The sequence below is a fragment of the Polyodon spathula genome, chromosome 2 (assembly GCF_017654505.1).
Source record: "Polyodon spathula isolate WHYD16114869_AA chromosome 2, ASM1765450v1, whole genome shotgun sequence".
NCBI classification, from domain to species: domain Eukaryota; kingdom Metazoa; phylum Chordata; class Actinopteri; order Acipenseriformes; family Polyodontidae; genus Polyodon; species Polyodon spathula.
Genome location: NC_054535.1, coordinates 106607442 through 106735284, shown reverse-complemented (window position 1 = coordinate 106735284; position 127843 = coordinate 106607442). Strand labels below are relative to the sequence as shown.

At 40.8% G+C, this 127843-nt stretch overlaps 6 protein-coding genes across 9 annotated transcripts in view; 1 reads left to right on the top strand and 5 right to left on the bottom strand.

Moving 5' to 3' along the window:
• Positions 1–15928: 15928 nt before the first annotated feature.
• LOC121306836 (T-cell surface glycoprotein CD8 beta chain-like) lies at positions 15929–31726 on the bottom strand. Its single transcript, XM_041238776.1, has 7 exons — positions 31627–31726; positions 26262–26615; positions 24690–24782; positions 24073–24165; positions 22452–22485; positions 18867–18925; positions 15929–16798 (listed from the first exon to the last, which is right to left on the bottom strand). The coding sequence occupies exons 1-6, from the start codon at positions 31670–31672 to the stop codon at positions 18907–18909; spliced, it is 639 nt and encodes a 212-aa protein (XP_041094710.1). The 5' UTR covers positions 31673–31726; the 3' UTR covers positions 15929–16798; positions 18867–18906.
• A 15020-nt stretch (positions 31727–46746) lies between these two features.
• LOC121306829 (zinc finger matrin-type protein 1-like) lies at positions 46747–63034 on the bottom strand. The gene is made up of 7 exons (XM_041238763.1): positions 62868–63034; positions 51244–51350; positions 50672–50764; positions 49858–50032; positions 49133–49417; positions 48553–48652; positions 46747–48352 (listed from the first exon to the last, which is right to left on the bottom strand). Exons 1-7 carry the CDS (start codon positions 63007–63009, stop codon positions 47161–47163), a joined length of 2094 nt encoding a protein of 697 aa, XP_041094697.1. The 5' UTR covers positions 63010–63034; the 3' UTR covers positions 46747–47160.
• A 3776-nt stretch (positions 63035–66810) lies between these two features.
• LOC121306812 (histone-lysine N-methyltransferase Smyd1-like) lies at positions 66811–87199 on the top strand. 2 transcript variants are annotated; one of them, XM_041238743.1, is made up of 10 exons: positions 66811–67044; positions 73074–73250; positions 73828–74041; positions 74733–74863; positions 75653–75691; positions 79359–79554; positions 81568–81660; positions 81936–82099; positions 82502–82670; positions 87037–87199. In XM_041238743.1, exons 1-10 carry the CDS (start codon positions 66908–66910, stop codon positions 87190–87192), a joined length of 1476 nt encoding a protein of 491 aa, XP_041094677.1. In that variant the 5' UTR covers positions 66811–66907; the 3' UTR covers positions 87193–87199. The 2 variants fall into 2 exon arrangements, with proteins under 2 accessions (XP_041094677.1, XP_041094685.1); XM_041238751.1 differs by lacking the exon at positions 75653–75691 and having other exon boundaries at positions 66812–67044.
• Positions 87200–88439: 1240 nt separating this feature from the next.
• Positions 88440–92277, bottom strand: LOC121328704 (fatty acid-binding protein, liver-type-like). The gene is made up of 4 exons (XM_041273680.1): positions 92191–92277; positions 90673–90845; positions 89962–90051; positions 88440–88693 (listed from the first exon to the last, which is right to left on the bottom strand). Exons 1-4 carry the CDS (start codon positions 92255–92257, stop codon positions 88643–88645), a joined length of 381 nt encoding a protein of 126 aa, XP_041129614.1. The 5' UTR covers positions 92258–92277; the 3' UTR covers positions 88440–88642.
• Positions 92278–100370: 8093 nt separating this feature from the next.
• Positions 100371–110008, bottom strand: LOC121306801. The gene is made up of 5 exons (XM_041238732.1): positions 109698–110008; positions 107414–107875; positions 106557–106700; positions 102306–102396; positions 100371–101785 (listed from the first exon to the last, which is right to left on the bottom strand). The coding sequence occupies exons 1-5, from the start codon at positions 109750–109752 to the stop codon at positions 101566–101568; spliced, it is 972 nt and encodes a 323-aa protein (XP_041094666.1). The 5' UTR covers positions 109753–110008; the 3' UTR covers positions 100371–101565.
• A 14795-nt stretch (positions 110009–124803) lies between these two features.
• The window catches only part of LOC121306779 (myogenesis-regulating glycosidase-like), a 6605-nt gene continuing 3565 nt past the window's right edge, over positions 124804–127843 (bottom strand). For all 3 annotated transcript variants that reach the window (XM_041238709.1, XM_041238715.1, XM_041238721.1), the window contains exon 3: positions 124804–127843. This exon is cut by the window's right edge and continues 1114 nt beyond it. In XM_041238709.1, the coding sequence (XP_041094643.1) occupies positions 127169–127843 (675 nt within the window). In that variant the 3' untranslated portion in view covers positions 124804–127168.

Sequence of the window (127843 nt, the reverse complement as noted above, 5' to 3'; positions counted from 1 at the left end):
CGTGTCAAATCTGTTGTTGAAACTGTGGGTTTGCACAACAGAAGAATTTCTGCACAAACTGTCAGAAACCATCTCAGGGAAGCTCATCTGCGTGCTCGTCATCTTCACCAGGGTCTTGACCTGACTGCAGTTTGGCGTCGTAACCGACTTCAGTGGGCAAATGCTCACCTTCGATGGCCACTGGCACGCTGGAGATGTGTGCTCTTCACGTATAAATCCTGGTTTCAACTGTACTGGGCAGATGGCAGACAGAGTGTATGGTGTCATGTGGGTGAGCGGTTTGCTGATGTCAACGTTGTGAACAGAGTGCCCCATGGTGGCGGTGGGGTTACGGTATGGGCAGGCATAAGCTATGGACAACGAACACAATTGCATTTTATCAATGGCAATTTGAATGCACAGAGATACCGTGATGAGATCCTGAGGCCCACTGTCATGCCATTCACCCGCCGCCATCACCTCACGTTTCAGCATGATAATGCACGGCCCCATGTAGCAAGGATCTGCACACAATTCCTGGAAGCTGAAAATGTCCCAAGACGTGTTACCCATTGAACATGTTTGGGATGCCCTGAATTGACGTGTATGACAGCGTGTTCCAGTTCCCGCCAATATCCACAGCCATTGAAGAGGAGCGGGACAACATTCCACAGGTCACAATCAACAGCCTGATCAACTCTATGCGAAGGAGATGTGTCGCGCTGCATGAGGCATGTGATGGTCACACCATATTCTGACTGGTTTTCTGATCCACTCCCCTACCTTTTTTTTTTTTTTTAAGGTATCTGTGACCATTGAATTTGTTTGGCCTAATTAATTTATTTCAATTAACTGATTTCCTTATATGAACTGTAACTCAGTAAAATCTTTGAAATTATTGCATGTTGCATTTATATTTTTGTTCAGTGTAATATTATTATTATTATTATTATTATTATTATTATTATTATTATTATTATTATTATTATTAATACCTGTGTTCTTTGAACACACCAGTGAACCTATTTTAATTACAATTGTTATGTTGTATTAAATGCTAGACACACACACAAGCACTGTCCACCAGCAGGCACCCACTTACCACTAAAAAAAACATTCTGTTGAAGTCAGTAGGAGGCGTTTCTCTCATATTATTTTGTATTATCATCTCTTATTATCTCTGTGACTGGAATGCAATGGAAACCCCACTAAAGTCTTGAGCTGACACAACGGAAACGCTGAGTACAGGACTGCCATTTAGTTAGTCCACACCAGGCTTCATCTGTGACGCTATCAATTGCGAGTGGAAACAGACACAGTTTCTACAATGTCCGGGACCGGGACTTCAGCTTATTATTGCACAGCAGCAATGGGTGGAAAAGGTGATCGTTTCCTGTGTTTCTCTCTCTCTTTTATTAATCAATATATGCATTAATTGATCTTTAAATCTTGAGGATGTCCTTATTGTAACTGAGACAGGGAGTCTTAGGCCCTGTCCACACTATGCCTTTAAACTGTATTAGTTGCCTTTAAATCAGCTTAAAAGGTGATTTCCATTACATGAGAGTAGATGTTGAACTTCATGCTGATTTGAACTCGGCTCTCGCCAAGATAAGCACCAACTAAGACGTAGCTTTACAGTAAACTAATGTAATCCATCTGCATCTCCATTCATTTGCGTTGTTTTCTATCTGATGATGTAGATACCCTTCTGTCTGGTGTTGATTGTTGAAGTGTAATGCCTCCTCCAGGGATCAGCTCATTTTGCCTTCGCAGCTCATCAGCACACACAACGGCTGCGATGCTGGCTCCGGGGATCAACCCGGTGTGGTCTCCCCAGCGCATTAGCATGACAATCGTCTGGATTGAGCTAAGTAGGGTACATCTCTGGGCTCTTCAAGTGGGTACCTTCCATCCTCTGTGTTTTGTCGACTAGCCCACGACACCTCAAGAGGGCTCAACAGTGATTCTGGCGTCCCAGCATCACCCCCACTCAGCTCAGCCCAGCTTACTTACCCGTACATCAGCTTGCTTTCTTTCTATTTTGCTTGAGATCCCCATTCAGAATCTGTCCGTCTCAACCACAACCAGTTGCTGCTCCTTTCTGCTGCTTCAGATAAGTTCTTCACTGTGCGATGCAACTCTTGGCCACTGAACCCAACACCTCTGAGAAACTGGGTTGTAGAGTGTGCCACAAATCCTCGACAACCCACCTCCACTGAGTAAACACGGACTCTCCATTCTCACTGCGCTATGTCTTCCATCGGCACAGACTCCGTATTTGCTGGGTTGTGGTGTGCACTTTGCAAGGACACGCATGTTTGAATACCTGTTGTGCACTTAGAGCTGTGTTCCTAGTCAAGAGAATATATATATACAGTACTGATTTTTATATATATATATATATATATATATATATATATATATATATATATATATATATATATATATATATATATATCTGGGGTGGGTGACAATGGGGGTTCACTGCAGTGAAAATTCAAGCATTGGGTTTCCAAAGTCTAGTGCAGATCTGCCAGCTGATGTGAGTTTTGAGTCAAATGTTCCTCTATTGTGGGTGGGGGAGAGTTTATATACTCCCACCAGCTCATCAGCAGTCATTAGAGCAGGGCTTCTCAAACCCGGTCCCCGAGACCCCTGTGGCTGCTGGTTTTCATTCCAACTCAGCTTTCAATTACTTAACTAGATCCTTAATTAAACTAATAATTGGCTTAATTTTACCTTTTTAATTGTTTTCAGCTCCTGAAAAGTTGCATTTTCAAGTTACTTACAACATTTTACAATTGACTTGAAATCTGCAACTTTTTAAGACCTGATAACAATTAAAAATATCAAATTAAGCCAATTATCTTTACAGTCCAAAATAAAATTAGGATTGCCTTTTGTCTGATTTCGAAGTATTTTTCTTGGTTTCAATCTGTCTTGTTCACTAATTTGTGTTGCACTATTTGCAAAATATCAGCATTCCCCCCATCAGACGCCACACTACCTCTTTCTTATTGGCTCAAGCAGTTAGAATTTTTGCAGGTCAAAAGATGAACAAAATGCAGGTAGAAAATTATCGGCCACACCAGACCACAATTACGGTCACTTTTGTTTCTGAAACGGTGACACAATATTTATAACTCCCACTGAAGACAAAATAAATCATCTTTAAGTGTTACCCTATGGTGCATAGTACTTTGTAAGGGTAATTCGCTAAGGTTCTTTAATGAGACAGATCTGGCTACATGATTAATAAGTATGGCTCTTAGTGGTCTGCCTGTTTTCAAGAAGACTCACATGTGAATCCCTGCGATGCACATACAGCAGCCTGCTCGTGGTTCTGTTAAAGTAACAATATATCTAAGGGTGGGTGATAGGGGGTTTTCAGTGGAGGTAAAAACGCAAGCTTTGAGTTTCCATAGTCTGGGACTTCTCCTCCAGCTGATATGAGTTTCTGAGTGAAATGTTCCTCTGCGGTGGGGGGAGAGTTCAAACACCCCCACCAGGAGATTGCAGGAGCTCTGTGTGAGTCACCTGCACCTTCTCAACAGCAGTCCATCATGTCATTTCAAAGCATGAAGTACTGTATGTTGGGTGTGATGGGTGGCACTGACTGTCTTGCTAAACTGGAGAAGACAAGCAGTTTACTGTAGAGATATAAAAAGCAATATGAACGAGGGAGACAAGCATGTACAGTGTGGCTTCTGGCACGTGGACTATATGGATCACACAATATGTAAGTAAAGTGTGTCACTTAGAGTTACATTTAAGATTTAGTATAATTAAGAATAATGCAAATGAGTGTTCTTGAGATGTTTATTGAGTAAACATGTCTTCAAAGTTGAATTACAGATTAATTTGAATTATTTCATAGCAAACGAAAGGTTCACACATCTGTACTGTTCACTTTGTCTTTGGTATTTAATTCAGACATGAAGCAGATTTTACTGTGCCCCATAAATTGAAACATTTTCAAGCCAATCACATCCCTGGTGCAGTGCTGGTTGGTTTAGGGTGCATTGCAGACATGCTTTAGTTAAGCTTCTTGTAGCAGCAGTGGATGGATGCCTCATCTGTCACTGTGCATGGCTCTGTGCATTACTGATTTGCATATTCTTGGAATGCTCTGCTTCACAATGTAAGTGATATAACTGCTCACAGTTAAGATCCTACTTTATACCTGATTGACAGGACAGGAATTAACTGTTTCAGTACTCTTCAGAGTGACTTTAAACCAGCTTACTGTTAAAAAGATTCCTGGTGTTGTGATACTCATTGATCAGGGCCTTGTTTGCTGGAGACCTGATTGAATACCACGAAGACCCCCCCACCCCCACCCCCCACACAGAGTATTGAGATGGCGGCTTAGAATTTAAAGAAACACATTGACCAAATATATTTTCATAAAAAGAGGGCAAAATCAATTTGTAAATAAATAAGAAAATCAACTGCAGTTTTTTTTTTTTTTTTTTTTTTTTGATAAATATTTTAATAGCATTTTTAAATACCATACAAGCAATAATACAAGCATATTCTCAATGATATCATTTTGTCAGCTAATTTAGGAACCCGGTACAAAGAGATAAAAGTGTTGTCAAGCGCGTCTACTTTAAGTTCCTTTTTCTAGTCTGTATCTTATCTGTATAGGCCAGGCTTGAATATTATTGAGGTGAAAATGTGTCCCACAGAAAAAATAAAACACAAGCAACCAACAAACAGAAAACCGGCAGGTTTATAGCAGTCATTGTGTTCAGTTATTTTGGAAATCAAAAACAAAATGAATTTGCACTGATCTGCTGTTGGTGCATGTGCACGCTGTATCAGCACACTACGATACAGCTGAAGCATTGTCACCTGAATACTGTTTTTACATTTTGTAGGCTCTAAATGAAAAACAGTTATCAACCACGAGTTGCATAAGCAGCTGTGAAAATCAATTCCCATCTAAACCATGCAAAGATCTTCCTTTCATTCATCCAGACCTGACAAAAGCATAATTAAGCTGAATACCAAAAAGCATTTGGATAGACATGTTTCTCTTAAAAATGAATAGAATAGGTTGTAATATTCTGGAACAAGTTACACATGATATGACACTGCAGAATGTAAGTTCTGATTTTAACATATGTATTAACTATGTACTTCTTCTATATTTAGTCCATTCAATATTTATTATGATTCAATTATTGCTTTCTAATTCCAAATGAATACATTGGGGGAAATTCACTAAGCATTTTACCCCAGTGTCATTAGTCCATTGTTTTCTGAATATAGAAAAATCATCAGTGACACAAAACTATATAAAAATAACCTTTGTGATTAATCCCTCAGTTACTTGCTTCAAGTTTTGTAACTTCAATGCGTTTATTTTTTGTTTGTTTGTTTTTATTACTTTTAGAAAAATTGTGCTCATGACACATGCAGTAAGTGGTTTTGTGCATTGTAAGTAAAGTCAATAATGCATTGCCCAAGTGTTTTGTGAGACATCACGGTTATCTAGCTCAAAGCATTAATACAATAATGCATTGCTCAAGTGTTTTGTGAGACATCACGGTTATCTAGCTCAAAGCATTAATACAATAATGCATTGCCCAAGTGTTTTGTGAGACATCACGGTTATCTAGCTCAAAGCATTAATACAATAATGCATTGCCCAAGTGTTTTGTGAGACATCACGGTTATCTAGCTCAAAGCATTAATACAATAATGCATTGCTCAAGTGTTTTGTGAGACATCACGGATATCTAGCTCAAAGCATTAATACAATAATGCATTGCTCAAGTGTTTTGTGAGACATCACGGATATCTAGCTCAAAGCATTAATACAATAATGCATTGCTCAAGTGTTTTGTGAGACATCACGGTTATCTAGCTCAAAGCATTAATACAATAATGCATTGCTCAAGTGTTTTGTGAGACATCACGGATATCTAGCTCAAAGCATTAATACAATAATGCATTGCTCAAGTGTTTTGTGAGACATCACGGTTATCTAGCTCAAAGCATTAATACAATTTCTGTTGCTCGGGATACATCTGAATTTGTACATTACCTCTGTAGGAATGTAACATGAACGCTGTAACTGTTTTGACTCCTGAAAGCTAGCTGTGGGAAGATGAAATAAAGTATCTAAACACTCCCATACAGCAGTACTAGTGTATCTTTAACCTGAATTTCAGAACTGCGAAACACAGCCGTCTTCATTACTTTATAGTTATTAATTTAAAACAAAATGCCTGCTGTTTAATTTCACTTTTTCTTAATACCTTTTATCTGCCTACAATGCAGTGAAGACCTCGATTCTGTGAGATTACAATTAATTCTATACATGCTTACTGTATCACTGTATATTATATTGAATGCTCTCTCTCTCTCTCTCTCTCTCTCTCTCTCTCTCTCTCTCTCTCTCTCTCTCTCTCGCTCTCTGTATATATATATATATATATATATATATATATATATAGTCATTCTTTTTTTGTTTTGCTTTTTTTTATTTGAAGAAAAACAGTTCTATGTTGCTTGGTTATTTAATCACTGAAGAGAGGGAGTTGATGATGTGACCTATGTAACTCTATATTGTTGGCAATTGTCTGTGCTGCTTTAGATTTCTCTTCTGTTTTAAAGAGTTAAAGAATATCTCAGAAAAACAAGTCTGTTAATGAAATGTGTGAATGATTAGTGTTCTGAATTAGAGGACCAGTCTGTTAATGAAATGTGAATTAGAATAATGAAATTAGTGTGTTCTGAATTAGAGGACCAGTCTGTTAATGAAATGTGTGAATGATTAGTGTTCTGAATTAGAGGACCAGTCTGTTAATGAAATGTGTGAATGATTAGTGTTCTGAATTAGAGGACCAGTCTGTTAATGAAATGTGTGAATGATTAGTGTTCTGAATTAGAGGACCAGTCTGTTAATGAAATGTGTGAATGATTAGTGTTCTGAATTAGAGGGTGCTAATTACAAAGCATTAACTGTCTGAATCTGGCACGTTGCATTGATATCAGACTTAAAAAATATTTAAAGAGCTCAGCTGTTTAATTAAAACAAAAAACAAAATAAGAAATACTTAATATGTATTATAAACAACCACGTTAAGAGATAACTGCTGTTTAATAAATATTTTATCATATGTATTATTTTGTAGTTTTATGCAGTTTTCACAAGTCTAATCCTAATAAATATATTTCAATGATAATTCTATACAATGATGTTGTACTTATTACACTGAAGATACCTTTCTAATTAGTGGTGTATTTATTCTTATTATTCTTATTATTCTTATTATTATAATTCTTCTTCTTCTTCTTCTTCTTCTTCTTCTTCTTCTTCTTCTTCTTCTTCTTCTTCTTCTTCTTCTTCTTCTTCTTATTTGTAGGTTTTGTTGCATTTAATGATTTCTGGCAACTATAATGCACAATTTACATACATGATAATGTGTATTATATATATTCTATGCTATGATCTAGGTTTAATTAAATTTATATATATATTTAATGAAAAAATATATACTTTATATGGTATCTCCCCATTAATAACAAACATTAAATTTCTTTTTTATATACTGAAATGCGTACCATAGAGGGTTAATTATTTGTTTGTATTTTATTATTTGTAGCATAAAATTATTAATAACATTTGCATCACCTAGAATTTTAGGATCGTGACATCATTAATATATAATTTTGATCTTTTATTGAATCAAAGAAACTGCAAAATGATGTCACAATAGTCTACCAGAAGCCATAACAGTAGAACAGTATTTCATGTTAGTGTAACATTATTCAACATGTTTCATTGACTGTGAAGCAAAATTAATTAATTCTATAGGGTGATGCAAAATGTTTGGCTATAGCTTTACAATAAATGCATAGCATTTTATTTAAACTTTTTATATACTCGAGTGCTTGAATATTTTACGTTTAGAATTTTGGATTATTTATCAATCTATTATATTTGAAAAAAAATATTGAAATAAAGAATTGTTTGTTCTGCCCTAGAATAAAGTTTTATAGCTTCTGGGTTCAAACATACTGTGTATGAAAGAAGCGCATTTAACACTGGGATTACACATGTACAAATGTAGTTACTATGCAACTAAATATGTAATCACAACATATGCAATTACTGTTCTTTAATTGGCATGCAATCTATGAAAACATTTTCCCGTTAACATGCCCATCTTTTACTATCTGTGTTTGGGAGCTGTTTCATGAATAAGACAAGCTATTGACAAATAAAAGCAGGCTAGCACGGGGACCCTATTTTAATAATCTGCACAATGACAGCATTTACATCAACAGACCCCCATAGAGAGTTTCAACAATGTTTTAAATCTAGTGTACTGTCTGACACTGAAAAGGAAACTTTTCTGAGAAACTTGAGCTGATGTGTAAAGGCAAATGTTCAGCACTTGCCCTACATAGAGTTTACCACATTAAACCTGAAACTAGCAGGTGCACAGTACAGCTATCAGGAGAGACCACCATGTGTAACCCCCACCACAGAGTGTAAAGAAACAAGGCAATGGGGTGTGTAACACCAGAGATCACACAGCTTCCTCTACAGTGTGTTCAGCACTCAGCTTGTTCAATGCATCAGCACTGCACACTGACGAATCCTCCATCACATAGCTATTTAATAATGTTTCTGTAAAGTTTTGAAAGCTTCCCTCCTGTTCTTTCAGGTAGCCATTGTTCTCCCCCCCTCCACACACACACACACCTAGTTATGCGGTGAAGGCTGCGGGTTTGATGCGGTCCCTTTGTTTGTGACAGAGCTGCATTCAACTGGAGCCTCGTGGGAAGGCAAGTTGAAAAAAAAACAAACATTACGTATGAATGCGATAATGAGGTAAAACCAGAAAAAAACACTTTAAAAGTGTAACTTCTTCAGCAGAAAGTAACTTTTTAAAATTTCAATTAAGACATGAATTCTATTATCATCTTATTAGATTTATGCTAAAAGATTTTTTTTTTTGGTGGGGGGGGGCTCCCAAGTGATGCATGGAGTGAAAGCATGCACCCTATAGCCTGGAGGTCGCCGGTTCGAGTCCAGCCTATTCCACTGCCAGCCGTGGACGGAAACTCCCAGGGGGTGGCGCTCAATTGGCCAAACGCCGCCTGAAGTGGGCAGGGCATAGGTCGGCCAGGGTGACCCCAGTAGACTGGCTGGGTGAGGTACCAGCTCTGAGGTAGCTGCGCGCTCCTCCTGCGCTGCAGCTCTGAGGTAGCTGCGTGCTCCTCCTGCGCTGCAGCTCTGAGGTACTTCTGCGCTCCTCCTGCGCTGCAGCTCTGAGGTAGCTGCGCGCTCCTCCTGCGCGGCAGCTCCGAGGTAGCTGCGCGCTCCTCCTGCGCTGCAGCTCTGAGGTAGCTGCGCGCTCCTCCTGCGCTGCAGCTCTGAGGTAGCTGCGCGCTCCTCCTGCGCTGCAGCTCTGAGGTACTTCTGCGCTCCTTCTGCGCTGCAGCTCTGAGGTAGCTGCTCGCTCCTCCTGCGCTGCAGCTCTGAGGTAGCTGCATGGTGGGTCTGCAGAGTGAAAAGAAGCAGACAGCTGATGGCACTCGTTTCGGAGGATGCATGTGCTCGTCTTCGTCTCTCCCAAGTCAACGAGGGGGTTGCAGTGGTCAGCCAGGCTTACAAATTGGGTGTTTCAAATTGTGGAGAAAATGGGGTAAAATACAATTGGTTGATTCCAAAAAAGAAAAAAAAGATTTGTGTTTTTTTGGTTGTAGTGAAAAGAAAAAGAAGGGAGAAAAGAACAAGAAGAAAGAAAAATAGAAGTAAAAAAAGACATATATATAAAGAAGAAGAAGCAGAAAATGTTTCCTATAAACAACCTTCAGATTAAAACCCAGGACCTTTAAAAAGGAAAGTCCAGACCGCTTATCATAGGAGCAATCAAATGAGCATCAACCACCTCCTGCAGCAATGTAAACACCCAGACCTCTGCTGTCAGAGTGTTATGATCTGGTACTCTCTACAGTGTAAACACCCAGACCTCTGCTGTCAGATTGTTATGATCTGGTACTCTCTACAGTGTAAACACCCAGACCTCTGCTGTCAGAGTGTTATGATCTGGTACTCTCTACAGTGTAAACACCCAGACCTCTGCTGTCAGATTGTTATGATCTGGTACTCTCTACAGTGTAAACACCCAGACCTCTGCTGTCAGAGTGTTATGATCTGGTACTCTCTACAGTGTAAACACCCAGACCTCTGCTGTCAGATTGTTATGATCTGGTACTCTCTACAGTGTAAACACCCAGACCTCTGCTGTCAGATTGTTATGATCTGGTACTCTCTACAGTGTAAACACCCAGACCTCTGCTGTCAGATTGTTATGATCTGGTACTCTCTACAGTGTAAACACCCAGACCTCTGCTGTCAGATTGTTATGATCTGGTACTCTCTACAGTGTAAACACCCAGACCTCTGCTGTCAGAGTGTTATGATCTGGTACTCTCTACAGTGTAAACACCCAGACCTCTGCTGTCAGATTGTTATGATCTGGTACTCTCTACAGTGTAAACACCCAGACCTCTGCTGTCAGAGTGTTATGATCTGGTACTCTCTACAGTGTAAACACCCAGACCTCTGCTGTCAGAGTGTTATGATCTGGTACTCTCTACAGTGTAAACACCCAGACCTCTGCTGTCAGATTGTTATGATCTGGTACTCTCTACAGTGTAAACACCCAGACCTCTGCTGTCAGAGTGTTATGATCTGGTACTCTCTACAGTGTAAACACCCAGACCTCTGCTGTCAGAGTGTTATGATCTGGTACTCTCTACAGTGTAAACACCCAGACCTCTGCTGTCAGATTGTTATGATCTGGTACTCTCTACAGTGTAAACACCCAGACCTCTGCTGTCAGATTGTTATGATCTGGTACTCTCTACAGTGTAAACACCCAGACCTCTGCTGTCAGAGTGTTATGATCTGGTACTCTCTACAGTGTAAACACCCAGACCTCTGCTGTCAGAGTGTTATGATCTGGTACTCTCTACAGTGTAAACACCCAGACCTCTGCTGTCAGAGTGTTATGATCTGGTACTCTCTACAGTGTAAACACCCAGACCTCTGCTGTCAGAGTGTTATGATCTGGTACTCTCTACAGTGTAAACACCCAGACCTCTGCTGTCAGATTGTTATGATCTGGTACTCTCTACAGTGTAAACACCCAGACCTCTGCTGTCAGAGTGTTATGATCTGGTACTCTGGTAAGACAAATAATCCCTTTTTACTAAAAACAGTTTTAGTTTGATCAAGACAGGTTCTATATCACATAACATTGATTTCTGCTCAGTGATTGTGTAAACAGGCAAACCGAGGCACTGCATTGTTTTGTGCTAATTAATATGTTTTATTGCATGTAATTCATGGGAGGAAACTGAAAGTACAGCTCCCTGTCCCCTGAGCAGGGCTTGAACCCAGGCCTCCAGAGCTCAACTAAACAAGAAGCTCCTAAAGCAGACACCTAGGGGCCCCCAACCCAGCTGTTATTTGAACCAGAGATTGAGGTGGGATCTCTTTTGGAAAATGATTTTTTTTTTTACATTTACAAAAACCCAATGAAACCATCCTCCCACTTAGATGAGAAAGTCTTGCATTCAATCCCACCCACAAACTGGAAACAGGGTCTGTGCAGTTCTCTGTTTCAGTTTGAACAACAAAGCTCCTTTCTTTGAAGCACAGGACCAGAAACTGGCCACCCAATGCAAACAGAGAGGAGCTTCCCCTTCAGGGTTACCATCTGAGGAGGAGGCATTGGCAGTGTGGCTCTTCACAGGCACATGTATACCACACTGTGGAAACTCCCCTCCACACCCCAGTCAGGTCTATTTGAATGATCTAAGCAGTAGTAGAAACAGCTGCACTCGTCACCTCTGTGTTAATCCTGCTGGTGTTCCCTTCCAGCCAGTATTACTGACCCTCTTATTGGCATCCAGAAACAGCACACAACTCCTGCGGAAAGAGGTCTGTGATGGAGCAGTCTTATAGGTGTTACTGCAGAGCCACTAGATCATTACAGCAGACCCCACTGCATGAAAGAGGACCAGGTCTATACAAAGACAATTTGACTACAAATAAAATATGTAATATGGAAGCTCTTTCACCTTGATAAAAGTTTACTATGGTATTTTTGCATTGTATGTTTGTAGCTTTATGTTGCTTTTACCCTGGCTATACTATTCATTTACCATAGTTTACCCTGGCTATACTATTCATTTATCATAGTTTACCCTGGCTATACTATTCATTTACCATAGTTTACCCTGGCTATACTATTCATTTATCATAGTTTACCCTGGCTATACTATTCATTTATCATAGTTTACCCTGGCTATACTATTCATTTACCATAGTTTACCCTGGCTATACTATTCATTTATCATAGTTTACCCTGGCTATACTATTCATTTATCATAGTTTACCCTGGCTATACTATTCATTTATCATAGTTTACCCTGGCTATACTATTCATTTACCATAGTTTACCCTGGCTATACTATTCATTTATCATAGTTTACCCTGGCTATACTATTCATTTATCATAGTTTACCCTGGCTATACTATTCATTTACCATAGTTTACCCTGGCTATACTATTCATTTATCATAGTTTACCCTGGCTATACTATTCATTTATCATAGTTTACCCTGGCTATACTATTCATTTACCATAGTTTACCCTGGCTATACTATTCATAGTTTTTATTTCATAGTTTACCCTGGCTATACTATTCATTTATCATAGTTTACCCTGGCTATACTATTCATTTACCATAGTTTACCCTGGCTATACTATTCATTTATCATAGTTTACCCTGGCTATACTATTCATTTATCATAGTTTACCCTGGCTATACTATTCATTTATCATAGTTTACCCTGGCTATACTATTCATTTATCATAGTTTACCCTGGCTATACTATTCATTTACCATAGTTTACCCTGGCTATACTATTCATTTATCATAGTTTACCCTGGCTATACTATTCATTTATCATAGTTTACCCTGGCTATACTATTCATTTATCATAGTTTACCCTGGCTATACTATTCATTTATCATAGTTTACCCTGGCTATACTATTCATTTATCATAGTTTACCCTGGCTATACTATTCATTTACCATAGTTTACCCTGGCTATACTATTCATTTACCATAGTTTACCCTGGCTATACTATTCATTTATCATAGTTTACCCTGGCTATACTATTCATTTATCATAGTTTACCCTGGCTATACTATTCATTTATCATAGTTTACCCTGGCTATACTATTCATTTATCATAGTTTACCCTGGCTATACTATTCATTTACCATAGTTTACCCTGGCTATACTATTCATTTACCATAGTTTACCCTGGCTATACTATTCATTTATCATAGTTTACCCTGGCTATACTATTCATTTACCATAGTTTACCCTGGCTATACTATTCATTTACCATAGTTTACCCTGGCTATACTATTCATTTATCATAGTTTACCCTGGCTATACTATTCATTTACCATAGTTTACCCTGGCTATACTATTCATTTACCATAGTTTACCCTGGCTATACTATTTACAATAGTTTTCCCTGGCTATACTTCATTTACATCGTTTACCCTGGCTATACTATTCATTTACCATAGTTTTCCCTTGTTTGTCATGTTTTAAATATGCTTTACCATACCTCGCTATTCTTTACAATGCTTACCTGTGCTTTATTACGCTGTGCAATTCTTTTATAAAGGTATTTAAAGATGGCATTAAAAAAGGTGGGAAATTACTTTAAAATGAGCAGAAAGACACACAGGATACATGTAAAAAAATGAGAATATGCAACAGACAAGTTAATTTCTGCAAATGTAAACTCTATGAAAGTTAATTTAAAGTTTAAGCAATGTCTTGTGGTAAATATTCTATTGTTTTATAGACCCTTGTCCTTTGTTTGTAAAATCTGTCTGTATTTTTCCCCATGTCACTGAGCCCAGTTACTGATGTTTTACATCTTTCATATTTGTTTGTTCATTTACATGGAGCAAAAGGAATGACTGTGAGGCCCATCTTTGACATGTTACAGTAATCAGTGAAAACCATTTCATTAACATCATCATGCTTTCTTTTCGTTCACTGATTGTGTTTCATGTGCAGTATTCACCGTGCTTTCTTTTTTGTTCACTATGATTGTGTTTCATGTGCAGTGTTCACTGTGCTTTCTTTTTCGTTCACTATGATTGTGTTTCATGTGCAGTATTCACCGTGCTTTCTTTTTTGTTCACTATGATTGTGTTTCATGTGCAGTGTTCACCGTGCTTTCTTTTTTGTTCACTATGATTGTGTTTCATGTGCAGTGTTCACTGTGCTTTCTTTTTCATTCACTATGATTGTGTTTCATGTGCAGTATATTTTGTCTTGTGTGATGCAATGTGTAATTAAGTACCATTGCCCCAGCTTTAAGAACATGGGAGGGTTTAACTAACCATACATAAAATGAATGTAGGTGCAAAACTAAGACCCAGGCTGTTGCAGAGGGAGCACACTGTTGTTTGAGAATACAGTACTGCTTTATTTTTTTCATATTGTTTTCAGATGGTTTGGACATTTAAAAGCAGTTAGAGATCTAGCGAAGCTGCTGCAGACACCCATTATAAACAGCTGCTCGTAGGTTTAGCACTGCTGAAACCCAACCAAGTTGTTGTAAAGACTACCTGGCTATATACGTCAACCATGTCTCTGAACAAATATGTAGTAAAAACTATAAGCTGAACTTACCATGGCTAAAGCAATTGCTGAAACACGTGTGTAATGGATTTTGTTTGCATGTTATGTCTGAACAATTTCTTATGATAAACATCCTGAAGAGAAGCCCTCAGTCCGAAGCACCATGGAAGCAGGTTTGATTGTGTGAATTACTATATGTTTAATTCTGTGTAACACTCACTGCTTCTCCAGCTGCGGGAGTCTGCAAGCTGCATTAGACTAAAGTAACCCATCACCGCAATGTCAGTTGAGCATTTCCAGGAACGCCGCTGGGAGCACTGCATGGGTAGAATCCTGTCAGGGAGCCAGTGGCTGCCGTTCATCTTCATCACTGCCTGCTCTGTTTAACATGCTGCACAGTTCAGAACTGTACTGGTATAGAAGCAGGGCACAGGACTGTTCAATTCTTTAATTTAACTGCAGTTAGTCAACTCTGTGGCACAGCCACTGACTTCATACAGTATGCTGTGTAAAATTCTACAATTCTAGAACTATAAAGAAACAAAAGGACCTGAATCATAAAACTTCATGAAGTGTTTTAAGGCCTGCTTCTTTAAGAGTGTTTATAAACATTCTCTTAGGGCAAATAGTGCTTGAAAGCTGATAATTAACTTCTTATCTTCACTAAAACAGTTATCAGTGGGTTTTGTGAACTCCAGTTTTTATGAGCTTTAAAAAAAAAACTAACATTAAATTCCTTAAACAGTCCTAAGTTTCAGCAGTTATTTCCACATGTGCCTCTTTCAGACATTGGAAAGGAGAAGACATCCCATCTCAGCTTTGACTTGGAGCATTTCCAATGTACACATACAAACTAAGCACAAAAAATGACAGAACCTTCCATTCACCAGACTGAACCACCCTAAAGTTTAATAGATTTGTGGATGCTACCTTTGAATAGGGTTCTGATGGAATGAACCTGGAATGTGAGCCATTGCTCCTTGGATTAAATACATAGCGACACGACACACTCACACAGTACAATATAGCAAGGCTGATCATATCAGAAACCCAAAGCAAGTCAAGCTTGCATGCACCTGAAACAGAAAACATCATTCTGCTGCAAATCACAAATACATTCAATGGAGAGAAACAATGGTAAAATAAAAATAAAAAAACATTTCAAAACATGTATTTATTTATTTATTAAAAAAACACTTAAAAGTATCATTTTCTAAAAAAATTTACAAGTAAGAAAATAAGAAAAGCGGATTTTCTGAAAATCATTGTTAGCAGCAGCTATTTATAGATACACAACTGGAATGCTATGCATAGATTGGTAAATGGAAAACAATAGGGTATTTTTAAAGGAATACTGGTCACACTTTAGTTTAAGGACTTGCTCAAATGGAGAAATGTGTTATTAAGATTGTTAACAAGGAATAGCAGTTTGTTGCAAAATATTGGCATAAAGCTTTACTGAATGTGTTGTAAGCCTTTTCAATGCTGTAATGCATTATCATGTTATGAATTTTTAAAAAGCCAAGGGAATCTATAATGAAGCGTCACGATGGTGCTGAAACAGGAGTCCCAATCACGTGCTATCTTTGGGGGGCCACTACAGTGGGTATAGGCATGGAAGAAGAGAGAGTGGTATTAATGACGCTCTATGGTAGGTCTGAAGATCAGACTGCACGCTGGTATCTCATCACAGCCCTGTCTTCAAATGCAAATACCCAGGAGATGCTGTGCCACACGTGAAGCAAGGACAAGCCATGGAAATGACACGAGCTATTGATAAGGTAACACTTCACAGTAAATGCCTCTAACTACAATGAAATTACCGGGAAATCTCTTTGTTAAAACACAACAGCTTCTGTAGATACATTGTAATTGAACGGTGCATAGTAACTACATGACTACAGTATGTGCCATTGCTGTGTTATTACAGTGCAGATAAAGACACAGAGTAAATTGTTACCATGTGTATGATTGCTTTGAACTATCAGTATGCATTTCAAGATTTTATGAAGTCCTTTGAAATCTTCTGTTCTAGAGTTCCCAACACATTCATTCATATCATGTAGTCCTGTCCCACAGGATGGCAAACAAGGGGGACCTGGAGAGGAAAAATAATCCAAAATACAATGAACATATATATATATATATATATATATATATATATATATATATATCTATATATATATATTACATATATAATATATATATATATATATGTGTGTACTAATGGGCTAGATTCTCATAGCTACTTACATCAAATCCTCACTAGCAGATCTTTTTCATAAACACTAAATATAATTAATAATAATAAATATAATAATAATAATAATAATAATAATAATAACTGACTATCTGCCAAGCCCGTTAATGAAATGTCTTAGTTGTTTATTTGTGGTTTAAGAACTTTATTGGGTGTGCTTCTCCATTCTAAAAAAAATATGGTAAAGACAATTTGGAGTAACCCTCTGAGAATCCAGCCAAACTGTCCCTAATAATGTATCATGCATGTAATAGTGTGGCTGTATTCACCAAGCTTCTACACATGGATACAGTGTGTTTACACCACGTCCTTTCTAAAAAAACATTCTTCAAATGAAATTGCTGTGAATAAGAACCATCACTTCAAATAAAATGACTGTTCTGGCATATAATCTCCTTGCATGATATGTCTGTTAAACAAACAGAAAGAAAGAGCTTGATGTTACACCGAAAATATAAACCCTTGGTGCGTGTTTATTACACTATTTGAGTTTGGACTTCTGTGTGTAGGAAAACAGTTGACAGTCCAGTCTGTTTACATTCCCTAAAGGTGGTTATAATGGAAGGGGTACAAACTCCCCTTAAATTAATGTTTTAATTGGATCTTTTTGGGCCGTTTCTTTAAATTTATTGAAAAAAATTGTACTGCATATTTAATATTACATTAAATAACTGAATAAAGAATGCAACATTTTGATATGGATATTATGCATATCCAATATCAAACTACCACAGTGATACATATGTATATAGGTATATGAGGGTTTGAACATATATATAACTATTATTAATATCACATAACATCAAATAAATATATATATATATATATATATATATATATATATATATATATATATATATATATATATATATATATATATATTATATATAAGGTTTTTTAAATTAATAATTCTAAATTTAAATTCTAAAGATAATAACTTTTTATTCGAAATGAAATATGGAGTGGATCACTTTCTTTAATTATAAGATGACCATATAAAAATACGTTTTTGATGAGAGTGCACCTCAGTTTAAATAACTTGTATAAAATTAGCTGTACACGAGTGACATTTGAATATATACACACACACACACACACGCACACACACACACACACACACACACACACACACACACACACACACACACACACACACACACACACACACACACACACACACACACACACACACACACACACACACACACACCACACACACTCACAAACACACACACACACCACACACACACACACACACTCACACACACACACACACACGCACTCACACACACACACACACACACAGAAGATATAAAAGGGACATCAATACATATTGTCACGTATGTTTAAGTGTAAATCGGGCATTATAGTTCCCAGAAATGTAAAAATAATAAAAAAATAATAAAAACTCAACAACAAGAATAATAATACTAGTAATTCCATCTGTTCTCTTTTTATAGTAACAGTTTCTGGTGTGTATTATTCACCGTGCAGTGCTCCACAGAGGGACAGCATTTCTGTTCTATTTTGTTCTGACCTGGTGTTTTTTTTTGTTGCCATTTTCATATATTTGAGCAAGAAAAAAATAAGTAAATGAAAAAAAATCCCCAACAAAATCGCAATGCTGTAACTCCTGCTCTGCACTGCGCTGTGGTTCTAACTGAACCTCTCTGAGACGAGGCGGGAGGGAGTGTTTCATGTTTGCGGAATTAAAAAAACAACAACATATAACTCTGTTGTTTAAGATGTTTCTGCTTTAACTTTACATGCATTGAATTGGAAGGTTAATGTACTTTCTGTGCATTGCTGAGCTCAGTATCTGCAGTGTAATATAACGTATGTAAAAACAGACTGAACTACTTTATATTATGCATATATCGATATATATTAAAAAGCCCAAACTTGCCTTGATTGATGGCCCCCTGGAACCTCAGTAAAGAGACGATTCATTGCAACAGCTTCTTCCTGTTTAAAATAAAAAAAGCACATGAAAAAACTAGGAGACCATGTTATCAGCAACAGAAATGAGGAAACGATGCAAAACCCAGCCTCCTCGCACTGTGTCTGTACTGTGGAGCAGTGAGCAGTGAGTAAGGAGCAGTGTTCAGATCGATGCAGGCTCCTCTCCAGCTGTAACCCAGCCTCCTCTTCAGTGAGCTGTCTTGGATTTGGTGCAGCCCGTTTTGCAGGTTATGTGCTGCAGGTTTGTCTAGGGTTCGACCCCTGATAGGACTGAGTAAGCTGATCTCCTGACCCAGTAGTGTTTCCACAGTACAGCTGGGTTATCAGGTAGGCTGGCTTTCCTGCTCAGTCTGCTCTTTCTTTTTCTTTCTTTCTTTCGGACTCAGCCTGCTCTTTCTTTCTATCCTGCTCAGTAGAAGGACTAGTCAGACGAGAAAGAAAAGAATCTAGGCTTGTCCGAGAAGAAACTTCTTTAAAGCTACTTCCTCTCTGCTCTTTCTTTTTCTTTCTTTCTTTCCTGCTCAGTCTGCTCTTTCTTTTTCTTTCTTTCTTTCCTGCTCAGTCTGCTCTTTTCTTTCTTTCTTTCCTGCTCAGTCTGCTTCTTTCTTTCTTTCTTTCTTTCTTTCTTTCCTGCTTTCTGCTCTTTCTTTCTTTCTTTCTTTCTTTCTTTCTTTTTCTTTCTGCTCTTTCTTTTTCTTTCTGCTCTTGACTTTCGTTCAGCGAGAAAGAAAAAAAAGAAGAGAAAGGCTCTTTCTTTTTCTTTCTTTCTTCCATGCTCGTCCTGCTCTTTCTTTCCTTTCAAGAAATAAAGGCTCTTTCTGCTCTTTCTTCTTTCTTTCAGTTTCTTTCTTTCTTTCTCTTTCCTGCTCTCTGCTCTTTCTTTTTCTTTCTTTCTTTCCTGCTCTTTCTTTCTCAGCTCCTGCTCTTTCTTTTTCTTTCTTTCTTTCCTGCTCAGTCTGCTCTTTCTTTTTTCTTTCTTTCTTTCCTGCTCAGTCTGCTCTTTCTTTTTTCTTTCTTTCTTTCCTGCTCAGTCTGCTCTTTCTTTTTCTTTCTTTCCTTTCCTGCTCAGCCTGCTCTTTCTTCTTTCTTTCTTTCTTTCCTGCTCAGCCTGCTCTTTCTTTTTCTTTCTTTCTTTCTTTCCTGCTCAGTCTGGAGAACAAAAAATTTTTTAAGAAAGGACGAGTCAGACGGCGAGAAAGATGAAGCAAGAAAGAAGTCGGACGAGAAAGAAGAAAGAAAGAAAAGGACAGTCAGACGGCTCTTTCTTTTTCTGTCTTTCTTTCTGCTCAAGTCTGCTTCTTTCTTTTTCTTAATCAATTCAGTACGACGAGTTCGAGACGTGAGAAAGAAAAAAGAGAAGAAAGAAAGCTCGAGTCCTGCTCGAAAGAAAAAAAAGAAAGAAACAGAAGGACTCTTTTTCTTTCTTTCTGCTCAGTCTGCTCTTTCTTTTTCTTTCTTTCTTTCCTGCTCAGTCTGCTCTTTCTTTTTCTTTCTTTCTTTCCTGCTCAGCCTGCTCTTTCTTTTTCTTTCTTTCTTTTTCCTGCTCAGCCTGCTCTTTCTTTTTTCTTTCTTTCCTGCTCAGCCTGCTCTTTCTTTTTCTTTCTTTCCTGCTCAGCCTGCTCTTTCTTTCTTTCTTTTCTTTCTTTCTTTCTTGCTCTTTCTTTCTTTCTTTCCTGCTCAGTCTGCTCTTTCTTTTTCTTTCTTTCTTTCCTGCTCAGTCTGCTCTTTCTTTTTCTTTCTTTCCTGCTCTCTGCTCTTTCTTTTTCTTTCTTTCCTGCTCAGTCTGCTCTTTCTTTTTCTTTCTTTCTTTCCTGCTCAGCCTGCTTTCTTTCTTTTTCTTTCTTTCCTGCTCAGTCTGCTCTTTCTTCTTTCTTTCTTTCCTGCTCAGTCTGCTCTTTCTTTTTCTTTCTTTCTTTCCTGCTCAGTCTGCTCTTTCTTTTTCTTTCTTTCTTTCCTGCTCAGTCTGCTCTTTCTTTTTCTTTCTTTCTTCGAGTCTGACGAGAAATAAAAAGAAAGGAATCTGCTCTTTCTTTTTCTCGACTTTCGAGTCAAAGAAAAAGAAAGAAGTCTCTTGACCTGCAGACTCAGTCCTGAAAGAAAAGAAATAAAGAAAGGACTTTCTTTCAGACGAGAAAGAAAAAGGAAGAAAGAAAGGACGAGTTCTTCGAGAAAGAAAAGAAATAAAGAAAGAAGGCTTTTTCTTGAGTCAGACTTGCTCCTGAAAAAGAAAGAAAGACTCTTTCTTTTTCTTTCTTTAAAAAGCAAGCAAGAAAGCTCTTTCTTTTCTTTTTCTTCTTTTTCCTGACGAGTCAGACGTCTCAGTCTCTTTTCTTTCTTTCTTTCTTTCCTGCTCAGTCTGCTCTTTCTTTTTCTTTCTTTCTTTCCTGCTCAGCCTGCTCTTTCTTTTTCTTTCTTTCTATCCTGCTCAGTCTGCTCTTTCTTTCCTTTCCTGCTCAGTCTGCTCTTTCTTTCTTTCAAAGACAGCTACGAGTTTCTTTCGAAAAAGCCTTTTCTTTCAGAAGAAAGCTCAGACGAGTCCTTCACTTCGAGAAAAGAAAAAAGAAAGAAAGAAAGCTGACGAGTCAGACGAAAAAGAAAAAGAAAGAAAGTCTTGCTTTTTCATACTTTCTTCTTTCTGTCCTGGCTCAGTCTGAGTTTTCTTGACTTTTCTTTCTTGACTTTCAACGATCTGCTCTTTCTTTCTTTCTTTCTTTTTCTTTCTTTCTTTCCTGCTCAGTCTGCTCTTTCTTTTTCTTTCTTTCTTTCCTGCTCTTTCTGGAGACGTAAAGAATAAACAAAGAAAAGAAGAAAGAAAGAAAGAGTATCCCGACGAGTCATCGAGAAAGAAAAAGAAAGAAAGAAGACGAGTCAGGCGAGAAAGAAAAAGAAAGAAAGAAGATAGTCAGACGAGTCAGACTAGTCTGAAAGAAAGAAGAAAGAAAGGACGAAAGAAAGATAGACGAGGTCGGATTCTCAGAAAGGAAAAGTAGAAAGAGTCAGACGAGAGTCAAAGTTTCTTGTCCCCCCTGAAAAGAAGAAAGAAAGAAAGAAAGCAAGAAAGAAAGAAGAAAAGGACTCTAGCATTCCTAAAAGAAAAAGAAGAAAGAAAAGGGACGAGTCAGAGTGCATGAAAGCAACTTTCTTTCTTTCTTTCTTTCTTTCTTTTCTGCTCAGCCTGTTCTTTCTTTTTCTTTCTTTCTTTCCTGCTCAGTCCGCTCTTTCTTTTTCTTTCTTTCCTCTCTGTCTCAGTCTGCTCTTTCTTTCTTTCCTCAGTCTGCTTTTTCTTTCTTTCTTTCTCTTCTCTTTCTTTCTTTCTTTCTTTCTTTCTTTCTTTCTTTCTTTCCTGCTCAGTCTGCTCTTTCTTTTTCTTTCTTTCTTTCCTCTCCTCAGTCTGCTTTTTCTTTCCTCTCCTCAGTCTGCTCTTTCTTTCCTCTCCTCAGTCTGCAGTTTCTTTCTTTGAAAACATGATTTCAAACATAACTACTTATAGTCACAAATAGTGACAGAGAGAGCTGTGCTCTTTACTCACTTTATCATTCTGTGACGACACTTCTTGGGCAGCCCTGGATACAAAGAGAAACAGGAGAGTTTACAAACAAGCTTTTTATAACATCCTTCATAATTTCTACAACTATGAGACTGCCCCTGGAGTTCCACAAATAAGTAAACACTAATAGAGGAGAAGCCGTGGGCCGTACCAGGAGTGTTGTGTTGTGAACCACCTGGGCAGTGGGTTGTATCAGTACAACACATGCCCTGGAGTGATTTATTGAGTTAATTATGTTGAAGCTATTATCTGAACCACTGGTTGTACTCTTTTAAGCATACTGGCAATGGAATGTTAACAGCCAATCAGGATGAAGGAATATCCAAGCCATTCTATAACCATGTACAGCACACATCGTAAATATGAAAATATGACTAGTGATTCACACATTGGCAGGTCCAACACGCTCCTCTGCAGCAGTGGTGCGCACACTTTTTACAATTTGTCGCGAGCCACCCCCACACGCATATTAAAACGTTAGAACTTACCTTTATATCTGAACAGATGGTTGTTTTATTTTCCTGATTTAATATAAGTTGTGTATTTTTTCCTAGATTTAACCTCAAAAAGTCCAGATTTAGCAAAATACAGAAGTGTATCACAAACTCAACATTTAACATCAGTCTATAAATCTTTTTTTATTATTATTTTTTATTTAGCTGACATGTTAAATCTGGGTTTCTAACAAATAAATCAGTGAATTTAATTAATTTATTTTTTTACACTTGGTGAGTCAACATTTAGGTAACATTTCTAACAAATAAATCTGTGAAACAAAGACATGTAAATTTACCTAACAGATACATCTGAAAAAATACATCTGGGTTTTCACAAAAAAAAAAAAATGTTGCCAGCTAAATCTGAAGCTAGCATGCAAGCCCATGCCCGTGGACGCAACTGATTTGGCATTGTATGCTGCAGAGTTGCTGTTACACTTTTAAGAATGTGTTTGTTAACATTTATATATTTTGCTAAGTCTGGACTTTTTTGGTTAAATCTAGGAAGAAATACACGATTTACATTAAATCCGAGGGAAAAAAAACAGCTGTTAAAACATTAGTGCTTTTTTTTACACACTGTTTGAACAATGGGTTACTATGCTATATATATATATATATATATATATATATATATGATATATATATATATATATATATAATATATATAATATATAATTATATATACGGGGGGAACATAACTGCCCCTTTAATCATAGTTGCGCCCCATTACTGACTCTCTGCACCCCCCACTTTGCACACCACTGCTCTACAGTCTCATTATGGTTTTCACTGCGTAATGAGAGCTGTAGTGAATTCTGCTCTGAACCTTAATGCAGAGATGAAAGCATGTTTAAACCAAAATAAAACATCTGAATCTGCTTAGCAATTACACATCTGTGTGAGTGTGTTAAATGCATGCAATTTAGGATTCATTCCATATTAACTAACTTTAATTATTGTTATTTTCATTAGCAATTCCCCTTGTCCCTAACGGACCATGTTAAATCACAGTCACCTGTAGGGATACACATCAAAGCAAACTCTGCATGAAGGCTTAAGCAGATCCAGATGCATGTATTTGATCCAGTAATAACAGCACTTACTGCTGAAATAGTACAGGGTGCTGACCACAGCAACAAGCAGGGCAGCAGCACCTCCAGCCAGGGGCCCCAAAACCAGAGAGCCACAGGAGAAGCCTGCAAGAAACAATAGAGAACCTGTTACAAGCACAGCGACTTCAACCCAGTGCAACACAAGCCCAGCTTCATTCCATCTGTCCACAACCCTTGAGGAGCTTGCTGTAACAATGAGAGTCCTTGCCATATCTGCAGGCAGGTTCGTTTGGGTTTTAAGTAATAATGGTCTACAAAGTTTTTAATAACTAAAGACCAATCTCTTTCTTTCTCTGTTAGCCTGCAAACTCTATGCAATGTAAATTCAAATGTTATTCTGCTTTTAAAGATTGAGTTGGTAGGGATACAGAAAATACAGGGATACCTTTAATAAGGCATGTCCTAGAAGGCTGGAAGGATGTAAACAAATAATGCCAGGAAAACAATAACTAGCTTGTGCGTTAAGATTTCAGAACAATCAGAAGTGCACTTTGGGAAGAAGTAATTTGGTCACCTTGCCCACTCTTAGTCTTGGAACATCGTTCAAATTAAAATGAAGATCAATGAAAATAGTACGGTGCAAAAGAACCTGAACTAGCCAAGTTTACCCTTCGTCTTTAGATTCCCACTGGAACAGGGGCAGAGTTTTCTTGGCTTTGGCTTCGTTGGCTTGGTGGTTGGGGGTGGAGGTGGAGGAAGCTCTGAAAAGGAATACAAATATTGAATAAAACACAAACAGTTTTAAAACTAGAAAGGATGTTTTACTGGTGTTTGTCAACATCTTTAGTGCAATAATAAAACTATCCAAGACAAGGACTGTGTCAGTGACTGTAGCAGAAGATTCTGAACATATTAACATGTGTTGCTTCCCTGGGTTTGAAGAGAGCACAATTAAAGCTCAATGCCCACACTTGACAAACGGGTATGTAGAAATCAATGAGTTCTTGTTTATAAGCTTTAGCTATGGAAGTCTAAAACTAAAGGGATCATAAGAGCCAACATTTGCTTTTGATTAAAGCCGGTTGAAACAAGTATCATGTTTGGTACAGCAGAGGTCTGTATGAGAATGAGTAGACCCTTCCTATAAGGATAGGAGGGGCCACCATTGCATCATTTCATTATTAAGCATCTGTTTGCTTGTAAACCATGATGAGCAAAATACAGAATCATCAACTTTGTAAACCAGATTTAATGCAATGGCAACACTTTAAAATAATGACTGCAAATTCATAATGAATTCCGACTTAATACCACAGGAAGAACACCTGAATATATTATGCACTTCCTCTGAGTTTATCATTCTGCCCTGGATTTCATTATCCGGATTCATTCCATGTTCCTTTGTAACAATGACGCTGCTCACATGTATAAGGCATGCATTATGCATGAATGAGATCGTGAGACGTGTTCATTTTTTAATGAATGCATGCCTTATACATGTGATCAGGATGACTTATTACAAAGAAACATGGAATGAACGTAGTGAGAGGCACACATTTCGAGTCATCACACTTCAACCCATAATTTCCCTTTCAGAATAGGAGAATTGGAGACGTTACTCGAATGACCAGTAACTTGTCCTAATAAAATATCCTATTTCAGCGCTGATTTTGTATTTTGTATTTTTTTGGTCCATCTCCTGAATCTTTAAAAAACTGTAATTTTGTAAAAGCTTAAAGCTCTTCATTCATTGTGACTGTTTAATGCTGAAAGGTGTTTATTTGGGGTTTCTTAGAGTTGCAGTGGTTACTGTTCTCCAGATCAGTACTTACTGACGATAAAAACCAGCAGAGACAGTACAGTATGTAACTAGTATAGCAATTCATACACTTCAAATCTAGATACATTATTTATATTGTAGTCACACTGTAATAATTACCATATGCCCTCAGGATAGGCAATTGTCATCTGATGAGGAATACTCTAGCAATATCTACACGGAAACAGCATAACCACATATACAGCTCTTCAGCACAAGAACTGTTCGTACACATACAGTACATTCCCAGTATTTCCAACCCAGACGCACGTCTTGTGCTACACAGTAGAAGCTCAGGGCACTACCTAAAGCTGATAGGTATGGACCCCAAGCCCTTAGTGAGGTTCAGTTTGTCTATGGACATCCCTGATATTCCAGGAGCCTCTTCCACAGGACTAATCTACAACCTGCTTATGCTCACCTCCTACTGTCAGGTTGGTTCCATTGGCCACTGTGAATGTTCCACCATGTGAGACGGAGCAGTAATACATCCCACTGTCTTCTTTCTTGATCAGGCTGATCTTCAAGGTGCAGAGTTCAGTTCCGGTTCTCAGAGTAGTTTTGAACCTTTGATCAATGCCTTCTGCATGCGTTTCTCTGCCGCTGGTGCTTACATGCATGAGGAACTGAAAGTTGTATATTCCGTTGGTCTGCCGGTACCAGAAAATCCCCCTTTGTGCAATTTGGGCTTCCCCTTTGCAAGTAATGGAAACAGAATTGTTTTCTGGGATAATTATGGAGTTTGGGATCTGAGTCAGGATTGAGCTGTTGGCGGCTGTTAGGATAAATACAGAAAATACAAATGAAAACATTTCATCAGAAACTTTTGCCTGCCAGTTCCATTAATGGCACAGGTTCCATTCCATTATGTGCGGTCACAGACTTGCATGTTAAAAACTCTTCCCTACTTAAAAACAAAAAGTATTAATACAAAAAACTTTCCTCCTGCTGACAAAATATATATTACCCTAAACTAAATCCTCCCTTCTACCAAATGTCACTTTTCATAATCTATTTCTTAAATTTATTTTTGTTTAAGGAGCTCAATTTGAAAGCGAGAAATACATCTGCATGAATAAGAAGACAATTTCATTTTCAAAAAAGAAAGATTTATTTCGACTTACTGTAGCTCAAATAAAGTAAAAGAAAAGCAAATAACAGCTATATAAAACAACACATAAGTGGGACATGTTAAAACAGTCTGGGTGAGCATCATTTCAAACGGGCTGGGTGAGCATCATTTCAAACGGTCTGGGTGAACGTCATTTCAAACGGGCTGGATGAGCATCATTTCAAACGGTCTGGGTGAGCATCATTTCAAACGGGTTGGGTGAGCATCATTTCAAACGGTCTGGGTGAACATCATTTCAAATGGGCTGAGTAAGCATCATTTCAAACGGGTTCGGTGAACATCATTTCAAACGGGCTGGGTGAGCATCATTTCAAACGGGTTGGGTGAGCATCATTTCAAACGGGTTGGGTGAGCATCATTTCAAACGGTCTGGGTGAACATCATTTCAAACGGTCTGGGTGAGCATCATTTCAAACGGTCTGGGTGAACATCATTTCAAACGGGCTGGGTGAGCATCATTTCAAACGGGCTGGGTGAGCATCATTTCAAACGGTCTGGGTGAGCATCATTTCAAACGGTCTGGGTGAACATCATTTCAAATGGTCTGGGTGAGCATCATTTCAAACGGGTTGGGTAAGCATCATTTCAAACGGGCTGGGTGAGCATCATTTCAAACGGGCTGGGTGAGCATCATTTCAAACGGGCTGGGTGAGCATCATTTCAAGGGGTTGCTTCTGCTCATTAAATCACTTTAATACAGTGCTATCCCCACTGGGACTAACATGCAATTTTAACAAGTGTTGAAAGATCGAACATTAATTGTAATATTAGTTATGTTAACTCAATATTTTAGTGTAAAACTGAAGTAAATATAATTAGACATTTAAAAAAAAAGATTGTGTACATTGTTAATAGATACTGAACCGTGTCAAGGTCAACATGGTCTGTCTCAGGTTTACTGAATACGAAAAAGTCATTCAATGCTATAGCATTTGTTGCGATCTAATCCCCAGTATGTATACTGTGGTTGAGTACACATACTACTACTTCTACTAATAATATAATAATAATCTTTATTTTATATAGTGACTTTCATGTACAAACATCACCAAGCACTGTACCATTCTTTGGGGTCTGAAACATCACACACCATGTATATGTTATGGTAAAAGTCAGAATATCTTAAGGTTTACTGGGAAATGTTGACATTTACCAAGTAAAGTGGTGAATCTTTGAAATAAACATGATAACACTTTACTGCGGGCATGCACTGTTAAATCTCAACACACTTTACTGCGGGCATGCACTGTTAAATCTCAACACACGTTACTGCGGGCATGCACTGTTAAATCTCAACACACTTTACTGCGGGCATGCACTGTTAAATCTCAACACACGTTACTGCGGGCATGCACTGTTAAATCTCAACACACTTTACTGAGGGCATGCACTGTTAAATCTCAACACACTTTACTGCGGGCATGCACTGTTAAATCTCAACACACTTTACTGCGGGCATGCACTGTTAAATCTCAACACACGTTACTGCGGGCATGCACTGTTAAATCTCAACACACTTTACTGCGGGCATGCACTGTTAAATCTCAACACACTTTACTGCGGGCATGCACTGTTAAATCTCAACACACTTTACTGCGGGCATGCACTGTTAAATCTCAACACACTTTACTGCGGGCATGCACTGTTAAATCTCAACACACTTTACTGCGGGCATGCACTGTTAAATCTCAATACACGTTACTGCGGGCATGCACTGTTAAATCTCAACACACGTTACTGCGGGCATGCACTGTTAAATCTCAACACACGTTACTGCGGGCATGCACTGTTAAATCTCAACACACTTTACTGCGGGCATGCACTGTTAAATCTCAACACACTTTACTGCGGGCATGCACTGTTAAATCTCAACACACTTTACTGCGGGCATGCACTGTTAAATCTCAAGAATAACCAAGTGCCTTTATCAATAAGCTTCCAGCAAAGGTCCAAACAGCAATACCATTCTTCTTACTTCTGGACACTTGGCACCGTACTGGTGAATGTTCACAGTTACCGGTACGGCTTTAGATTGACCAGTTTCTGGCTTACTGTAACATACACACTCCATTTTATTTGATTGTAAAAAAGTGATCCATCTCAAATTAAGGAAACTGGTTATTTGTTTTCTAAAAGAGGATTTCTTTTACATGCTGTATGTGAACTGCAAGTTATGAGCATGGAGTATACATTCAGAATGAGCCAGATTCTCAAAGCAAATTGTCATTAGCATAAAATAAAATAAATATATAGATTTTTCAAAAATTTAATTATATAACAAATAAGAAACTAATTCATAATAAATACAAGACCCTAAGTGTGTGATTTTTCTGATGTTCTGATTTGGTAAATTTAATAAGGTGGGTTCTTCCTTTCTCAAGAAAAAAAAAAAAACATGCAAAAAAATAAAATACAAATACAAATGAAAAACTCTGGAGCAATGATGTTGATGAGCAATAATCTTGAAGCACTTCACAAAACAATGAACATTAAACAGCAGCCCAGTGTAACGTTTCCACTTGTGATTGCTGCTGTCTCTCTGCAAGGACATGCGGCTTCAGTTTAATAAATAAGTAATGCTGGCAGCTTCGTATCTCAGCTCTCTGTTCATTTACTCAATTATAAGTACTCTTGTTTCGAATCTCATTCTCATATTTGCATTTTATTTCTTGATTGATGTGTGAGTTAATCTAAGATGAACACTCATCATTATTTTGCTTTCTTAGTCAGGGTCATGTACCTGCAATGCAGTCATTGCGTTTGTTTAATTGATGTAACCAGCAAAATCATTCCGTCTGCCTCATTATTTATGTCCTGTTAATAACGATGTAATTACAGCTAACTCAGCTAACTTGCGATTTCCTTTTAAAAACTATTGTTGAATTCAGCTTGAATTCATGATGTATTTGCTGTTCCTGTTCTCAAGGGATTTGTGTTAGGTTTGCTGACGTTTACTTCAATTGTCAATTGTTATACTATAATCAATGGAACTTACAATAAATAATTTCCCTCCTTTTTATATAAAACTTATAGTGGCCTGGTAATTACTGAAGCAACGTTGAAATCCAGAAGACAACTCCTGCTGTCATTTTTGTTTGCGCTTTCACAACTTCTGATGAGTTTAATATTTAAGAACTGGAGCAATACAAATTTAAATAGATTAATATAGAAATAGAAGCATCATTAATTACTCAAACATATTAGTAAACATAAATACATGCATACATATACACAGTGCATGTGTAGAGACATCTATACTGTTCTGGTTTTAACTTCTCAGGACACTTCTGACAACATCTGTAATAGTCTATCTTATTGTTTTGTTCATCTATCTATGAGGCAGTCAGAAATCTATAGGGCATCGCTGTTGGTGTTGTTGTCGTCGATGGAGACCATGTTTGATAGAACTATTAAAAAAACTATTCGGTTACAGTCTTTACAGCCGGCAAACATACAAATAACAATAGGGAAACACTCATGCAAAGCCTTCCTAATAGAAATTATGATTTATTACAGATATGCACCCACAACACTCCCATACACTGTTAGATATTTCATTTTCTTTACCTTGTCCCCCAGTTTCTAGATTTCCTTCTGTAAAAGACATGGGCAGTGTACAGAGCCCACCAGCCTAAGAAGACCACTTTCTTAGGATCAGGTTTGACAGTATAAAAGGATCAAATAATCCTTCTGGGGATTATTTTGTCATTTTTATTTTTTAATACAGATGTGATGTTATTTAAATAGTGGTGTGATTGATTCGGCATGTGTGTTTGGAATTAGCGGATATTGATTATTCTAGGAAACGCCAGCCATGATTTAGTGCAATACGTTTCAATGGCTCCTGTTAATCACTATCCCTTCAAAGAACACTCTAAACCAAGCCTAGCCAAATGATGACTTCAGGTTTCTTGTTAGGAAAAAAACATATTTTTTACTAAAAGTTCTCTAGTATGCAGATCAAGTTTTGTGCTTTTTTATGTGCTGAAAATTGTACATATTAAATACAATATATACAATATAATACAAACATATAATCTACTCTGCAGTATAACAACATGCCTGTATTTCTTCATCATGGCCAAACTAATTTTTAAACAAATGAAGCAAATATGAAGCGAATATTCAAATTACAGCTGTAAAACAAAAGTATAATTTGTGCAAACTTGCAGTAAACTAAGCCCGGTTCCCTGTGAAATGACCGATTTAAGAAACAACGCAGCAACCCTTGCACTGTCGAATGTGTGTTACCGGTGTTTATTTCGAATGTTGTTCTTGCATTGCTTTCCTCTGCAGAACATCTTTTCCATACAGGCATTTCAAAATTCTGAGATATGAACGAATATGAACTCAGTTTTGCCACTGAACAGATGTCAAGCAGTGTTTGTTCAAACATTCGAATGTTTGTCCCAGCTCTAGAAATGATTTCAACTTCTTCACTAACACTGGAGTGATTATACAGTCAGGAGCCAGCAATGATAAAAATGAATACACAGTGAATGAACTACATATATATAAACTACCAGGCCTTGATCTAAAAAAAGGAACATCTAAAAATAAGTGTGTTCAAACCAGTTTATTAGATGATCTGTCAATAAATAAATAAATAAATAAATAAATAAATATGGGGGGAATGGCAAAGACATCTCCTCACCTGCCATCCATGAAGCAGCCACACAAAGCCAAGCCAGGAGCCTCATCTTAGTTGTGTTCAAGGAGTATTACAAGGCTGACACTGTGCTGCTTCTCTCCCAAGTTCGAATGCTGGTATCTCTCTCCAGTCCCCCCTCTAGAGAAAAGACCATGTCACCTTCGACCAATCAGAAGAGGCGACAGCATTTCTGCTGGCGAGGAACCTTCTGGCTGCTTTAAATTGTTAAACTAAATTAAGAGTTTAGAAGAAAAGGCTATAGACTTGATAAAAAAAAATACAGTCACACACAAACCATGTCTTCTGTGCTGTCAGTGCAGCTGCTTGGTAACTAAAAGGTTCTCCATAAGCTCTGTGTAGAATGAATGTATATTGGATGCTGTGGTCTGTTTTGTTATGTGGTGGAATTCTATAGGAAATGGCACAGTGCAGGCAATTCTATCATTATTATAATTTGTATTATTATGATTATTATTATTGGTCTTGTTAGTTATATATTAATAAACAAATACCAATACTGAAAACAAACTATTTACACATTAATATGAGAATGCTGAGATGAAACAAACTTCAACTCTATGCAGATCTGCAGCTGGAGTTTGTTGGTTGCAATTCAACACTTGAAAGGGGAGACCACATAAAAACTTGTATTGTTCGGTGCCAGCACAAGGTGCTGGGTGCACACGCTGAACTTATTGTATCCAAGTTGCTTAATGAGTACCGAACCTTTAAAACTGTGTTGTAATACCCATAAACAATATATACACAGGTACCTCAAATGACATTTCTCAATACGTGAAACCGTCAGTTTATTGAGAAACAGACGGCATGTTACCCAACGTTTTAACATATGTTGCAATTAAACGTGTAGCTGTGAAAGTGCTGTTTCCCTGCTGTATCATTTCTAAATAACATTTTGAGAAGCCAGTTACAGGTTTGTAGTTACAGTGCAGCACAAAGAGTCTGGCAGTAATGGAAACTATGGGCCCTGTTAACAAAACTAAATTGTGACGTATTCAAATGAAAACGATAAATAAATTAAACAAACTTAAGGGTTAAATAACATTTGATACACACTCACCCCTTACACACTGGTGTTGATGCCTTCATCTGCACTCACTTGTTGGTGTCGTCCATGGAGAGAGTAGTTGATAGAACTCGTTTTAAAAAGTTAACAACTAATGGATTACATTTAACCCATCTAGAGGTAACAAATGGATTTATATTTATGTACGTTCACTTTATTTAATTGATGAAAGCAGTCTCAGGAAACCAATGGGCTTGATTTCAAAGTGTTTCCAACACTGTGCAGTTTGCTCCTAATTTGAGAATGGAGATGGAATCTGAGTTAATGTTTCAAGATGAGAAACAAGCCACGCTCAAAACTAACCAACTTGACAGAATGTGATGCTAACATAAGTCATGCATTAGTTTCAGTGTCTTATGCTACAAAAAATTAAAAAAATGATACAGTACTGTATACATATACATATTAGTATATGAGAATTGTACTGCTCTGCTGTGTTGAATGATATTATCTTTGCTATACTAACAGAGCACTCAGCTGTTCAGTTTGAGTGCACTGCATACCTGTATTTATGTTGCTTGAGTTATATATATATATAGTACATTTACAGCTGTACTAAACAAGGAACAGATGATTGTTATATGGCTGTGTTTTCCATATTTTACAGATTTTTTTTAACAGCATTTGAAAATGAAGTTGATTACCCTTTTATTAGTATTTAAAAGTGTCTGCTTGAGTGATCAAGTTTTCCCTCTTTACTAATTCACTGTCAGCTTGTAAAAAGTAAGACACGCTTCCCTCGAGAGGCAGCCCCCGATTCACTGCGGTACAAGGCTTTGTTTTTCAATCATGCTAACCTCAAAGAAAAATTCAAACACATTCAAATTCTGGAAGTAGAATAATCCATTGTTTTATATTCAAGTTGTTGTTTTTTTAATGATTTGTATTAAATGCATCAGTGTCACCTGTAATCAAACATTAATCAAAAAGAATATATATTGTACTTTGTTTGTTTTAGTGTAGTGTTAATTTTCATTACTATAATAGAGATCTAACTATCCTGTTTGTGAAAACGTTCAATGGTTAATTTTGTATGCTGGCTTTAAATCCAATTTAATTAATTTATACAAAAAACGGTCGCTAGTCAACTGGTTTAAAGCTCATCGCGAGTTCATGTTTCATCTGTTTTACCTCTTTATCATTAAACATGGTCGTTAGTCTCATACATCTATTACAGATTAGAGATTACAGAAAGGAAACCAGTCTACCACACAATTCAGGTACCAGTGTTAAAACATGGGGGGATAGCCACAAATTTTGTGAAAACAGGAGATCTGTGACTTTCATTTCATTTTTTAATTGTGTTATGCAGTCAGAAAGCACAAGAGGTTATTGCATATACATGTGCTATAGTGAAAAATTATCATTTAAATTTGTATGCGTTATAAAAAATAAAATAAACAAGTCAGCTGGCTTGTCGGCCCCCACAATATATAAACTTACTTTTGGAGTTCTTACTAATCTTCAATGGTCCCAAGCAAACCAATTTAAATATTATGCCTACTTTGGATCATTAATACAATGTAAACAATGTCTTAAAGTTGCAACAGACAGAACAGCAATTATAAAAATGGGAGATTTAACCATTCCAGTGAACAGATAAATCGTAATGAAACTATGAAGAAACAAGTATGAGCAATTCAATTACTGCAACACCTGCTTCCTGTTTTACAACATTTCAGATTTAAAAAATGGAGCAAAGCTGGTGAAAACAAAGTGAAACGCAGCCTCCTCCATCTTACACATATTTAAACAATCAAAGTTATTGTCATTGCCAGACTTCTCTGTACCATACCAGTGGATTCGTATTAGAAAGGGGGCAAGGCCGTGGGTTTGCAATGAGTCTCTACAGTGTGCATTACTCCTCTAACATGATCATCTCATGAGAGTAACAGGAGGGTCTCATGTGTCTGACATGCCAGCAGATCCAAACAGACAGGCTGTGGGGTGACACATGGCTGGTCACTCTAGAGAGCTGCCCACACTAATTAATACAGAGGACCGGTCAGATCGAAGCCTGACACATTTCAAGCATGATACCAGGGAGAGGAGGGGTCCGTGCAAGCTCTGATACTCTACTACAGAGACAGGGACGAGTGATAACAGGAGCACACCTCAAAAATAAATGAGAGGCAGTCATCTTTGTGAGAGGTAGCATTCTGTTGATGCAAGCAGCAGCCTGCAAAATGAAACAATGGCTGTGTGATATTGACACTTCCTGGTGCAATCTGACAATGGGCATAAGACTGATTAAAGCACTGTGGGATAGTAAGCAATTGAAATGATTACCTCAATTTGAATTAATATGTCATACCGTTATTGAATAATGTTCAAGCCAAGCATACAGGGGAAGCCTTTGTTATGACAGCACTAGCCGAGAAAGTTTCTTAGAATTTGAAAATGTACATGTATCGGGCCCATGGCGTCCCCTTGATAGCGCCCTCTTCTGGTGGAAACTGAGCTCTTACCAGTGTGGTGCAGTTCCCCTGCCTCTCTGCTAGGAGGCACAGTGTTGCTCACTGAGGAACAGCCTGTGTCTACTCCTGCTCCAGCAGCTCTCCTTTGGGGTTCACGACCTCATCAAGAGGCTAACAGTCTTCCTACACACTTATATTGTAACACATTAAGAAATCATTAATAAAACTTAAAACTCTGTAGCTCCACCTTCAGTACATCGCCATTACGTGAACAGCTTAAATAAAAGGCATCTGAAAGTACTATTAATGTCATTCTGTATTTCAAGTAGAGTTTGATCTTGTTTCTATTTAAATCATCCCTGTTAGTTTTTGGTTGTGTTTGGTGCATACACATGTTGTGGTGTCCTGAATTTTTTTAAGTATACATTGTTTTAAGTGTTTTATTGTTTTAGACTCCTTGACTCCTAACAAAATACGAACATGAATTTGGATTCATGCTCATCCCTATTGTGACTATTTATTTTTTAGCACAACCACAAACTGTATCCCAATATAAAATGCAAAGGCAAACATCATCTAGCAATGCAAACATGGAAATATAAATTTAAAAGCAACATAAAATAATCAACTTCAAGAAACATATTTCAAAGACAGCAAGTGAAACCATTCCAGCTCTCCCAGTGTGTACACTGGGATCCAGGAATCTGTGGGGAAAGATTACACTGTAAGTAATAGGACCTGAAACCTAAAATACCTTTGACATTCCCGCTAATTTTATAGTGCAAGGCGAAGGCACTGTTTGAAATCGAGTAGACTGTATCATTAATATGGTCAGTGTTAAAACAATGTGGCACTAAACTGTTTTATACTCACTGGACACCATCTGTAATGGAACTTTTATTGAGAGAATCATAGAATACAGCTGTGTACCAACTATAAAGACCCATGAGTTAAAGCACGTGGTCTGTATCAATACCACTACCACAAATGGCAGTGAGGCTGAGATAAGGCTTTGACACTGTGACAGGGGGCGCTTTGCAGAGCAAAAACTCACAAAAGGGATCGAATCACAGAATATATATTTACGAATCCATTACCTCAAAGTGTTATGTCTTTATAATCCGGAAGCCAAAAAGTCACATGATCCCAATATGGTGGTCATCTTAGGCCACAGATCAAAGTGAAACATGCGGTTAGATATCGCCAGAGGAGTTTCCATAATGGTACTTGACAACAGGTTTAAGAGGGTTAATCTTAAACATAATGAAAGATCACAGATAATTGCTGTGCACCGGCTGATTGTCACAGAAGTGTCAAGAACAGCGTCAAGCCATCAGAAATGATGTGCTTCTGTGACTGGGTACCCTGCCCTGGGTGTATTTTTTGTTTAATTTGTGTAAGTTTGGGTTATGTATCACGGGGGGTTAATGTATATTGGTATGTGAGCACAGGGATGTGGGTTTGTGTGTGCGTGTGGAATAGTGTGGACTGGGAGGCAATTAAAATCCTCCCTGTAAAAACACGTGGGAATGTGGCTGGAGCTGATAATTGAATAAATGATTAAATATTTAATTAAGGCTCCAGCAGCAGGTGTATAAACAGGGTGATCATGGATGAGAAAGGGGTAGAGTGTTCAGAGGTGGAATGAGAAAGCGAGACAGTAAGAACTAGAAACAAATAAGCAATTGCTACTCGAGCTGGCTTTAACCAGCTCGATACTTGATTTAGTGCTCGCTTTATTTTGTGTTTTGTCTGTTTGTAATGGCCAACATGCTTTTTGTTTTGTACAAGTGTTTTGTTCTGTTTTATTTAAACTTTTTTATTTATTCATTAAACTGCGCAAGCAGCACATTCATACCCCAATCTGCTGTTGATTTTCATTCATTTCCTGGCCTGACGTCATCCACAAAGCCAGTCGTCACAGCTTCCTAAAAAACAAATATACAGAATACTTCCATAATCTATTGTAACAGGGATCTTGCTTGTGGGTGGGTGCATTCGCTGCTGAGTGACAGGCAGGAGATCAAGACAGAGGTTGAAGTTGACACACCCCGCAGGCGCGCAGGAGTTATTTGCACAAATATACACAGTGAGAACAGCTCACGTGACTCTACCAACTATGATAGCTCACTGAGTACATATGGCCAGCATCCAAAAACACAAAATAAACACAATACAAAAAACTATAAAATAAAAGATGCCGTAAAAACAGGACCTTTTTATACCTGATGCCATGCTGGAACACACCTACCTGCTGATTATCCACAGCTGACAATCACACACAGCAGGCAGGCTCTCCCAGGAGCGACAGGTACTTCATTAAATTAATTACAACAATTACACGCATTTACACAATACTATTTACAATGTATACACAACCCACTCTTCATGGATGTACCTTGTATCATGCACTTACACTAAACGTGGATGTGCTTCCTCGGACCAGTTCTCTCGCCATCCAAGAGGTTATATATGACCTCCCCAGTGAAACGCACAGAGCCACGTGAATGAGAACAGATTTTTGGAATGGCTCATTGAGCAGACTGGGCTGTATGACCAAACAAGAGGAACACATTGCAGAAAAGGAAGGTGGAATGGTTCAACAAATCAGACTGTTCAGGTCTGTTCGGAATCATAAAATGACATCGTTAGACTTCTCCAGCCCTGATATTCCTCATCTCCTCCCCAATAAATAAGAAGCCAAGTTCTTAAAGCAGACAGACAGGCGTTCAAGTCATTTCCGCAAGCACATTAAAAGCCCATCTAATTCAGACACGGTTTAACCCAGAGCTGCTAAAAACAAAGGACTCAGTGCACACAAGCGGCATGCATGGCGTGGCCTATATAGCACCCTCACCACATGAACAGCTGGGAGGCCGTCAAGAGAAACCGGAGTGAGGGGGGTGCATGTGTGTGGTCTGCCTTCTGCCTTTGACATGAGATAACATCTTGCTTCCCTCATTCACTCAGTGACAGACACACAGATACAGTGCACACAGATACAGATGCACACATGAAGCTGGAGCTTGGAATTCTGCTGTTGGTTTTAAGGAATCTGGAAAGACTGCTGCAGCACTTGCTTGTAATGCAGAGTACCAAGGGTAGTTTAGTCTATAATTGCCAGTGGTGGTACCTCCATCCCACACACATTCAAACAGAGACAAGATGGCAGTACTCCACCCACCTTCCTTGCCTTACTGTTCTTCTATCGGTGCATGTGCCATTGGCTTACTGCTGGCACAAACCAGGGCACTGTTGAAACAGCCTTATGTTCTTGTGTTCCTATTGGTTTTACACCTACCACATAATTGTGCAAACAGGAGCATGCTCTTATGCAATGGGAGTTTGCTAATATGCATTGTAAGACAATGGGCTTGTATGCTGGATTATTTTAGAAAAGAACTGAAGAGAAAGTGAAACTCTATTAGAAATGCTATTACAAAGTCTTGAATGTGCTCTTGGTCAATGTTGTCATCACAACTTATCTTGCTGATGTATAATAGTACAACAGATTTACAAACATCTTGGTCCCCATGCATTGCGTTTACATCTATCTTCAGTGGACAGGTGTATAGGTGACAAGCTCAGGTCATGCTAGGCATCTCCACTCCCCTCGAGTCACTGCATGCAACTTGTAAACGACTCTTACTACAAAAGTATATCAACTGAATTATTTCAACTTTACAAAATACTTTTACAGTCTACATAAATATATTTAATTGTAGTCTCCACACACTCCACACACAGAGTGAACTCCCAGTTTTGCTCGGGTCAGGAGAAAAAACAACCATTCTCTCCCAGAGATCCTTGATATACTAATTTTTGGCACCAAAGTTAGTGTCTCTCCTCAATAAAACCTCCCACATCCCTTAGTACTGTTGTCCAAATTTCCAAGCAATTAATTCTGTGAACAGATTCCAGGTAATCTTCATTTTCTTCCCTTGTATGATGAACTCCACACACAGTGTACTCTACCAAAGGCAGTAGATTAAGGGTAGCAGGTCAGATGAAGAAGCTACAGACAACACAGAGCAAGTAAAGGTGGGCTGAGAGCAAGACACATTTAAACTGTAATGTTTTATCAAGGTCTCGAAAGAGGCCCAGCTAGTAGCACTGCAGATTTCCTGGATTGGGATGGATTTTAACCTTGCCCAATTAGTAGCCACTCCTCTTAATGAGTGGGCTTTGATAAGTCCTGGTACAGGTTTTTATGTTATCAAGTTTATAACAAAACTCGATACAAGATGTAATCCACCTAGAAATGGTCTGTTTTGACACAGGTTTGCCCTGAGTTTGTGAATTAAGACACAAAACGCTGTGCTGATGCTCTCTTATTGCTGGCTCTGTGAATGTAGAATTCAGCGCTCTTCCTACATTAATTAGGTGGTGCCTAGTCTCCTCTTCTGATTGACGTGGTTTTGGGTAAAAATCATGGAAAGTTGACCTGGTTAATATGCAAACTTGTTTCCACTTTAGGTAGGAATTGGGGATTTGGTCTACAGTCCTGCCCCTGAATGACCGGCACTTACCCTCCTTGCTGACATCACCGCCACTAGGAATGCTGTTTTCCATGTCAGGAAATTCTCATTGCATGTTGTCATGGCTCAAACGGTGGTCCCATGAGTTTATTCAGTACTAGACTGAGGCTCCACTGAGGAATGATCTGTTGCCTTGGGGGCCTTAGGTGGTTCACCCCTTTATGAAATCTGGATAACACAGGGTGGGAATCTAGCAGGTGACCTTTCCACCCAGGTAAAATACTGGAGATTGCCGCGATATGCACCTTGACGGAGGATATTGAAAGAACAGGTGACTAAAGTAGGATGACAATGTAGATAGAGATATAGCTGTGTGGTGTAAATACTTTGAGCTGCACCAGAGCACAAACTCTCTCCAAATCTCCAAGCAGCAAGCCATAACCATGAAGGATTGTTGTGCAGTATCTTTCCCTTGTTCTGAGACAGCAAATCGCGGCTCACCGCGACTGCATTACAGGTACACAACCCTGACTAAAGAAAGCAACATAATGATGAGTGTCAATCTTAGAAAAAAGAAACGAAGGTCCTTGCAGACAGACAGCAGCAATCACAAGCGAAAACGTTACACTGGGCTGCTGTTTAATGTTCATTGTTTTGTAAAGTGCTTCAAGACTATTGCCCATCAACATCATTGCTCCAGAGTTTTTCATTTGTATTTGTATTTTATTTTTTTGCATGTTTTTTTTTTTTCTTGAGAAAGGAAGAACCCACCTTATTAAATTTACCAAATCAGAACATCAGAAAAATCACACACTTAGGGTCTTGTATTTATTATGAATTTGTTTCTTATTTGTTATATATTTTAGTAATTTATTTATTTTTGCTAATGACAATTTGCTTTGAGAATCTGGCCCATTCTAAAACATATACTCCATACTCATAACTTGCAGCATGTAAAAAAAAAAAAAAAAAACAAAATCCTCTTACAAAAAAAATCCCCCATAAAATAGTTTCCTTAATTTGAGACGGTCACATTTTTACTATTTCCAAAATTTCTAAGAACCAGAACCTCTTGACCCAGTAATGGGCTGCTAGAATGACAGTGGCTTTGTCTCTCTTTATCTTTCTTTATCTGGGGTTAGTGCCATGGGAGGGTATGCATACATTAAGCTGCTTGACCATGAAATGGACAGCCCGTCTGTTGTCATGGCTACTCTTTCACGCAAATGGAAGCAAAACAGTGGCAGCTCTTGGTGGTTTATGTATTTTAAAGCCATGGTATTGTTGGCAAGAACTAATACCACCTTTTGATTTAAATATTTTTGCAAAGTGTTTCAGTGCTAGGATGACTGCTAACAGCTCCAGATGATTTATAGGGAGGTGTCTTTGCCTTGGTGACCAGAAGCCTTGTACCTGGGTTTCTGAGAAGTACGCTCCTCACCCTAGTTGGGAGGCATCTGTATATAGGCGAAGTGTCAGGGGTAGTTGGGACAGCTGTAGCCCCATCTTCACTCGAGGTGAGATTCTCCACCACCTTGCCTCTGATGCAGCTCCTGGTGAAACCTTGAAGCGGTGGGAGTCTGGAAGGGTTGGGTTCCATGATGAAAGGAGACACCTCTGTCTGTCTCCTGTAGTTTTGCTCCCATTACCAGGTAAACTGCTGCTGCCATGTGCCCCAGAAATTGTTGAAATATTTGTGCTGCTGTTTTGGCTCCTTTGTTGAAGTGACTTGCCTTTTGACAAACGGTGGTCACCTTCTCAACTCATCTTCCTGAGATTGTGTTGAAGTGTGCCCCCAGGAACATTAATGACTGTGCCAGGAAGAGCGATGATTTTTTCCTGTTTACCAGCAGACCCAGGTCCTGAAAAAGGAGAAGAATCCTGTTTCTGAATTCCAAAGCCTTTTCCTGAATGGAGCCTGTACTAACCAATCATCTATGTATGGGTAAGCATCTGTGCCTCTACTCCAAAGATGTCCTGCTACTTCGTCCATCACCTTGGTGAATACCCTAGGGGCTGTGGAGATACTGAAAGGAAGTACTCTGAACTGGTACTGGCAGTCCTTGATGCCAAATAGTAGGTATTTCCTGTCATCCTTGTGTATGGGGATATGGAAGTAGGCATCCTTCAGGTCTATAGAAACTAGCCAATCCCCTGCTTGAACTGTTTGATGGTGGCTAGTGAACCATCTTAAAAATCCAACTCTTCTCCCTACTGGCAGATGTGAGGGGGTGGGAAGATGCACGTTGATGATCGGACAATGTCAGGAAGATGTAGATGACCTTTATTTAAGCCCCAAGAGGATCTGTATGGCCTGAAACCTTGGCTCTGTTGAAAGCGGTTTTGTCCTCCGGAGGATGATTGGTTTGGCTGCTGTCTAAACCTTTGCCTGTTGAAATAAGCCTTATTGAAGGATGCACCTCTCCCTGCTGCTGAGCAGGACCTGATGGCCCATCTTGCCTCCTTCATCTTTGCCAGGGAGTCCTTGAGGCCAGTGTCGAATAGCAGGTCCCTTTGAAAGGGTAGCTCGAGTACTTTTGACTGTGTCAGGGGTTAAAGCCTCTGTTTTCACAAGCAGATGTCTTGCAGAGACAGCATTCGCACACAGTCCTAGCAATGGTATCCATGCTATCGCATGCTGTCTGTAACTGGATTTTCACAGCAATTTTGCCCTCTTCTGCAATGTGCATGACTAGTTTGATGTTCACCGGGGTAGGGGTCTGTAAGGAAGCAGACAGCTGGCTCCACATCTTGTGCTGGTATTTTGCAGCATATATTTGGTAGTTGTTGTTACACATGCTGCAAGTGGAGGTGGAATAGCCTCTTCTCAAGAAGGTATCAACCTTTCCGTCTCCTCTATCTAGAACAGATCTGTATGATGTACCTGTGGCAGGTATTGCCATAATGGTGTCTACCCCTTGCAATTTAAACATATGATCTTTATGATTTGCCAGCATCCTGCAGAACTTGTCTACTCTGGGAATATGTGGTGCAGCAAAAGCTGGTTTACCCTACATAGCCTCAACGGGCCTCCAGACTGCCTCATGGAAGGGGAAACCTTCCAAGGCTTTCCTATCCTTTGCACCAATGCTGCTTAGGAAAACGTCCTCTTCAGCACCCATCTGAGTAGTAATGCTGAGGGACGATGAAATCCTTTTTTAAAACGGCCTCTGCATTTGTATAGACAGGATCAGTACCGTCACCAGCCACTGAAGTGTCTCCGTCCAGGCCGGAGTCCATGACGTCATTGTCTCCCAGGCTGTGTGTGTCTGCACAGTAATCCTGCTCCCGTGCACTCCATGCTGTTGTGGTATCAGAAACCACTGCCCGGTCTGCATGCTGGGGAGTCAGAGCCTACCTTGAACCCTCAAACTCCTGCAGCCACTGAAAAAAAACATCCTTGGTTACTGTTGACATCGTTACCGGTGCAGGAATTGATTACGCAGTCGCTGCTGGAATTTCAGTAATGACCACCACTGTTTTTCGGAGGCACGTCTTTCTCCCTGCTGACACGGTAAGTTTGGATTTTGCAGTTCTCTTTTTCGGGGGAGACACGGTGCTCTGTTTCTCCTTGGAGTCGCTTGGTTTTTCTCCTCACCCAAGCAACATGGTAAGATGTATTTCATTCTAGGCTGTACTGCCCTTCAGTTTTTCCATACTTAATAATTATACATACCTCCCCTTTCAGACATATATAATATGCTCAGGTCTGAGAGCTGACGGTTCTGGGGAAACTGAACCAAGATTCAGAAAGCAACAGGGCCCTTAACCTTCATCCTGTCTCCTGGGGTATACACTTGTACCGCAGCAATACATTTATGCTGACACTTAAAACAAAAAAAAAAAGAAAAAAGGCAACACAATGTTGTTGTGGCAGAGCAAAGCTCTGCCCTTTAAATTGGCAGGGATGGGGTTAACTTCCCCTGCCTGCCTGGGTTTATTATGTTCAGGTGGCTGGGGTTGATTAGTTGATTAGGTTGATTAACGATCAATCAGCGCCCAGCCACCTGATATAAAAGGAGGCCTCTGCTTCTCATTTGGGGAGAGGGAGCTGACGAAGCAGGTTGGTTTTTTGGGTTGTTTAGAAAGTTTGAATCCAGTGAAGGCATTGCCCAGCCTGGAAACTGTTATTTTTGTAAGTTTTGCTTTTTATCTTTTTTGTGTTTAAATTGCTTTGTTTTGACCCTTGTGCCCTTTCATTTTGTGTTTATTTATAATAAAATAGTTATTTTTTTGAACTGCAGTCTGTCTCTGGGCCTCTATCCACTCGCCAGCCTGCCACATTTGGTGTCAGCAGTGGGATAGCGCCACCTGGAGGCTCAGAGCAGTATTTTTGTTTTGTTTTGTGGCATTTTTGGGATAATTTTTTTTTTTTTTTTTTTGAAAAAAAAAAAAAAAAAAAAAAAATGGGAAAGAGCAGACAGCGGCAAAGGCAGGAAAAGAAGCAGCAGCAGCAGCTGAAGAAATGTAAGCTGCTGCAGCCACCGCTGGAGGACCCGGCCAGCCTCTTCCCCTGGTGTTCCTGGTGTGGGAAGGAGGACCATCGTTGGCGGTCCTGCCCAGACGTGCCACCGGCAAACTGGTGTGGCCGGTGTGAGGAGGACGGCCACAACTGGGCAGGATGCCCCTACAACCAGGCCCAGGAAGAGGTGCCGTGTTCACCCCGGGCATCAGGGGCCACCCCACTACCTCCAGCACCACCACCTTCACCACCTTCCCAGGAGATATGGGACTGGTTGATGCACCCTGAGGCAGACCTCGTCCACGATCTCCCCATAGTTATCAACACGCTGTGGCGTCGAGATGGGGAGAGGTGGGAACAGTGGGAGGAACAACACCACCCGGCCTCCTTCCCAGAGGTTGCCCTCATGGTGGTTAATTACCTGGCTGTAGACATGGGAGATGCCCCGGTCACTCCAATAAAGAGGGGTGAGCCATTGCTCCCAGAGCCAGAGAGGGGTGAGGATCTGCCGTCGCTCCCAGAGCCAGAGAGGGGTGAGGATCTGCCGTCGCTCCCAGAGCCAGAGAGGGGTGAGGATCTGCCGTCGCTCCCAGAGCCAGAGAGGGGTGAGGAGCCGCCGTCGCCCCCAGAGCCAGAGAGGGAGGAGGATCTGCCGTCGCTCCCAGAGCCAGAGAGGGAGGAGGATCTGCCGTCGCTCCCAGAGCCAGAGAGGGGTGAGGAGCCTCCGTCGCTCCCAGAGCCAGAGAGGGGTGAGGAGCCGCCGTCGCTCCCAGAGCCAGAGAGGGGTGAGGAGCCGCCGTCGCTCCCAGAGCCAGAGAGGGGTGAGGAGGCCGCCGCCGCCGCCGGGCCGGACGCCGCCGCCAGAGGGAGCCGTGCCACGCCGCCTCGCCGCCCGAGGGGAGCCGTCTGCCGCCCCTCCGGCCCTCAGCGAGCGGAGCGGCGTCGCCGCTCGGCGCGGGGCTGCCGCCGCCGCCAGAGGGAGCCGCCTCGCCCCGCCGGCGGCCGCCGCCGCAGAGGGAGCGGGGTCTCCCCGCCGCCCCGGCGGAGCGAGCGGGGCCGCCGCTCGCCGCCGGCCGGCGGGGCGGCCGTCTCCGCCTCAGCCCCGGCGGCCGGCGGCGGGGTCCCCCGCCGCCGCCGGGTAGCAGGCGGCCGCCTGGGAGGGCCGCCGCCGCCTCCGCCGCCAGAGGGAGCCGGGCCGCCGCCGCCGCCGCCAGAGGGAGCCGGGCCGGCCGCCGCCGCCAGAGGGAGCCGGGCCGCCGCCGCCGCCGCCAGAGGGAGCCGGGCCGCCGCCGCCGCCGCCAGAGGGAGCCGGGCCGCCGCCGCCGCCGCCCAGAGGGAGCCGGGCCGCCGCCGCCGCCGCCAGAGGGAGCCGGGCCGCCGCCGCCGCCACCAGAGGGAGCCGGCCGCCGCCGCCGCCGCCGCCACCAGAGGGAGCCGGGCCGCCGCCTCCGCCACCAGAGGGAGCCGGGCCGCCGCCGCCGCCGCCAGAGGGAGCCGGGCCGCCTCCGCCGCCAGAGGGAGCCGGGCCGCCGCCGCCGCCGCCAGAGGGAGCCGGGCCGCCGCCCAGAGGGAGCCGGGCCGCCGCCTCCGCAGCCAGAGGGAGCCGGGCCGCCGCCGCCGCCTCCGCCGCCAGAGGGAGCCGGGCCGCCGTCGCCATGCTACCTTGGACATTCGGGGCCCCCTCAACCAAAGAAGGCTTGGGGGCTCCGACATCAACCCCGCCCACCACCACCCACCATAACAGCCCACCCAAGGGACATAATTGGACTCTTGGGGGGAGGGGGGGGAAGGGGGGAGTTGGCCGATTGCGGCCGGTGTACGTTGTACATGGGGGGAGGTGTGTGGCAGAGCAAAGCTCTGCCCTTTAAATTGGCAGGGATGGGGTTAACTTCCCCTGCCTGCCTGGGTTTATTATGTTCAGGTGGCTGGGGTTGATTAGTTGATTAGGTTGATTAACGATCAATCAGCGCCCAGCCACCTGATATAAAAGGAGGCCTCTGGTTCTCATTTGGAGAGAGGGAGCTGAGGAAGCAGGTTGGTTTTTTTGGGTTGTTTAGAAAGTTTGAATCCAGTGAAGGCATTGCCCAGCCTGGAAACTGTTATTTTTGTAAGTTTTGCTTTTTATCTTTTTTGTGTTTAAATTGCTTTGTTTTGGCCCTTGTGCCCTTTCATTTTGTGTTTATTTATAATAAAATAGTTATTTTTTTGAACTGCAGTCTGTCTCTGGGCCTCTATCCACTCGCCAGCCTGCCACAGTGGCATTTGTCAATCAATGCAAAAAAACAGACTGCAGACACAACTGAAACCAGTCCTCTCTCTGCTTGTCTGCTCTCTCTCGCTGTCTCTCTCTGAAAAAAAGGTTGTCAATAAGCCAGTCTCTCAAGTAAAACTTGTTCACAATAGAAATGCTGGGGTACAAACGTACTCAACATAATACATGCCAGTGAATTCATTAATAAAGGATAAAGGTTAACTGTTGCACTTGGGTCTGATTAAAGTGTTTCTGCTTGAAAAGCACCAAATGCAACAGGAGGGCGCTGTTGATAACCGAGGCTCCATACCGGTTTGTGTGCTTTTGCTATGTGTTGCCGGGGGCCACAATTCTGGCCTTTCATTGCTAGGCTCCTGTACTCACCAGGGTGTGGAGAAAATAAATAAACAGAAGAACACAATGGTAGCTGATTCATCCCACCCCATCTGTGAATTTATAGGCATTAACAATCACAACATTGTACTGCATCCAGACCTTGAGTGATATTCAAATATTGCATTGCACCTGCTTATTAAAAAAAACAAAAACAAACAAAGAATCACTCAGCTCACTGCCACAGAGCACACCAAGTTGCTACCCAAACGCAGTAAAATAACTTTGCTTTTTTTCATAGCATTTCACAGTATCTTTCTAATGTTACTGTTAAAAACTGCTTTTTAAACTTGTTATTAAATGTAAAAAAATAATCATACTAATTAGTCAGATAAACAGATCAGGATCTATGTAGGTTTAAATTAGTCTTTTGCAAGGTGTTAAAGTCCATCAAACGCACTCAACAGTAGAACGATTGCACTCTTGTGAGACGGATGCAACGGGATGCTTTACATTAACCCCATTATGGATTCATCCCAGAGCTTCTCTTCCTCAGTTCTCCCGTCCAATTCCTCTTTCTTCTTCTTATCTTTTTTGTGTTTCGGTTTGCCCTCCTTGCCCTTGTGCTTTGCCTTCTCCTCCTTCGCTGGCTTCTCCTCAGTCACCTCGCCCTCCTTCTCCTCTACCTCGTCCTTCCTCTCCTTCCCCGGCCCAGTGTGCTGGTGTCTCTTCCTCCTCTTGTGCCTGGCTCGTTCTTCCTCTCTGTCTGAATCCTCCCAGGGCCGCCTCTCTTTCCTGTGCTTCCTCTTCACCCTCCTGCTCGGGCTGCTTCCCGCATCCTCGGAGGTCCTGTGCCCATAGTCATCATCCGAGTCATGGCTGGAAAGCTCCTGGATGCCCTCTTTGTAGAAGGCTGCTGGCTGAGGCTGCACGCCTGCGCTATAAGGGTAACATGGGATGTTCTCTGGTGGGGGTGGGTACATGGGACTCACTTGGAATACCCCACGTGGTTCCGCAAGAGGACCTGGTCTGTAGTCCATAGACGGAAATGAAGAACCATCCTTGCACTCTCCCGATGGGACTGCCTTTGCTTGTAATCTGTGGCTTCTCATATTCTTCCTGAGCAACCTGTTCTTTGGTGAAAAGCCAGGTCCCTTCGCTTCCTCTTCAAACTTGCCCTGTCTGAATCGGTTACCCTCCCACGATGGTGGAAAAGGTGGACCCCATGGTTGGGCTTGGAACTCAGGTTGCCCAAATGGAGGGAAACCAGGATTCTGCATGTCCTTACCACACGGGCCTGGCCTGAACAGCATGTTCTGGGGTGCAAACTTGGGAATCATGGCAATTCCTGCAAAATTGTCTTTTCTAAACCTTCTTTGGGTCTTTGGTGAAAATCCCTGAACGCCCTCCACACATTTGCCTTGCATGAACCAGTTGTTTTCCTGCATTGGGAAGTTAGGGTACCCCTCCTCACCAGTCTCTTCTTGCCAAGGACCACCAGTGTCTTCCAAAGAGAAGTTGCCGGCCTCATCCTCCTCCGCGCATTCGCTGTCTTCAAATCCCTCCCTTCCTTTGTTATTGGAAGTCTTTGGGGCCAGCCCCCTGGCTTTCTGAACCTGAATGTAGTCATCCAGCTCATCCTGGAAGGAATCGTAGACCTTCTTCATGGTGTTCTTCATAAGGTTAGCCACCTTTGTCTCTCTGTGGAAACACAAGAAGCCTAACTGATTATGTGAAGAAAGGTCTGCATGCAGTCTGAGAGACGTGAAATGTCAAGATGGAATGAGAGCGTGAAACAAGGAGGAGGATATCGGCATTGTCATTAGGAGAAAAACAAGAGTAGGAGACGAGTGTGAGTGAAACTGAGCAAAACCTGGAGAGATCAATCACAGAACACTTACTTGATCTGATGTTTATTCCCTTGCATATGTGCCTGGTACATTTCTATGGAGCTCAGGGTAATGCTGCAGATAGGACAAATAAAGGTGCTCACTCCAACATCTAAAAGATGTGGAAAGAGAGGTGGATAGATTGTTATTTTTTTACATAGAATGTCACGCTCATAATTTCACAGTGTGGCAGAAATTCAAAAACGGTCATTGGCTGAGCTAATCTGTGCATCTACAGATCAAAGAAGTTATTCGGTGCTCGATGGTGTTGCAACTGCAGATACGCAAGACTGAACATTGCAAAACAAGCCATTACTGATGTTAAAATACATCAAAATACAGAAAATACCTGTATTATTCCTAATGAGCTTTAATAATACAAATAATACAAAACAACCACTACAATGCATTACAGCGGAGATGGAAATAAGACTCCTACTGCACAGCAGTTTCACCCATTCCAGGTTTTATTACGAGCCTGACTAGTCACGGTTAATATGCTCAGGTGTGTCATCTTAAACTCATAGTAAAACCGGGAATGGGTCAAACTGTTATGCTTTTCCATCCCTGACTACAGCCAGCCCGTGCTTACCGTTGGAGTCGCTGTCAGCAGGCACAGCCTCCTCGCCCAGGTCCTGCAGCAGCTTCCTGCGTGTCTCGTTGCGGAGGTGCTTCTTCCCGCTGTAGTGCTGCTGCGCCATCTGGGAGTTGTTGAAGGATGCGGAGCACAGCTTGCAGTACTTACTGGAGTCGTTCAGGTCCACTCCCGAGGGGGCAGGCTCGCTACCCGGCTCCCCACACCTCTCCTCTGGACGCACCAACTCAGGCACGACCACCGAGGGATCCATCGAAGAAGCAGCCTCAGTAGGGGTGTTATCTTAAGAGAGGAGACTGTCAGAGCGCGACGAGAACAAGGTCTATGTAACGGGTAGTAACACTGGATCTCAGTTTAGCATTACTTTGAGTAAGCTGTACGTGGTGCTTGCTAAATATAAACATGAATATACACTTGAACTGTCTTCATTATAAAAAACCTCCATAACAAACTAATTGGGACCAAGGGGTGTTCGAATAATCAAATTACTGTACAACTGAGAAATTGATTAAATTACATTCTGAATCTGGAAACCGCCTAAAATAAGATTTAATACAAACCACTTTACCTTTAAATATATAACATACAATGCAGCACTGTACTGGAAATACCCAAAACTGACGGCAACAGTGAAGCACACAACAAGGCCTGTTTGGATAAGTGAGGTTAAACGCTATGGAGTGTGAAGACCTCCTCTCCACGAGTAGTGCAGTTTGTGCTACCTGCTTGTGACTGTGCTGCCGGCGGGGTCAAGGCTGTGGACAGCTTCTCTCCTCCGAACTTCTTCAGATACTTAGCGTGCACTTTCCCTGCGTAGTGAGACTGCGCCACCACCGGGGAGCTGAACACCATGTTGCACAGGCTGCAGAAGCGGTTCTTATCCACAACACCCTCATTCTGAAAGGGAAACAAACACAGCAGATTGCAACAATGCCAGTCAGTGCTGGGCAAAGCTAACTGGCTGCAAAATGCATCATGCTCCAGTCGTTTACAGAGACAGACCCCACGTTTCGTACATCATTGTGACCTGAAAGATTTCTGTTGATTGGTTTTCATTCCTATTTAAAATACTGATAATCAAGACCTAACGAAATCAGCTCTCAAATTTTAGGAAACAGTAATAATCAATGAACTTTTTTTATAATGCACACATGGTTGAAAAGGATAAATAAACAGTTAAGACGTCTGCAAGATAACTTCAGGTTTTATAGTGTCGTCACACTGTTTCTTGAATAATTCAACGTTGATCTAACTATTGAAATTTGCTGTAGCTGTCTGAAGTGTTTAGCTATGAAGCCTGATCAGCTGGAGTCCCACTTGAAATACTGAAATATACCAGACATCTATAATAATGAAACTCAAAACTGTACCCTTTCATTGATCAAGCTCACTGGATAATACTAAATGTGCAGTTATCATAGGGTCACTGTATCGATGAAGGGTACTAAGCCTTGAGATCGTCAGAGGTCACAGATTTGGGGTTGAGAGACCCCAGGGAATTGTTTCCTGGTGGTAGCTTTAGTGAGTCTTATTTACCCGGAAGTTGCTCTGCTCATTCTTGGCATTCTTTTTATCTTTATCTTTCTGCATTTGAAAGAAGAGCTTCACCTTCTGGGCGTGCTTCTTACCCTGCAAAACACAAAGCAAACCAACTGTTTCTATAGACATGCCCAACTGGATTCACACATTACACATACAAATAAAGGGACCTTTAACAGAAAGTTGAATTATCACACTTCATAACAAACCTGGAAAGATTTAGTTTTATTGCACTGAACATGAAAGTAAACTGCTAATGATAACAGCATAATAATAAGATAATTCTACTTATAATAACACTACTTAATACTACTACTACTAATAATAATAATAACAAAAAAATAACGGCTTTCTAAAGAACATCATTATTCACTAGGTAATCCTAAAGAGGTACTACACAATACACTGTGAATCAATGAGTCACGCATTGAGGGTAAAGGAGGAATGATTCAATAGAACTACTGATACTGAAGTATAGTGATTTCACGGTTGTTTAACGTCACGCAGTGTTCATAACGTCTTCACTAATAGTGTTTGGTAAGGGGGGACACTGATTCTTATTGACATACCTCGTAGTGGGAAATTCGCTGTGATTCGTACTGCAGCACAGCTCCACACACCTTGCAGAATGAGTCAGTGAACAGCTCACTGAAAAGCTCCTTGTGATTCTGATCATCTGAATACAAATAAACAAACAATAACAATAATAATTAAAAAAATAATAATAATAATACAGAAAAGGATCCAGTTCAGCCAAAGCCAGGAAGGCATATATTTACAGGAGGCTGGATCTAACCAGGAGGTCCCTGGTTCAAATCCCAGTTCAACCTCTTCCTCAGTGTGTGTGACCCTGAGCAAGTCACTTGTGCTCCGTCTTTCGGGTGAGACGTTCTTGTAAGTGACTCTGCAGCTGATGCACAGTTCACACACTCAAGTCTTGTTTCTTGTAAAGCGCTTTGTGATGGTAGCCCACTATGAAAGGCGCTATATAAAGATTATTATTATTACTCACAGATGTCTCTTGATCTCCACAATATGATCCCATTTAATGGGTTTGAAAAGACTGCAACATGCAGTCAGCAAGCAACGTAGAATGAGCAGAAAACTGCTGGAACTGTGTCTTAGTGTAGTTGTTACTATTTTTGGCATTGTTTATTAAATTGCTTGAGATGACCCCTTTATCTGTTCAGGACGGCTATATACTGTTGTACCTTTGCAGATTTCATGACATTTAAAAACTTACTAGAAAGTAACGCAGTTTCATCATTTCAAAATGAAGGAAAAGGGATTTGAAAAGTAGCCGGCTGAAAAGCTGCCCAAAGTGTTATTCAGATACTTAGGGGTGCAGCTGCTACATTTCATAATTGGAAATAAGATCCCTGGTTTGATGAAACCCATGACAGATCCTAAAGATAGGAATACAGCCTTGGATCACCTTTGGTCAAGTTTCTTTGAAGGCACTTATTTGCATTTTGTACTATTGTGCTGTATACGAAGGCAAGGTTGTTTTTAAATAAATCTGTTGATTCTTAAAGACGAATACTTGTGAAAGTGCTGCTACTGCAGTATGTTTGTGTGTGTGTGTGTGTGTGTGTGTATATATATATATATAATATATCAGATATATATACATACATACATATATATACATATATATATATACATATATATATATATATATATATATATAGATATATAATATATATATCTTCCTAACTTGTCAGTTTTTTTTTTAGATATCCCATTCTAAATCATGACAGCCACCAGCTATTTGGACCACCTAACTAAATGCTCCACTGGGTTAATTTGAACAAGCCACAAAGCATGACAATATACACATGATGTCCACTAGATGCCAGCACTGTATTTAGCCATATTTCAAGCTCTGCCAGAGTAGCACATAACTGCTAAAATAGGAAAATCATGTTAATGTTAAGGTTTTAATGTCCGGAATTATGAGGAAATATATTGCTTTTTGGACATTTACCAAAAGTTTATTGGTAAAGGCATTTGGTTATTCTTGAGATTTATCGGTAAATGTCAGAAAGTAAAGTGTTATATATAATATATATATATATATATATATATATATATAGGCACCGTATAAGGTCTTAAGGATTAGATTAGATGGCAAGATACAGAATTTCTTTAATTCACCTCTGCTGACAAATTATGATGTTCACTTTTTTGGGAGGGAGTGGTTTGACTACTTATCATTTGACTATCAGCTTGAAGCTAATGCATGTTAATTAACTAAAAAAAAGACTGAATGTAATTATATCACACACTAAAATATATACTTAACAGCAGTAGTACAGTGCTACCCTTTCATATGGCAGCTTTTTATACCACAGAACCAGTTACAGAACCCGCACGGCCATGGCTCCCATGTGCCCACCACTGTCCTACCACTAGCACTTACTGTTCTGTAGTGTATTGTGTTACAGTGCAGTCTAAAACAACTAAATTGTCATTTGGAAAACATTATTTGCTCTTTTGTCAGATCAGCAACAATGAAAGCTGTCCAGCTAATTCACCCTAACAGCTTTTCTCCAGCCAAACATTTTCAGGGATTGCAAGATATCTTGTAAAGCGCTTTGTGATGGTGGTCCACTATGAAAGGCTCTATAGAAAAATAAAGATTATTATTATTATTATTATTATTATTATTATTATTATTATTATTATTATGTGTATGTTGTAATGGGATTCAACAACACAGGATAAAACAGTATTTGTTTTTTCCACAGGGGATACTGTTAAAAATCAGATACCACAGCTAACTTCTGCAGACCTGTAACGTAAGATAATGACATAATGACAGATAGCCATAAGTAACTACAGACAAGCAAGCCAATTATAGGTTGTCATTTAAGAGGAAGAACTGCATTCTGCATCACTCCATCTCTAAACTGCACACGGGTCTTTAAATCATTAAGAGGGGCCTCCCTTGTGTCCTACACACACACTCATCCATTGTCAGAAATGCTGGCTTGTATACAGGGTCCTATGTTTTACTATAAACAGCCTCTGTGTCTGGATCTGTCATGGTTTTAGGTCAATTAAACTGACATGCTGGTTAAGCTTTAAAGGAGCACTTCATACTGAACTATTATGTATAACAGGGAAGGGAACATGTATAAACCATATCATTGTTAATAGCTTGCAGTGTCGCTGAGCAGCAACCCCAAAATGCATATCAAGGGGTCCCTGCTAACTGAAAGCAGCAGTTACTGTTTAAGGCTGATGTTTTTAAAGCAATCAAATACAAATTACAATTGTGGTGTTGAAAAGCATTTACATTTTAATTATGTTGGGCCAGAACTAGTAACTCATTTGTTGCATTCAGTAACACACGCAGTTGCCTAACATGAAAACACACACCTCTGGTTTGGAAAGTAAAATCTGCAATTTGACAATAGAACTGTCAGTGTTTAAAATGTGTAATCCTATTCAGATGCAACAAACACAACTGTCAGTGGAGCTTTTCACCCAGTCTTTTTGAAATGTTGGATTGAAAACCCACAACTTGTAATCTATCGTGGAAGCTGAAGTGAGATTCCCCTATATGAAACAGTGTCTTCTTCCTCAGCACTGGGTTCATCTGAACCATCTCAGAAGATTCTCAAAGTTTCTGAAGCACCAGTAAAGGGGGGGGAGCTAACTCTGAGAAATAGGGATGAATCTGTGCAAGTGTCGTGTGAGCCTTTGTTCTTGGTTTTCAGCCATGAACATGAACTCTTTTTCAGAGGCAAAGATGAAGGATATGCAGTGGAAGGCGAGCTGGTTATTGATGTCCTTCTCTTGGCCAGGCGCAGTTTACAGTGGCAGAGATGGATGAAGCTGTACCATTTTTTGTATGGTTAGTACAATCATCACTGAAGTAATGTATTTTCCTCAGTTTTTCCTGCTTAGAGCTGTTGGATTAGGAAGGATTAGGAAGATCCAGAACAAAGGACCAAGTCAGGATTGAGAAGAAAAAATACTGTAGCTAAAAAAAAATAACGCCACTGCCATTTATTATACAGGTCTTAAATGTGCTGCACATGATAAAGTAAACCTGTATTTTTGTTTTAAAACATGCCACCTGTTAAGTCCCGTTTTCAGTTTTGCACTTGCTTGGTCATTTCACCTGGAATGAGAAATTGTCCCTACCCCTTCAACAGCTGTTTCCCCCATTGTCCATCATTCTTCCAGCCCCCTACTCTTGTGAAATGACCCAGGATATGAAAGTGTAACATAGTTCCTGAGAATAAGCATGGGAACTTCAACCTTTCTTTGACCTAACCTAATGTAGATATCAAAACAGGTACGATTTGTGGAATTATTTCGATAGCTACAATCACTTTTCAGGCAAGCATTGTCTATACAGATTCATCCCTATTTCATAGACTAGCTTTTCCCCCCTCTACTAGTGCATCAGAAACTTTGAAAATCGCCTGGGGTGGCTCAGATGGAACCAAACTTGAGGAAGACGACGCAGTTTCATATAGAAGGGTTACATTGCGGACCAGAATGACTGAAAACCTTTGTGAAGAACGTGGAGACTTATTTCAAATGCATGCACCTGTGGGGAAATCACAGCGGGGACGCTGGCCAGAGGACAAAAGGATACCCCCTGAGAACATGCTATGCAGTGTTTAATGCCCAGGTCTAACCTCAGCTTCCACAAGAGGATACAAGAGACAAGCGCCACTGAGCGGTATTCAGATTTCTTTGGAACAGATTTTTATTTTTGGGGCTTCACCACAGTCTAAGGTCAAACACTGTGAAGCTGTAACATTACTGGGTTGTTTTCCAAATGTGTTTTTAATATTTTTTGACTCCTCGTGCAATTTGCTATAAAATTACACTCTATACCTTCTGACCCCTTGACCCAATCAGGCAGTAAATGTAAATTCAGTTTTTTTTTTTTTTACTTGGAATGACCCTGAGCACAAAGCATTGTGTAATTTGTCAGGGGTAGGGTGTTGCCTGTTGTGTGAATGGTCACAGAAGCAATTTAGTCTGAAGGTTAAAAAGGACCTACCATAAATTTTAAGTGGCCTCAGGCTAGATTAGCTACACACTGATAAAATATATAAGGCTGCATAAGGCAAAAACATCAGAATTTGCAAAGGACATCCCCTTTGTTCATAAAAGACATTTAGATCAGTCAGACAGAAAGCAAAATGAACAAACTGTAAAGCAATCTGCACTGCAGACTCATAAAGCACAACACAGTGGGACAACTTCTGTCACTGACCTACTATCATTATTTCTAAAGGACCATGATAAATGTGCCATAGGGATTCGCCTACTCCCAATGTGAAATGGCGAGGGTCAGGCAGTGGAGAACATGGGGACTCAGGGAAATACAATATTCGATATGCCATCTGAACAAACAGGGGTGACACTGACAGGGATGGAAATAAGACTCCACTTGCATATAAGTCTCAACCATTCCTGGTTTTAACACAAGCTTAATTAGCCATCGCCTATGTAACAAGTTCAGGTGTGTGGGTCAAACTGCTATGCAATGAGAGTCTTATTTCCAGCCCTGCATGATTAAAAGAGTAACAGACTCTATGAATGGAAAGCATGGACTCCATAATGATTGCCAATATGGTTCCTATGGAGCAGCAAAGAGACTTCAGATATCAGAACTGAACCTACAGCAGCTCAGGAGCTGTAGCACCACTCCCTGTGCAGAAGGGTGCGCCAGAGGTAAAGCAAAGTATCAGCAGAGTGATAGGCCTGCCACTCACTGCATGTGGCTGCTAAGAGGATGTATGTGTGGACATGCATCATACTTCAGCACCCACAATGGGCTGAAAATGTATTATATGCACTGAATTGCAGTCATGTAGCTCTCCGTGCACTTTGCTGACCCTCCGAGACAGCCCTATATCTTGGACAGGGCTCTTCTCTGGCATGCAGCTGCCTTGTGTCCCTATAGGCGTCATGTATGAGAATGCATGTTGTGTGTGCACTGCGCCTGCCTGGTTCACCCATGTCACCCCAATCAGTTCACCTGAACTGCATACCCATTGTGCACCTCTCCTTATGGGCCTGTCCTGAGCCCGTCATTATTTCACATGGGGACAAATTCGCTATAGAAACTTTAACACAGTTATTTTGGGGTCTAAATGCTGTAGGAAAGGGAAAGGGTTTGGACATGTCACTTTGAACAAAACAATGCCTGTCCTACGTAACAAACAAACCAGTTTATATTAAGACTTTTTTCTTTCTTTTTAGCTAACATTGTATATCCACTTTAAACCTTATTAATTGATATTTTGTTTGTACGTTACATTGGACTGACTATTGTTATTCAGTGTCCATGGTAACTGGAAAGATTTAATGGCAGAGAGGCTAAATGGGAGACCAGATGAAGGGAACATTAAAGAAAAATGGGACTCAAATTTTATTCGTGTTACATCTACATACACACACACACACTGTTCTTGTGTTTTTATAGTTTTCATCTATCAACTACTAAAAAAACTATTTTGTGTTAAGGTCTGGGAGCTATTCAGTAAGTTTCCTGCCATATACAGCTTTGGCCAAACGTTTTGAATGACCACAGAATGAACTAATTTTGCTTCATGAAGTTGAACGAAACCTGCTGAACATATTGAATTGCATACCGCTTTGTAATCTGATTACTCAACAATTAATGATTACATTATGCTATATAAAATATCTAAACTATGATCATATTTTTTTTTTATTTTTATTATTGTCTCAAGTCTAAAATTCTAGGTGATGCAAAACTTTTGTCCATAACTGTACAGTACACATGCAACATAAGCTACATCAGTCAGTGTCTATATATTAGCAAGCAACAGCACCATCTAGTGCAACGGCAGTGCATTCATTACCAGTAAAGAAAATACATAAAAGAAAAAGGAAGCTTAATCCAAAGCAGAACATTAATAGATGGAGCAGGCATTTCATGCTATAAAGACACTTGGGCTGAACAAACCTACATACTATGGCAGAAAACTATAACTTGAGCAGGTCCTGAACTCAGGTGAAAGTACCGTAACACAGACATGTGCTCATTAACAGTTACCAAAAGCAGGTATAACAGAGTCTCTAATGCATCCAGTACCCACATGTAGAGGTAACACTGATAAAACAAAGCCTCTTATTCCTGAAGGCTTTACAATCCTGCATTTGAACCTGGATTGTACTATGCCTCCATTTTCATCTGCCAAGGGGATGGAGCTCAGGGATGGGAAACAAGACTCCTGGTGCGTAGCAGTTTCATCCATTCCAGATTTAAATACAAGCTTGATTAGCTACAATATACAGGTAACAAGCTCGGGCGTATATATATATATATATATATATATATATATATAATACACACACACACACGCATGCATTATATATATATATATATATATATATATATATATATATATATATATATATATATATATAAAAAATAGATGTCTACAATTTATTTCAGCAATTTTTTTTGCAAAATTCCAAAAATGCTAATTCAAAAGTATTTATATCCTGACAAGGAAAACTAAATAAATAGGTAGTTGAGGCACCTTTAGCAATAATAACCTATTTTAAATGATTAAATATTTGTCCTTGACTTTTTGGCATGATTTAGTGATTTATACAAAGATATGAAGATTCGCAATCAGATTTCGATCAGGACTTTCACTAGCCTTTCCCAGAACTTTAAATGTTATTCTTCTTTAGCCACTCTGAAGTAGATTATGATGTGTGCTTTGGATCGTTGCTGTGATGGAACATCCAGTTGTGACTGAAACCAGGTTTTGTATCGAAGGTTTCAGATGATTGGGCAGTATCTTTTGGTATGCTATGGAATCCATTTTACCATGTACTGGAACTACATTTCCTGTGCCATTAGAGGGAAAATAGCCTCATAGATGGATATTACCGCCTCCAAGCTTGACAGTAGGTATGGTGCTCTTTTCTTTGTACGCCTGACCAGACTTTCGCCAAATGTAACAACTATCAGCATGACCAAATAGCTTGATTTTCATCACTACTCAAAACCTTTGAACTAATATCTATTATTCAAATGCCGTATTGCAAACTTTAAGCGACTGTCCTTGTGACGTTTTCCTAAGTAGCTTTTTCCTTGGCCTGTGACCATTGAGATCTTCACCATGTAATACTCAACCTGTGGTTAAAATGGAAACCCCACTCATACTTGCAGCCAGTTCACTTTGAATATCTTTGGCAGTCAATCTCGGATTGTTATTAACCTTCCTCACAATTCTTCTACTTTCTTCCAGTCCGAGGGAGCGTTGTGACAGTACCATGAGTCTTGTACTTCTTGATAATAGAAACAATAGTTGAAATTGGGATACTCAAATGTTTGGAACTCTTCTTGTATTCTTCTCCAACTTTATGACAATAAATCATTTTCTGCCTAAGGTCTTCAGGTAGATCTTTACTTTTTCCCATATTGACCTAATGGCAATGACAGCGATAATCCAAAGCCTAACCCTTTTATACTCTCTAAGAACGTTCACCTACAATCCAGCATTTTGTAGACTTTTCCAGAATTAGGTTTTGCATTATCATACTGACATTTCTAGCACCTTGTGGGCAACGCTATCATAGCATCAAAGGGTATGAACATTTTTGGAGTTTTGCAGAAATAATTGTAGACATATTTCTGGTAACTTATTCCTCATCCACAAAAGCAAAATTTTTGCTATAGAAGATTTTTCCTAAAATTCTTTGTTTTTTGAGAAATTTGTAGAAATTATAAAATTTCCACTAAAATAATGGAGATTGTGAATTTATTTATAAATGGCAATTATATGGTACACGATAGAGGTGATCTTTGACCTTTGTGTAATGTCCAGTTGCAGATTGGATTGCAGACTAATGGTCCTAAAATGAGTTGAGATTGAGTCTTACAGACTGGTTTTGTAGTGCAGGACATGGTAGTATTTCTGTTGTCTTTCGAATATGAATAATGCTATTTGCTACCACATTCATGGGTTAATTTGATATGCTTCTTGGTCCAATAAAAAAATCTACCCAGTTTTTCCTAAAGGGAATCCTGAGGCAAAACCAGAAATGGACAATTGTCCCCTAGATGCATTTTAAGGCAGACTCCCTTCACATCCCTTTCTTTAAATACAAATACAGATTCTTGTTCCTGTTGATAGTCATCATATTTTTCAAATATTCTGTTAAAAATGTGAACTGTAGTGGTGGATCCCAATGTTTACCTGTTCACTGTTCTTTTGTAATTCCTATATTGTGAACAAAGTTTGTTTATGCGATGAGAATAAATAAATCAATAGTAACATATGGTGCAATGTAAAGCCCTGAGCCAATGAAGCAGATTCACTAGCATCACAGTATAGAAACTGCAGACAGTGAAATTCAAGGCAGATCGGCCACCTGTTTGTTTAAAACTAAATCTTTGATAACTACAAGAAATGTCAACAGGTATAAAAAGCTCAGTATGTTTTATTTTAAGCTTGCTACTTTGATATTAAATCCCAAAAAGAGTTTGACAAATAAATGTATATAGAATAAACATAGTTAAAACCACTCACTATTTATTTTGTACCAAAAATAACAATTTAAAAATCATATATAGTTTGTTTAGTTTTTTTTATACTTACTGTCTATCCTGTCTCTGTTCCACTCTGAATGGCTAGGGGTTGCTGTCAATCATCTCAGTGATCTGACAGTATAGTTTCACTGTCATTTCACCCAGTTCTGACAGATCTCGTTGACTGACACAGCGCCGGAATGCTCTCATTCGTTTAAATGACTGTCAATCATCAAGACCTGTATCGACAGCACTTTCATTTGCCAGCTCTAGCGCCCGTCATTCAAAGCATCTACTTTTGAAAATAGATGTTAAGGTATAGGCATGCTTATGCTACGTATACGATGACAGTTACTAGTTTGACTTGAAAATGGGGCGCAAGAGGAAAACACTTAATGAGTATTGTGCACAATCCCCTGACAGACATCTCCGTGGCAGGACGAAGAATAAGTGCAAGTTAGTTCTGCTCAGCTATCTAATGTTTTGTTCTGTGCATAGTATTTTTACTCTTAAATTTATGATATAAAAGTCTGTGCAAAACACTTTCATATGCTGCATTTTCTACGGTTTATTCGAGACTAATCGATGTAGGATGTTTTTCTTTACAAGGTATAGCTCTGCTGTGACCAAATGCTATTTCAATTAGAATGTTGCATGTGGAATCTGACAAAGGGGCTTCGCTAAATGAGGCGTTTCTCAATGGCACAAAAGTTTTTATTTATTTATTTATTTATTTTAAGCATAAAGGTCGATTTCACCCATTCTCTGATTAAACTGAAAAATTAAGATTGAAAAAAAAAACCTGGTAGATTCTAAAAAAATCGTCGATTTGGCAAAAAAAAAAAAAAAAAAATGAATAGCAGAAAGACTAGTCATGTGTAAGACATCGACTTTCAATTACTTCACGGTATTGAGTACACTACAGTGTTTAAAGTACTGTGTAGGGAGACTCCACAGCATTTGTTTGCCAGAAACATCTGCAACAGTCCAGAACAGTGTACGGCTGTACCATTTACAATGAAGTGTATTGTCAATCTTTTCACATTTTGCACTTATTTTAAATGATACAGCACCAACACCTGTAAACTGTCACAGACAAACAGATATTGTGAAAGAATCACGTATTGATTATGAAAAAACTCCTAAAAGCAGCTCTGTGATTCTACTACAAATAAATAAAAACTAAAAAAAAAACGTATACTGCACACCATGGTAATCTACGGGCTGGAAACAAATGAGAAACGTAAAACCTGATTTATCTTCAACAAATCTTCCACAAAGGGGTATTTTCAGCATAATTTAAATTTTTGCTTTTAAATGTTTATGTATTTTAAAACATTTCTACAAAACTGCCCCGTTTCACTGATGTTACCAGCTCAAGAGTTGGGATACTTTTAATTAAGGGGAAAGAGACAAACAAATCACATGATTCCTTCCTCTTAGGGGAACTAGAGTCATACAGAGCACACTTAGAATCTGGCTGGAAGGAAAACATGGACTGGATATTTCAGATTTGAAGTGAAAAACTGGTGCCCACAGTAGATTATATATTAGATAAAGCTGCAGGGCACATCTGAATGTGCACGTTTTTACACACACACACATACATATACTACTTCTACTAAACCATATTAAATAATACACAGGTTAAGAAGAACCACTAACTAACACAAGTAAACTGTTCATGACAGTTTGACAGTTTATAAACTGTTCAATTCCGAAACACGTGCACTGACCTGTACGCCCGCGGATTTTGGGTGGCTAATATATATAATATATATATAATATATATATATATATATATATAGTATATATCTATATATATATATGTGGTGTGTGATGATTTTATGTTACGGTTCCGTGCCGATGCTAATGGCGTACGATCCTACCGCATACTTTATCATATATAGAAACATAATAAATCAATGATGTATTCTTTAGTTACTACTTTTCTCCTACTCACCCGATTTAAAAAATAAATAAATTAAAAAAAAAAAAAAAAAAAAAAAAGAAAAAGAAAGAAATTGATCCCCGGGGACTATGGCCAGGTCGTGTACGTAAAACAAAAATAGTAATAAAGCTATAGGGTTTTTTCCCCAGACTAAAATGAAAACAGTACTTTCCTTGATTAAACAAAACCCAATCATTCTATTTGAATTAACTAAGTTACGGCGGAATTTGTGAACAGAAACTACCGAAACCAAGTCGTTTCTGCTGAGCGGTGCCACCACTAGGACTAGTGCAGCACGCAGGCTACTCCGCTTTTTCAGGGTTAAAGAAACAATTTGTTTCCATTTTTAAGGAAAATGAAAACAAATCTCGTAATAGGCGCTTCAATCTGAAAGATCCCGTTTAAACGTTGTTAAGGGGCATTCGCTGTTCATTTTTATTTGTTGCGTTGCTTAAAATGCCAGCCTGGAGTACATTTGAACCCCATAGCAAAAACACACACATTATACCAGACAGTACAGGGCTCACATTGCAAAACTTCTGTAACTACACCGAGGTAATCCATTACATCACAGGAGGAAAACAGGCCTTACCATCCCCGAGCAGATTTCATATCCTTAACACATTTGCAGCTTTATTTTTCTATTACTGTCTTTTCTTGTTTTTTTTTTTTTTTTCTCTAACTGAACTCACCTTTATTCTGGGAATTAATGGTGTTGTGTGTGTTTTTATTAGTCTCGGCCCCAGCTATAGCGCTAGCATGAAAGGCCGAAGTGTTAATTTGCTCTTTAATGCTCTCCACTAGCTGCGGGATGAACGAAACGTCCGACTCCATCTTTGTTACTAAGGGAAGAAGAAAGCTGGAACGCCAACCCCGATTATCTATAGCAGGGTCGCTTGGATAAGAGGTGCTGCCATCAGGCGGCTGAAGTTATGAAATGCAGCTTTTTCTTTCTTTTTTTTGTTTTTTTAAATTAAGGTCCTGACATGAATCCCACCAGAAAACATTCATCTGATTTCATCAGGAGCAGGGGCGGGTCAGTCGGGTGTTTCTTAAACAGAGGCCGGTGCCTGAATTATTTAGTCATGTATAATCAGTAGTTTCGAGAAGTGCAATGTTCTTCTACAGAAGGTTCTCCAAACCCGCTCTGAACCTTCAAATTACCGCCGGTGTATGAAAACGATCATACGTTAGTTTTTTCAGTGCTGAAAAAAGTGTATTTGTGTAAACACGTGTCCGTTTGTTAAGAAAACAATGTCTTCATAATTTAAACTAATATATCCAAGAACAACACTGAATTAAGGAGACACGTTAATGATTTAACTTCTTAATAGATTATTTAATTACTAAATCAATTAATTCACTTTTATTCTTATATTTTTATTCTTTTTAAATTATTTTTTGCTTGTAGTTGTTGTAAACCCCAGTTATGAAATTGTATTTATTTCTGCTTAACTTGAAAGCTATGCTCTTGAAACTGGCCCTTGCTGGGAATATCGTGGTTAAGACAGTTCTGAGGACTGCCACTCATAACAGCACCTCCAGCACTGGGTCCATCAGGAGACTGGGTGGCAGCAGGACAGTAATAATATCAAACTCTGCTTATAGAATTGGTTGACTGTGTGTGTGTGTGTGTGTGTGTGTGTGTGTGTGTGTGTGTCTCCCTCTGCTCTTTAAAAACTGTAAAACCTGCCTATTTGACTGCCAGTCAGCTCATCAAAACCTGAACTGTCCCATTTCGACCCAGAATTCAATAAAGGGATTGGGATGTACCACTGTGTACGGTGTATCATCCCATGCATTGTTGAATGTGTATTTAGATACCATTGTGTACCATATACCATCCCATGCGTTGTTGAATGTGTATTTAGATACCATTGTGTACCATATATCATCCCATGCATTGTTGAATGTGTATTTAGATACCATTGTGTACCATATATCATCCCATGCGTTGTTGAATGTGTATTTAGATACCATTGTGTACCATATATCATCCCATGCGTTGTTGAATGTGTATTTAGATACCATTGTGTACCATATATCATCCCATGCATTGTTGAATGTGTATTTAGATACCATTGTGTACGGTATATCATCCCATCGCTGTTCATGTGTAGGGTTTGCCTGAACAGCGATATTCAGATCACTTGATCAAGACTGTCTTTCCTTCTGTAAAGAATGCAGTGGGTCTTACATTGCTCTTCTCAGTGTGCACAGCAAGACAATCAGGTGACTTTCTGACATGTGCATGTGACTGGTACTTAATCACAGACTGCCCAGAAGCAGCATGACTAGTATTGAAACACTGCCACGATGTGTCTGAATAGGAGAAGGAGCTGTTGCTATTGTTTAGCAGTAGGGGTGTGACGATACACCAATGTCACGCTACGATACATGTCACGATATGCAGGTCCTGATACGATGTGGATCACGATATGCAGGTCCTGATACGATGTGGATCACGATATGCAGGTCCTGGTACAATATGGATCACGATACAGGGGGTGGTCCTGATGGGCTACTTGTATGATGCTTAATAAGATCAAATGATAATTTAAGAATGGTTTATTTTGTTAGAGGACAAAAATGAAATGAGTCCAGGAGAGTATGTGTTCATTCCCACTCTAGAACAGAATCATTCTTCAGTCATGAAGCACTTGGTGAAGTACAATGAGCTCTGCAGTGCTTTTAGTCTTGTATCATGATTCCATACATACCTCTATTATGATACAGGGGCTTATAGTGTGAAGAAAGTATCGCGACTAGTCGATACACAGTGAATCGTTGCACCCCTGTTTAGCAGGTAGTGAACTCTGTGGACAGGAGCCTGCAGTAACTCGGTCATGCCAGATACAGCACATGCTCTGGGTGATGATGGAAGTGGTATTATTAACGCTGGTGTTATATTTACAATATGTATTCTTTCCAAAGAATTATTTCATGTAGCAAATATTTCAGGCACAAGCCAAGTACACAATAGTACATACAGGCATTGGTCAGACAAAAACACAGAAAAACCTGCTATAGCACTGTCACAGGGTCTGTTCCTGAGAGATAAGTGACAGTTCCTCAGTGATTACCGGCCTCTAATTCTGTCCTCATTCTTGAGACTGTTCCTGGTGCAGCTTCAGTAATTTGTGTAGACTTTGATACAGAAGCACCTGCCAACCGAATACCTCCAATCAGCCTGTGATTGCAGTCAGTCAGATCTGCAGTTCTTTTCTTTTGAACCTGCATATTTTGGGTTCTTCTCATTTTGTGTCTATCCCCGCGGCAGTTTATGTGATTTATGGTGTGCAGCTAAAGCTTCAATCACCCCTTACCCCTTGAAGGTGATTTTTTTTATCTTTGATTCAGTATTTTACTCCTCCCGTAGGTGACTTTTTTACTGAGGACCAGAGCTGTCCAATTCTTTATTATTTTTTTTTCCCAATGAATTTTTATACAACTATACAAAAGAAAGATTACTTTACTAAATAAAATTGACTAAATAGAAGAGAAGGAGCTACACTGAGACTCCACTTTCCTGCTTATTAAAACACAACATCAGTATGCTGTGTTTTGTTCAGATCGCCCGTACAGTCTTTCCATTAAACAAACTTTAAATTGGATAGTTCAGAAGAGCTACGTTGAGTTTCAAGAGCCATCCGACATCCTGCTGCAGAGGTTGAGCCTATTAAACTGTTCTGATACTGTGAGCTTGCTTTATATTGATACATACTGTGAGTGTGCATTATATTGATACATATCTGCAGATAGCAGGGTTGCAGCTCTGCAACTGCAGTTGGTGTGTCACTGGATTATCAAACAATTATTCTGGTGCATGAATCAGGGTTCAGTTTAACCAAGTCATCCTTACTGTTGTCACAGATACACTGCACACGCCTGACTTCAATCACACACAATAAATTGCATCCAAATGTCTCATCTACATGGGCCAGTCTGGGGTGTGGGGTCTGATAATCCCAACATAACCCAGCCTGAGAAGACACCAGCATCTCTGCAATACTGAAAGTGTGAAGCACATCTTTCATTCATTTAGAGAATAATGGGGGCGGAGAGGTCTACTGGTTGAAGCTAAACTATTCCAGAAACAATGCCTCTCAGAGGGGGTTGGGGGAGTGTGAAGTCTGGAATGTTCAGACACTTCTTGTCGTTTCCAACATCCCTTGTGGTCTTAAATCACAAGACAATGATCTTGCCTGACCTATCTGAAACTTCTGGATCCTTGAGGAACACTCAGACAGGCACAGCAACTGGTTTCAGTGGAGCCGCATGTGTGACTGGCACACACATCTCTCTCCCAGCTGCTCTGCTCTTGACTGGCAGATGCATTTGGTTTCTAAAAATACACCCAGAAGAGCTTACCTAGTTCAAAATAGAGGGGGGAGGCAGAAACAAAGTGTAACTTTGAAAGAAAAAAAAAAACTTGGGTTATTTCCTGTGGCTGCTGGATTCGTCTGAAGCAGATTTACTGTCAGATAAAAAGCCACTTTTAAAGCCAGCCCCCGCACCCCCACCCCATTGAGCTGCAAAATCATTAATCTCACAAAGTTGTGGACACTCCTTTGAGAGGTGGTATGGCCCAATGGGTGGCAAATCCATCTATAGAGTTTGGGCTGGAGGAATGTTAAGGTGTTGAAGTGTCTGAGTTCTCCAGGGATAGCTCCCAAGGTTAGAGTGTGTGACTCCCCAGGCTTTCCTTTCTATTCCTCTTATTCTCCCTGCAATGACTCTGGAAAATATGGAGAACGTTGAGGTGTTCAACTCTGAAGGCAAGGGCAGGGGGCTTCGAGCCACCAAAGAGATGTGGGCTGGGGACGTCCTTTTTGCAGAGCCGTCCTACTCCGCTGTGGTCTTCGACAGGTGGGTGCCCTTCATTCTTATTTCATATTGCCAGATCTGGGCTCATGGTGGGCTTGAGTGCTGGACTGCAGTGTGGAAGGCAGTGGGTTTGAGTAGCTCAGTGGTTAGAGTGTTGCAGTGTGGAAGTGGTTAGAGCTCAGGCAGTGGTTTTAGCTCAGTGGTTAGAGTGCTGGGCTGCAGTGTGGAAGGCAGTGGGTTTGAGTAGCTCAGTGGTTAGAGTGCTGGGCTGCAGTGTGGAAGGCAGTGGGTTTGAGTAGCTCAGTGGTTAGAGTGCAGGGCTGCAGTGTGGAAGGCAGTGGGTTTGAGTAGCTCAGTGGTTAGAGTGCTGGGCTGCAGTGTGGAAGGCAGTGGGTTTGAGTAGCTCAGTGGTTAGAGTGCTGGGCTGCAGTGTGGAAGGCAGTGGGTTTGAGTAGCTCAGTGGTTAGAGTGCTGGGCTGCAGTGTGGAAGGCAGTGGGTTTGAGGAGCTCAGTGGTTAGAGTGCTGGGCTGCAGTGTGGAAGGCAGTGGGTTTGAGTAGCTCAGTGGTTAGAGTGCTGGGCTGCAGTGTGGAAGGCAGTGGGTTTGAGTAGCTCAGTGGTTAGAGTGCTGGGCTGCAGTGTGGAAGGCAGTGGGTTTGAGTAGCTCAGTGGTTAGAGTGCTGGGCTGCAGTGTGGAAGGCAGTGGGTTTGAGTAGCTCAGTGGTTAGAGTGCAGGGCTGCAGTGTGGAAGGCAGTACTGTTTGACTAGCTCAGTGGTTAGAGTGCAGGGCTGCAGTGTGGAAGGCTAGTACTGTTTGAGTAGCTCAGTGGTTAGAGTGCTGGACTGCAGTGTGGAAGGCAGTGGGTTTGAGTAGCTCAGTGGTTAGTGCTGAGCTGCAGTGTGGAAGGCAGTGGGTTTGAGTGAGGCGATTACAGAACTGTTTTCTGAACCTGAACTCATTGTTGGTAGTTACTGTAGGATACAGAGTCCAGGGTATTGTAATTGATGGTAGTCACACATTATGAGTTCACATACTGTAGCTTACTGTAGCTACCTGGCTTCTTGTGCATTCATGTCTCGGGTTTTTGTATTAAATTCACTGGTGGATTTCATTGCTACTGCTGCTACTACTACCACCACTATTACTGTTCCTGCTACTACCACCACTATTACTGTTCCTGCTACTACCACTATTACTGTTCCTGCTACTACCACCACTATTACTACTACCACTATTACTGTTCCTGCTACTACTACCACTATTACTGTTCCTGCTACTACTATTACACCACTATTACTGTTCCTGCTACTACCACCACTATTACTGTTCCTGCTACTACCACCACTATTACTGTTCCTGCTACTACCACCACTATTACTGTTCCTGCTACTACCACCACTATTACTGTTCCTGCTACTACTACCACTATTACTGTTCCTGCTACTACCACCACTATTACTGTTCCTGCTACTACCACCACTATTACTGTTCCTGCTACTACCACCACTATTACTGTTCCTGCTACTACCACCACTATTACTGTTCCTGCTACTATCACCACTATTACTGTTCCTGCTACTACCACCACTATTACTGTTCCTGCTACTACCACCACTATTACTGTTCCTGCTACTACTACTGCTCCTGATACCACTACTACTGCTCCTGCTACTACTGCTCACTGCTACTACTGCTCCTGCTACTACTGCTCCTGCTACTACTGCTACTACCACTACTACATCTAAGCTCACCCAGCTCCTAGTGGCTGATTGGTCTCAGAACTTTGTCAAGTTTGGTCTTAAAGTATCCAAGTGATTCTGCCTTAACAACATGACCAAGTGATCCATTCTATACCCAATACAGTAAAGCCTTCTGAAGATCAAACCTTGCTTGCCTCATTGATACAAATCTAAACCAGGATACCGTCAGCACTGTAATCCTATCAGATGTTCAGTTGCCGACTGCTCATTTATTGAGTGTGTACAGTAAGGGTTTCAGTTCCGAAGAATTTTGCTCCACATGCTGCATCTCTGGTTCTCTGAGTCCCACACATGTCCAAGTCCATCTGAGTGCCACACATCATGAGAAATGAATGGTGACTTTAAACCCATTTGGATGTAAAAGAGAGAATTGCCAGTAACAGTGTGTTGAGTATTGTGACAGCTGACTGTATTGTTACTCTTTTAACTGGTTTTGTAGTTTTTGCATTTTAGGGTGGTATCATATAATGGGCTCTAGCAACCCAGTCATAGATTTGATCATCGTTTGGTCATCCATCAGATTTCCCATGCTTTTAATGAGTTACACCCTACAGCCTTTTTTCCAGGTCATTAAATCTTGGGTTCGATTCACTCTGATAATAAAGATCGCCCAGCCCTCCTTGCATAACCTCAGAGTGCTGTTGAAAGAAGATATTACTCTGAGGTGCTGTCAGTTTGCAAGGCAGGCTGTCAAAGTCCAACAGTGCTTCTCTCTACCTTCAGTACCTAACTAGCACCTCTGATGAAGCGGGGGTGTTGTTTATTTAACTAGCTCAGCAAACAGAGCTATTGCTTGGAGTGATTTCCTGCTGGTCACTGGTGGCTGCCCTTGTAAAAGTCTTTTTCATGGTATTTTTCCCATGCTTATACTATGCATTTACCACAGTTTACCCTGGTTTACCGTATTTATTAATATGCTTTACCATACCTTGCTGTTCTTTACAGTGCTTACCTATATTTTACACTATGGGAAATGTGTACAAGGCTGGTCACTGCAGTTGCCTCCTCCACAGTCCAGCAGCCCTCCTGTCTCGTGTGCTGGGCTGTCACTCAATGAGACAGCAGCTGATAGGAACTCTAAGCTCTTATCCTTCCAGCACCCCCATGCCTGCTCTCTTGGGCTAAGCCACTGGTATGTTATCAGTATAACAAAAACACCATTTAGAAAAAAAAGGGTTGCTGTTCAGTTAGTGTAACAGAGCTTAAATATGCTGTTGTAATCTCCTAGCAGCTGAAGAGTGAATAATACTGACACTCATACTCGCCTCTCAAGTTGAATGGTAAGTCGCCCGTCTTTGGACCATATGGTTTGCGGTTGGCATCCAGCCCTTGTCTTTCCATTCAATTCAGTGGGCTGGGATGTCAATTCTTTATGCTTGGTCCTTCCAGCTTTAACCATTATCCTTCAAACTTTAGACCATAAACAAAAGCAAAGCTTAAAGTGATTGTTACATCTTCCATAACTTGTTGCATTGGAATAATTTTGTTGCATTTGGAACAACATAAAATGAACAGAACTTTTATTCAATTGTGTGTTTTCAGCAGTAGCTCATATTAAAGAGAAGCTTCAAAATATGTAATCTGTACCGGTGGAGATGATTCTACACACACTCCAGACTTGATGAACACTTCTGACTGTCAACATGCTTCTTGACTGGTTGTTTTCCCAGGTTGATGTCATAATTGTTTGTTTTAAAAGCCGACTGGGAGCAAATGTTCCTCTCATTTCTCCACTGAAATTGTTACTGCTGTCCTTAGGCCGTGAACTGACATTGACATTTTACAAGTACAACTATGAGTATCAGCACGCCTCTAATATCCTGTCACACATGATACAATCCAGTGCGGCATTTACTAAAACTCTTGCATCTTTAATACGCTTCACTGTGTTTTGCCACTTGTGGTCAGAAGAACAACGGTGCAGCTGTCTGTGGGAGAGTGGAGGAGCAGTCTGGTCTAAAATTAGACTTATAGGGACAGACTAGCCACTTGAGAATGCAAACTAGATCCTTTTTGGGTAACAGAGAGTAAACGTGCTGGACTACTGTAGAGCCTGCTTGAAAGCCAAGCAGAGCTAGCGTTTTCAAAGCCATGTAACGCTTGAGTTAGTACTCTGATCCAGGAACTCCAATCTTAGATGTACACCGACACAAATAAAAACGCTAGAGATTCAGGGCATGGCTACTGTACCTGTGCTCACTCCCTTAGCCTCTCGCTGTTGGATTAGAGAGAGCTAACCCAGCTTGATCCCCCCAGTAGACACCTTGAGCAGAGTCAGACACTAAGTCCCGCTACTCCACAGAGCAATCTCACAATATTAACCCTCCTGAAAGGCAAACTCCTTGAGTGTACTGTACAGTGTGCATGCAGTACAGACTCTTCTTGGAACTGAGTGATTTCCCTGTTCCTGCTATCCTTGGACGCTGTTGGCAGACAAGTCGCTATAACTGAAGTGATTATTCCGGTGTGCCTTAACTCCTAAATACAAAGTAATCCCTCCCTGACCTACAGTACACTTCAGAAAATCATGAAAAATAATGTAAAATATTGTACTATTTGTAATCATCAGGGTGATGGTAGATGCCGCGCTCTGTAGCGCTACATTATTCTCTCTGATGTCTGTTTACCCTGTACAGTGATTCTGAATGCACTAAAACAAACGACAGTATTGTGAGTTTTAGTGATCCTTTATTAAGATCTGCCACTGTTTAGATCATTCAAAAACCGTGAATTAACTGAATTGCAACAAAAGCAGAGACTCCAGTAACTCAGTTATCCTGGTGTGCCTTAACTCCTAAACACACAGTAATCCCTTGTAGTTTCTCTATCTGACTCACAGTACACTTTCAAAAACCAGGAATCATTAGTAGAATTGTAAAATAAGGAGTTTGCACTGCCTTGTGTCCGGTGCTCCAGCACCAATGTGCTGAGATGCGGGCTTTTCAGGACATCTGTCTCTCCCTGTCACCACGCCACCTTCTCATCTCTCCTCATGGAACTTACTAGTAACAGCTGGCTCTGGTTCAAGCACTGAGCTGCCAAGGCAGCTGGCCTTTTCTTCAATGTTCAGACTGTTAAAATGCTGCTGAGAGAGTGTTAACGAGGTCTAGGAAATACAATCACCGCGGTTTTGAACTCATTACATGGGCTTCTGCTTTAGAGCTGATTTTAAGATCCTTCTACTTACCTATGTGGCACTACGTGGTCTCTCTCCATTATATCTCACTGAATTAATATCACCATACCTCCCTGGCCATACACTACGCCCACAGGATGCCAGTTTGTTTAAAGTGTGTACCAGGGGTGAAAGGACATTCTCTTACCTCTCCCCCAGCCTTCGGAATTCCTTACGACCTTTGGCCGGACGAGTAGAGTCTGTTCCTATTTTTATATCTCATTTAAGATATATCTATTTGAAAAGGCATTTCTTGATACATTACCTGAAGGTTGTGAATTGATTTTAAATAGCTGACTAAAACTAGAATGTTTCTTATTTATTTTATACTATCTGTTTTTAATCGTATTGCTCTTCTAAAATGTGTTCAGGGACCTGGTATTGAAATGTGCTAAATAAGTCATCGTTGTTGTCTTCAACATCTCCTTAATACATGAAACTCTAGAATGAAGTCTCTAGATTGTCACACCTCTGGTTTAATACATAAAGTCAGAGATGCTACAGTTTTGCTGCCCAGACTTTCCCTTATAAAAAAATTCCCATACTAAAAGCATAGCAAAGGGTAATAAAGCATAGTGAAAGCATGGTACATTGTGAGCAAGCATTTTAAAGCACAGAGAGCTATGGTAAAGCATTGTTATGCAATACATTACCTAGGGTAGCTTTTGAATAAAGGTACCTAAATATGTCTAAGATGTAGTTCTGTTAGCCTCAATGGTCAATGGAAAGGATTATTGGAAATACATGTAACGGGTGAAACCCTACCCATCTACCGTTACGGATTCTGTTTCCTGTTGGTGAGATGAGATGAGGGTAAAAGCTATAAAACCATTGCATTGTGGTTTAGATGCTCACTTGCATTGTGCCAGAGCACCTGTTTGTACCCAACCTCTGCCTTCTCACATACAGTAAGTAAAGACGTACAAAGAAATAAGTATCAGACCATTTGCAAGATCATTGTGCATGATGAATTCTCCAGTGCTTAGTGTTGCAAGGTCATTGTGCATGATGAATTCTCCAGTGCTTAGTGTTGCAAGGTCATTGTGCATGATGAATTCTCCAGTGCTAGTGTTGCAAGGTCATTGTGCATGATGAATGCTCCAGTGCTTAGTGTGCGTCTCCTTGTTTCTTCCAGCCTGACACAGGGGGTGTGCCACACCTGCTTTAAGAAACAGCTGAAGCTCCAACGATGTGGACACTGCAAGTTTGCCCACTACTGTGACCGTACCTGCCAGAAAGAGGGCTGGGCAGAACACAAGAGCGAGTGCAGTGCCATCAAGAAGAATGGCAGCGTACCCAACGAGAACATCAGGTGAGGAACCCAAGGAAACAGGCTGAGTATTATTACTGTTTACTTAGTAAGGATAGCCTGGACCCCAGCATGGGGAGTGTATGGGGGTTAGTAAGGATAGCCTGGACCCCAGCATGGGGAGTGTATGGGGGTTAGTAAGGATAGCCTGGACCCCAGCATGGGGAGTGTATGGGGGTTAGTAAGGATAGCCTGGACCCCAGCATGGGGAGTATATGGGGATGATGTGCGCTAAGTAGTTTTCCGGAAAGCCTGTCCAAGGGTTACAATAGTGTTCCTTATTGAAACATAGCACTGCACATTAAGTATAATAGCAGGACCATTGTGGTGCTGTATCAGGGCAACATTTTATTCCCGATTGACAATACATTGGCGTTTCAAGGCTCTGGATGAAGGTTATGCACCCAAAATACTGTTTGCAATACTACTTTCCTTTACAGAAATACCAAAAGAAAGTTAATAAATTCAGTGACAAACTATGATATTCCTAAACTGAGCGCTGTTAAGTTTTGAATCGTTATGTGTGGTGTTTCCTTTTCAAAAGATGTTTGTCTGACCGTGTCCCCCTCTCCCTCCCCAGGCTGGCGGCTCGTATCCTGTGGCGGATCGAGAAGGAAGGCAGCGCCCTGTCCGAGGGCCGGCTCACCTCCCTCGATGACCTGGAGAACCACTTGGACGACCTTGGGGAGGACGACATGAAGGAGCTGAAGGTGGACGTCCATAACTTCCTGGACTTCTGGCCGAGCAACTGCCGCATGTTTGGTGTGCAGTACATCTCCCACATCTTCGGACTGGTACGTGGATCCTGAGACTGGGCTCAGGGATGAGGGATGAGGGATCACGGGTGCCTTTCGTTAGGACAGCCTACCATTAATGAAAAACCTCAAGACTATTGAGATCCACTGAATTGAGTGTTGCACTTTGTGATACTGTAATATAGGAGATGTAAGGAATTTAGTGGATATATACTTTGGACAGAGGGTAGGAGACACTTTGTTATGGAGAGAGTTGTGAAGGCAGGTAATAAGTTAACTAGCCATGTTGTTGATGCTGAATCATTGGGATTCTTGAAGACCTAACTTGATAAAGTTTTGAGATCAAGCAGCTATGAGGAACTGAACGATCACAGATGGGACGAATGGCCTCCTCCCTTGATAAATTTAGTATGTTCTTATGTTCTTACATATCCAACATCTGCAATGCAAAATCTTCTGTTTCACTTTCTCACACACTCACCTGCTCTCTCACACACTAGCCTGCTCTCTCACACACTAGCCTCCTCTCTCACACACTAGCCTCCTCTCTCACACACTAGCCTCCTCTCTCACGCACTAGCCTGCTCTCTCACACACTAGCCTGCTTTCTCACACACCAGCCTCCTCTCTCACCCACTAGCCCGCTCTCTTAGACACTAGCCTCTCTCATACACTAGCCTCTCTCACATGCTAGCCTGCTCCCATCCTCATCTTCTTTTCTTCCTGGCAGATCAACTGCAATGGATTCACTCTGAGTGATCAGCGAGGGCTCCAGGCAGTGGGAGTGGGAATCTTCCCAAACCTGTGCCTGGTAAATCACAACTGCTGGCCCAACTGCACCGTCATCCTCAACAACGGCAAGTACGTAACCCTTTCAGGATCTCTGCACCCCAAGTACGTAACCCTTTCAGGATCTCTGCACCCCAAGTACGTAACCCTTTCAGGATCTCTGCACCCCAAGTACATAACCCTTTCAGGATCTCTGCACCCCCTCTTCACACTGTTTGCACCAGGCATCCTGAATAAAATGTTTAAAACATCTTGGAGATCCTACACCAAAACAGAAGGCATCCATATGAACATCTTTCCCCAGTTTTGCCGTTGATGGAATGGGGAATTGAAGTTGATGCACAAGGAGCCATAGTGGTGTGCATGCAGATGGCCGTGCAAGATGAATATTGACATATTTATACAGGGCCACTGTCCTATCACTGGATGGAGGAAGCCAAGCTTACTGCTTATTCTAAAGCTCCCCAGCTCAGTGCTAATGAGTCCTCCTTTGCACAGTCGAAGCAGCACCATTACAGTGTGGTACATGGCAATTAAAGTATTGTAACATATTGGCTGGTCTTTATAACACAGGTTTTAAAAAACTGAAAAGGCTGCTGTCCTTTGGCATCCAACTATTTCCATTGAAACATTCCTAATTATTGCACATATTGTATTCCTAATATTAGTACCACTCCACCCAAACTGTTTCTGAAGAAGTGCTGTGTTCTATGGAGGTCTCTGTGATCAACATGCAATACAAATAAAAGTCTGCTTAGTTTGTGTCACACTCTGGGTAAACCAAGTTTCCATTACTAAATGGCTGCTGAAGCTGACTCTTTCCATGTTATGTAAACTGCCGATTTTCATTTTGTCTTTCAGTCATGAGGCAGTAAACTCAATGTTTCACACCCAGATGAGGTGGGTTGGTCTCGTGCACTGCCCCTTACTTTACCCTGAACCCTTAACTGCCCATTACCTCCTTACCCTACCCCCTGAGCCCTGAGCACACAGCTCCTTCCACGCATCAGCAAGAGCACAACTGGCCATGTGATTTACCGTTGACATGTCATCATGTATTACACTAAGTAACACAATTTTTGTTCCTGGGTAGTAAGTGTTATTTCCTAATTGCTTATGCCTCAAAAGTATAGAAAATGGCTATTATTCCCCACAAACTTTGCTTTTGTGACCAGGACAGTGATATTTTGAAATTTACCTATTTCCAGTGAGAAAACGGTCCTTTCGTTCACATAAAGTCAGAAAAAAACAACATATGAATCCAAATTAACATGTATTTATACTAAAGTAATACAAAAATGACTACAAAAGATCTAGAAGTGAGTAGTTTTTCGGGATTTACAATTATATTGTAAATCACTTTCATGAGTCAGCCCCAAAATGTAGTCTCCCATCATGTTTTCGTTATACTGTCCTTGGTAGCGGCATTCAAAGTCCAGTATATTCTGGTGGAAGCGCTCGCCTTGCTCCTCCGAGTATGCTCCCATGTTCTCCTTGAATTTATCAAGATGAGCATCAAGGATATGGACTTTGAGGGACATCCTACAGCCCATTGTGCCGTAGTTCTTCACCAGAGTCTCAACCAGCTCCACATAGTTTTCGGGCCTTGTGATTGCCCAGGAAGCCCCGAACCACTGTAACAAAGCTGTTCCAAGCTGCTTTCTCCTTACTAGTGAGCTTCTTGGGGAATTCATTGCACTCCAGGATCTTCTTTATCTGTGGTCCGACGAAGACACCGGCTTTGACCTTTGCCTCAGACAACTTAGGGAAGAAGTCTTGAAGGTACTTGAAGACTGCCGACTCCTTATCTAGAGCTCTGACAAATTGTTTCGTAAGGCCCAATTTGATGTGCAGTGGTGGCATCAGCACCTTCCGGGGGTCCACCAGTGGCTCCCACTTGACCTTGTTCCTCCCCACAGAGAACTCAGTCCACTGTGGCCAGTCCCGCCTGTGGTAGTGCGCCTTGGTGTCCCTGCTGTCCCAAAGGCAAAGATAGCAGGGAAACTTGGTAAAACCGCCTTGGAGACATGCGTCTGCCAGATGCTTGCAGCCTCTTGATGCCATCTCAGAAAAATGCAGATATGTATCCACTTAGGCAGCTGGAACTAAACTGAACTGGTGGGCTTAAGGCCCCTGTATTTATACTACTATTTATATTACTGGAAAGTTCTAGAAAGTTCTAGAAGTTACTCCAAGTTTACTCAGCACTGAATCTATCTGGAATGTTCTGGAAAATAGGTAAATTTCAAAATATCACTGTCCTGGTCACAAAAGCAAAGTTTGTGGGGAATAATAGCCATTTTCTATACTTTTGAGGCATAAGCAATTAGGAAATAACACTTACTACCCAGGAACCAAAAAAAAAAAAATAATAATTGTTACACAGTGTTATTATTAGGAGTGCAACAATCCCATGCCATTTACATGATATAGCACAATGTCATTGGGGTGTGTATCTTGAAACAAGCACAACAACATGGCTTTTTGTAGTTCACCATAAATGTATAAGAATAAGTCTAATTTCTATCTCAAATTAATTTTTGTCTTTAAACAAAATAGTCTATCATTAATGATCATTTCATCTTATTAAGGGTCATACAAGTAGCTTGCCTGGGTCTGTGAAACTACACAATAAGGTTCTAAATCTTTCAGCAGACAGGGATTTAGAGGGTTAATGTAAGTGAACAGACTTGTGCTTTCTGAAGCAAGTGTATTTGTAACATACTCAGCGTACAATCACAATAGTACAGTGGCTCACTGAGGACATGGAAAAACGACACAAAAAAGAATTTCTTATATCGAGATCACAAGATAATTGGCTCAGGTTCTCTGCATTTCAATTCCGTTCTTTTATCTTTTTTTCAAGACTGCAATGAGCCACTGATGAAGGGCCACTCTTTTTACACGTTGACAGCATCACATATATACCAAACCAAACGCTTTTCACATTCCCACCATCCTAGATTCACTAACGTTCCCCCCCACAAGTAGAAAGCCCCCTGCTGCCCAGACCACAGCATGGATACCACAGTGCTTCCCCTCGGCCCAGGAGCTCCCAGCTCAGGAGCAAGTGTTTTATCACTCATCTTTGTAACGGAATGCGTTCTTCTTCTTTAATGAGGTTTACGGTGGTTTTCATTACTTGACACAGAACACTAATACTAAAATTCCTTAATTCACGTTTTTAATTAAAAATAACACCAGTCTTTCTTTCTGTCTTTCTGTCTTCTGTTTCACACCCATGTTTTGTTCATTACCACCCTAAACCCATTTCCATCTGTACTGAAAGCTGAGAGGCGAAGCTGCCCTTAGCATGGGGGAAGGCTGGCACTTCTATGGCATGGCTTAGCGCAGCCAACAAGCTAATGAGGGCGGCCTGTGTACGAGTTGAGATGAGAACAGTCCAACACTGCCAAAGCACGCCTCTATGCTCAGTTATAAAGTGAAATACTTTCCGGGCTGCATAATCTCATTATTGCCAGTGATACCTCTAGAATCTGTCCTGTTGCAAGCTTTAATTCATTCTGAGTGTCTGGATGAGCAGGAACGGGGTACAGCCGCACACTTACTGTAGAAAGATTAATGTGTAGTATCTCCAATATCAAAATGTATTATATTCTTAGAAAAACCACTTTAAAGTTTTGTGAAATCTGCTCATTCGTTTTAATGCCCTCCTTTCTCTCTTTTAATTTGAGCCCGTAGGTCAGTCTTATTATATCCCGGTCCTGGTCCGTACCAGCTCACTTGTTGGACTGCAGCAGTTTGCTTTGCGCTATATTTAACCCTTTAATTATTGGACAATGTGCAGTGTTTACTGTAGCGGTATTACTTTCCACTGAACGCCTATATTCAGAGGAGTTCAATCTGTAAACCGCAGGAGAATCAGCAGAGATGGAACAGAGCGACACTAGCAGAGTTCAGAGAAAGAATGTCGACTGATGCCTTCTGCAGCCAGCCTGTTTAAAAACACAGCAGTGTTACAGACAAAGGGAGAACTGGCTCATTCATTCTTCTTCCACCTCCTTCCATTGGAAACCTGCCCATACTAAATGCTTTACTGAGGCTGGACTGGCACCCCAGTTTGCATAATGAGGAGTGTTGGGTTATCTGGTTATAGTTTCACATGTGGCATGCCTATTAACATGTAATCCTCCCTTTAAATATTAGAAACAATCATGTCTTATTGATTTAACACATGTATGAGGAGTCCTGGTTTCAGTGCAGCCTGTAGCCAAATAATATTCCAAATAATATAAGCTCCAAATAAGCTTAGTTTCTTTTAACTTTTCTTAAATATTTTTAACAATGCATTTCACTTTTTATGACTTTTCCGTGGCCAACAGTAATCATGCAAACCCTCCTCCTCGATCTGGTGGATACTAGGGTTAGAATAAAACCTTTGCCTTTTTATATGAAAGTCAATTTTTCCCTCTCTAAATATGAGACTGCTTGCCAGCTTTAGGCACAGAGGGCTGTTCTGCAGCAGTATTCCTCAGCAACACTAGCACCATTTTAAAGAGCCCTGTCCCTCGCTCACCGCTGCTTGCTGTCTGTGTGTGCTTCCTAGGATCGAGCTGCGTGCCATCGGGAAGATCTCCCCAGGAGAGGAGCTCACTGTGTCCTACGTGGATTTCCTCTGCCTGAGTCAGGACCGCAGGAAGCAGCTGAAGCTGCAGTACCACTTCGACTGTACCTGCGAGCACTGCACCAAGGGGATCAAGGACGACCTCATGGAGGCTGTCAAAGAGGAGGAAGGAAACAAGGTGAGGGGGTGAAGGACTGAAGACTCTCGTTGCTCAGCAGTTTGAGACGGGAAGAGGATTCAAAGTTTTGGAACCCATGCTTTTGAATCCCAATTCAGACTAGAACGTGGATTTGGGAATCGGTTCTTCAAATAGGAAGCTTGAATCCGATTAGATTGTAATTGTAAGTTACTAGCACAAAGCAAGCGAGGTGCGCCTAATTAAGCTCAGACTAAAAACTGTGATGGCTCAGACTGCTATGCAGTGGGAGTCTTAAATTGGTAGTGTTGTGGCATGTTCTCTATAAGCATTTAAATATTAGATTTTGAGGTTCAATACATGTTGTTGTAGCCTGGTATAAACAAACATTGGTTCTCCTAAATATTTGTTCCCCAGGAGCAAATATTATTAGAATAATTGTACCCCCAGGGAAACAAATATTTGCTCCCACCTACATGTATGTTTGTTATTTATCGTATCTCTATGCAAAGTCTGCATGTACAGTGTTTGTAAATGTGGCTAATGTTTGCAGGTTGTTCTCTTGTATTTTTGTAGGCGAGACTGGACCTGTCAGAGGGGACTGGATGATACAAGTTTAGTGTTAGGGTTAGGGAAAGGGGGTGCAAATATTTGGAAGGGGAACCAGTATTCCCAAATACTCATTCCTAGGGGGAATGAATATTCGTTCCCTGGGGAACAAATATTCAGAGGGAACATATATTCTCTGACACCAGCACTCAAGTCTCAGTTATCTGTATAGGGGTTCACTGAAATAACAGAGTGAATGCCTTTTACCCAGTGGCTGTAAAGCTGTCCATGTAAGGTCATTGGAAAGGAGAGACCCTGTCCATTACAACAGCCCTGAAAGACCTCGACTTGAAAGCGTTCCATGTTTACTGTACTTTAGAAAACAGCTGTGTCTTATTATAGATTAATTCATCAGTCCAGGCTTATCAAGCAGGCACTCTGTCCGGCTCTGTCCCAGGTGCCAGCTGATATCTTTATCAGCCACTCCAATCAACTGTGATACGACAATGGGGCCTGCTGGGAAAAATCCCCAGACTAGCAGCTCCACCAAGTTTGTCAGCAATGCTATGCGCTAATCCTTCATAAACAAACAAATGAGTCCATAGCATCTTTCATTCAGCACAAATACAATAAATCCAGCTGGTTGAAAGAGCTGGCCTGATCACCGGGGGGGTCTGAGAGAAGATCAATCCCATGCAGATTAATATTGAATAAAAGACAGAGGGCCATATTTCCTCCATTCTTTAATTAACTCATTTGAAAGGGAAAAAAATCCTGTTAGTGTTACAAAATGAAGAAGCAAACACAATTAAGAGGACTTGAAACATACACCTTAGCTGTTTGGTTCTAGTTTTGTAAAATTAACAGGTGATTTTACAAGGACTGAATTAGGGACTGCAGTGAAATTTTTAAAAATATGGCCCAGGCTGTTAAATAGGTTGAGTTTACAAAAAAAACCAATGCAGAATAAATAGTAAATACATTTTACCTATCCAGACAGTGGTGGAACCACAACTCTGATATAAATCCTCCCAGCCTTATCTGAATATTATAAAACTGTACCGATACAGTGGAAAGATGGTTGTGATGTATCAATAGGGGACTGTTAATTATATCATGAAAGCAAACTCTGAGGTTTTACCAGACTAAGGCAAGACACTGCTACAGTATTTTTGTATGTTGTAGTTCAACACAAAATCAGTTTTGAAGATCTTTGACTGTGCCACCTTCTACTGAAGAATACCAGCTGGCACAGCAGGGGAATGTGTCTGTCAAAGACATGATGCAGCAGTCAGCGTGCTGAAACAGATAGATCAGCTCATTATTAAGACCACTGTCTGTCTCTGTCCCTAAATGTGTAAACAGTGTGAAAATCATTTACCCTCTTTGTTGGTGGGAGAAGAGAGATCCCTGTAGAAATGTATAATGCTTGTTTCTGTATAACTTGGATGTTCTGGTGTGCAGCTCGTCCGTGAATGAGGCCGATGTTTCTGCTGTGTTTTCCAGCCTTCAGCGGAGGTGGTGAAGGAGGTGATGAAGTTCAGCACTGACACCTTTCAAAAGATTGAGAAATCACGCTCAGAGGGCAACTATCACGAGGTATAGTCCTGCCTGCCTGCCTGCCTGCCCCTAGCAGCTCACAGGTTTTATTCAAAACTAATTTCACCATAGCATGCAGTGCCTCCCAGTGGACATCTGTAGTAACTGATACTTCTTTTAAGGATACTTTTCATAGCACTCAGTACCACCTTATGGCCAAATACTGTAGCTTTTTGAATATGTCTGATTTGCCTGCGCCTCATAGTGCCACTCTATGGTTGCATGTTGTCCAGATATGTGATTGTGATCTGTTCCCTGCCCTTGTGTTGTGTCAGGTGGTGAAGTACTGTCGGGAGTGTTTGAAGAGGCAGGAGCCGGTCCTGGCTGAGACCAACATCCACATGCTGCGGGTCCTGAGCATCGCCTCCGAGGTGTTGTCCTACCTGCAGTGCTTCCAGGAGGCTTCTGACTACTCAAACAAGATGGTACAGGGATACCTGTGAGTGCAGCACTTCATACACAAGAAACGACAACTTAATATACAAGGAAAGATGACTGCGATGTCTCCTTCCCTCTGTCCTAAGTTTGTCTCCATTTAATTTCCAGCGATGTGTCTTCTGGACCTGGTTTCTGTGCTGGGCTTGAAGTAGTTGGTTAGGGTTAACTTTTCAACTTTTTAAAAAAGATATTAAAGACTTCAGTTAAGTCGTTGTTCCCACCCCCAAATGTCCCAGGCTAAGTAAAGCTAATTTGTATCTTCAACCTATCTTCATGTAGCTCGTTCCTTTAAGCCCTCCTGAGATTAGTTTGGTTGGACTCTTTTTTGTGCTCCACAATGTCCTTTTGGGGATCAGAACTAAACGCAATGTTCTGAGGCAGGTTTCTTCTCCTCCCCCTCCAGGAAGCTGTACCACCCGAACAATGCACAGCTGGGCATGGCTACCATGAGGGCGGGCGTGACGCACTGGCACGCAGGGCTGATCGAGGTGGCGCACGGCATGATCTGCAAGGCCTATGCCATCCTAATGGTCACACATGGGCCCACACACCCCATCACCAAGGATCTGGAGGTGAGTCAACCCAGATCTGCCAACTGGCACTACACTACAGGGTCACCACAGCAATGCATCCCCTCAATTTACAGCTCTTAATTCAAAATGAGAGCTGTCAGTAAGATGAAAAAGTTCACCATGACCATGACAGCAGTATATCAGCAGTGCTGTATGTACAAAATAGAACAGAATAACAGATGCAATGAAATGCTTCATCACAGTCTGATAAGCAGCTCTCCAGATTTTAATTGCTTTATTTTTACATTTCCCTTACTGTTTATGGTGAGTGGTTCTGGGTTCTGTTGTTCCATACATTTTCATAGTCTTTTATTATATACATGTCTCAAATATGCAGTATTAAAAGAAACACATTTTTAGCAAATATGTGTTTTCATTTTAAAACATGCTATCTAGTAGTACTGTAGGTTAAAGAAATCTGTTTGCAAGCCATGCTTTCAGACTGCTCTTCCTAGGTCATTGCACCTGGAGGGTTAGATTGCCCCCAGCCCTTCACTGACCTCTTTCCTGTCAATAACCAATCAGCTGCTGTCTCTGTTGACCAGCATGCTTTCAGCCAATAACATTCTTTGACCCAGAAGACTGCTGAGGTGAAATGACCCAGGGTGTGCAAGTACAACAGATAGCCCATGAATCAGGCATAGAAATGGAGAGCTTCCTTTAAATTAAATTAGTACCACATATCATATTTCAAATACACAACTGCATATTTGAGACGTATTTAGCTAATGGAAGGGTCACCACAGCAATGCATCCCCTCAATTTACAGCTCTTAATTCAAAATGAGAGCTGTCAGTAAGATGAAAAAGTTCACCATGACCATGACAGCAGTATATCAGCAGTGCTGTATGTACAAAATAGAACAGAATAACAGATGCAATGAAATGCTTCATCACAGTCTGATAAGCAGCTCTCCAGATTTTAATTGCTTTATTTTTACATTTCCCTTACTGTTTATGGTGAGTGGTTCTGGGTTCTGTTGTTCCATACATTTTCATAGTCTTTTATTATATACATGTCTCAAATATGCAGTATTAAAAGAAACACATTTTTAGCAAATATGTGTTTTCATTTTAAAACATGCTATCTAGTAGTACTGTAGGTTAAAGAAATCTGTTTGCAAGCCATGCTTTCAGACTGCTCTTCCTAGGTCATTGCACCTGGAGGGTTAGATTGCCCCCAGCCCTTCACTGACCTCTTTCCTGTCAATAACCAATCAGCTGCTGTCTCTGTTGACCAGCATGCTTTCAGCCAATAACATTCTTTGACCCAGAAGACTGCTGAGGTGAAATGACCCAGGGTGTGCAAGTACAACAGATAGCCCATGAATCAGGCATAGAAATGGAGAGCTTCCTTTAAATTAAATTAGTACCACATATCATATTTCAAATACACAACTGCATATTTGAGACGTATTTAGCTAATGGAAGGGTCACCACAGCAATGCATCCCCTCAATTTACAGCTCTTAATTCAAAATGAGAGCTGTCAGTAAGATGAAAAAGTTCACCATGACCATGACAGCAGTATATCAGCAGTGCTGTATGTACAAAATAGAACAGAATAACAGATGCAATGAAATGCTTCATCACAGTCTGATAAGCAGCTCTCCAGATTTTAATTGCTTTATTTTTACATTTCCCTTACTGTTTATGGTGAGTGGTTCTGGGTTCTGTTGTTCCATACATTTTCATAGTCTTTTATTATATACATGTCTCAAATATGCAGTATTAAAAGAAACACATTTTTAGCAAATATGTGTTTTCATTTTAAAACATGCTATCTAGTAGTACTGTAGGTTAAAGAAATCTGTTTGCAAGCCATGCTTTCAGACTGCTCTTCCTAGGTCATTGCACCTGGAGGGTTAGATTGCCCCCAGCCCTTCACTGACCTCTTTCCTGTCAATAACCAATCAGCTGCTGTCTCTGTTGACCAGCATGCTTTCAGCCAATAACATTCTTTGACCCAGAAGACTGCTGAGGTGAAATGACCCAGGGTGTGCAAGTACAAACAGATAGCCCATGAATCAGGCATAGAAATGGAGAGCTTCCTTTAAATTAAATTAGTACCACATATCATATTTCAAATACACAACTGCATATTTGAGACGTATTTAGCTAATGGAAGATGTATACAATTGTTTGTAAGCTACAATTGTACCATAGGATTTTTGTGTGATGTACTGTGCACAAGCCTTCCTTACCTAATGGTTTAGTGTGAAGTGCTGTGCACAAGCCTTCCTTACCTAATGGTTTAGTGTGAAGTGCTGTGCTCAAGCCTTCCTTACCTAATGGTTTAGTGTGAAGTGCTGTGCACAAGCCTTCCTTACCTAATGGTTTAGTGTGAAGTGCTGTGCTCAAGCCTTCCTTACCTAATGGTTTAGTATGAAGTGCTGTGCACAAGCCTTCCTTACCTAATGGTTTAGTGTGAGGTGCTGTGCTCAAGCCTTCCTTACCTAATGGTTTAGTATGAAGTGCTGTGCACAAGCCTTCCTTACTTAATGGTTTAGTGTGAGGTGCTGTGCTCAAGCCTTCCTTACCTAATGGTTTAGTGTGAGGTGCTGTGTTCAAGCCTTCCTTACCTAATGGTTTAGTGTGAGGTGCTGTGCACAAGCCTTCCTTACCTAATGGTCTAGTGTGAGGTGCTGTGCTCAAGCCTTCTTTACCTAATGGTTTAGTATGAAGTGCTGTGCTCAAGCCTTCCTTACCTAATGGTTTAGTGTGAGGTGCTGTGTTCAAGCCTTCTTTACCTAATGGTTTAGTGTGAGGTGCTGTGCTCAAGCCTTCTTTACCTAATGGTTTAGTGTGAGGTGTTGTGCTCAAGCCTTCTTTACCTAATGGTTTAGTGTGAGGTGTTGTGCTCAAGCCTTCTTTACCTAATGGTTTAGTGTGAGGTGTTGTGCTCAAGCCTTCTTTACCTAGTGGTTTAGTATGAGTAGGGTTGCCACCTGGGCCCATAATTCCAGAACACTGCGAGACAGAACAGGATTTTGAAGCTGCCTTTGAACTGAATGAAATCAACATGTGAATTGAGCCCTAAACCTTTGCTAAATTGATTCTGGTGATTAATTATCTCAAGGCAGCATGACAATACAATAATAGCTTTTAACAAATTAAATAAATAATTAAATACATAATAAATATTTATTTTATGAATAGTTTTAAAAATATGTATTTTAAAGTTTCTTTATAGTTTCTAATAGTAGATCACCTTCTCCCACTGGAATCATTAATACTGAGCAGCTGTTCACTATTCCTGACACCAGACAGCGTGAACACTGGATCAGTGTTGTTATTTAATTGGGAGAGTCAGTGTAAATTAGGGCTATAGAGTACTAATTAACAGGATATAAATAGCAACATTTAAATATTGAGAACTGAAATACTAATTTTACAAAATAAAAAGAGTATCTTGAATAAACCTCCACACATTTTTATTCAAGATGTTTTTTTTATTGTGTAAGATTTGTATTATCACAGTGATTCACTATAATTCAGATAATTAAGAAGCAGTATAAACTAAGCACGTGTTTATTTCTCAGTTTATTTCTTTCAGTTGAAGGGCAGTTTAAAAACCCTGTCCCAGCCCAAAGTGTTCTGGAATTATGGGGCCAGGTGGAGCTCCTAAGTTAAAGGTACCCTAATGTGCTTCTTTCAAAACTGCACATGTGAGACCACTGGATCAACAGGAAGTGCACAACAGGGGTTATTTAATTAGTCACAGCAGCCTCTTTAATAGCAAACATATTTATTTATTGGGGTCTTAATCTTTCTTATTATAATTTATCTGGACATGTACAATCGTGTAGTATTGAGTCGGACTCGAAACTTGTTGTTGGAGGCGGAGCGTCATTCAAGCAGGCAGGCAGTGGATTGGCTGGTGCGGATAGAACTGACACAGGGTTGGCAGTTTGACTGGCTGGTTTTTAGGGAGGGTGTTGTTTGGATCCAGCCAATGACAGAATTGTGGACCAATCGTGTTTTCCCTGTTGATTTGCTGTCCAGTAGCTGTGAATTGAACCTTCGTTACGCTGTCCTGTCACAGACATGATTTCCCTTGTCTCTAGACCAGCGTCAGAAAGTATGTTTAAGTAGCTTTTTATGTTATCAGATTAGAATGTTAAGGGAAAAGCCGGAATTCATGGGCAGATTGATTTTAAAATATAATTCACAGTTAAATCCTACCAGGTTTCAGCGGGCATCTATGCAAAATATAAGCCAGCTAGATCTGAAAGCTGATTGGCTGTTCGCACTCAATCGTTTTCTAATACACTTCCCTCTGCTTTGAAGGGAGGTACATTACCCCCAAATAAAGGATCTCACAAGTGTGTGTGTGTGTGTGTGTGTGTGTGTGTGTTTGCGCTGCAGGCAATCCGGATGCAGACGGAGATGGAGCTGCGCATGTTCCAGCAGAACGAGTATGTGTACTACAGCATGCGTGAGGCAGCGCTCAAGAACCAGCCCATGAAGATGATGGCTGAGCCGGGACAGGAGGCCATCAAGAGCCTCTTCCATAAGAAGTAACAACGGGGGGGCCGGGGCGTGGCGGGGGCGGGGGCGGGGGCGGGGGCGGAGGAGGACAGGCACTGGCTGAGTCAGCAAACACGCTAGTGCCACGCTGTCTGTTACCACGCAGCTCACACTGCTGATATCACATCTGTTTAGAGACAAACTCTGGAATAATTGGGATGAAAAGCACAGTCAAGGTATCAATCTAAAAATAAAAATAAGAAACACTTTGTTTTTTGTTACGTTGCTGTTAGAGATCATTGCTGTTTTTTTGGGGTTTTTTTGTGCATTTCATATTTATTTCATATTCATTCATATAGCCCTCTGTGTAATTGTGTAGTCACAATCACAGACTGTGTATGGTGTGATGCAAACATTTCCCACAGAAAAAGGAATACTTATAATGGAAACTGAGAGAAGAACAACTGAATGAACTGAAAATAGGAAAAAGTTGAAAGTTTAATAAATGTGCAAAATGATGTCAAGTCTGCAGGGAGCAGTCAAGGCCAGTTAAATGCAAAGTGACAGCAGTAAGAATCCGTTGTCATGGGGATGAGTAAAAAGGCACGCAGGCCAAGCCTGTGCACAGTACAGTCCCAGTAGCTGTACCCTGCTATAGGAATGCTGCTCTTTTTAATGCTGAGTCAGTCGGCTGCCTCCTGTACAAAGTTGTGCTGCCCAGTCAATAAGCACAGTATTGCTGTTTACACTCAAGATCACAGGCCTGACTGAGAGCCAAACAGAAGAGTGTTTCTGAAGTGTGGTGTCTCTCTACACACTGTATATTAACCTGCAAAACTTCACCTTCAAGTTCCACTCCAAGGAGGCTCGCACAACAAGAAGTCACTGTGTAAATCCCACCTGCAGGTGAAAAAGCTCGTAATGCTTTTAATGCTGGTAACCTGAGGAGAAATATATTGCAGCACATTTCAACTCATTAAATAAGATGCCATGGATGCCATGCCATTGCCTGTTATGCTTAAACACATAAATGGATTGCACCTTTAGGCACCAGAAGCAACTTCCTCAAACATCCTTGGTTATTTGTTTATGTATATTTGGAAAGCCTGTTATTGATTAGGGCTTTTGAGATATGGGGCTCTACAGTATGAGAATGGGTGGGTTCTGTGATTTATCCCTGCATTTAAAAACACAGATAGGAATAAAGATGCTTGACATTAAGTACATTGCTGTAGTCGTGTCATTTCATGCCTCTTTCTGATGCTGTGTTGTATATTTGTGTTTGAATGAAGAGGCTCCTATGGTGTTTGTATGGTTTCCCAGGAAACGTTAGTGCATGATGGTTAGAACGTACTGGTGCTTTTACATGCTTCAGCTCCACGAGAATCACAAGAATGGGTTACCGAATCCAGATTCAACAAACCACCAGACACAAAACCACAAGATAACAATCGTTTTATTAACAAATTCAAAATATTACAGGCACACAAAGAATACTATCATTCTAAACTCGCTTGCTGATTCGCTTGTAAACAATTCCTCCAACGGTCATGGTCTGAAAAAGAAAAAAGACAAAAGAAATGGCTTGAATTGTGTCACAATATTGCGTTCCATGAAGAGAAAAACACAGCAGCCATTGGGACTGACTTCCCTTGGATTAAAGTCTCTTGCAGTCACGTCTCCAGGTATTTGTATGCTTGCAGATCAGGTCCTTTGAAGCCCTTATGTTAAATTCCGCACAGTATCTCTAATTATTATGTGAGCAGGCTGATATGCAGTACACGGATGTTTGGATGTTTTGATGTTTGTTTCTTTGAAAATGTGCAGGACGTAAACCTACTGAAAACCTTGTTGAACTGAAAACATGTAAACAGCTTCACAATGGCAGAGGACATTCACTGATATTATAACCTTACAACTCAGAAAACCTACACACCAGGTATTAATATATTAACACATTGGTGTTGTTAGGCAAATTCCCTTTAACTTTGTATTGAAATCAGAACACTTATAAGTCCCGAAGTGGAAACAAAATGCAAGACGCTGCCCAGGTTCAACAGTGTGCCAGCAGGAGAGCAGGAGAGCAAACCCCATGGGCTGAATGGCATCTTCTCACTCCCTCTTGCTTCAATAGGCTACCCTGCTCACACCCCATGTATTCGCTAAGCTGTGTCTGATAGTTTTTCTTAAATTCCTAATTGTTTTCAGTTGTCATGTTATCTGTGAATGTGTGGATGCTGTTGTTTTTTGGTACCAGTAATATCTATCCTGCTCTGTAATATACATCAGGGTTCCCTTCTCTAAACCTTCCATTTATGTTTACTCTTTGTTTCTTGTCCTGAATCCAATTTTTCCATTTACTCTTCATCTTAACCCATTACTCTTCAGAACTGTGCTCAGATGCACAACTTTCTCAAGAAGGTTTTTTTTTTTTGTCTAATTTTGTTTAGCCTGTTAACCTTAACCATAATCATTACATGCATTTCCACTTGACTTAAACGACTCTGTCACATTCTCCTTGACGCTGCACAGGACGACACTGTTACACCTGCGCAACCTACAACAGTAGAAACACAGGCTTGGTTTGGGGTAGGAGCATCTACTAGAAACCAGAGCAGCATTTCTGAGCCATACAGTATCTTGTATTATTACTCATTACCCAAAGCAGCTGATAGATTTTCTTGGTATTTTAGTTCAGCAGTTCAGGTGTCCTTGGTGTTTGTGTGCCCGGTTGGCAGCGGGTCTGTGATGGTGTGTGCCGCAGGAGGCCCCACTTCCCCGTGTTTAATCAATTCTGAATCCCTGGTGTGGTGCAGCACTTACATTGATGATCTTGTCTCCAGAGATCTCGGTCACAGACTCGATTCCCTTCAGCGACACTTTCAGCTTGTTACCCTCCATCGTCACCACCGTCTGGAAGAGGAAGGATACTGTCAGTGGTAATGTGTGTTACACTGTGTTTGCTGTTTTTCAGGTGCACTTTAAATAGTAAAAAAAAGCAGCACAAATGATTTTTGAATGTACTTTACTCTTTAACTGTTTTGAAGAAGGTGCAAGGACAACATTTCCGAGATGAATACAAAATAGTTTTTAAGGTAGAGAAACAACAGTGAGAGAAAAATAACTCCCTCGGCTGCGTTGTGTCGTGTTAGTTGTATTCAGTCAAAACAGGACCAATGCGGTCATTCCGCAGTTTATTGCAGCTAATGATTGTCAGAATTCAAAGATAACCTTTTTTTTTTCTTTTTTTTTCTTTTTTTGCAAAGAGGTCCCTGAAAACTTAACCTTGTAACACACAGAAGTTTGATCGTCAGGAGACCCTGAGTCTATTTTATGACATCTCTAATGGAATGGTCCAGCAGCAGCAGCTAGCTGAGAAGCACGAGTGCTGCGGAGGGTAGACGTTTGTAACGTGTCGTGTTGTGTGATGCACCACTGTTGCGCACTCTGTCGGTGAGATGATTTTATAAACTCTTGCGGAGTGCAGTGTTGCTGGTCCAAGTCCAGCTTTCGCCCCGTGGTGTGGTCACTCACCTTGACCTTCTCCCCTGTGATGGTCTCCAGCTCGGCCTCCTGCCCCACGGTGAACTCGTTGACCAGCACCTTGTTGCCCGTCGTCACGGTGACCTTGAAGGAGTTTCCATCCTGGACAATCTCGGAGACACTCTTGATGTCCTTGCCCTTCTGGATCAACTCGTCAGTGAGGCCTGGGTGACAGGGGGGTGAAGAGCACAGATGAGATGAGAGCTGTCTTCAACATGTCATGAACTCTAATCTGCCTTTCCTGTTATTCAAGCCAACAAGAAGATTAAATATCCATTAGAAATCCATTAGCATCCTGTCTTTAACATTCAAAAGATGAGAAGGAATGAAATCAGAACAAGCTTTAGTACACTTATTTCTAAAGATGGATTTAGTATCCTGGCCCAAGCTCTGTCTCTTTCTCCTCCTGCTGTCATCCACTTGGTTAGTGGTGTGTCCTGCTTGTGTAATCTGGACAGGCTTGTTTAGGAAACACACTAGCTGCATTTGCAGCCCAGACCTGCTTGCATTGGTACACTGTATACTTTATAGTACAACACCTCTGTTTTATTCCTTCCCTGTTTAATATTGTGTTCTGTGTGTTGCTGTGTAATTTTCTGTTGCTTTTCTGCTTACTGTGTGTCATTATTTATAAGCTTTGCTGTCTAATGTCTTTTTTCTGCCTTAAGACAACTTAAGTTCCCTTATAAAAGTGTTCCATAGCAAAAGTATAGCATAGTATAAAGCATAGTAAAGCATATTAATAAACATGGCAAACCAGGGTAAACTATGGTAAATGCATAGTATAACCCTGGGGAAAGCATGTGAAAACTGCAAAACTGCCATGCAAAAATACCGTGGTAAACTTTTATAACGATTATACCAACAGGGGCAGTTTTAACTTTAAAACCTAGCTAGCAGAACAGCAAGGTTTTCAAAGGTAAGGAGCTGTTCCTAATGTAACAAGGCAGGGCTGTCCAACCTTCAGCTAAAAGAGCCAGACCTGGGACCAGTGACTTCTAATAGAGCCATACAAACACTGTAGCAGTAATGTAACTTACAGTAAGTTTGATTACGTACTGTAGAAGCAAGCAATATAAAAAAGAGATTAAGCAGACTGCACTAGGACACAGCTTCAGTGTTTGTGCCCGTCATTTTATAAACACAGCATTTTGCATTTGAATTCTACCTGCTGCTAGAGTACCAAGGACTTGCTCTTGCAATCTATAAAGAGCCATACTGTGGAGCTCAGTGAGGCATGCATGGCTCCAGAGTTGATTACAAAAGTGAATTTCTATAATTGTCATTTTCCCATGGTTATACTGTGCATTATCTATAGTTTACTATGGTTTGCCATGTTTGTTTTAAATATGCTTTACCGTAGCTCTCTCTCTCTCTCTCTCTCTGCATTACAATGCTTACCTATGCCTTACCATGCTTTCACTGTGTTTTATTACACTTTGCTGTTCTTTTAGTATGAGATGCGCTGGCCAGCCTTGCAATAAGGTAATGCGCTCCAGGGAGACTCACCAATAGCCTTCATGAAGGGCTCGAAGTTCTCATGGGTCTCCAGCTCAAACTTCCCGTTGAAAGCCATTGTGCAGAGCTTCAGGTGCAGGACAGTCAGATGGGAGAGAAAGGAGATGGTGCCGAGGAGGGTCTGAGTGGAGGATTTATAGGTGCTTTCCTGCCGGCTGTGTGATCATTAACAGACCTGGGGGAGGCACCCAGTCTGAGGGATGGGGGGGGGGTCACGAGAGCTGGAGCTCATTGAGTAATGCCTCTTATCAGTCCAGACCCTGGAATAATACAGCATGCAATAACTCAAGGGAACTGGCCAAAAACCATTGCAAACTTTCCACACAGATACACAGCAATCTGCATTTTTGTTATTTCACTATTTGATATTTCATTATTTTGGTTAATTCACACCCTGACGATCAGTAAATTGTAAAAGTTTCTAGTGTTTTACAAATAAAAATGACATAAATCTTTCCCATTTTGCACCTCCTTTACATAGATCTCAAATGTGCAACTTTTGAAAATATATTTAATAGTAAATGTATTTTCATTTTAAACAGACATTCGGTACTACACTAATTAATAAAAACAACCAAAAAACCAAGTTCTCAGCTTTGCTTGGCTTGTCTTTCAGCAAGTCTGCAGCCACTTAATTTCCTGGGTCATTTCAAGTCAGCAGTGTCTTCTGGGTCAAAGCATGTTACTGGCTGGAAGCATCTCAGTCATTACTGGGAGCAGCTGATTGGTTATTGACAGGAAAGAAGCCAAGAGAAAGTGTGGTCCCTGCAGGCCAGGCGTGGGGATGCTCAGTGGAATATCACAGTGTGGAGTTCATATTGCTATCCCAGACCGACAGAGTGGGCTCTTCAAACATAACCGTCTTGCTATTTTTAACTTTTTTTCAGTTTACAGGTAGCACTCAGAACTTCTGCACACCCACGTATTAATCCCTGGAGGTCACCCGGGAGACTCTGGTATTGGAAGGGTGACAGAGTGATTCGGTATGGTTCAGCATTCAGGCCTTGGCTCTGTGGACGGGACCTGTTATTTAAAAATATATATTTATTGGCAGTAAAAATATCAGTGCCCCAGATGAGAGTTAAATAATCTTCCAATTGGAAAAGTTAATTACTATTGATTGTTTTGAAGTCAAGGTGTTGATGAATGGACTTATTGAATACAAAGTAATTCTGAGTACAAGTAACAAGTAACAGCACAGCCCTACTTTCTTTCTCCCCAACTCCAGCCTATCAATGAGAAGGAACCCCTTGATGGTTATATTTCAGATAAATATGATACCTAATAGTCTGCAATCAGCTGTCCTATACATACCGTACAGCTGCAGCTTGGCCAGGTCAGCCTTCTTAATGAGATCTCCTTGTCAGTGGTTTACTACCTGGGTAAACACAGAAACTGATGATCCACTTGCTTCCCAATGACAACATGCATACAAGGCAAAACTCTGCAAGGGTTTGCTTAACTCAAAAATTAGCATGGGGAGCACACCAGCCTGGGGCAACAGACACGAGCCTGCAAAGAATGAACCACCGTGCAAAGTGTACACTTTTTATTTTCTAAAATCAAATCTACTCAGTATGTTCCAGAGCTTCAAATAATGGCAACTATGCTGCAAAAGTAAACTGGGACTGACCTCACAGGTACGTGGATGCAGCGGTTTATCTATTTGAAATTGTTTTTAAATAGCTGGTTAGCATGCCTTTAAAGGGGTACTATCATCAAAATGTATATATATATATATGTAGTATACAACACTGCCTGTTACATCTATTTCATGAAGTGGATTGGGGAGGCATATTAGTGTTGCACTGTGTACTAAAGCCAATGCAGCACAGAGCTAAAAGCGCGCAGTAGACACTATTCTGTTTCAGCTGGTAGGGACAGATGAAATGAGATCATATACCCTGTCGACTTTGCTCTGTAGTGTCACTGCAGGGTGATTATCAGTCAAAGGTCCTGCTGACAATCTGATTAAAGAGTCCTGATAAAATATTTAGCTTCAGATAAGATGTGCTTTGCGAACAATTAAAACAAAGGTCATGGCAATCACATGAGACCTGTTGGGGTCATAGATATCAAACCGACAAGCTGGAAACAAACAGACAAGCTCTCCACCAGACTGTGTGAAGCAATGCTTGTTCAATTTAAACACAAGGGCTGGCTTCACACACCCTGATCAGCACTAATCTTGGACTGTTTGATGTTATTTCAGGTGAGGTAGTCCAAGATTTGTGCTAATTGGGGTCTGTGAAAGATCTTATTGCATTACAAACCTTAGAATTAGCATCCACCAATCAGGAAGCTCCGTTAAATGGATGTATCTGCACCTTAAGGTTTGTTGCCTAACTGGCTCCATGCTGGAAGGCAGTCAGGTGACTTAAAGTTAAATTGAGCTTCATCTCAAATGATGCAATAAGCCATTGCAAATTAAAGATGATCTCCCTTAGAAGTAATCTATTTTCAAATATAAATACATAGCTTTTTATTTTGTTTAAAATATGTTAAACATTTTTCTATGTTTATCCATAGATACGCTGTAGAAAAACCCTCAGTAGTATAATATGTAACAATACTAGAAGAAACCTGGTTAAACCCTTTGACACACTTTACACTGCAAGCCTTTCTCGATGTCTTCAATATCTCTCTGCTCCGACGCTCATTAGCTTGTGTTGCACACACGTTACAGTAGCAGCCACAACAACGCGCTTCCGCTACAGCCTAAATCAATGCAGAAAGAAGCATCAGCAAACTGGCATCCAATCAGATAGCTTTTCCTATAAAATACAATGAAGCCAGTATAAAAGTATCCAAAAATACTGTCCTAGTAAAACTATAAACACAATTGCAGTTGCTGATCCAGTGTGTGCTGTGCACTCTTGTGGTCATAGCTGAGCTGACAAGCGTGTGTCACAGCACCCTCTCAAAAGAATTATCTGGATTGTTCAATTTTATTAGTTTAAAAAATATATATATAAAAAAAAAAATATATATATATATATATATATATATATATATATATATATATATATATATATATAGAGAGAGAGAGAGAGAGAGAGAGAGAGAGAGAGAGAGAGAGAGAGAGAGAGAGAGAGAGAGACACACACACACACACAGTCACAGACAAAAGTATCCAGGTAGGTAAAAAAAAAGAAAACCACAAAGAAAGTGATTTCTATCATTTCTAATTGTTCTATTGAAAGATACACATTAAAGTAGAGATTCAGCTTTATAATAAAACAACCAATTATTACATAACATGCATAACATGAGCAATAACACACAAAAACTAATCGCATACTTTGACAAAAGTTTTTGGGCAATCAACATATTTCGTATGAAACCCATTCGTTGCTAATTATTGACAATTATCGTAATTGAAAAACAACACCTGATGATAATTACAGAATAAATAAATACATAATCATCAAGTGCTGAAAAATAAATTGGACATTTGTGATTCAAAAAAGCAACAAAAATGGTTAAAACTAAAGAGTACAGGAATGATCTCAAAATGGCAGCGACACAACTGAACAAAAAAAGAGAAACTACCAGAAAAATAACAGAAAGACTCTGTTTACTGAAAGCACTGTGTGGGCTATTACTGACAAACACAGGAGAATAGGAACTACTGCAACTAGCTCCAGGTGTGGAAGACCAAGAACGATTGCTGCAAAATCTGTAAGAATTGTTCAAACAGCCCTTCAAAATCCTTGGATTACTGCAAAAGATTTTACACAAGAATTGAAAGAGGATGATCAAGAAATTCATGAGCAAAGATGAATGTCATGAGCGAAAACCAACATGCAAACACAAAAGAGAGCGATTGGAGTTTTCCATTGAATTCTTGAAGGCGTCTGATGATTTCTTGAACCAAATTTTATGGTCAGACAAATCCAAAATATAACATTTTTTCATCAATAAACCAACAATATGTTTGGAGGAAAAGAGGAGAAGAATTAAAAAAAAAGTTGATCATGCCCAGTGTTAAACATGGTGGAGGTTGTGTGATGGAACGGACTTGTTTTTCTCTCTCAGGCACTGGCTACCTTTGTATTGTAGAAGGATCAATGAATGCTGTAAAATATTTTGCACTCTCATTTGTTACCCTGTGCTAGAAGGCTTATTGGACGGTTTGTATTCTACAAAAGTATTTCTGAAAAAAGGAAGATTACAGTTATGGATTGACCATCTCAGTCCCCAGACTTGAATCCCATTGAGATGTTGTGGATTGACTTGAAGGCTGCTGTTGCAAAAAGGAAACCAAAGTCTATTGCAGAACGCAAAGCTGTATGTGTGAAGAATGGGCAAAAATATCTCCGGGAAGATGCCAGGAACTGGTTTCAAAATACAAAAAAAAGAGACTGCAAGCTATAAAGGAAGCAAAGGGCGGTCACACAAAATACTAAAGCAAGGGAGCCGAAATACTTTTGTCAAAGTATGAAATGAGTTTTTGTGTGTTATTGTTCATGTTATGCATGTTATGTAATAATTGGTTGTTTTATTATTAAGCTGAATCTTTACTTTAATGTGTATCTTTCAATAGAACAATTAAAAATGATAGAACTCACTTTCTTTGTGGATACCTTTGTCTGTGACTGTATATATTTGTTTTTTTACTTGTGATTGATGTTGAAGTTACAGGTTATGTAATGTGCATCATTCAAATTCATGGTTTGGGTTATTTACCCTTTTAAACAGTAGGAGATATAAAAATATATTGCATTTTCTACTACCACAGATTATTGCTGTATATATTTTTAAATAGTACATGTATTTATAGTAACCACAGAAAAGTACATTTGGTCTCCTAAACTGTAAATAGTTTGTATTTTGTCTGTTTATTCCAATACTTTGGAGAGAAAAAAAATCACAAATAATAACAATATTGGGGGGGGGGGGGTACTACAGAGCATCAAAGGACAGAACATGCCCCCCCCCCCTCCCTCCCCGTGTTAGTAACTTTGACACTGTTTAGCTAGGAGTGCACATGTCATGGCAACGCCCATTCTGAATGGGGCTGCTAACCTGGTACAGGTTTAAAGAGCTCAGTGAACTTTGTGATTTGCTTGAGTCGTGGTAAGTAGTAAAACCTGAAGTTAGTCAGAGCTATTAGAAACAACATGATACGACCGCTATGAAATAATAAAAAAGGTTGCAACACTGACTAGTGTTCATAGAAAGCAAAGATTAGAATTTTATCAACACAGTTAAGTGTACGATATGCAGAAACACATTGTATTAAACACATCAGAACATGAGACATTTACGAACGAGATAAAGCCATTCGGACCACTGAGCTCATCTGGTTCCTATTAGCTGATTGATCTCATAACTTTGTCAAGTTGAGTCTTAAAGAATCTAAGTGATTCTGCCTTGAACAACATGACAAGTCGCTCATTCCAGTCCCTCGCCCCTCTCTGTGTGAACATGTCTCCTGTCCTAAGTCTGTCTCCTTTCTTCCTTCAAGTTCAAGATTGCCAAGACGAACAATTGAGCATTAATCACACAACACTGATACATCTTTTAAGAATTCTATCGAAAAGTAGAAAAAAAGATTAGTATCACAATAGAATAAATGTTTCAGCAATCAATAACATTCAGATAGTCTCTCAGCTTCAGTGTAAATATTGTCTATAATTTGTGTTTCTGTAGGAAATAGTAAAGCTCTTAAATCAGTAAACAAATAATATAAATATGTATGCAAGTACGATAAAGGTGTGAGTCAGTAAATATTTTAATATAAATCTCAGTGAATTCTGAATCGTAATGGATTCTTTATCAATTTGTTGTTAATATATATTTAAATTAGAATCCACAGTATATAAATTTAACTCATATAATGTGTTCTTATTTATTCCAGCACCTTTACTCCATTTCTTCAGATTGCTATATTATTGTCACTCTGTGCACTTGTTAGATTGCTCATAAGATATTATTTCAGCACCTTTGTTAATTGAACATACAGCCTAGATTTGGTACATGCATTTCACACCAACCTTTCTGCAATTATACATTTATTACATTCTCCAAGTATGTTCTCTGTAGCTCTTTTCTATCCTTTTAGTTTAATGGAGAATACTCCATTCATGTCGCAGCGCTGGTCCCTTGTGTAACAACTTGGTTTGGTGATGTCTCTCCAGGCCTTTGTTTAATGAAAGCTCTCCTTCACACAGAAATTACCAGTCCGGCAGGCCAGATCAGTTTGGAATTGATTCACCAATTGTTAACTTTCCTTTTCTTCACTGGCGATCCAGGTTAATATAATTCCTTTTTAAGTCCTTTAATTAGGTTTTCTTCCAAGTTTATTGAATTAATTGGGGTGTTTAACTGGAGTTAATGGAGAAGGTGTTTTCAGTTGGCGCTCACTCTCTCTGTCTGACTGAGACAATCCCAAGACTGCTCTTTCTATAACCTTGGGCTTGTTTTTCAAACATACACACAAATCATATTCCCTCAACAACAAGATTGGGATCCCATTTCATCGGGAAACTCGAGGGGGTCACCCGGTTAAGCAGAGGGCCTCAAGTTGCCTGTTTCCATGGTGACAAGGCCAGCTTAGTCACTAAATCAATTCCTTGTTACAATTTCAGACTGCTGGAGCAATTAAAAATCAGTTTAACCTTTTATCTATTTTTATGGTCCTACAATCTCCTGCTTCTGCCATCAACAATTGGCAGTGTTAATCACATTGACTCATTGGGCACAATAATGGGTCAAATTATCTCCCTATTGTGGATGTTCAAAGTTTCAAATAATAATAATAATAATAATAATAATAATAAGAATAAATAAGAAGAAGAAGAAGAAGAAGAAGAAGAAGAAGAAGAAGAAGAAGAAGAAGAAGAAGAAGTTGTTCCCTATTGTATTGTTCTCTATATACATGTATATAAATATGATTATATTTGGCCTAAACTACTGTCAGATGCTGTTAATATGTATGAGTGGCCTCTGTGATGTTTTGCCATTATGGTTATTTACAGTTTATGGCGGTCTAAACACGTAGTTGGCAGGTTTCGTGTGTTTTTCCTGCAGCGCAGTTTGGAGTAGATCCTTCTGTGAGGTCTTTGTCATTCACCTTCTTAGGTCCTTGATCATGGGGCTCTCCTCTCCTTATCTCTTTCAAGCGCAGTCTCAGAGTTTGGATTGCATTTTTTGTGTAGTTCTTCGCTGTGTAGTACTTACTGTGTTTGATCTCTTCTTGCTCCGGTCCTCGCTTATGCGGCTCCCCTTCTTTCACTTCTTTATTGGTTTTACATCATTATCCATGACAGGTGTTTCATGCAACTCTGTTGTTGAGGTAGATTTTCGTTATGGGTGTTTTATCTTAAAGAATGACATCTTTCTTTAGACTCATCGTTTTCAGTTGTTGTGGGGTGGGTGGACTTATTCAGTTTGCCTCCTTCAGTCCTTCAGGTCGACTCCAGGACGTTGTTCTCATGTATGGTAGATCCATTTCTCACTGTTGTTTCATCCACGACTGGTTCAGGTTTCGAGCTCTCCACTTGGGCATACAGTATATTGGTCTTCAGGTCAATGCTGGGATAGATGGATTAAAAGCATTTGTTGAAATGTGATCTTTGGTCTGATTCGGCACTTTGGGTTGAGGGTTTTGTCTCAGTATACTGTGAACTCTTGGGTGGTCTGAACTCCTCTATGGTCCTTGTGACAGGGTGAAGGTGTTTAGGAGTGAAGTTTGGCCTCCTGACAGACGGAGGTGCTCAAAATGGAACTGACATTAGGTCTACAGTCTGGTTGCAGTGGCCATCTTGATGAGGGCAGCTACACGAGTGCTCCAAGTTCCACTCCATCAACTCCATGGTTCAGCAATTAACCAATCTGCTACAGACTGGCTGGGGATAGATTGATGGGTCGGAGTCTGGTGTATATTGGGAACTGTGTTAGCCAGTAGGATTGAGTTCCTTGTGGGAACGGCAGTGTGAAGGGGACAGCTCAGCCTTTTGTTTACACAGATATCTAACATGTTTTTCTTTTTTAAACCAGGACTGGTAGTCAGGAGTACGTGTGACCAGGGATGGAAAAGGACTACTAGTGATCGTACCAAATACAAATATGTAAACACAGGTATACTGTAATCATGATTTATTTGTATAATGAATGGAATTTACTTTCTGTATAAAAAATGAAATATTAAAAAGAACATTTAACAATAACAAAATATACTTAAATGCAACTGGGATATTAAGAAACATAAACAACACATTAATACACAGATGAATAAAAGATCACTGCTAAGGAGTTTTTATTTGGAGGTTGTGAACCAGTACTTTTGCTTCTTACAGCGCTGTTAACGATGAAACAGACAGTAACAGTTAGTATGGGGGAGATTCACAAAGATTTGTATTCTACAGTTTTTATTCTTGATCTGAATGAGAAACAAAAAACATGTTAGTCTCAAAATGCTTTTGAGTAAAAGGTCATCTGAATTTTCTCCATATTTACTTCAGCCTTTAACTCCTACTTTTTGAAAAGTGAAAAAAATATCCTGGTTGGGTGCTGACATGCCAACGTGGCGTAAGAGTACAACACAAGGTTTGAAACTCTTTCTGCGTGGAGCTCTTCTGAACAGAAATCGCTGCTTTACGTGCACTATAACTGTAGCGGCTTTCACCCTGCTCTGCACTGGTGTAATGTCTTTTCACTGCATTCAACTAAAGCTGCAGATGCACACAGACATGAAAGACAAGCTGGCAATACCTAATTAGATATCTGCTTTCCAGAAATTGTTGTGGTCTTTCCTAAATTATAATGCTTGTTGTTGCTCTGTTACGTTAGTTATAACCATTTTTTTGTTTCCTTAATTGGCATGCTTCCACTGCCATGAATAAATGCTAGGCCTCAATCTAAAACAAAAACTTCAACAAGGACCAGCAAGGAGTGAAAACAGGACCAAACCTATACAAAGATAGGGAAACAAGCAAGACACGTTTTAAACAGAGTAAATCATAGACTAACAGGGCAGTCTCACTAAAAACACAGGCAGATCCCACTGTCTGCAACATCAGTGGGACCATGTGCAGCATTTTTTCTTTGAACTGGAAGTTTTATAAGAGTTCACCACAGTAATTTCCTGTTTTTTCCACGGTTAAACTATTCATTAATATAGTATAAACATGGCTTGTCATGTTTTTTAAAATTCTTTACCATACTTACTGTATGCTCTACCATGCTTTCACTATGCTTTATTACCAGTGTTGGGGAGTAACACATGACATGCAATGCATTACTGTAATCTGATTAAGGTAGCATGCAGCTTCTATTGGTGGAGGACCCCAAGCTCAGAAAGGGGTTGGTGTTTGCTGTTAAGGGTGCTGGGGGATGATTGATGAGCCCTCAGTCTGTCATTTAGTTGATGCTGTCGAACAGCGGGGTGATGGTGCCGTCCTTCCACTCAATCAGGATCTCGCCATGCTGCAGGGAGGGGGAGCGGGATGGAGGGGGGTAGCGTCTGCACATGCTGGCAGGACGCTGGGTTAGGGGTGCCCTCTCATCTGGGTCCCCAGCAACTGGCCTGCACACATTGCCAGCCCCATAGGGCTTTGAAACCAACAGCAACTTCTTCTTTCTGGAAAGTCAGTGGCAGTGCAATGGTTAATGTTAACAGTATCGTATAATTATACAGCACGTCCCATGAGTCAAACTCCATAGGCATAAACGGTAATACTGTCTCTCTCTGTTTCTTTCAGGGGTGAAATGTCTTTAAGCAAAAAAGAAGACAAATGCAGACTCATTTGTCATTTAGCAGACGCTTTTATCCAAAGCGACTTAGAGACTAGGAGGTGGACTATGCTTCATCCATAACTGCTGCTGCACAGTCACTTACAAAAGGGCCTCAGTTTTATGTCTCATCCAAAGGACGATGCAAGTAAGACTCCTGTTGCATAGCAGTTTCACCCAATCCAGGCTCTCCTAGAATTCTGATTAGCCAGTGTATAGGAAACAAGCTCAGGTGAGTCTTTCTAAACTCAGGACTGCATCATGCTATGCAACGAAGGAGTCTCACTGTTTTCATGTGTGGTGCAGATAGTTCGCAGGGTGTGGCACTGCATGTAAAGCTGTGTTATACCTGTTCCAAGGGTACTCACCTGTTGTAGTGGATGTTGAGAGAGAGTATAGTCAGCCCCAGAATCAGAGCCAAGGAACTCAGAACCAGCATGGCAACCTTCCAGCTCATCCCTACAGATTGAAGAAATTATACATCTGACACTAAGCCCCTATTGTTTTCTACAGAGGTCTGCCATTCTGTTATTACTCAATAAAAAAATGGCAAATAAAACACTAATTAATGAAACTTGTTTTCATGGACGCTAGGGAAAAGTTGTAGTATAATGGAGTCCTGACAGAGGCTGAGCCCCGAGGCAGGGTGGTGAGAGTCAGTTGTGCACAGAGGCTGGACTGCACCTCAGCATATAATCAGTAAAGAAGACAATTACACAATACAAATAAGTAATTTGGTTATTATTAAAACCACAAAAAAAGAACCATTTGACTACTATCCAACTTTTGCAATTCAAACTAAATTCAATTTATAACCAAAATAGTTGTGTTTCTCGTTTATTTTACACATTTTATAATGCTCTTGAGATTTATAGTCACAGAGACCCTCAGTAAAAAAATTGTAAAAATCTACTTGTAATTCCAAATCCAAAGGCAAGATACTGTAATGAATTGACATCTCAGCCAATCGATATGAATGGAAAGGCAAGGGCTGGACCTGAACTGCAAACCATTCAGTTAAAAAACAAACATCGTATCGAGAGGGAAGGGCTGGACACACACTGATAACCTCGCGGATCAAAGACAAACATCGTACCATTCAACTGAAGAGCAAGCTCTGTATCGAGAGGGAAGGGCTGGACACACACTGATAACCTCACGGATCAAAGACAAACATCGTACCATTCAACTGAAGAGCAAGCTCTGTATCGAGAGGGAAGGGCTGGACACACACTGATAACCTCACAGATCAAAGACAAACATCATACCATTCAACTGAAGAGCAAGCTCTGTATCGAGAGGGAAGGGCTGGACACACACTGATAACCTCACAGATCAAAGACAAACATCGTACCATTCAACTGAAGAGCAAGCTCTGTATCGAGAGGGAAGGGCTGGACACACACTGATAACCTCACAGATCAAAGACAAACATCATACCATTCAACTGAACAGCAAGCTCTGTATCGAGAGGGAAGGGCTGGACACACACTGATAACCTCCTGGATCAAAGACAAACATCGTACCATTCAACTGAAGAGCAAGCTCTGTATTGAGAGGGAAGGGCTGGACACACACTGATAACCTCACAGATCAAAGACAAACATCGTACCATTCAACTGAAGAGCAAGCTCTGTATCGAGAGGGAAGGGCTGGACACACACTGATAACCTCACAGATCAAAGACAAACATCGTACCATTCAACTGAACAGCAAGCTCTGTATCGAGAGGGAAGGGCTGGACACACACTGATAACCTCGCGGATCAAAGACAAACATCGTACCATTCAACTGAAGAGCAAGCTCTGTATCGAGAGGGAAGGGCTGGACACACACTGATAACCTCACAGATCAAAGACAAACATCGTACCATTCAACTGAAGAGCAAGCTCTGTATCGAGAGGGAAGGGCTGGACACACACTGATAACCTCCTGGATCAAAGACAAACATCGTACCATTCAACTGAAGAGCAAGCTCTGTATCGAGAGGGAAGGGCTGGACACACACTGATAACCTCCTGGATCAAAGACAAACATCGTACCATTCAACTGAAGAGCAAGCTCTGTATCGAGAGGGAAGGGCTGGACACACACTGATAACCTCCTGGATCAAAGACAAACATCGTACCATTCAACTGAAGAGCAAGCTCTGTATTGAGAGGGAAGGGCTGGACACACACTGATAACCTCCTGGATCAAAGACAAACATCGTGCCATTCAACTGAAGAGCAAGCTCTGTATTGAGAGGGAAGGGCTGGACACACACTGATAACCTCGCGGATCAAAGACAAACATCGTACCATTCAACTGAACAGCAAGCTCTGTATCGAGAGGGAAGGGCTGGACACACACTGATAACCTCGCGGATCAAAGACAAACATCGTACCATTCAACTGAAGAGCAAGCTCTGTATCGAGAGGGAAGGGCTGGACACACACTGATAACCTCACAGATCAAAGACAAACATCGTACCATTCAACTGAAGAGCAAGCTCTGTATCGAGAGGGAAGGGCTGGACACACACTGATAACCTCACAGATCAAAGACAAACATCGTACCATTCAACTGAACAGCAAGCTCTATATCGAGAGGGAAGGGCTGGACACACACTGATAACCTCACAGATCAAAGACAAACATCATACCATTCAACTGAAGAGCAAGCTCTGTATCGAGAGGGAAGGGCTGGACACACACTGATAACCTCACAGATCAAAGACAAACATCATACCATTCAACTGAACAGCAAGCTCTATATCGAGAGGGAAGGGCTGGACACACACTGATAACCTCACAGATCAAAGACAAACATCATACCATTCAACTGAACAGCAAGCTCTGTATCGAGAGGGAAGGGCTGGACACACACTGATAACCTCCTGGATCAAAGACAAACATCGTACCATTCAACTGAAGAGCAAGCTCTGTATTGAGAGGGAAGGGCTGGACACACACTGATAACCTCGCGGATCAAAGACAAACATCGTACCATTCAACTGAAGAGCAAGCTCTGTATCGAGAGGGAAGGGCTGGACACACACTGATAACCTCACAGATCAAAGACAAACATCGTACCATTCAACTGAAGAGCAAGCTCTGTATTGAGAGGGAAGGGCTGGACACACACTGATAACCTCACAGATCAAAGACAAACATCGTACCATTCAACTGAACAGCAAGCTCTATATCGAGAGGGAAGGGCTGGACACACACTGATAACCTCACAGATCAAAGACAAACATCGTACCATTCAACTGAAGAGCAAGCTCTGTATCGAGAGGGAAGGGCTGGACACACACTGATAACCTCACAGATCAAAGACAAACATCGTACCATTCAACTGAAGAGCAAGCTCTGTATCGAGAGGGAAGGGCTGGACACACACTGATAACCTCACAGATCAAAGACAAACATCATACCATTCAACTGAACAGCAAGCTCTATATCGAGAGGGAAGGGCTGGACACACACTGATAACCTCACAGATCAAAGACAAACATCATACCATTCAACTGAACAGCAAGCTCTATATCGAGAGGGAAGGGCTGGACACACACTGATAACCTCACAGATCAAAGACAAACATCGTACCATTCAACTGAAGAGCAAGCTCTGTATCGAGAGGGAAGGGCTGGACACACACTGATAACCTCACAGATCAAAGACAAACATCGTACCATTCAACTGAACAGCAAGCTCTGTATCGAGAGGGAAGGGCTGGACACACACTGATAACCTCACAGATCAAAGACAAACATCGTACCATTCAACTGAACAGCAAGCTCTGTATCGAGAGGGAAGGGCTGGACACACACTGATAACCTCACAGATCAAAGACAAACATCGTGCCATTCAACTGATCAGCAAGCTCTGTATCGAGAAGGAAGGGCTGGACACACACTGATAACCTCACAGATCAAAGACAAACATCGTGCCATTCAACTGATCAGCAAGCTCTGTATCGAGAAGGAAGGGCTGGACACACACTGATAACCTCACAGATCAAAGACAAACATCGTACCATTCAACTGAACAGCAAGCTCTGTATCGAGAGGGAAGGGCTGGACACACACTGATAACCTCGCGGATCAAAGACAAACATCGTGCCATTCAACTGAAGAGCAAGCTCTGTATTGAGAGGGAAGGGCTGGACACACACTGATAACCTCACAGATCAAAGACAAACATCGTACCATTCAACTGAAGAGCAAGCTCTGTATCGAGAGGGAAGCGCTGGACACACACTGATAACCTCGCGGATGAAAGACAAACATTGTGCCATTCAACTGAAGAGCAAGCTCTGTATTGAGAGGGAAGGGCTGGACACACACTGATAACCTCACAGATCAAAGACAAACATCGTACCATTCAACTGAAGAGCAAGCTCTGTATCAAGAGGGAAAGGCTGGACACACACTGATAACCTCGCGGATCAAAGACAAACATCGTACCATTCAACTGAAGAGCAAGCTCTGTATCGAGAGGGAAAGGCAGGTCAGTGTTCTTATCAGCCGCCAGGAGAAGATGCATTACAATATCAAGAACCATACTTGTGTCCTGAATCTGATGACACTCTTGGTACAGTACATAAAGGTGGTTCAATTATGTTTTGACACCCACCATCATTCAGGCTGATGAAAGGCTTCTCTGTCCTCTGTGTGCCTGTGCTCACACCCTGGGCACTGGGGAGAGTGGAGTCAGGCTCTTTTATGAATAGGTTCGTTGCTGCTGTCTCAGCTTTCATTGTATTTACAAATGCAGCTTCTGAAAATAAAAAGATGATTAAAAAAAAAAAAGAAATATAAACAAGAAAATCTAGATGAGATGTCATGACATGAATTTACAACATAGGTCATGAAGACACTCTCAGCCAATCAAAACACCAGATTTCAGAACATTCCAGTACACCTTATTTTGCCAAAAGTGTCATCTCGTTCACTGTAGACTACCAGCTGACAAATGGATGCATCATATATATATTTTTAAATTAATATATGATTTATTAATGTTGGATACAGCTGGTCCAGTCTCCTATGGTATAAAAGTGATGTCTTGTTTCACACTTTGGGTTCAGCTTCACTCCGCAGTCTCCCTGCCCACCCCAAGCACTAATGAAAAGGCTCTTCTACCATAACACACAGGGTTAGCTCTTGCGGTCAGCTCATGAACTAAGATCTTGCAATTTAACTGCCAAGGAAGCTGTGGGTTTGAGTTCATATTCAGATCAAACATTCCACTCTCTCGCACCTCAGAACACAATGGAGAGCCAATCTCACCCAACCATTCAGCCTCACTGACGTTACTGGAAGTGAGAATCAATCTGAAGTGAAATGCATGCTGAAATATATCATGTCGAGTGTTACTGGAAAAAATGAACAGGTGAATGAATGAATGCACGATTACTAAGATGCATGATTACTGAGGAGAGTATTCTATGACACACTCTCCATGAGTGACGCTGCAGTGTTGGCTCTTACTCTGCAGGGTCAATGTCAGTTGCTCCACCCTTTCTGTCGGACCCTCATGCTTCCAGGTTGGGGGCTTGGCTGCCTCCGCGCACACAGTCCCGTTATGCATCGTCCTCCACTTGCTGGGCTTACCCCTTTCCTTGGAGAGAAAGACCTTGGAGGAGCCCTGCTTGGTGCTCAGGTGCAGCCCCTGCCCCTGGATAGTAAGGTGACCCTTCTTCGAGCAGCTCCAGCCCTGGTTCTCCCCCTCCCTGCATGCCTGGAGCCTGACCATCTCGTGTTCCTTAGCTCTGGCGGCAGTCAGGCACTCCTTGGTCTTCAGACTGATCAGCGACTGTGAGTTGGCTTGCCAGTCCCATTTCTGCAGCTCAGACTCAGGGCTGCACTCAGCCAAGGCCACCCTGCCCTTCCCCGGGATCAGCTGGATGCATTTGCCCAGGTGGTCATTTCTGATGACAAAACTCAAACTGTCTGACAGTTAAAAGGGAACCGAAAGTCAGTACGACCCTTATAAAAGTCTACCACTGTAAATTTGCACAGTAATGTTATAGCTTTCTCTGGCTATTACTATGAATTTACCATAGTTTGCCATGTTTTTTAATGTGCTATACCTTACCTCTCTTGGTTTTATAATGTTTGCCCATTGTTTTCACTATGCTTTTGCTCAGGTCATCAAGAGCTCCTTGAGTCGGAAGGGTGATTTACAGTAACCTGATACAGACGTTCAAAAGCTTGGTTATCCAAGCATGGGCTAAATGGAAGAGCTGAGAGAAAGAAGAACGATGTCTTCCGTATGTTTGTTTGCTTCGAGTTGCAACTTGTCCATCCAGCCTGTGTTAAAACATGACTATACACTCCTGAAATACCTGTATCTCCAACTGTTCCAAGACATGGTATTTGCATAACTCACAGGTAGTTAATTGCACTGTTTTTTCCAACCACACCCATACACACCACACAGTCTCAGAGATTTAAGCAAACCTGTACATTTTTTTGTGCATTACCTAATAATAATAATAATAATAATAATAATAATATGGTAATAGCAGTAGCTGATAGCAAGGAAACTTGTTCTTTTTAAATCAAGGTGCTGCTTTTTGTTTTATATTTCATAACAATTACGTATTTTGCAAATTAACAACAAACAGAAAAGCATTAAGCATGTACAAACAGAGCTCTTTCTGAACATTACTGGTAAAAACTCCTCCGATCTATTATAAGTGTATAAGGATACAGAGCACACAATTTCTTTAAAAAAGGAAACGACAGGAATTCAAACCCACTATTTTCCACCTCTCTGTTTCATAGCTGAAGCTATAACTGAAGAATCTGATATGAATCAGCACATCCCTCTTACCAGAGTCTTACACACTGAGGGTGCTGAAGTCTCATCAAATTACGCTGTTTTTTATTTCAGGCAACAAGAGCTTGTTTTCAATTTGACAACACCTTTATATTTCTAGTATGATTATATAATAAGGTTTTATTGGTTAATCTGTAAAATAAATATTCCACACAATTTTGAAAAAAGCAAAGGCCGAGCTGTCTTTATAAAAAGCACTAAAATGTTCCTTTACACTGAAACAATTGTTTAAATGAAATTGCCAAAAGTGTATGAAATGTCACTATATATCTCTGAGCATTAGTGCAATTGTCCATTTTACTAAAAGCTTTCTCTCTGGAGATAGGGGGCTGTCTACTCTCAATGTACTGAGTTGCAGATCTACCAAAAGATGGCGCTAAAGAGCTCATGTGCTTAGCTTCAGCGAATCTCTTTGCAAGCCAAATGATTCAGACGGTTCAGTGGTTCAGGAGGCTTCACTTTTCCCAGCACTGAGAACCCTCTTGAGCTGGATCGATCAATATGGAAATGATCCAACCGAACACATGCTTGCAATATTGTTTTACTAAAATTCACACACGACGTTAAAGCAATTATAAAACAAATGAAATCGTGTGTATAAAGACCTTTATATTACTAAATGATTGTATTGAGGTTTGTTCTCTCTCTCTCTCTCTCTCTCTCTCTCGCTCTCTCGCTCTCTGTATTATGAGCACTGGTAGTTTAATATGTTATTGTTTTTTGTTTGTTTCATACTTATCTGTGTAAATATGTGTTGTTTTGTCATTTAAAAAAAAAACATACACAACTACTGCGTCTAAGACATTGCACTATATGCTGTAACAGTAGCTGTCACCTCTCACACAGTACAAACGTTGTTGAAGAAAAGCCTTTTTATTTTAGTTTAATAACTAAGTTAAATGCATACTAAAGGTGTTTGTCTTAACTTACCTCTAATTACGAAAAGCTGCAGTAAAAGACTTACAAGCTGCAGATTACTCTCCATGGCTGCAAAAGCAGGTCTCCAGGCAACGGCGGCAGAATAGAGCAAGAAAAACTAATGCGCAGGGAATTCATCAAACTGTAAAACCTGCGCTGTAAACACGCAACGCAAGTAACTGAACAGTATTTAAAATAAGACGCTGGCTTACTTTAACGTTGTGTGTTTTTTGTTTTGTTTTTCACGAACGTCTTGTTCAAGTCAGAGTTCTTTCTTTGCACTGCAGGAGGTCGCGTCACACAGCCCTCCCCTGCGTCCAATCTTCAAGTGAATACACGTTCTACCAGACAAAGAACAAAAGCTTACTTGTGTTAGTTCTGGTAACTCAAATCAAACACATCATGCAGTGAGGGCGATATGACAAACACGTTCATTTTTTATGAGCAAAATGTTTTATTTTGTTTTGGGTGTTTTTTGTTTTTTTTATGTTTACATATAAGTAAAATAATAAAATCAAAATCCGAGAAAACATCTGGTAAGGAAGAATCTATGCAAGGAGAATGTCAATTAAAACCTGACGGAGGCAAGGGTGTTTTTTTTTTTTTTTAAAGGGACTGAGTCTTGACTACTCCATCCCTTTACAAATTCAGACACGCTGCAATATCTGGACGACCCACACAAACTGAAATTAGAAAATTACTATTTTTCCCCTTTGAAATGCTTTTCCTTACCATTTTTTTCTTTAAGTCATAGAGCACTTATCTGTGCTTCTGAGGCTGGTGATGTAAACAGGCTGGATCAACAAGGTTTCTGGCACTGAAGCCCCATGGAAATGCAATGTAGAGCCCCTTTCACACTTGCGCTCCTGCCCGGGTCCTGAACCAGGTTCTGGCTACCCGGGTGGCCCCCCTGGTTCTGGAGCTGGCGGGGGAGGTGTTGGATACCGGGGACCCCATCATCCGGCCCCTCTGGTGGATCGCCCCCAGCGATGAGAATGCCCACATAGTTGACTCGCAGTTCCTCATTGGGGACACCCTCATGGTGGCTCCCGTGCTGGAGCCTGGCAAGCAAGAGAGGGACATATACCTCCCCAAAGGCAGGTGGCGGAGTTACAAAGGGGAGCATTTTGATAAGACGCCCCAGCTGCTCACTGATTACCCCGTCGATCTGGATGAGATTGCTTATTTCACCTGGGTGTCGTAGGGGCTTTTGCCGTCTGTTTTTATTTGAGTCAAAAAGTACTGAAAAGATAAACACACACACACACACACACACCGAGCAAAGGTCAGTGTTTCTGTTTACCGACAGGCCTACTCTGTTCACCCATGTGTCTTCATTAACAATCTAGTTGAAGTTCCTTATTTTTGTTAGTGAAATATCTTTAGCCCTGAAGTCCAGTCTGTAACCCATAGCATGTGTGTGTTTGTTTTGCTTTACTTTTTCTTAAACACTTTTCATACAGCAGTCAATGAGAACAACTGAATGCATTATGATGCTGAACTTCTCATAACTTGCACTGGTTATACCTCAATCATGCTTACTGAAATAGTATTTTATTATATATCTATCTATTATTATTCAATCTCTTCCTGTCAGCAATTACTTAAAACACCACCCACTGTAATAAGTGATCAGTTCATAGCAGATTCTGCAAGAGCGGGATTGCTGACAGCTGATTATTTTATTCACAGAACTCATCTAAGTAGTTATAAAATTGTTACTGTTACAGATTATTTCAGACCAGTGTAATAACGGGGATATTATTTCTTGTACTTCTACCTGGGGGTATAATATCTGCATTGGCATAACAGGTTGTGTGACTGTGTTCAGGTAGGAGACTTTATTTAAGCTTAAAGCACTAGATCAAATTACCTATGGTCCTTGACCTGCCTTGCAGTAGGAGATGGGTGTTGTGTTTGGATGGGGAATTTGGTTTTCCCTGTATCCTCTGGAAATAAAAGGTATTGCACTGCACTAGGTGCCTCAGGCAGCAGATCCCTGTTGTGGAAAAGCTCCAGCTGGACTTTGTCTCTCTCCCGAGTTTGTTACTTTAACTAATTACTCAAGTAAGATTGCAATTTAAATCTTCACTAAATATGTAAAACTCTGAGAGAGGGAAAGCTTAGTTAAAAAATAAAATAATAATTACAAAACACATATGTAAAAATGGATTTAAAAAAATCGAAAGCGTGGTTGCATATTTCAGGTACTAACGCTTTTGCCCAAATTGCACCTATATTGTCCTTTTTATACAGTGAATAAAATAAACCATTATAAGCTGCCTTTATGACCATACCATACATTACACTACACAATCACATAGTGCCGTCACCTGTAAGCATAACCGGGAGCCTTAAAATCACCATCATGTTGCTGAATGCTAAGTTTTGTGGAAGGTTTGTGCAGTGCCATTGTTTCTCAGGATTCCTTTGCTGTGTTTTATGACCCTGGTTGTTTTAACTTATAATTTCTTCCTTGTGCCTCCTCACTAACCAAGACTTGTAATCCTTTATGGGGAGGAGGTAAGGATGGATAATGGGGGCGGGTTGGGGTGGAGGGAAATGCCTTTTTTTCTTTTGAGTAATGATTTATGGATTGTGAGTATATCATTTTGTGGAAATAAGTTGTCAAATGCACTTTACAGCAGGATTCAATAAGGGAGTAACAGAATACCAAATATTGCCATTGCCCTGGATACCAGAATAACTAAGGCTGTAAAGGTTTAAATGATAAATGGAAATTCCAGTCTTAAAAGGCATATGGTACTTCACTAAACATTTACCCAAATATGTGCTGTCTAATGGGGATATTGCATTGATTCAAATGTTTCATCTTGATGCACTGTAGAACAATACAATTGGATACAGCGTGCAGAGGTCAATGTAAAATGAGAAGTAAACACAAAATAAAATAGAGAGAACTATAAATAGTAAATCAAGCACTTTTTTTCGTCGAGGATGGCAGTACTGGTTTCAATTCAGTAAGACGTGTGAGTTTGTTACCTGTACGCTGGGGCTGATCAAGCTTGTCTTAACACCTAGAACGGGTGAAACTGCTATGCAGTTGGAGTTCTGTTTCCATCCCGATAGTCTAAACGGTAAACAACTGTTTAAACAAAAGGTTTGAATGTTTAATCTGCTCAACACAGAGTACGTTTTTGAGACCTGTATAGTGAATGGATGTGCATGACGTGGAAATGTATTATTTTGTGAGCTACTGTATCAGGGAGGAGGCTGGGTGCGAGCCAGCAACTACTCACGCTGCAGGCGAGCATCTTAACCACTGTACAAAAGAGGCGGGCTCAACTGCATGTGTGCTTATAGAGCTTTTAACCTCATCTCAATCTCACTGACGGGACAGAATCCGGAACGTTAGTGCATCACACTTCATTGTCTGTTTTACTAGTCACATTAATGGTAACATTATATTAGGGGCTGTGAACTACCGCCCCATGTCAATTATTTATGCACAGAGAATTTAAGTTGCACAGTGTTATGTTAACATCAGAGCTGCACAAAACAACCAGTGCAGCACATCAGAGCTGCACAAAACAACCAGTGCAGCACATCAGAGCTGCACAATACAACCAGTGCGGCACATCAGAGCTGCACAAAACAACCAGTGCGGCACATCAGAGCTGCACAATACAACCAGTGCGGCACATCAGAGCTGCACAATACAACCAGTGCAGCACATCAGAGCTGCACAAAACAACCAGTGCAGCACATCAGAGCTGCACAATACAACCAGTGCAGCACATCAGAGCTGCACAATACAACCAGTGCAGCACATCAGAGCTGCACAATACAACCAGTGCAGCACATCAGAGCTGCACAAAACAACCAGTGCAGCACATCAGAGCTGCACTGGTTGTTTTGTGCAGCAGTGTGCTCGTTCTATAGTATTTAGTACTAAGGTTACAGGAGTGCTAAGTCAGCGCTTTGTTTTGTTTTCATTGAATTCGCCTTAAAATAATTAATTTAGCAGAAATGCTCACTACAGAAGTTACGTCAATGCTTATTAAGAAGAAGCCATATAACGTGCAGTGAATACTGGCTAGAGCTGCTTATTAGTGTCATCTAAAATGTTGTGATTAAAAATATATCTAGACAAGGGACTTGTTATTCATACATCTTGCATACATTTGTAATTATATACATATTAAACATCCTGCAGGTAAGTTTTTTTTTGTATTGGGGGGAGGGAACAAAAAAAACATTTGCACTAAAGAGATAATTAATCTGTTTAATATTATACTTCTGCTTCCAATGCTGACAATATTTAATTCAAGTTAATCAAAAACATGCACTGTCAACAAAATCTAAACCTGTCATCTAGTTCTATGCCTAGAGTAGTTTAAAGTGTGTTTGTAGTGTATTACAATTGTTGATGTGTGTCGGAACTTGTTTTTTTATTTAGGCCTTGCCTTTTAAATTGTTAATTATTTGATTTGCAATTAAACAAAAACATAAATTATTATAAATATGGTTTTGTGTATTCTATCCCTCTACTGCTAGCCCTTTATTTTCAGTTTATACCAATTGTCAACAAAATAATTCCTGGGGTGCATTAAAATAATTCCTGGGGTGCATTAAAATAATTCCTGGGGTGCATTAAAATAATTCCTGGGGTGCATTAAAATAATTCCTAGGGTACATTAAAATAATTCCTGGGGTGGTGGCGTCGGGTCACTTGTGAGTTTTTAGTCTAAGTTTAACCAAACCATATGTGATGGAAAAATGGAATTTGGAATTAAAATCCCAATTCTATGGTGCTGGAAGCCTTATCAATGCTATTCTCTTGTTTTTGGAAAACATGTTTTATCCTACAAAGGTTGGATGTTGGTATGCTCTGGGTTTGGCCCTGAAATCTTAATGGACAAAATAAAGTCCCACGACATGAGCTGTTAAGTGCATGGAGAGAAGTTTCAAGTACTCCCATTGCATGTAAGGGGAGGTGGACCTGCTAGTGAACTTGAGTTCAAACTCCAAATGGTCTGCAGTTAATTTGCTTTCAGTCATTGTGTAAAATGAATTGCAAACTAACCTTGTGAAAGGGATTGACATGCTTTGCATCATTAGTGTAAAATGAATTGACCAACACATCCTCCAAACTAACCTTGTGAAAGGGATTGACACGCTTTGCATTCATAAGTGTAAAATGAATTGACCAACACATCCTCCAAACTAACCCTGTGAAAGGGATTGACATGCTTTGCATGCATTAGTGTAAAATGAATTGACCAACACATCCTCCAGACTCACCTTGTGAAAGGGATTGACACGCTTTGCATGCATAAGTGTAAAATGAATTGACCAACACATCCTCCAGACTCACCTTGTGAAAGGGATTGACACGCTTTGCATGCATAAGTGTAAAATGAATTGACCAACACATCCTCCAGACTTATTGTGAAAGGGATTGACACGCTTTGCATCATAAGTGTAAAATGAATTGACCAACACATCCTCCAGACTCACCTTGTGAAAGGGATTGACACGCTTTGCATTCATATGTTTCTTTATTGTCTAAAAAATATGCATCCCTTATTTTTGAGATTAATCTTGTTACTTCTCCACAAGGCATATAATGAATTGCTACTAAAGGGATATTCTGTCTTTGCAATATACTAATTACAAAACTGCAAACACTGCAGTGCAGATTTTGTTTCCCAATGACCTCAGAAAAAACTTTTTACTTCTCACCTAATGACAGTATTATTTGCATAATTAATTTCTATTTATCTTTATCTTCTAATATCACTTGCCATCTGCATTGAAGAGATCAAATTTGTAGATTTTAAAAATTAAAATAACCCTAATAATCTAAACCAATTAAAAGTATTATAGGGTACAACAGCAACAGCACTGCAAGCAAACTCACAGGTCTCAGCAGGTAGAATCTGAGCAACAGAGCTGACTGCTAGCAAACTCACAGGTCTCAGGAGGTAGAATCTGAGCAACAGAGCTGACTGCTAGCAAACTCACAGGTCTCAGCAGGTAGAATCTGAACAACAGAGCTGACTGCTAGCAAACTCAGGTCTCAGCAGGTAGAATCTGAGCAACAGAGCTGACTGCTAGCAAACTCACAGGTCTCAGCAGGTAGAATCTGAACAACAGAGCTGACTGCTAGCAAACTCACAGGTCTCAGCAGGTAGAATCTGAACAACAGAGCTGACTGCTAGCAAACTCACAGGTCTCAGCAGGTAGAATCTGAACAACAGAGCTGACTGCTAGCAAACTCAGGTCTCAGCAGGTAGAATCTGAGCAACAGAGCTGACTGCTAGCAAACTCACAGGTCTCAGCAGGTAGAATCTGAACAACAGAGCTGACTGCTAGCAAACTCACAGGTCTCAGCAGGTAGAATCTGAACAACAGAGCTGACTGCTAGCAAACTCACAGGTCTCAGCAGGTAGAATCTGAACAACAGAGCTGACTGCTAGCAAACTCACAGGTCTCAGCAGGTAGAATCTGAGCAACAGAGTTGACTGCTAGCAAACTCACAGGTCTCAGCAAGTAGAATCTGAGCAACAGAGCTGATTGCAAGCAAACTCACAGGTCTCAGCAGGTAGAATCTGAGCAACAGAGCTGCTGCAAGCAAACTCACAGGTCTCAGCAGGTAGAATCTGAGCAACAGGGCTGACTGCTAGCAAACTCCAGTCTCAGCAGGTAGAATCTGAGCAACAGAGTTGCAAGCAAACTCACAGGTCTCAGCTGGTGGAACCCCAACGAGTGAACCATTACAAGCATTAACATACTCATCAAACACCTGCCCACTGGGAGTGGAACTCCACCTCGAAGGTGTGGAAATCTCCTTTCACCAATGAACAGAGTTGGTCCCCATTCATAGGAGGCATGTTGTTAGACATTCCTTGATGCTTACCTAAAGTTGTAGCGTGTCACTTTTAGCAGAGGTTTGTGGTTTGGAACCAATTTTAGCTGATTTGATTGTGGTTTGTGCATATGTCAGAAAACAGCTAATGTGAAAACAAGGGTTTTATCATCTGTCCGAGCTGTGACTTATGAAAAAGCAATTACTTAACATGAATCTCGGGCATGGGTGTAGATGGGGCTATGTGTGCAAAGCTACAGAGCTACACTGGGCAATGCTTGGCAAGCACTCAAAAAACCTCACTATAGATTGTTTATGTTTTGCCTAATTCTACATTTTTGTGTTTTTTGTTGTGGTTGGCGTGTTCCATTTAAGAAATGAATCGAACTCAGTGATTACACTATGTAACACAACTTTTGTTCCTGGGTAGTAAGTGTTATTTCCTAATTGCTTATGCCTCAGAAGTATAGAAAATGGTTATTATTCCCCACAAATTTTGCTTTTGTGACCAGGACATTTCAAAATATCACTATTTCCAAATGGAAAAACGGGCAAATAGGTGTCTTTTCGTTCACATAAGGTCAGAAAAAAACAACATATGAATCCAAATTAACATGTATTTATACTAAAGTAATATAAAAATGACTACAAAAGATCTAGAAGTGAGTAGTTTTTCGAGATTTACGATTATGCTCTACATTGCATTTCCATAGGGCTTCAGTGCCAGAAACCTTGTTGATAGTCCGGTGTGTTTACATCACCAGCCTCAGAAGCACAGTTAAGTCCTCTATGTCGTACTTGCTATCTACATGCCTCTATAGTATACTGCATGTTTAAACAAACATAGCAGTGCTATTAGTATGTCATGAGGCTTGATAGAAAGACACAAGAAATGTACAATTCACTGTGTGCTGGAATAAATACAGAATGTTAACACCAAACAACCAGGTGACAGTGGTGTCTGCAGTGTGACACAAACCAGCAGGTGACAGTGGTGTCTGCAGCGTGAAGACACAAACCAGCAGGTGAAGTGGTGTCTGCAGCGCGATGAGACACAAACCAGCAGGTGACAGTGGTGTCTGCAGCGTGATGAAGACACAAACCAGCAGGTGACAGTGGTGTCTGCAGCGTGATGAAGACACAAACCAGCAGGTGACAGTGGTGTCTGCAGTGTGATGAAGACACAAACCAGCAGGTGACAGTGGTGTCTGCAGCAGGTGATGAAGACACAAACCAGCAGGTGACAGTGGTGTCTGCAGTGTGATGAAGACACAAACCAGCAGGTGACAGTGGTGTCTGCAGCGTGATGAAGACACAAACCAGCAGGTGACAGTGGTGTCTGCAGCGTGATGAAGACACAAACCAGCAGGTGACAGTGGTGTCTGCAGCGTGATGAAGACACAAACCAGCAGGTGACAGTGGTGTCTGCAGCGTGATGAAGACACAAACCAGCAGGTGACAGTGGTGTCTGCAGCGTGATGAAGACACAAACCAGCAGGTGACAGTGGTGTCTGCAGCGTGATGAAGACACAAACCAGCAGGTGACAGTGGTGTCTGCAGCGTGATGAAGACACAAACCAGCAGGTGACAGTGGTGTCTGCAGCGTGATGAAGACACAAACCAGCAGGTGACAGTGGTGTCTGCAGTGTGATGAAGACACAAACCAGCAGGTGACAGTGGTGTCTGCAGCGTGATGAAGACACAAACCAGCAGGTGACAGTGGTGTCTGCAGCGTGATGAAGACACAAACCAGCAGGTGACAGTGGTGTCTGCAGCGTGATGAAGACACAAACCAGCAGGTGACAGTGGTGTCTGCAGCGTGATGAAGACACAAACCAGCAGGTGACAGTGGTGTCTGCAGCGTGATGACACAAACCAGCAGGTGACAGTGGTGTCTGCAGCGTGATGAAGACACAAACCAGCAGGTGACAGTGGTGTCTGCAGCGTGATGAAGACACAAACCAGCAGGTGACAGTGGTGTCTGCAGTGATGAAGACACAAACCAGCAGGTGACAGTGGTGTCTGCAGCGTGATGAAGACACAAACCAGCAGGTGACAGTGGTGTCTGCAGCGTGATGAAGACACAAACCAGCAGGTGACAGTGGTGTCTGCAGCGTGATGAAGACACAAACCAGCAGGTGACAGTGGTGTCTGCAGCGTGATGAAGACACAAACCAGCAGGTGACAGTGGTGTCTGCAGCGTGATGAAGACACAAACCAGCAGGTGACAGTGGTGTCTGCAGCGTGATGAAGACACAAACCAGCAGGTGACAGTGGTGTCTGCAGCGTGATGAAGACACAAACCAGCAGGTGACAGTGGTGTCTGCAGCGTGATGAAGACACAAACCAGCAGGTGACAGTGGTGTCTGCAGCGTGATGAAGACACAAACCAGCAGGTGACAGTGGTGTCTGCAGCGTGATGAAGACACAAACCAGCAGGTGACAGTGGTGTCTGCAGTGTGATGAAGACACAAACCAGCAGGTGACAGTGGTGTCTGCAGCGTGATGAAGACACAAACCAGCAGGTGACAGTGGTGTCTGCAGCGTGATGAAGACACAAACCAGCAGGTGACAGTGGTGTCTGCAGTGATGAAGACACAAACCAGCAGGTGACAGTGGTGTCTGCAGCGTGATGACACAAACCAGCAGGTGACAGTGGTGTCTGCAGCGTGATGAAGACACAAACCAGCAGGTGACAGTGGTGTCTGCAGCGTGATGAAGACACAAACCAGCAGGTGACAGTGGTGTCTGCAGCGTGATGAAGACACAAACCAGCAGGTGACAGTGGTGTCTGCAGTGTGAAGACACAAACCAGCAGGTGACAGTGGTGTCTGCAGCGTGATGAAGACACAAACCAGCAGGTGTGTGAAGACACAAACCAGCAGGTGACAGTGGTGTCTGCAGCGTGATGAAGACACAAACCAGCAGGTGACAGTGGTGTCTGCAGTGTGATGAAGACACAAACCAGCAGGTGACAGTGGTGTCTGCAGCGTGATGAAGACACAAACCAGCAGGTGACAGTGGTGTCTGCAGTGTGATGAAGACACAAACCAGCAGGTGACAGTGGTGTCTGCAGCGTGATGAAGACACAAACCAGCAATCACTCCAACACATGCAGATTACCTACCTACCTTCCTCCCTACCCCTGCTATAAAGGAACAACAAAGACTATCCTATGTAATGTTCAAAGAAAGTCTTGCAAAGTGAAGGCAAGAGAAAGATTTAAAAACAATGACAGTACAAATGAACTACTGGTATCATGTATTGTGTAATAAGAAAGACACTGTCTACCTTTTGTCCAATCCTGTTTTTCTTTTACAAGAGGAGGCCAATATGTTTCCACTTCATTTTCAGCTTTGTCCTCTGTTCCTGGTCTCTGTGCTGCACCTAAAGGGCTTGGGTTAAATTTGTCAACGCCTTTAAATCTTTTTACATAAATCAGAAGACCTGTTTAAAAGAGAAATAATTCTGAACCTTTGTTGAATCTCCAATGTACGTATTAAGTTAGAGATTCACTGTACGTTATAATCCAAAGTCATTTTCTTCATTAACTTCACACACTACCCACATGCAGTATTTTATATAATCTGTGGTGAGCATTTTTTTTCCTGCCAGAGTTCTAATGTTGTGTGTTTGTTGTTGTGGGTGGCTCACTCTGTGTGCGTCAGTGAGTTAGTTATTCAACTGTATGAGGTACAGCTGGAATTCCATTCAGTTTGAGAGCTCTAGCTGGGGTCGCGCTCTGTTGCTTGTGTTAATGAGTGTTTCCTGTAATAACTGGCGGGTTATTACAGGAGATATCAACTTGATGAACTCTTTAAAAAAAGTGCTCACCAGTTATTATTTTACAATAATCTACGTGGGCAAAAGTCTGCATCTTACTGAAAACGATACTTGATCATGCACGCATACAGCACTGCATCTTATTATAAAGCTTTATTCATAACACCGTGTAACAATTTTTTTTTTTTTTTTTTTGGTTCCTGGGTAGTAAGTGTTATTTCCTAATTGCTTATGCCTCAAAAATATAGAAAATGGCTATTATTCCCCACAAACTTTGCTTGTAATATATAAAAATGACTACAAAAGATTTAGAAATGAGTAGTTTTTCGAGATGTACGATTATACTGTAAATACAGTATAATCGTAAATCTCGAAAAACTACTCACTTCTAGATCTTTTGTAGTCATTTTTATATTACTTTAGTATAAATACATGTTAATTTGGATTCATATGTTGTTTTTTTCTGACCTTATGTGAACGAAAAGACACCTATTTGCCCGTTTTTCCATTTGGAAATAGTGATATTTTGAAATGTCCTGGTCACAAAAGCAAAATTTGTGGGGAATAATAACCATTTTCTATACTTCTGAGGCATAAGCAATTAGGAAATAACACTTACTACCCAGGAACAAAAGTTGTGTTACATAGTGTAATCACTGAGTTCGATTCATTTCTTAAATGGAACACACCAACCACAACAAAAAACACAAAAATGTAGAATTAGGCAAAACATAAACAATCTATAGTGAGGTTTTTTGAGTGCTTGCCAAGCATTGCCCAGTGTAGCTCTGTAGCTTTGCACACATAGCCCCATCTACACCCATGCCCGAGATTCATGTTAAGTAATTGCTTTTTCATAAGTCACAGCTCGGACAGATGATAAAACCCTTGTTTTCACATTAGCTGTTTTCTGACATATGCACAAACCACAATCAAATCAGCTAAAATTGGTTCCAAACCACAAACCTCTGCTAAAAGTGACACGCTACAACTTTAGGTAAGCATCAAGGAATGTCTAACAACATGCCTCCTATGAATGGGGACCAACTCTGTTCATTGGTGAAAGGAGATTTCCACACCTTCGAGGTGGAGTTCCACTCCCAGTGGGCAGGTGTTTGATGAGTATGTTAATGCTTGTAATGGGTCACTCGTTGGGGTTCCACCAGCTGAGACCTGTGAGTTTGCTTGCAACTCTGTTGCTCAGATTCTACCTGCTGAGACTGGAGTTTGCTAGCAGTCAGCTCTGTTGCTCAGATTCTACCTGCTGAGACCGGAGTTTGCTTGCAATCAGCTCTGTTGCTCAGATTCTACCTGCTGAGACCTGTGAGTTTGCTTGCAATCAGCTCTGTTGCTCAGATTCTACTTGCTGAGACCTGTGAGTTTGCTAGCAGTCAACTCTGTTGCTCAGATTCTACCTGCTGAGACCTGTGAGTTTGCTAGCAGTCAGCTCTGTTGTTCAGATTCTACCTGCTGAGACCTGTGAGTTTGCTAGCAGTCAGCTCTGTTGTTCAGATTCTACCTGCTGAGACCTGTGAGTTTGCTAGCAGTCAGCTCTGTTGCTCAGATTCTACCTGCTGAGACCTGTGAGTTTGCTAGCAGTCAGCTCTGTTGCTCAGATTCTACCTGCTGAGACCTGTGAGTTTGCTAGCAGTCAACTCTGTTGCTCAGATTCTACCTGCTGAGACCTGAGTTTGCTAGCAGTCAGCTCTGTTGTTCAGATTCTACCTGCTGAGACCTGTGAGTTTGCTAGCAGTCAGCTCTGTTGCTCAGATTCTACCTGCTGAGACCTGTGAGTTTGCTAGCAGTCAGCTCTGTTGCTCAGATTCTACCTGCTGAGACCTGTGAGTTTGCTAGCAGTCAGCTCTGTTGTTCAGATTCTACCTGCTGAGACCTGTGAGTTTGCTAGCAGTCAGCTCTGTTGCTCAGATTCTACCTCCTGAGACCTGAGTTTGCTAGCAGTCAGCTCTGTTGCTCAGATTCTACCTGCTGAGACCTGTGAGTTTGCTTGCAGTGCTGTTGCTGTTGTACCCTATAATACTTTTAATTGGTTTAGATTATTAGGGTTATTTTAATTTTTAAAATCTACAAATTTGATCTCTTCAATGCAGATGGCAAGTGATATTAGAAGATAAAGATAAATAGAAATTAATTATGCAAATAATACTGTCATTAGGTGAGAAGTAAAAAGTTTTTTCTGAGGTCATTGGGAAACAAAATCAGCACTGCAGTGTTTGCAGTTTTGTAATTAGTATATTGCAAAGACAGAATATCCCTTTAGTAGCAATTCATTATATGCCTTGTGGAGAAGTAACAAGATTAATCTCAAAAATAAGGGATGCATATTTTTTAGACAATAAAGAAACTTATGAATGCAAAGCGTGTCAATCCCTTTCACAAGGTGAGTCTGGAGGATGTGTTGGTCAATTCATTTTACACTTATGAATGCAAAGCTGTGTCAATCCCTTTCACACTGCAGGTGCAGTTTGGAGGATGTGTTGGTCAATTCATTTTACACTATATGCATGCAAAGAAGTGTCAATCCCTTTCACAAGGTAAGGATGGAGGATGTGTTGGTCAATTCATTTTACACTTATGCATGCAAAGCGTGTCAATCCCTTTCACAAGGTGAGTCTGGAGGATGTGTTGGTCAATTCATTTTACACTTATGAATGCAAAGCGTGTCAATCCCTTTCACAAGGTGAGTCTGGAGGATGTGTTGGTCAATTCATTTTACACTTATGCATGCAAAGCGTGTCAATCCCTTTCACAAGGTGAGTCTGGAGGATGTGTTGGTCAATTCATTTTACACTTATGAATGCAAAGCGTGTCAATCCCTTTCACAAGGTGAGTCTGGAGGATGTGTTGGTCAATTCATTTTACACTTATGAATGCAAAGCGTGTCAATCCCTTTCACAAGGTGAGTCTGGAGGATGTGTTGGTCAATTCATTTTACACTTATGAATGCAAAGCGTGTCAATCCCTTTCACAAGGTTAGTTTGCACGAGGTGTTGGTCAATTCATTTTACACAATGACTGAAAGCAAATTAACTGCAGACCATTTGGAGTTTGAACTCAAGTTCACTAGCAGGTCCACCTCCCCTTACATGCAATGGGAGTACTTGAAACTTCTCTCCATGCACTTAACAGCTCATGTCGTGGGACTTTATTTTGTCCATTAAGATTTCAGGGCCAAACCCAGAGCATACCAACATCCAACCTTTGTAGGATAAAACATGTTTTCCAAAAACAAGAGAATAGCATTGATAAGGCTTCCAGCACCATAGAATTGGGATTTTAATTCCAAATTCCATTTTTCCATCACATATGGTTTGGTTAAACTTAGACTAAAAACTCACAAGTGACCCGACGCCACCACCCCAGGAATTATTTTAATGCACCCTAGGAATTATTTTAATGCACCCCAGGAATTATTTTAATGCACCCCAGGAATTATTTTAATGCACCCCAGGAATTATTTTGTTGACAATTGGTATAAACTGAAAATAAAGGGCTAGCAGTAGAGGGATAGAATACACAAAACCATATTTATAATAATTTATGTTTTTGTTTAATTGCAAATCAAATAATTAACAATTTAAAAGGCAAGGCCTAAATAAAAAAACAAGTTCCGACACACATCAACAATTGTAATACACTACAAACACACTTTAAACTACTCTAGGCATAGAACTAGATGACAGGTTTAGATTTTGTTGACAGTGCATGTTTTTGATTAACTTGAATTAAATATTGTCAGCATTGGAAGCAGAAGTATAATATTAAACAGATTAATTATCTCTTTAGTGCAAATGTTTTTTTTGTTCCCTCCCCCCAATACAAAAAAAAACTTACCTGCAGGATGTTTAATATGTATATAATTACAAATGTATGCAAGATGTATGAATAACAAGTCCCTTGTCTAGATATATTTTTAATCACAACATTTTAGATGACACTAATAAGCAGCTCTAGCCAGTATTCACTGCACGTTATATGGCTTCTTCTTAATAAGCATTGACGTAACTTCTGTAGTGAGCATTTCTGCTAAATTAATTATTTTAAGGCGGATTCAATGAAAACAAAACAAAGCGCTGACTTAGCACTCCTGTAACCTTAGTACTAAATACTATAGAACGAGCACACTGCTGCACAAAACAACCAGTGCAGCTCTGATGTGCTGCACTGGTTGTTTTGTGCAGCTCTGATGTGCTGCACTGGTTGTATTGTGCAGCTCTGATGTGCTGCACTGGTTGTATTGTGCAGCTCTGATGTGCTGCACTGGTTGTTTTGTGCAGCTCTGATGTGCCGCACTGGTTGTTTTGTGCAGCTCTGATGTGCCGCACTGGTTGTATTGTGCAGCTCTGATGTGCCGCACTGGTTGTATTGTGCAGCTCTGATGTGCCGCACTGGTTGTATTGTGCAGCTCTGATGTGCCGCACTGGTTGTTTTGTGCAGCTCTGATGTGCTGCACTGGTTGTATTGTGCAGCTCTGATGTGCTGGTTGTATTGTGCAGCTCTGATGTGCTGCACTGGTTGTTTTGTGCAGCTCTGATGTGCTGCACTGGTTGTTTTGTGCAGCTCTGATGTTAACATAACACTGTGCAACTTAAATTCTCTGTGCATAAATAATTGACATGGGGCAGTTGTTCACAGCCCCTAATATAATGTTACCATTAATGTGACTAGTAAAACAGACAATGAAGTGTGATGCACTAACGTTCCGGATTCTGTCCCGTCAGTGAGTTGAGATGAGGTTAAAAGCTCTATAAGCACACATGCAGTTGAGCCCGCCTCTTTTGTACAGTGGTTAAGATGCTCGCCTGCAGCGTGAGTAGTTGCTGGCTCGCACCCAGCCTCCTCCCTGATACAGTAGCTCACAAAATAATACATTTCCACGTCATGCACATCCATTCACTATACAGGTCTCAAAAACGTACTCTGTGTTGAGCAGATTAAACATTCAAACCTTTTGTTTAAACAGTTGTTTACCGTTTAGACTATCGGGATGGAAACAGAACTCCAACTGCATAGCAGTTTCACCCGTTCTAGGTGTTAAGACAAGCTTGATCAGCCCCAGCGTACAGGTAACAAACTCACACGTCTTACTGAATTGAAACCAGTACTGCCATCCTCGACGAAAAAAAGTGCTTGATTTACTATTTATAGTTCTCTCTATTTTATTTTGTGTTTACTTCTCATTTTACATTGACCTCTGCACGCTGTATCCAATTGTATTGTTCTACAGTGCATCAAGATGAAACATTTGAATCAATGCAATATCCCCATTAGACAGCACATATTTGGGTAAATGTTTAGTGAAGTACCATATGCCTTTTAAGACTGGAATTTCCATTTATCATTTAAACCTTTACAGCCTTAGTTATTCTGGTATCCAGGGCAATGGCAATATTTGGTATTCTGTTACTCCCTTATTGAATCCTGCTGTAAAGTGCATTTGACAACTTATTTCCACAAAATGATATACTCACAATCCATAAATCATTACTCAAAAGAAAAAAAGGCATTTCCCTCCACCCCAACCCGCCCCCATTATCCATCCTTACCTCCTCCCCATAAAGGATTACAAGTCTTGGTTAGTGAGGAGGCACAAGGAAGAAATTATAAGTTAAAACAACCAGGGTCATAAAACACAGCAAAGGAATCCTGAGAAACAATGGCACTGCACAAACCTTCCACAAAACTTAGCATTCAGCAACATGATGGTGATTTTAAGGCTCCCGGTTATGCTTACAGGTGACGGCACTATGTGATTGTGTAGTGTAATGTATGGTATGGTCATAAAGGCAGCTTATAATGGTTTATTTTATTCACTGTATAAAAAGGACAATATAGGTGCAATTTGGGCAAAAGCGTTAGTACCTGAAATATGCAACCACGCTTTCGATTTTTTTAAATCCATTTTTACATATGTGTTTTGTAATTATTATTTTATTTTTTAACTAAGCTTTCCCTCTCTCAGAGTTTTACATATTTAGTGAAGATTTAAATTGCAATCTTACTTGAGTAATTAGTTAAAGTAACAAACTCGGGAGAGAGACAAAGTCCAGCTGGAGCTTTTCCACAACAGGGATCTGCTGCGTGAGGCACCTAGTGCAGTGCAATACCTTTTATTTCCAGAGGATACAGGGAAAACCAAATTCCCCATCCAAACACAACACCCATCTCCTACTGCAAGGCAGGTCAAGGACCATAGGTAATTTGATCTAGTGCTTTAAGCTTAAATAAAGTCTCCTACCTGAACACAGTCACACAACCTGTTATGCCAATGCAGATATTATACCCCCAGGTAGAAGTACAAGAAATAATATCCCCGTTATTACACTGGTCTGAAATAATCTGTAACAGTAACACTACTTAGATGAGTTCTGTGAATAAAATAATCAGCTGTCAGCAATCCCGCTCTTGCAGAATCTGCTATGAACTGATCACTTATTACAGTGGGTGGTGTTTTAAGTAATTGCTGACAGGAAGAGATTGAATAATAATAGATAGATATATAATAAAATACTATTTCAGTAAGCATGATTGAGGTATAACCAGTGCAAGTTATGAGAAGTTCAGCATCATAATGCATTCAGTTGTTCTCATTGACTGCTGTATGAAAAGTGTTTAAGAAAAAGTAAAGCAAAACAAACACACACATGCTATGGGTTACAGACTGGACTTCAGGGCTAAAGATATTTCACTAACAAAAATAAGGAACTTCAACTAGATTGTTAATGAAGACACATGGGTGAACAGAGTAGGCCTGTCGGTAAACAGAAACACTGACCTTTGCTCTGTGTGTGTGTGTGCGTTTATCTTTTCAGTACTTTTTGACTCAAATAAAAACAGACGGCAAAAGCCCCTACGACACCCAGGTGAAATAAGCAATCTCATCCAGATCGATGGGGTAATCAGTGACCAGCTGGGGCGTCTTATCAAAATGCTCCCCTTTGTAACTCCGCCACCTGCCTTTGGGGAGGTATATGTCCCTCTCTTGCTTGCCAGGCTCCAGCACGGGAGCCACCATGAGGGTGTCCCCAATGAGGAACTGCGAGTCAACTGTGTGGGCATTCTCATCGTTGGGGGCGATCCACCAGAGGGGCCGGATGATGGGGTCCCCGGTATCCAACACCTCCCCCGCCAGCTCCAGAACCAGGGGGGCCACCAGGGTCTCGTGCAAAGCTGTGAACTTCTGTGCGATCTCAATGACCTCCTTGTCGTAGTGCCAGGGTGGGACGGAGAACTGCATGGAGGGCATGAATGCAGACAGCTCCAGCCAGCGGATGTAGAGCTCCCGGTTCGGCAGCTCGCCAGAGCCGTCGGTGCGGTTGGGGTAGACGTTGCCCCCGATCATGTCCGGCAGGATAAACTGGTACCCCAGGATGCTTATGGTGAGCACTGTAGGGATGAGGGACTTGAGGCCCAGCTCGAATCCCCAGACGGAGTCCCGGTCAATGATGCGGAACAAGCAGGAGATGTTCTGTGACTGGTAACCTACTCGCAGCTCAGCTCGTTCGTAAAAAGGCATGGCCATCTC

Coding starts and splice junctions, on each gene's coding strand:
- LOC121306836 (XM_041238776.1), bottom strand. CDS start 31,672: ATGAGGCTCCTGGCTTGGCTTTGTGTGGCTGCTTCATGGATGGCAG. Junction 26,616..31,626: donor GGCTGCTTCATGGATGGCAG/GTGAGGAGATGT, acceptor TTATCCTAACAG/CCGCCAACAGCTCAATCCTG. Junction 24,783..26,261: donor AACCAACCTGACAGTAGGAG/GTGAGCATAAGC, acceptor ATTCCTTTTCAG/AGCTTCCTCCACCTCCACCC.
- LOC121306829 (XM_041238763.1), bottom strand. CDS start 63,009: ATGGAGTCGGACGTTTCGTTCATCCCGCAGCTAGTGGAGAGCATTAAA. Junction 50,765..51,243: donor AGCGAATTTCCCACTACGAG/GTATGTCAATAA, acceptor TGTGTTTTGCAG/GGTAAGAAGCACGCCCAGAA. Junction 49,418..49,857: donor GGCAGCACAGTCACAAGCAG/GTAGCACAAACT, acceptor TCCTCTCTTAAG/ATAACACCCCTACTGAGGCT.
- LOC121306812 (XM_041238743.1), top strand. CDS start 66,908: ATGACTCTGGAAAATATGGAGAACGTTGAGGTGTTCAACTCTGAAGGC. Junction 74,042..74,732: donor TCTCCCACATCTTCGGACTG/GTACGTGGATCC, acceptor TCTTCCTGGCAG/ATCAACTGCAATGGATTCAC. Junction 79,555..81,567: donor AAGAGGAGGAAGGAAACAAG/GTGAGGGGGTGA, acceptor TGTGTTTTCCAG/CCTTCAGCGGAGGTGGTGAA.
- LOC121328704 (XM_041273680.1), bottom strand. CDS start 92,257: ATGGCTTTCAACGGGAAGTTTGAGCTGGAGACCCATGAGAACTTCGAG. Junction 90,052..90,672: donor TCACAGGGGAGAAGGTCAAG/GTGAGTGACCAC, acceptor TTCCTCTTCCAG/ACGGTGGTGACGATGGAGGG. Junction 88,694..89,961: donor CTGGAGACAAGATCATCAAT/GTAAGTGCTGCA, acceptor TTTCTTTTTCAG/ACCATGACCGTTGGAGGAAT.
- LOC121306801 (XM_041238732.1), bottom strand. CDS start 109,752: ATGGAGAGTAATCTGCAGCTTGTAAGTCTTTTACTGCAGCTTTTCGTA. Junction 107,876..109,697: donor GCAGCTTTTCGTAATTAGAG/GTAAGTTAAGAC, acceptor TTTAACTGTCAG/ACAGTTTGAGTTTTGTCATC. Junction 102,397..106,556: donor TTTCATCAGCCTGAATGATG/GTGGGTGTCAAA, acceptor TTCAATCTGTAG/GGATGAGCTGGAAGGTTGCC.